The following is a 142934-nucleotide window of genomic DNA, read 5'->3' as shown; positions in this document are numbered from 1 at the left end:
GCAAAGTGTTTGAAATGTTACGTTTTTGAACATGAGGAGGTAAATCCTGCTGTCCCTGATCACATCGGCAACTGGGTCGGTTAGCCAGGTTAGCCAGGTTAGCCTGGACGTACTGTCTTGCGGGAAATCCCGCTCATCCGCCTTGTCAACGGCCCAGAGAAAGCGTTTCCGTCCAGCTCCGAATTAGAGGAGCCAATCGGCTTGCGCCGAAGGCAGGAAGTAGCCGCCACTAGCGGCTCTCGAAAAGCTGCCGGCTGGCTTGATGAAGCAGCTCAGGTGTTGAGTGAAAAAGAATTTTTGGATAAAGCGAATAATGAATGGAATTAAACATGTGTTCCCTTTACTTCCGACACCCTCAGGCCAGAGTTCAACGCCGTATTCTAGTTGAGCACTGATGTGTGGCTAAGGCGAAACTCGCTCAACAAAGCAGCTGCTCCACTTGATGGAACAGACGGAAGGCTTTCTCGGTTTTCGGAGTCGCTCTTCCCACTTTTCCCAAACACTTTCTCTGGGCTCTTCACCAGACGGACGACTGAGACGGACGCCAAAAGACTCGGGAAATGTTCGGGCCCACGTCTGCAGCGCGCGGGTCAAAGCGCGCTGACAAGATTGAAAGCTCTTGTCGTGACAGCGGCCAGGCTAACCAGATGATGGGATACAGAGAGGAAAAATCTCTTCCCGACTCTCATCTATCAGCATTTCTTTCTTCAACATCTTTTACAGAGATCGATTGCAAATAATTTTTTTTTTTTCTTCCCCCTTTCCACCTGCGGTTCTAAATATAATCCCCCCCGCAGCTGCGATAGGTCACCAGTGCAGGCCGGACAGGAGAGATAAACAGTGGAAGCGACTGTTAAAGGGAGGAGAGGGAGGAGGTGAGGGGGGGGGGGGGCACGACGAGGTGCAGAGTCAGTTACCTGTGTTCCTGCAGCTGCTGCTCTAAGCTTCGAGGGGCCTCCTTACAGAACAGCTGGCAACTAGCGGGACTGTTGGCCAACACGTTGGCCTTTCGGGGGGGGGGGCAGAAGAGAGATCGGGGCGGTCGTTTAGGGTCATTGTTGAAGAAAAAAGACAAATCAAACAAACCAAAAAGACACCGCCGAGGGCTAAATGTACGGCGGCCGAGAGCTGCAGACGCTGCAACGCTGGACTCGTTCGTCGTCTCTCTAACCACCGCTGAATACAATCGCAACCCGCGGATCTCCTGGAAGGTTGCTGCAGTGGGTTGGCGCCACGGATACACACCTACAATAGCGACGCAGATCGGCTATTTTCCCAATAACGCTGCCAAAGATTACGGTTTTAAAACGAGGTAAGGGGGAAATGTACCCTTTGACTCAATTTGTTCCAATTCTACCAAAACCGAAACGGAGAAATGCAATCTTCCCATCCCGCGGAGTCGGCCAATCCCTCCCCGGTGTACTTCCATTCTGGTGCATTTTCTTTCGTGATTTTGCAGCGTCTCTCTCTGCCGACGTTTCTGCGTTTGCAGCGCGTTTGCAGCCCTCGGCCATCGTATAAATCTCTAGCTGCGTTTTACGTTAGCGCTAGAATTGCGCAGAACCTAAATATCGCAATAAAAAAAATTGGTAATGGAAATGCCTAAATTAAAAAAAACAAAAAACAGAAAAATCTCTAATGTCGCGAAAAGGTTTTTACGCTTTCACAAGGTGGTTTTTCAGTTTACACTTTTTTTTCGCATTTAGGCGTCACCGGAAGTGACGTACGGTGGTCATGTGACCAGTTAACTTCCAGTGAAAATGGCGCGTTATGTTTGGACCACGGAGGAGAATATTTCCTGAAAGTCATCAAAGAGAAAAATACAACAATCATTCTTAACAGCAAACTAACGTAAAGAAACAAACGTAAACGTAATTCGCAAATGAGATTTTACGAGAATCACGTCCCGCGAGACGAGATTCTCCGAGAGTTACGGCTTGTGCGCTTCACACCATTCAATGCGAACACCAGCAAATCGCAATTGCACTTTGTCAAAATTTTTAGAAACGTCCGTTTTTATTTTGCGAAAAACTGCAACGGAAACGTAGCTACGCAGAACTCGGGAAAACTCTTAGCGGGAGGCGGGAGAGGCCGGACGCTGCCTCCTCCTCCGTGCCGGGAGCTGGTGCAGTAGAGCATGATGTGGTGGTGGTGCTGGTGGTGGACTGTACCTGGAGTCTATGAGTGAGGTACTGTGTCTCCAGGCTCTGCCTGCGGGAGAGGAGAGGCGGATGCGGCCCACCCTGGTATAAAGCTAGGCCCTCCTGCTGCTTGGACGCCTCGCCCTTTTGATTCAAGAAACATCAAGCGTTAGAGATGTCCCACGTCCACTCTGGCGCCCCCCCCACCAGTTGTCACTCTAACTGGATTACCCCCCCCCCGCTGGCACGATGAGCGATATCAGCCCAGATGCCTTTTCTCTGCGAACGGCGTGCGCTGCAGGGATTCACACGCCGCTTCAAATGAAATGAGAGCAAATTAAAAGGATGATGGTGCCAGAGTCTCGTAAGCAACAAAGAGCTGCGTTTATTGCGTTAGAAGAGGAGATGCACAGTGGTGGTAGTGGTGGTTGGGGGGCAATTGATTTTTCTTTTAATGATTCAGTTTTTTTTTTTTTTTTTCCCCTTTCCATTCTTTGTGTTGGCCCGTCCTCTGGGGTTTAAATCTGGATGAATCCAACAATGGCCAGCATTCACTTTGGCCCTGGGCTCCGAGGCCCCAGTGGGACTGCTGACAGTAAACAAGCCACAGTTGGCCGGCTCCTCGCGGCGTTACACAACAAGCCCGGGCCACTGTTGTCTTTCCTCGCCGGTGATCACGGGGGGCGAGGGCAGCTGAGGGGCCCGAGAGCCCGGCGCCGGAGATAAAGGCCCCCGAAACGGCATGAGAGGAAAGTGTACGGGCTGAAGTGTGTGTGTGTGTGTGTGTGTGTGTGTGTGAGTTTGTTGCATCAGCGCTGACCTCCAGCAGGTTGTGCAAGTGGTGCTGTGGTCCCATGGGGCCCATGGCGGCCCCCTCCCCGGACCCCATCTGCTCCACCAGCATCTGGACTTTGTTGAGCTCCAGGATGCCTTTGGTCCTCGCCAGGTTCTGAAGGTGCTGCCGAAACGCCACCAGACCTGAAACACAACGCAGAGTCGCTGATCAGTCCAGGGGGGAGCCATTTCACGGCAGGATGGCGAAGGACTCGCCTGACGAAAAAAAAAAAATAAAGCCCGTTAGTCAATTAGTGAGTGGGATTTGGGATTCCCACCCAGTTTCACTGGCAGAATGTCAAAACTTTTCCACAACCTGGCATGAACTTTCCATGACTTGGACTTGATTTGATTTTAAATCTTTATTTCAAACATGTAAACAGTGAAATCAAAACAAAACCAAACAAACAAAATATCTAAAATGATAAATAAAAGGGTAATATGAAAACAAGAAAAAAAAAATTCAAACATACTGGAAAGACGTAAAAACTTTCATGCTCCTAGCCCCACTCTCTAACCCAGGGGTGGGCAAACTATAGCCCGGGGTCCATATGCGGTCCATTTAGTTTTTTAATTCGGCCCGCCGGACTTCAAAAAATTATATTGATACGACGTAAGTCATAAAATATTTGTATTTCATCCTCTCTCTTTTTTTTTTAAAGGTGTTTTAAGAGTCATTTCAACAAAGCGCTAAATACCTTGGGGCGTCACAGACGCATATTTTGTTGTAGCACAACATTAAAGCTCCTGCACCTGTGGGCCTTTGCCAACTCCCTTTATCGTAGAACAATTGCTTAAAACACTCAAAATAAAATAAAACATTCAAAATAAAATAAAGGTGACTGCAGGTGAAATCTGTAATCTGTAGCTGATCAATTAGACTAAACTACAGTAGATAGGTGGAGGTAGTTGGCTCGGCTTACGGTCAAGTTAGGGCGGAACAACAAACAAATACGGCCAAATTTCATGACTTTTGAACTCCCCCGACATTTCCAGGCCTGGAAAATGACATTAGCCAATTCTGTGACTTTTCCAGGTTTGCTTTAATGACCATGGGAACCCTGTGGATTACGTCCTATTTTTAAACACCATAAAATCTGTGGGACTGCGAGAGCACGAGCCGTGTACGTGTTCCTGAGAGCGCGCGTCGCAGATTTTCTCCGCGCGTCCGTGCGCGGAAAACAGCGCGCGGCTCCAATCACAGCCACCCAGCGGTGATGAGGTGGCCGGCCCTGACTCACCGCGAGGGTGGGAGGCAGTTATTTAAAACAAGAGTCAGCGGCGGCAGCCTGACGCAAAAAGAATCCGCCGCGTCGACACTCTCCAAAGAGGATTATGAAAAAAAAAAAAAAAAAAAAAAAAAATTAAATAAATATATAAATAACCGTAAAGAGCAAATGGGGAAGCGGCGCACATCTCCTAAGCTGGAGACCAGGGAAAATACGAGGGAATTAAAAAAAAAAAAAGAGGCCGCCTGCTATCCAACGCCGGCTGGCTTCGAACAGGAACTCTGGAGAGGGAACGAAGGATGAAGACGACGAGGGGGGGGGGAAGAAAGAGAGGGAGAGATGAGGCATGTGGGCTGAGACCTGCAAATATCTGTCGGTGATTCATGATGTGAATCACCGCCGTCGTCAGAGGGACCGCAGAGGGCGAGGAAAGGGAACAGAGGGGTGGGGGGGTGGGGGGGAAAGAGGGGTGTGAAAAACAGGGGGGGGGGGGGGTGAGTGTGAAGAAGGCGCATTTTATCTGGAGGAGGCCAGCGCGCCTGAGTGAGGCGGGAGCCGGCGTTTGGAGCGGCCACACGTGCACTGGAGACGGAGCGTCGAGATCGGAGCAGCATCGTTCGAGCGCTAATTTACAGGAGTTAAGAGAGAAATTGCAGGCATCATTGCGTAAAGTGTTCCCAGACTGGCCCCGGCTCTCCGTTCCGGGACCGGCTGCGTGCCATTAGTGAGTTCCGTGGTAGATTTAATCAGAATAAAAAAAAAAGAAGATGAATCTAGAATGCTGAAGTGTGAGCAGTAGAATGAAGGCGTCGGCAGTTCAGCCTCTCACAAACAACGATGGACAGGGACACAAATCTGACGAATCAGAGGCGATATTAGAAGATTCATTCCACTCAACGCATCGGCTCACTTGTATTCTGCAGAACATCTCTGGAGAACTGATTCCACTGCATCCTTGTGTTGGATTCTGTTGTCATCTATTCCCCAAGTTCCCCTCCCCCCCCAAACTAATGACATCATGATCGCAATATTGAATTATAATTAAAAAGAAATGACGATGCTTTGAAGAACTTTGATGTTGGAGTGAGAAACGACAGCTTCCGCTGGAACAAATGCAGCACTTCATTCTTCCTGAATCCGTCACACTACATTGACTCATGAGTTATGTCACATGTTTTATTTTATAATTCTTGGACTTGACCTGAATGATGATCATTCAGGTCTTTTTGTAAAGGATGACGCAGTCCACCGTGACTCAGTCGAGGCTCTCTTGGACCTTTTCTACCGCGAGTGCGGTCGTCCTCCGGTGACAGCGGCCCGTCCGATCGATCAAGCTCACAGTTTTCCACGTCATTGATTCAGCGCGGGCGGAAAAAGCGAGGCCACCTGACACGGGCAGCACAACGTTCTATTACGGTGGTTTGAGGTCGTGGCGGCGGGTTTACCGAGGGAAGAGACTCACTGAGCCAGTGCAGCCGCGGGTTCACTGTGGTGTGTGGTAGCAGGTGGCGCTGGGTGCTGAATTTACATAGAATTGTAGCGCTGACCAAATAATCCCATTGAATATTGAAAATTCTAATTATCTTTTGGTGCCAAATTCTGATATGCAAGAAAGAAAATCTGAGCATCGTCGCTTCGGATGCTGCCGACTGGCTTTCACATTACAGGGGCATGAACTAGACGCCTGCAGACTTGAAATGAATGAAATCTTAAGAGTGAAAATCAGCTTCATGCCAAAGTCTGAAGTGTGGCTCCACTTGATTAAGGTGGAACAAAATAAAGCAAAGTGCAACATTTGCAGTAAATGACGAGAATACAGCGAACTTGAATGAGAGGAAATCCTGATTTGAATTGTCATTAAAACACAAAATAAAACTCTTGTGCAGTAATGCCAATGCATTTTTTTTTTTGCTATTGTGGTTATTGATTTTAAAACATCTGGCATGAAAAAAGGTATCACTCTGGAACTGGTATGGAAACCAAGGCATTGAAACTAGCATTGTATCAAATACATTCAGAATGATATTCAGCTCTATGGCTGCGTTCAGACTGCAGGCGAATCTGATTCAAATCAGATTCCTTCTCAAATCAGATTTTTAGGGCTGGCTGTCCACACTGTTTTTTAGCAAGTGTGCAAATGGGATCTGGCTCTGTTCAGACTGGGCCACATTATTGACCCATCCGACAGGTTGATGAGGCAATGAGTTTCCTCACGTCACGGACAGTCAAAACCCATCGGTGTGTTTGGAGCTGTTCACACTGAGACGCATTTGTCCAAATGCGATTTGAAACTATCTCCCGAAGGTGGTTTCAATCCGTTTTGCAAAAATCTGATTTCATGTGATTTGTGACTGTTCAGACTACAAAAGAGCCATCCGGTTTCAATCTGGAATGGATAAAAATCGGATTTTGGCTGGCAGTCTGAACGCGGCTTGGATGCTGGTTTTGTGCGCTACAGAAGAGAAATGCAGAAGACGACCGAGAGCCTTCACAGACACACAGGAGAGAAAGAAAAATGCCCCGACCTTGAGTGAGGGAGGTGTCAGACGCACGGCGGCCCTCCCTGAAGCTGATGGGGGAGCGGTTGTGCGCCTCCCTGTGCTGCGACGTCAGGGCGGCCATGGTCGGGTTGGCCGGCCGCGCGCTCAAGAAGGGCGCGGGCCCGACGGCCGAGCTGTTGGCCGAGACCCCCTCGCAGAGGGAGGGCGGGTCCTCCAGCAGGCTGATGTCGCTGTGCACTGAGCCCATGTCGTAGCCCATGTCCGAGTCCACGCTGCCCATGGAGGGGTTGTGGCCCAGGGTGAACATTTTACCTGCAGGACAACAATGTCTCAGTCTTCTTATTCATCAGGGCATAGATTTTTAAAAAAGGCATTTTAATTGCAAGACTTTTAGTCACTTCCATTCACCTGTAGTCAGGGTGTGATATACTGTACTGGCTGGAACTTGTGTTTGTGACACACAAATTTTACCTTGCACTTTGCTTTTTGGAGCAGATGGCAAAAGATGCTTGATTCAGCTCGGGACTGAAATACTGTTTGCCTTCTTTCTTGTGCTTCTTTGTGTTTATATTGACAAAGAATTGTGTTCTTGACACCCTGCTGACATAACTGCTTTTGTTTTGGATTGATGAGAGGGTCAAGTTTTGCTTCATTCGACTTCAACAAAATACAAACGTAATAAGTGGGTCTGGATGCACTGTTTTGAAAGAAATAATAGAAAAGACGGAAAAGGAAATCCTTTCTTTGTGTTCATTTGGTTCCAAATTAAGAGACTGGTAAGAACTGCTTCACATAAATATGGACATGACAAGGAAAATTAACAGAACTTTAAGCATACAAATCAAATTGCGATTAATCGCAGTTAACCACGGAATTTCAGAGCTTAATCGCAATTTAAAAAACTCAATCGTTTGACCGCCCTCGTTCAGATGCATCTCTGGGTGCCTGGGGGTCTGCGTACCTTGGCTGGAGGGACCCGGCTGGTTGGTCACCTCGGACAGGGTGTGCCGCCGCTGGCCAAACCGAGCCGTCTGATAGGCCGACAGCAAGTGGGGCGGGTCGTCCTCGCAGTCGGGCTCCTCCGTCTCGATGCCCTCGTCGATGGACGTCTCCATCATGTTGCTGGGCGACGAGGTGGAGGACTTGCGGAGGACGATGGGCGGAGGCAGGGGGTCCATCAGACAGCCGTTCACCTTGACGGACGGGGACGGTGCGAGAGGGGGAGGGAGAAAAGAGAAAGAAAAGCGGCGTCAGTCGAATCAGTTCATCGTTGAGCGCACACACAAACACACACAGATCCATGTTTTCCACTTGTGCTGGTCGTGAGAAGGCGGCGGGCGATAGCGAGGGCTTCGCTGGTTTCCTCTATTTTCCCTAAACAGTTCTCGTTCCACTTGGAGTGCGTGTGTGATCCTCACGGCACGTACACACTCCGGCTGAGTGAGCGAGTGTGTGTTGGCCTCGTGGTGGAGGGTGGGGATAGAGGAATGCAGGCCCAGGAAGTGAGCGCTGTCTGAAAAGTGCTGTGTGACTGACACGCACGCACACAGATCATCTGCATGAGTGGTCCAGCGAACCGGAAAGCCTGGTGTTGGCCTGGAGAGAGCGGCTCTGCCCAGTTTCCCATCTGCTTTCTGTAGTGCGCCGGGATCGGAATGTTGTGTTACTTAACACACACACACACACACACACACACACACACACACACACACACACACACACACACACACACACACACACACACACACACACACACACACACACACACACACACACACACACACACGACTGGAGCCGAAAGCGTGATGGAGAAACGGATGGAAAAGGGTTTCCAAAGTGGGAAGGTGGGTTCTGGAGTTGGAAAAGAGGAGAAAGTTTAAGAAGGAACAAAAAAAACAAAAAAACCCAAAGAAACTGTGGTTAAAAAAAGAGGAAAAAAAGGAGAAAAAAAGGAGAGAAAAAGAAGGAGGAGCAGTGTGCAGACGGGTGGGAGGGCCGCTGGAACGGCGCAGCAGCTTCCTGTCCATGTGTGTCCTCTCAGATTTGCATGAGGTCACACCATCATCATCGGCAGGGCTGCTTACATAACACGGCTCCATTCACACAGACGTCACACACTGTTGCTCCCGCTGCCACACACGCACAAAAAGCATACACATCTTTTTTTTTTTTTACATAAGAGCCAGCAGAAGTGTTGGGATGGAAAAGAAATCTTGCAGGGAGATATTGCAAATGTATATTTGTAGTTTGTGTTGCGTGCAGCCCTCTCTGTGTGCGTGTTTTCTTGCATGTGTGTGTGTGTGTGTGTCTGTGTGTGTGTGTGTGTGTGTGTGTGTGCGTGTGCGTGCGTGCTCTCCAACGGTCGGTCAGCTCAATGGCATGCTTGAAGGAAAAGGTCGCTTGCTGGCACAGACAGAGCCAGGAGGGGCAGTGGGGGCTGGGTGAGGTAGGAGGTGCACAGTGTGTGTGTGTGCGGGACAGGCAGCTGTCCTGTCTTTGATGCGTGCACTGGCCTAGGCCTTACATAAGGGGGGGGGAACGACTCGGTTGCACTCTGGCAGGTTGACGCTGGACTCGTGCACGTACGTGCACGGACCCGGCCGAAGCATTTTGGATTTCACGCCGAGCGGGGCCGCGCTTATCAAAGAGAATCAGCGTCCGGCTTATCTGGATTCCTTTTTCCAGGACATAGTTGCCGGTTGCGTGCTGATAAGCGGGCCAGAGCGGCTGCAACTTTACAGAAGAAGAAGAAGAAGAAGAAGAAGAAGAAGAAGAAGAAGCGGGAGTCCCGACAGGATGCGATTTCTAGTCATGATGAGATTTGGAGCAGATTTTTGCCAGACGTTTGAAGATAGCTGAGGGGCTCTCATGTCTCCAGATTCTCTTGTGGAGCGCTGCACTGAGTTTAAATTTCTTAGATGAAAGAAAGCAACAGTTTGGCCAATGGCTGATGCCATGATGGCCCTATTTCACTTTCGGACGTCATCGGGCACAAACTGTAATCTTAAAACGTGTGAAAGAAAGACAGACCAACACATCAAGTATTATGTCAGGTTTCTGAATATCAGCAGCGCACAACAAAGTGCAAATACTGTAATTAAGTATATTTTTCCAAGTACCTGTACTACACTTGAGTATTTCTTTTTCTGCCGTTTTACTTTTAGTCCCTACACTTGGACAAATTTACAATGTACTTCCTATTTGTTACACTGAAAAAACATGCTTGTCACTTTTGCGTTTGAAAGATACAAATTATCTTAACAGTAATGAATTCATCATTTATTATAGTATTACAGTTTATCATAGTATCATTTAATATAGTATTATAGTTGATTATTATAGCATTATGGTACTACAGTATTTATTATAGTTCAATATAAAACTGGATCATATTTTAGAGGGAGATTTTTTCTTTGGCGTCACTGTTATAGAAATAAAGACGTGGGTGACATAACATAGGTTATTGTTATTAAAAGTGGAACCATCCAATAATGGCTCACTGGCCATCACCACTGATTGCAGTTTGGTTGTGCCGCAGTTGAAAAAGAAAAAACAAACTAGAGTAGCAAAGCTGTTCAAAATGACGCAGACGCTCATCAAGTACCTCTGGTTCTGTTCAGTCCAGATTATTCTGTCACAAAAAACTATCAACACATGTATTGTTTCATCAATGGCAAAAAAAATAAAAAGCCTTTCGACTTGCGTACATTTCAGTACCTGCACTTTCATACTTTCACTTGAGTGAATGAGTTGAATCAATAGAGAACGTGAATACTTCGTGGCACCTGGGTTTGTTTACCCATAAACAAACTGGACCTTACTTTGGGCGTGTTGACCTCCTCCACGGTGAAGTTCTGCTCCAGAGCGCAGGCCGTCTGGGGGAATGTGAAGGCATCGGAGGAGGCTTGGGGCACGGCGGCGGGGGAGCGCAGCAGGCGGACGCCCTGCGGGAGCAGCCCTGCCTGCGCCGAGCCGCTGGTTGACTGCAGAGACACAGGAAATGGTGTCAGTGGGGGAAGGAGTGGCGGGAGGGGGCGGGGGGGGTCTGCTAGCATCAAGTTACCTCCTTCGGTCTGCGATAATAAAACGTTTTCGGATTGAAATCGCGGCGCGGCGAAAAGCGTGTGGGTGAAATAGAAATGAGGCGGAGCCGGAGCAGAAAGCGCTAAGGTGTCACAAAAGGAGGAGGAGGAGGAGGAGGAAGACGATGAATAATGAATAATGGAAGTCGGAGATCAAGGAGACAAGAGGAGAAGGGCGGAGGAGGGCAGGTGAAGACGGAAACCGGGCGGAGAAATGAATTGACGCGTGTTGGGTTCTGAAGGTGCAGGTGTGAATAGCGGAGCTTTGATCATGGAGACGAGGACGCAGGAGCCTTTTATTAATTTATTCATCTGCTTATTTATTTGTTTTTTTTTTTTTTTTTAAAAAAGGCCGACCCCCCCACGCTCACCTTGACCACCGTCTGCTCGGCGATGGTGCTGGGCCGCCGCTGGCGAGCGTCCAGACGCTGCTCGACGGGGAAACTGCAGCGGTGGGCTTTGAGGCGCTCCACCAGCAGGTAGTAGATAGCAGCAAAGTGGTTGTAGCTTTTGTTTTGCAAAGACTGGAAGGAGAAGAAACGAAACACAACACAGCAGCGTTAGAGACGTGCTGGACCACCAGAGCTCCTCCGCAGACACGTCGATGGGGTCCCATTGTGTGCGAGCGTTGCTTGAAAATTGAAATAACAAGTGCAGTACGCTGATGACGACAATGCGTTTGTGACAAGCAGGACAAAAAGTCTTTGTCCTGTTAAATGTTCTGGACGGTGGGCGAGTCTGCTCGTTTCAGTGGAAATCAAACCCAACAATCATCATTTACATTTTCAAGCACTGACTATTCATCTGCCTCGTCTACCACGGCACCTCACGCAGCCCTGAACTCCTGGGCTCGTCACATTGCTTTCAAATAACCAAGCATATCGGGTGACGTCGTTCAGGGTGAGGCCAAAAGATCGGTTTGGAATAAATGTTGATTAGAGACAGCTGTCGACTGCTTTAACTTTGGCAGGAAGAACTTTGTGCACTTATGGCCGTTGAGTCGACGCTGGCAGTTGGTAGAGCGGGCCGCGAATCGATGATCGAAAGGGTTGGCGGTTCAAATCCCGGCTCCAACTGTCTGTCCACATGTTGAAGCGTCCTTCGGCAAGACACTGAACCCTCGCATGGCAGCAGCAATCCATTGGTGCACGAGTGTGTGAGTGACTGGGTGAGTGAGAGGCCATTGTAAAGCGCGATACAAGTGCAGTTGGTCTCATGTCTGCATTTCCACATCATTAACAGTTTTGTCTGTGTCGTTTCACCCCCGGGCGCTTCCCTGTGCGATTGAATGGGCATTGTGCGAAGCGGTCTCATGCTTTTTCACACGGCAAAGACGCAGAGCGACCATTAGGTACGCGTCAAAGGCGGCCCTTCGCTCCCCTTTGTCTTCTGTCCTCGCGTCCCTTTTCAGGCGCTCTCACCTCCACCGTCTTGTGCTGGTCGATGCCGAGGCTGTGCATCAGGCGCAGGACCTGCTCGCTGTACTCGCCCACGTCGCCCTCGGCCGACAGCGGCTGCTGGTGCAGGACGGACCTCTGCACGGGGACGTAGGGAGCCATCCACTTGTGCTCCTTGATCTGGGCCACAGACAGCCGCCTCGACGGGTCCAGGACCAACATCCTGCGGATCAGGTGCTCACAGTCTGGCAGTGGGGAGGGGGGGGGGGGGGGGGGGGGGGGGGGGGGGGGGGGGGAGGCAGGGGGGAATGTTTAATACTGGGGTTAAATAACGGCGCTCCAAACAAGTCTGAACGTCTTTCGCAAGCTCTGCTGCACAGGCCCCGGACCGCCGACCTCGCCATCGCAGGCGGGCTTAACGTCAGGCGAATTCTTCACCTCGGCCTCACGCTCACCCTCCTTGTCCGCCTCGTTGCCGCCCTAATGAGAGCACCCCCGCCCCTACCCTCCTACCTCCGGCTAATGACTTGATGAGTTTGACGTCAGGCGCAGCTGGGTTCCTGACAGGATTACCCCCCCCCCCCCTTCTCCCTCCCCCCCGGCCGCGTCACTCTGGCCCGCCTGCCCCTCCTGCAGCTCCCGCTGGTAAGGCAAGCGCCTCGCTCGTCCACCCTGCTGTCCTTCCCCTAAAACCAATAAACACGCCGTGGACGCGGGGGTTTCTTCTGGACCCCTGATAATGAAAACAAGTCCAGATTTTTTATTAACCGCAAAATAGTCATAGCTTTATTTTCTGCAGCCAGGAGCAACCCCCCCCCCCCCCCCTGACGTCGCACTGCTCCTGGCCGGCCGGCACGCTACACCGCCGTGACTTAACCACACAAGCATCCCAGTTAACACTTGCAAGCTCGGGTCCCGGCGGTGTAGAGTTGCTTTCGGGGAACAGAATGTATCGTCGAAGCACAACCCCCCCCCCCCTACTTTTTTTTTTTTATCCCTTGCGGTGATTTCATCATCCGGTGCAAGTCAGCGTAACACCGCCAAGAGATGTATCGCCAGGACTCCAACACACACACACACACACACACACACACTGCTTGTATTGCGCTCATTTGTTTCTCAGAAACTACTTCTGTGAAGTAATGAGGAGCGCCTTCAAATACTTTCCTGTTGATTGAAGACCTTTTTAACAGAACAAACAATATACGTTGAATTGAGACACAGAAAACCGCTGTTACTGGCAATAGAGGACAGATAATATGTGATACAAACACAAATTGCTTGTTGCCACAACTAATCACAGGCAATACATAAGCAAATGTTTTACGTCTACTGTTGAGAGGCTTTTTTTTCCCCTCTGAAGACATTGAAAAAAAAATAAAAATCGTACTTTGTATAAACAAGGCGCCCTGGTGTTAATAATACTGAAATTCCGCTTTATGCCAGAGAGTTGGGAGTTGACGGCAGCATGCACAGAGTCTAAATGTTAAGACTGTGCTGTGCGAGGCGGTGCTGTGCACCATAGTACAGTCAGGGGAGGGAAACACGAGCATGGAGATGGATGAAGCAATCGGCACACTCTGTTCCCCCCTGTTCAGAGACTGGACTGGGGCTTTGAGGGGGAGGAGGTGGAGGAAGAAGAGGAGGAGGAGGAGGAGGAGGCGGCCTCGGAGCTGACATTAAACTCCTGCACTCCGTCTCAACTGTTTAGAAGTCTTGGAAGCGGGAGGCTCGGCCAACAACTGCCCCCCTGCCGAGAAACTGTTACAGGCTTGCAGATGGGATACAGAAAAACAGACTGCGGGTTGGGGGGCTCGCGGATGGACAGACAGGCAGACAGGCCGGCAGACAGGCAGGCAGACTGTCCTCAGAGAGATAGGCAGAGGGAGCTGCTGAAAGGCCCCGCTGGCATTTTTCCCAGGTTACATAAACAACTCCGGCTCTGCACCGGCTAGCTTAGCTAGCGCAGCTGCTAACAGCAGGGCCGCTTGGGGACGGACAGATCGACAGATCGACAGACACGGACAGGCAGCCTACCTGACTCACCCTGCTGCCTGCAGCCACACAAACACCGGTGCGCGCTCACACATACACACACACACACACGCACGCACGCACGCACACGCACACACACAAACACACACACACACGCAGGGTGGATTAGTGACCTGCTATCGCTCACTGCATCTCCTTCAAATCAGCTCGCCTCCGCTCCGTTAATGGAGTGACGCCTTTGTGCCGCCGGCCCACCGCTGGCCCACATTAACGTATGTACAGTAAGGGGTGGGGGAGATGGCCGGGGGGGGGGGCGGTGGGGGGGGCACTCAATGCATTTGTGACATACTGCATGTCTGCAAGTGCAATTTCTTTTAGCACAGTCCACCCGCAAGCCACACGCTGCCTTCTGCACGTGCGCACGCACGCTTCCGCCCAGGTCACAACTGGATGCTTCAGCAAGATAATGATAGTTCGGTTAGTTTTCTTTCTTGTTAATAAAAAAACACTTGTATTGAATCAAACAAAGGCAGCGTGATCGAGAGACTTGACAGTGAAAAATGACTGGACAAGCTGATGAAGACATGCTGCTGCACTTTAACGGTTAATCTTGCAAAAGCGGCAGGGTCGGCCCCTCTGGTTTGCCATTGCCGGCCGGAGCCTTTTCTCACCTTCGGTCATGAAGTAGGGAATTCGAAACCTTCCTTCTAGGACTCGCTGTCGAAGCACAGGCAGGGTCGGGCCGTCGAAGGGCAAGGCGCCACACACCAGGACATAGAGCACCACCCCCATACTCTGAACGTGACAAGATGCGCATGCGCAGCAGTGGGTTAGTGTCATATTCAGTCACAGTTTAACTTCACAAGACATTTTTGTTTTCCTAAAATGTGTCACTGAACTCGACGGAGACGCGCAAAGTTCATCCGGCGATCCTTTTTGCTCGTTGCACTTTTGGGACAGTCTCTGCTCACAGGAGACCGACTCCTACTCCACGAGTGCACCCGGAATCGCGGCAACTGAAATCTTCCCTCACCCAGATATCGAGCTGAGGACCCTCGTACTGCTGACCCTCGAAGACCTCTGGGGCGGCGTACGGCGGGCTCCCGCACCACGTGGTCAGAGGCTCCCCTGGCTGGAAGAAGTTCCCGAATCCAAAATCTACAAAAGAAAAAAGAAAAAAAAAAAAAAAGTGAAGGCATCAGGTTATATGGGAGGCGGGGCGAAGGGTGAAGGCGCCGCACCTGAAAGCCATCACATGGTGTCACATGAAGGCCTGCAAAAAGGGGAAGCAAATGCGTGCAAGACTCGGAGCGGAACACATGGTTGGAAAAAAAAAAAAAAGAAATGAAGAGAGAGGGAAAATGAATGTCTTGTGACCTCCGCGGCGTCCCGTCGGAGGGTTTTTTTTCTTCCTCTGCATAATCCATGATGCGATCCGCATATTTGCACGTTGAGGAAACGGGCCTCCGCATGAGGTAACCTCCCCCAGAGACCAAACATGACATCATCAGCTGGTAGTGTGGACACGAGGTTGAAAATCTGACTTTAATCTTCGGGAGGAACATGACACACGAGAAAAAAAAAAAAAAAAAAAAAAAAAAAAAAAAGTTGAAACCAAAGTTGAGGGCCGTTGCCGTCGGGATCGCGCACCTGCTTCTCGTTAGCAGCCAGTGAAAAGCAGCAGCAACGTGGTCTCTCTCTCTCTCTCTCTCCCTCTCTCCCTGCCTGCGACTCCCCCTCCATTTCTCTCCATTCTAAATCACCTTACCAGCGTTATAAGTAAGTGGGTAAGTAAGTAACAGATTTTGTGGCAATTCCATGAACTGGCAATTTTCTTGAAGCATCAGAAGAACAAAAAAAATATAACCGGAATGGGCCGCATTGTGACTTTAATGATGGACTGATGTCATCAAGCGAATAGAGATAAAAATAATCCATGCTTAGCTGGCTCTTTTCAGCGAGACGCTATTATGGTGTCATGGGACCGGACATTAATGGGAGCAGACAATCACGCTCGCTTAACCCAACCACCCTGCCCCAACTTTTTTTGTTTTTGTTTTTCCCTCTCCAGTATTTGAAACGGTTACATAAACAGAAAAAAAGGCATTGCAAAACAAATAAATAGTTATAAAAAAAACAAAACAACTAAGCTTACATAATGTGGGTTGGGAAGGGTGATATGGGTTCTCACACACACACACACACACACACACACACACACACACACACACACACACACACACACACACACACACACACACACACACACACACACACACACACACACACACACACAGAGAGAGTCGGTGTGTTGAAAGGGAATGTGTCGCCAATTGGTTTTTCACCGCGTCAGGATACTGAAAGCAGCGAGCCAGCAACGCGGCTCGAGGCTGCGGGAACCCGACGGCGACGCCGATGTAGCTGCAGACGTTACGCAAGAGAAGGAGGGGAAGTGATTGCACTCATTACGAAACCCTATGCCGATATTAGCAGGGCCGCGCGGCCTACTGAAAACTTGGCCATCGCGGCGGCGCCGCGTGCGATACGGCATGGCGGCGGTGAAGAAGGAGCTCTGGACGGCAAAATAATTCATATCCAGCAGAGCATCTGCTCCGGCTTTGCAGGACAAATGCCGTACGTTTGGCCAATCAGATGGGGACTTCATGACATCAGCCACAAAGCGGTAGTAAAAGAAAACGATATTTGCTGAAGTTTCAATGGAAGTCACTTGTTTGTTTTTTTTTATTATTGTTTTTTTAAATACTGTACGACATGATTATACGGTTACATCCTCAAAACTGCGATCATTGCCTTAACATTGGCCACTGACACGAGTGAGGGTCACAGCAGCTAGCAGTTAGAGAGCCAAGTAAAAAAAAAACAAAAAAAAACACTGAGTAAAATGCATTTAACACCTGAACAGGTTCGACACATTGCAGAACATTTTCACCTTCATCTCGGCGGCACTGCTGCTTCGCAATGAAAGAGACAAACTCAAAATCTCACTGGCAAAAGGGGAAAAGAATCTTGAACAATGGCTGAAACTAATATTCTAATTAAACGTGATAGCTATATAATACATACACTACAATACAACGCAATACAAAAAAATGATCAATTTACCTTGGGTCAAATTTCAGTTCAGTCAGCTATTTACTGCTGACCTTCAAAATGTAAAGCCAAGTGGCAGCTTCAGAATTCAGGCCTCATGTCAGGAGTGGGAAATAAAAGATGCCAAGGTGGGAGGGTCCAGTGCAGCAACGCAGAGCTCTCCACGCCACATTTGGTCCGCAGCGGGCGGAGGCTTTATTCCAGAGTATATTGAAGACTTTTAGGGGATTTTGAATCCAGCTGAAAGGGAAATCTCGCGCACATCCGCGGGCGACTCCGTTGGCAGCGCGAGCGGCAGCCGAGCGGGCAGGTGGGGTTCAAGCGGGAAGCGAGGGCGCCCCCGCCGGGGCTTATGGCGAGTCTGTTTACCATCTGATGCTTTCTGTGAAGGTGAGATATGAGGTGCAGGGCGCGCCGGCGTGGGAGCACGGCGGCTGGTTTTTTGCCGTTCAGAAACGGTGACCCAGTTCGTGGAGCGGAATACTGAGCAGGCTCGCTGACGTCAAAGTCTCCGCGGCGCTCCGGGCGGCTGGCGGCGCTCGTAAAAAAAAAAGGGTCCCACAGAAATTTTTTTGGGGAAAAAAAAATAAATAGAAAATACGCTATTAGCATATTAGTCCCAAACATGTCAGGCTGTCCTATGCCCCAACAAATGGAAACGTATGTGTGTGTGTGTGTGTGTGTGTGTGTGTGTGTGTGTGTGTGTGTGTGTGTGTGTGTGTGTGTGTGTGTGTGTACGGCATGAAAAAAATAAAGTGTGTGTGACATGATTATGCGGCAGAACGGGGACAACATCTGGCTGCCCAAAACGTTCCTCTGACGGTTGCCTTCCCCCGTCTCCCTTTGTCCCCGTTTGCCGCACATCTCCTGCAAACTCCAACCTCCTGTTTCACTGCGGGGTGGTGGGTGGTGGTGGTGGTGGTGGTGGGGGGGGGCAGGTTACGTAACTTTTCCAAATAGAAGCAGCGAGAACATCAAGTCGCGGTTAAACACGCACGGCGGGGGGGGGGTCTCGCTGGCGTGTGAAGCCTGGTGATGGCAAACGCAATCGAACGTCGGGAACAGAGACGCCAATAATGTAAGATACCATGAGGTTAATACAATACGTTTAAATTTCACATTAATATAAATCAAGGTATTTAAAAAATAAACATGCACTAAAAAAAAAAAAAAAAAAACGCAAATTAAAAAAAAACTTCCTGCAGACTCGGCCACGACTCCTCTCCTGTGTTTCTTTCTATTTCCCCACCTTCTTCCCTTTTCCCCATCCCACCTGATATTTCACCCTGACTGAAGATGGGGGGGGCCGTTTGAAGGGAAGACATGAAGGACGTCATGAGGATGACCTTTCTTTGAATGGCCACTACATGCTTCAGCTTCCCACAGACTGACCAGGGTTGGCCTTTAGAAAGCACAGAGACATTACATGGCTCGAGGGGGGAGGGGGGGGGGGTCGTTGGTGGTGAAGCTTAGGTGTGTCACATAAACACAGGGTTGGACCCGGTTTGCCACCATCACTTAGTTAATGAGACCTCTGCCGAGGATCAAGACGCTGCTCGTGACTGGAAGAGATCGTTACTTCAAAATCAAATTATTCCTTTGTGTTACAATAAATGGGCCGGCCGAGGTTTCTGAAGACCTTTCACGCGTTTCTGGCCACTGATGGTTCAACGGTTGCTGCAGTAACTTGCAAAAAAACAATAAAAAAACAAAAAACCCAAACAAAAAACCCCCCAGAAATATCCAGTTGTTCACTATGGTTCACTAGCTAGCTAGTTGCTAGAAAACATTGGGTTTCTCATATCTGCTGCTATAAGTAGGTGAGAATTATTGTATTAATTTGTCTCAATGAATTAATTCAAATATGAAAAAAAGTCAGAGACCATGCTGAAAGAATGCCCAAATCTAATCAGATCGGCTGAAGCCCCGTAAAGAAAAACTTAAAAATGACTGAGTGAGTCATTTCTAGCAGCACAGCAGATGGGTTCGCACATTAAAGGCTAAATTTGCCCATTCTATAAATTCAAATGGTCTGCACTGCTGGAAAATAAGCAAAGACATTTAAAGTTGGGAAAAATAAAAGGGAAAAAAATACAGAAAAAAACCAACACGTACGCCGGGCTTCACTTGCCGTGACGTTTTCTGAACTTGCCCGAGCTCGCCGTGGCTCTGGGAGCAGTACAGAACATACCTGGCAGCTGATGTTCTTCCCCAAAGAGGTTTTGCTCTAATCGCAGGACAGGTAATGTTCTGCTCATTGTTTTCCTACTTCAAATCTAATCTGCCCGCGGCTGTGAGTCAGAGCTGGTTCTCAAAAAAAAAAAAAAGAAAAAAAAAAAAGGCCTGGCAAAAATAACATCTACCTTTTCTGAGAAACAGAGGGCAGAATGATGACAGGAAGAGTCTAGGTGTCCGTCACTACACTTTACTGGCTGCGTTTTCTACGAAAATCCAACGGGCTTACCCCCCATCCCACCTTATTCGACAATTTTAACAGTTATGCAACCGACAAACGGTGATTTCACTTGAAGAACCAGAGGCCGTTCCCACCTGCGCACTTCTAGGACAGTTAAGTGTCTTTAGCATCCTTTCACACCTGTATTTTTAGCTTGCCCCAGTGTCCTCGGCTCACATTAGGAGGATATTGCTATCAGTTTCTTGGAAGAAATTCAGAGAAAAAAATCTCTGCCTCCTCTGGAACCTCGTCAATGCTGCAGCCCTTGGCAGAGCACGAGGCTCTTCGTCGTTTTTCCCTTCGACCGCAGTGGCAAATCAAAATAACCAATCCATGTTGATGCCTCGCCTTCTTCCTCCAATGACAACAGGCCATTCTCTCCAGTCTTCCTACTTTCCGACACAGCCTTCCCCCTTTTTTCCACGGTAGGACGCACCAGGGTGAGTGGAGGGCTGATATACTCCAATGTCGACACTGCCGAACAATCAAAGTGAGATGCGTGCGCTACAAAGCTGCAGATTAGTCTTAAATCTCTGCCTTTGGATCATGGCACTATCTGCCATTATCCTTTATTCCTACAAAAAAAAATATCTCAGGGTCACTGCAGAGGTGAATCAAATCAACTGTCTAGTTTTTTTTTTGGTTTTTTTTTCCCCATTTTTTTGTGTTTAAAACGGTATGTGGCAAAATCACGCACATCTTCCAGCCAGCGGTTATCTCACGGAACAACCTCTTGACCACTTCTCAACTCTGCGCAAATGGCTTCTGCAGACAGCTGAGACATTTCTGAATCACAGGAAGCGGCGAGGTAACGGCAGCCGCACCGATCGAGCATCGGTTCCAACGCCGACATTCCTGTGGATGACGGAGCAGCGACGTTCCCGCGTTACCTGCGATCTTGATGTTCATGTGTCCGTCCAGCAGCAGGTTCTCCGCCTTGAGATCCCGGTGGACGATGTTGCGGTTGTGGCAGTACTCCACCGCCGACAGGATCTGCCAGAACTTCCTCCGGGCCTCGACCTCGCTCAGCCGCCCGTGCTTCGCCAGGTAGTCTGCGGCCGGACAGTGGAGAAAAAGCAGGAGGTCATTTCATGTGGCGTCGCAAGCAGTGGCGGGCTGTGCATATCACACACTGAGTGACGCTCTACTTAGTCCTGAGTAAATGATTAATAATCGCATATTATTAACAACAATTTTGACCGACATAATCGTAAAGTCATATCAAACTAACAGTGAGACTGTCAAAGCTCAAAAAAGAATTTTCGGACATTGGTCAACAAAGTTTTAATAAGCCCAGAAAAAGCCTGCACGTTGTTGTTGTTTCAGACAAGACAATCATGACACAAACTACTCATCGAAATCAAAAGCAAACAGATTATTGCCATTTGTTTTTGAGAATATGCAACAGCAAAACGAGTGAACAATAACGCACCAGGTCACGAACATTATAAACTGCAGTGTACCTTGTCCCTCCGCCACTAGAGCCTAGTTAAGTCTTTCAGGCTCTCACGAGTGCCTATCCAATCACAGTTGAGCGTAAGGCGTAAGACCAGCTAGCTGGCCTCGGTGGTGCAGACCCGAGATCTGATTGACTATTGCAACCGGCAGCTGTTGATTATGTATGTTGATTCTGCTGGCCTCAGGGAGATTTCATAGAACCAGACAACACAAGCTAGCTGAAGTACGATTGGATAAAAATAAAAAAAAAAGTAATATACAACAATGGTAGCAGCGCAACAAAGTGGATATTATGGCACTAAGAAAACAGACTATAGAGAGTAACTTTACCAACATATTTATGGGGGAAAACAACTTTAGGCCAGCAGGAAAAGGTCTGCCTGGCCCTGGACTGAGCCCTGGACTGAGGAAAACGGACGAAAGGAACAATCATTCCTCTAGCTACAGCAGCACCAACATCACAAAGACACAATGGAAGCAGTTCTGCAGCCCCTTCTTCTTCTTCTCTCTGACGTCTTCTTCGTCAACCCACCACTGTTCGCAAGTATTACTAAACACCACAATATTTTGCTTTGTAGAATTGTAAAAGGAAAGAAATGAATTTAGTGTTCGTGGTTAACAAGGATTTCAGCCTACAAATGTTTAGAGCTGTTTTTTTTAAAGGTGAATTACAAAGATAATAAAATTGAATGTTTTTTTTTTTTGTTTCAAACATTGTCTGCGAGTGTAATTAATGGTTTGCGGGAGTTGGCAGACCAGTGAGAATAACATCTCAGAGCCAAAACTCTTTTGGTGACAAAAGTAGTAAATCTCATCGTCTCGCAAGAATCCAGATCAATGACCTTTCTGTCACTGTCTGCTTTTACACCAGCCTAAATGTTTCTCCAACATGCTCATTAGCAAACATTCACGGCTTTCTACAAAGCTGGCTTTGGATTGGGGAACTTTGTGGGATTGTGATACCAGACTTTTTTTATTTATTTTTTTTCGTTTTTCGTAGCGCTGCGATCTCTGGGCAGCTGTCGGCAGGGGGGCTCCTCTTCACACTTCCCCCATCCAGATAGCTCGCAAACTCTTTCATTCACACCCCGTGGCAAACGAGATAGGACGCTGTCTGTCGGCTCCTCGTCCAGCTGGCACCGGCACAGACCACCAACCAAACCTGACAACAGTGCTCCAAGTACCGCGACAAAACAAGCCAACACAACTTCGCTAAGAGAGCGCTAATGGAGCGTTCAAATCATAAAGAGCGCCATTATCCCAAGACTCACAAGGTCAATCGCAAAAGCACCACTTTTTTTTTTTTGCCGTTATCACGAAGAGTGAGGGAAGTGGGGGGGGGGGGGGTTGCAGCTTGAGTTGCACAATACCACTCAAACAAGGCTTTGTCTATTCTGAGCGCTGAAATGTCTCGTGTCTCTTCTTCGGCGAAATATTGCCGTGATTTCCCTCGTGTCTCCGCCAATCCCTTTAAGAGTAAATTACTGGAAAATAAACAAGAAAAAAAATAAAACGGCGCCCCTTTACGAGATACGCAAGCTCTCCCAATTTCACAGCCTACTGCCACCCAAAACATTACGCTCTCCAAAATAAACCTGGGAGATGAGCGGCGCAGTCGCACGCGTCCTGATGCCATTAGGAGGCGACGTCTCGTTAACCGCCCAGCTTAACAAGACCGGGCCGTTTGCCGCTGAATGCGCGAATACGGAAGTTGATATTACCCCCGTGCAAGCAACGGAGTCAAGAACTTAACAGTAAAAACCACACGAGGATGCCAGTTGCGCCACTAAGCCTCTCGGACGTGCGGCCCTTTTGTCTCCAGGGGGGGGGCGACTGATTAGACCGCAACTGGCAAATTCCATCAAGAGGGCACTGAGTGAGCAGCGCAGCTTTCATATGACGCTGCTAATCAAAAAACACACCAGGGAGGGGAATGTGGCGCCGACATCCAAGTACGCACCTAAGGGGGAAACAAGGTCTTAGGGTCTTTTCTTCTTCTGTCTTTTTTTTTTTTTTTTTTTTTTTAAGTCTAGAACTAAATTGTCCGCCTCATGGTCGAAAAAGCATCACAACGTTTGCCCAGCTGGCTTGTTGGATCCACAGAAATACTTCCACCTTTTTTTCAATATCTAGCAGCAGCAATGCACAGAAATAAGACGGATAATGGCCTGAAAGACTACGTTGTAATGGTTTATTTGAGTAATTAGCTCCTTTTGGAAGTGTGTGAGCTCAATAGTGATTAGCCATCCCCATGCATTTCTGCTTATACAGATGCTTTACATTCTGCCATTAGCCGTGACACAAAAGGAAGCACCAACTAACTACACTACAGCAAAAATTTACTGTCACTTAAATTCTGCAGATTCATTCAGCGGACACCTTTTTCCAAAGTGACGTGCAACACAAGCGAGCTGGTTATCTCCGTAAATAAAAGAAAACAGTGGAGTCTTACAATAATACATTTTCAACACACTAAACACTGAACAATAATTGCCACTGGCACTGAGCCAATTGTGCCTATTTTTCAACAGCACTTTAAAAAGAAAAAGAAAAAGAGAGACAAACAAAACAAGCCATTACTGTCAGGCCCATCAACACACACACAAGCACACAGAGTGCAGTGTACGTTGCCCCAGCGGAAGGATGAGTAATCTACTGATACAACATTGGCAAGGGCCGAGACTTCGGCACTGTGCAGCACACAGAGCTGCATTCTGGGAACGCGAACAGAACAAGTATGAATCATGCGGGTATTAGGGAAGCGCTCGGCGGGCCCCGTGTTCCACTTCTGCCGAGGGGCTAAGTCTCTTAACAGCTGCTGAGATTTGGAGGGAGCAACCATCATGAGTACAGACTGACTCGCTGGCAGGACCTCTGGCTGGACTTCAGAAAACACCAGGGGGCAGGACGTGTGCAAACGTGCCTGTGTGTGTGTGTGTGCATAGCATAGAGGACACTGCGCAAACACATACCCTCGTTTCCACATCAGTAGCGTTACCCAAGCCACTCAAATCCGCTAGCCGCATTAAAGTGACGTCTGTGTGGGTGTTGATAGGTGCCGGTGTGCTCGGACTGAAAAACTGGCACCCTCGGGGATTGGACTGGGCTGGAGCCAGCAGCAGCAGCAGCAGCAGCAGCTAAAGACTAGCCTTTGATCCAAGTTAAGAAGCCATGCGAGATCGGTTGCAAATACTGCTTGTGATATTCATTTTCCATTCACAACAAAGAAGTACTCGTTGATGAAGTGCTCGCATAAACCCACCCACCCTCTTCTTTTTGGCGGGAAGCAAAACAAGTGATCTTGTTATTGTTTAGCTGTCAAGATGAGGCTAAATAAAGTAAGGGACTTTTTATTTTATTTTTTTTTTATTAGCATTGACCTATTGCCACACCACTTGAGCGTCAAATAATTTCATTGTACTTAAAAAACAACAACATGGTGCTAAAATATTAGTCAATTTTAAGGCCATATAACTTATTCTTGCACAACTTATCTCTATTTTCCATTAAAGCCTTTGAGAAAAATTATTAATTTTTTCCTGTCACTCTTTCCTTAACCCAGCAAACAAGCAAAGTGTGATGAAACCGGTTAATAAAAACACATGTTGCAAGGATAAGCTGGTTGTTGTTTAAACTTTCTTCCTTTTCTGCTGTATGAAATAAATGCAGGCGGTAAAAAGAACAAACCAAAAACAAAAATGTTTTTTTTATTATGACTTAAATTTGCAGAAACTATATCTTCAAAGCCAGCTGCTCATACCGCAGCACTCTATGGGGATTCAACAAACACCTGGAAAATGTCATGTTATTTATACCTCCTCTGAATTAACACAATCCTTAAAAGTAAAAAAAAACAACAACAAAAAAACAAAACCCCTCATCACAATGATGGGGAAAGCATGACAGCATCTTTCCTTCTGGCAGTTGATCCCTCAGTAGCGGATCACTGAAGGCTGTCACAGAAGATGCTGCGTGTCACTGCCGACGCTTTTGAAAACACTCATTGTTAGATGTCAAAAAGGAAGGAAATCCGACTGCCGCTACCAAAAAAATAAAAATTAAACAAATCAAATACAGACTCCTTCCTAAAAGCCACATGTTATTATTATCCACTGGAATTCTTTTGGCTTTGAATGCCTTCATGGTGCGGAAGTATACCTGCTCCGACAACAAAAGGCGGCCGGTGGGCTGCTGCAAACGATGAATGCAGTTTGTGCAAATGATTGACGGTCATGGTCATCTTGACAAGTGTTTTAAATTGGATCACTGATTTGCCTTGCGCAGTAGCAGAATGTACGTCGGCTCGACGCCTCATTAAAAGATGGGTTGTTTTTTGTTTGTTTTTTGATTGATTTGTTTATTTAAGCGTCAAACACCCTGATTGGTGCCCAGCCATCATGGGCTTGTTAGACACTGATCAATACATTTGTCAATAACGTTCCCACAATTACGTCCACAATAGCCAAGTGGCCACAGAAAAAAAGCCAAACACAACACAACCTAAAATCAATGACACATCAATGATAAAATAATTTGTCAAATGGGATAGAAAATACATTTTCTATAAATTTAGCCAAAGCAAAAATTATTTTGTTTTGAAGTCCTGGTCAGACACCAAAAACATACTGTAGTTTAACCGATATTAAAAAAAAGAGCCAAACAACTTGAATTTAAACAGTGGTGACCATTCTGGCCACCCGTCCTTCTAATTATTACATTTGAGTTGATTTTGTCTGGTGGCAAAGCTGCCACGCAGACTACTGACAGATCTACACCAAACCTTCCCAGTCAATAAAACAAACAGCAGAAGCTGGGAGCTTGTGTACACAAAGACATGCAAAAAAGAAAGGGAGGGAAAAAAAAAAAAACAACCCAAAAAACTATCTGGAGCGGTTTCTTTGAAGGCGACAGCCTCCTCGCAGTCTCACTCCCCTCCCTATCAGTCAGAGACGACAGATCTGCAGGAGTGATTCGACTCACTTGGCAAGCCATTATACTCCCCGTCTTCTGCAGCGGCAAAGCTTTCTTAAATATGCATGCCCTACATTTCCCCACCACCTTCCCAATTCAAATGGACGTTCCCCTGCTCTCGCCTCCGTTCTCCTGCAGACTCCTCTGCCATCCCGCCCGCCGCCGCCGCTCTCCACGACTGCGCTTTTTATTTGTGGCTGACCCAATTTCCAGGTTTGATCCATCCTTGCCGTCTTACAGGCACACTGTAAAGGCGGCAGGCAGACGGACAGACAGACACAAAAGGCAACGGCAAACAAGCTGGCAAGGATGCCTCAGCTGCGCCCATTAGAGTGCCCACACTCCCGCCCCCCCCCCTTTTTTTTTCTTTTTTTTTTACAATAACCCATCGCTCTCCGCCTCCTCGTGCCAAACCCCGGCGCTGCTTCATTGTCTTTAAGGCTCCAGACACATGCATCCATTCTCATAGACACCCGCGCGCCCAGAACTCCTCCCTCTCTCCCTCGCAACACTTTACAGCGTTGTGCGGCGAGGGACTCGGGAGGCTCGTCCATTGTCTCTTACACGCACACTCGCTGCAACAGGGTGTGGAGTCCGAACCTTTCACGGAAACTTCAAGACCTTGGAAATATCACCGGTCCGAAAAAAGCAAAGGATTGACAGAGAGAGAGAGAGAGAGAGAGAGAGAGAGAGAGAGAGAGAGAGAGAGAGAGAGAGAGAGAAAGAGAGATAGAGAAAGAGAGATAGAGAAAGAGAGATAGAGACAAAGAGAGAGAGAAAGAGACAGAGAGAGAGAGAGATAGAGAGAAAGAGAGAGAGAGGGACAAAGAGAGAGAGAAAGAGAGAAAGAGAGAGTCCAGACTTAATCCAGAGTGCGTGGTTGGGGAAATCAGGAATGATCGTTCAAATTTTCACAGAGATTGAAGAGTGCAATATTTCCATTCCTGCCGCCACCGGCCGCCGTCTGCCCGGGTTACGTCGGCGCCGTGAGAGCTGCGGCATGACGATGACATATGAACGCCCTTACATAACAATATCACATTGTGCAATCGGGGCATAGGGGTCTGAGTAATCAGGACACAATGGTTTTATAATACCCTGTGATGAGCCATGAGAAAATCTCGGGGCCGGCCGGCGGAGAGGAGACAAATCACGCGGGAAATGTCTGCGGTGACGGGCCGGCGGGTTCCCTCGCCACATTCTTTGCTAAGAATGAGCCGCGAGGAGAATAAATGAGTTTTGCTAGCGCAGCCGTGAAGTAGTTGGCTAAGTAAGGCTGGCAAAGACGATCACCTCTGCGTGGCTGTTTGAAACAGTGGATTTGTGAAATCATGAAAATTCAAAGAAATTAAGAATAATCCTTCACAAACAGGCTAATTTTGTGAGCACGTTAGAACTTTTGCCAGGCCTGATTCGATTCATTCATCAATCGCTTCTTCTGGATTAAAGTTGCGGAATACTTTTCAATATCCCTCACTACTGCTTAATGTAGTGTAACTGCTCTCAACATCCCATGTGTTGAGAGCAGGAACAAAAATGAGGAATAATATTTGATCATCTGTCCCAAAAATGACAAATCAAATGTTTTAGGTTTACTTCAATTCATTAATTAAGTGAAAGCGAAAACACGGAATAGTCAATTGAAAGCACCTATTATACTTGAGTATACTAGAGTTTGACATCTTCTCAAGAAATATTGTGCTTTCCTAGTTTTAGCAAAAGAGTACATTTGGAAATTTAATGGATATCAATATTAATCATATTCAGTACAAAATTATAATTTCAGTTAAAGAGCTTCTACATATTAAGTATGACAGAAATATAAAAAATAATGCAAAATAATTCCTGTTAACTCAGGGCAGGAGTGGTTCAGCCCTCACAATGGGTGGTGACCTAATGAATTTGGTGAGAACTTCAGACCGGTTTTCTTTTTCCACCTTAAACAAAACAAAAAAATTGTGTGATGTCATTGCAATTCCACAGCCCTGACTGTGTGAAATTACAGGAAGAAAATGCACTCCGATTGACCGAGCAAGGGATGTGGAGCGACCTGCAAACCTCCAGAAGCGGAAGAAGATGGAGGCGAGGAAGACCGACACTAGATGAAGAAGAGGAAGACGACTGGAGCCTGCGCAACTCCACAGACCGGTGGGAACTTCTTTACTGCTCCCGTGCTGCAGTTTGCTTACTGGGAGGGAGGTAGCGGAACGTGAGCGCGCTAAGTGGGGCGAGAGCTTAATGGTAAGGCGCTGATCATCAATGCCACGGTGTACGTGGCGATTTGCAATCCGATCCCAAAGCAAATAGGGAAACGCACTTTAGCATCAGGTGTGCAAGAAGTGGCTGTTTCACACGTTGGCAAAGTTGCCGTTTTTTTTTTTTTTAATGGAGCCGCTGTAAAACTCAGAGGGCGTTTTTTTTTTTTTTTTTTGAAACGTCAACAGAAAGAGTACTTCTGTCTCATCTGTGTACACTTCTCTGGCTGCACGCTTTTCTCATTCACTTTTTTTTTCCCCTCATGTCTGCTTTCAGTGGTCTCTAGGTCACAAGAGCAGGAGCTGCTGCTGCTGCTGAGTCAACATTGGAAGTGGAGTGTTGGCCTTGAAAGTGCACGTGCGCACACAAGGTGACTTACCGTGCTTCACGACCAGGGTTCTCGCCTTATTTTGTCTGAAAATGTTAAACATTCTTGCTATTGTTATTCTATATACATGACGATCCACTTAGGATCTGATCTGATCCTCAGTCTTGGGATCAGTGTCAAATCCAAATTAAAATCAATATTAAACTAATACTTCATTCAAAACTAATCTTTCCGGGGAAGTTTTTTAATTTAGAAAACAAATTATTCAAATTAGATTAGGATTTAATTTTAGGGGCGATTTAATTTCATTTGTGATTATCGCTCCACAGCTGGCAACGAATCGGAAATAAATACAACCATTTGCTTTTCTTTAAAAGTCAACTCATCATTCTTCTCTATGGGAAAAATCGGAACCCTTTTGCTGCACGAGTTGAAAGGGAAAAAAAGAGCACCTGGAAATTATCGACCAAGAGGGAAAAATTCTTTACATCGTTGGGAAAGATTCTGGAGCTTTTTACGTATTATTCATCATTACTTTGCAGACGGCATTGACGCCGAACCAACCCGTCTAAAGGTTTTGAAAAGACAGGTCTTACTGAGACTGTCTGCTCACTATTTATACTCTGAATTATGCTTCTTTTTTTAACATTCAGAATGAAGTCAGTCCATCAGTTCTCCTCGTTCTTCTTTTCATTTCATTTCCTGACCTCTCCTCTCCTGTGACACGGCTTTGGCGAGTCACATGCCTCTCTTGTGCTACGATGACGTTGGCACCGTCAAGTGAGTAAAGCGAGTCAGGCAGCCAAACTCATGCACTTGAGGCTCCTGCCAGTTGCAAGCTACTAAAGATCCAAATACGGCAGCTTCACTTCCAAGCCATTTTGAGACTTTGTGCTTTTTGTTCCAAAAGCAAATAGTTGACGACGTTGTGGCGGTTAGCAAAGTGACGTCACCTTTTGCACGGGGGGAAAACAACGTCAGCACATTTAGCACGGCGGTCACCAGCCGCACACGACAACGGCCATTTAAGGTCATTGTTCTCGAATAACCATTAGTCATGTGACCTTTGAGATTGAGGCCTTGTGTGTGTGCGCGCGCGTGTGTGTATGTGTGTGTGTGTGTGTGTGTGTGTCTGTCGGAGAGCAGTGTAAACCCAACAAGACTTTGATACTTCCTTGTTTGTCAAAAACGCCGCTGACGCAACGCAGCCGATTCCTTTTTCACGTGCTCGCCGGGTGCGACCGTGTTGTCGGAGGGGCCGCGACCCCGATTCGCTCGGGGGGGCGGGGGAGGGGCAGGGGGGCGGGGGCGCTACTCACCAAAGATCTCCCCGTTCTTGGCGTACTCGGTGACCAGGTAGAGCATGTTCTTGGTCTCCATCACCTGAGGAAGGAGGAGGAGGAGGAGAGAGACTGAGTTCAAACGGCAGGCCGGTGCTCGCAGGCAACGCGGATTAGATCATCTACGTCTAGTGTTCTGCACAAGAAGACAATTAACATAAGGAGAAAGGAGGCACACACACACACACACACACACACACACACACACACACACACACACACACACACACACACACACACACACACACACACACACACACACACACACACAAGTCTTCGCACAGCTCTCTCCAACCACGCAGTCTGGCAACGGGCAAGTTGAGAGCAAAACAATAAAAAAAAAAGAAAGAAAAGAAGGCGAAGGCATGAATGGCGCCGACTCTAAAAACAGCATCCGTGTAAGAGTATGTAGGTGGACGGCCGGCGCTGCCGGTTATATCTGAATGGCTCTCGAAAAACCCTCTCGATCGCCGCGCGGTTGTGTAGGAGCCGGTCAGATTTAGAAGCAGCGGCAACACTCGGGAGTTGAATAGAAGTGAAACGCGGAGGGGAGGATGAGATGGCGAGCCGAGGATGAATCAGACGCGCGCAGCCAGACGCTCACATGAGGAAACCCACGCTCATTGTTTGTGATCAATTTTCCATCTGCTACACTGACCAATTGCTGGATTTAGCAATTAGAAGAGTTTTGTTTTCACCCCCCCCACAACCCCCTTGCCATGCTTGGGTTGTGTAAACAATGTTTCCTATGAATCGTGGTGGCTGGTGAATCGGCCCATTGATAAACGCCTGATTTTGTTCCATTAAATGAAGCACTGCTCCAATCAAGCGTCCAACCTGTGATGTAAACCCTTTCTCGTGGTTAATGTTGTTGCCCTTTCAGAGCATGAAAAATGTATTGACCGCAGTGACGATCGCTCCGATTTATTTAGTTGTGCCGAAGAGAGGCAGGATACATGACACCAATGCACAGCTGACTAATAGGAAGACATTATCAAATGCTATCAGTTGAGAAAGGAGGGGCCGTGATAGTTGGCCCTCCGTGGCTCAGGTGGTGAAACACGTGTACTTGGAATCCAGCTTCGTAGGAATTTTTTTTCCTTTATTTTTATCCATTTATTCTAATCATTTTATGTCTTTAATCCACAGTTGGTTGCGTAGGGTTCTGATATGAGCACATAAAAAAAAAACCCAAAGAATATTGCGATCGACCCAGTTTTACAATATTATTACTAGTTTAAGATTATCATTTGTTCAACCAAAAACACACCACTGATAATTGTTTTTTACGAATAAAAAAAGTAATACTTTGAAACTACAAAAAGCATAAAAGATCATTCCAGGAAAAGAAATTAGAGTCGGAAACTCGAATTAGAAAATTTCAAGCGAATCAGCAAATCGGAAGAAAAGCGTTTTTTAACGACTCAATGATGGATTTTTTGAACAGATAGCAAATCTGCTAAGAGGGTCAATGTACGCAGACTAATTAAAACCTGGAAATCTTTCATCAACTTATTATCTTCTCTGATCTCGACTCGCTCATAAAATAATCAGCAATGCTGGACGCTTCTTGTAAAAGTGATCTGCTGAGCTGCTCCGAGCTGAGAACAACTGCAGGACTCTGAGGTCTGTTTGAGGCGGCGGCGGCGGCGGCAAGGTTTCACGGCGATGTGCTGCTTTTGTTCAAACCGCTTTTTCATTCAAGCACTTCAAAGAACGGAATTAGCTCCCAAACAATTTCAAGTCCAGAGCAAATTACTGTCCCCCCCGCCCCCACACCCACCTTGAACATTAAAGAAAGAATGCTACCAGCACTGACTGAGTTAGATGGCATTGTCGATTTCAGAGTATGTGCTAACTGGCGCAAGTAATAGTTTTAGCACGTGTCCTTACATTGACTTTTTACATCCCCAGTCCCCGACGTGCACATGTACTGACCTCTGACTGAGAGGTAGGCACTCACAACTGCACCTGATGTCAAGCTCGGGCAATGTTTATACTCATTTTAAGAAGATGGATGGATGAAATATGATCTGAAGGAGTAAAAAAAAAAACAAAACCTGAAAACCCTGAAAGGGTTAGTTATCAATATGTCAATATACAAAGGGTGTCCCAAAAAATTCGACATCATTTTGCAGGCGAATACTTTTGGCAATTCTTGTTGAAATAACCTCAAATTTTCACAGAATGCTTAGAAACAGATCAAGAGTTTATATTTTTAATATTCTATTTCCGTTCTCTCTTCTGGTTGAGCCATGCTGTTCACTCCCGAAGAGAAGTCATTTTGCATCTTGGAAGATGCTCGCACACAGTCACCCTAAGACTGTGCAGTCTGCCTTCAATGCAAACTTCACCAACTGGCAAACAAATTTGGACTCGGTAGTCCCATAATAAACTTAAGATGTTCAACTCCCAAACTGTTCAATTTCATTGAGCCAGGCTTAGAAGTTTTCTAGGTAATTGCTTTTAAAATAATGTCAATTTTTTTGGGACACCATGTATATCAATAATGTACTAAAAAGAAATTCTGCGACTGTTCAACACCATTTCTTTGGGAGATACGAGTCATGTTATAGATACAAATGTCCCACAACTTTCTTGGTATATTGGTTTTGCACTCCATATGCCTGCGGGCAAAGTATATATTTGGGTTATACTTCTACTTCTAGTTAGTAGCTTTATCCTAATCTCAAAGCAAATGTATTATTTCCTTTAAGCTTTATGCTTTACCTTTATCAAGATTTGTTTGCTCACGAAGAAGAAAATTCTTCTTCGTGAGCAAACAAATCTTGAGCTGTGAGAAAAGCTCAGATAAAAGTGAACCTCCTCTCTTTTTGAAAACTTGCTCTGGGGGTAAAAAAAAAAAAATCAAATATAAAATTGAACAAAAAAATAAAGAACTGAATCTAAATCACATTATGTAATACACTTTGTGGCAACAGAATCTGTGGTTTAAATGTAATTCCAGATCATGCGAGCGTCTCTTTGTGCTCGCTGCTTCGTGCAGTCAGGCAACAGGCTTTTTTAGAGAGCACTTCATCATGTCACCGCTAATCCTGGCAGAGCGGCCACTGCTCACTCGGGCCTGACACGCAAAACGTCGCTTGTTGTGAGTTTGAAACATTTTTGTGAGAACCTCGTGGGTAGGGTTTCAAGACCACTGCAATAAGCAACTGATTCTGATTATCTGAGCCTGAGAGAGAGAGCAGCTGTCGTCCTCCATGCGCTAGATAGATTGATTGAACAAATGAGTCAATTCAAATGATTTTAAATGTGAGTTGTTTTTTTGTTTTTTTTAAAAACATGATTACCTCTGATGAACAGTATTATATTAAATAGTAATAAATATAACTGCAGTGGCCTTATATTTTAATAGAGAAATGCAATAACTGCAGCAATAGTACAGTGCCTGCAGTGATTGATATGACTTTGTGACAGGGCACGACAAGGCTCTCACAAAAAGTCAGAGTACGTACCCTACACACAGTGACACACAGACTGCAAACTATCACATTGATTCAATAAAGACATTTATGTTAGGTGAAGTAACACAATTATTTGACATTTTTCTGAAACTGATTATCAGTTATTCTTAAGAAATAATTGGCTGGACTCAATACCATCAAATATTCATGAGCAAGACTTTTGGGATTGGGGATTTGCAGTGTTGCACTCCATTCTACTGGTTACTGGGATTGAGTTCAGTCTAAGCTCCACTCTTGGAAAGGAGAAATATGATGGAGAGGCGCAGAAGGGACACAATGATGGTAGACTACACACATTACATCACACTGAGGGGCCAAATTGGGTTGTGTGTGTGTGTGTGTGTGTGTAACATCATTAGCCTGGCCTCCCCTCGTTTATGAGTCTGGAAAGGAAATCACTAATTGACAGGACGTGATTGGATGGATGGCCAGCGAGAAACAATGATACACACCAAAATAACACAGCGGAACAAGCTGGCACAGCGCTACGCGGTTGTATAATAATGAACACTCATTTACTTTGCCCCAAACTAACAGTACCCAAAGGATTACGCAATACAACTGAGTCACTCAAACTGTTGATTCACGCAAACGGTCGGGACTATTTCTTTTTTCACTGGGACGTCGCGTTGCCCGTGTTTGCCTTTGGGCAGCCTCAAACTTCCATTGAACCCTTAATCCAAACAAAATTCATTTGATAAGATCTCACACAGCCAAAGACGGTTGCATCTGTGTGTGCGCCTTCCATTTGCCGCCCAATATAAACGGCTTGCCCATGAAAACCTTTAAGCGTGCTTTTGCAGGTTTCCTAACAAAGTGTGTCTGTAACTCACGACCATGGGAGACTACCGGTAGTCCTGCTTTCCGTCATTGTGTTATTACAGGAATACAGAAGCCCCCCCCCCCCCCCCCCACACACACACACCCCTGGAAGGCCCAACCCCAATTCATTGCATTGTGGCAGTAAATGCAACAGTAACAATAAAAACCCCAAACGTAATCAAAGTCAGATGGGCTGATCCACTTTTAGCGCAAAAATATTGTGAATTGCTTGCTATCATTATCTGCTCTGACTCAGCATCTGTTGACAAAGCACACAGCACTAATAATATGATGGCGCAAACATGCCCATCAGGTTTAGCAGATGTGGGCACCGCTCGTTCAGTCAGATTGCAATTGTCCTGGTGGCCAAATAAAAAAAATAAAAAAAAGGCCTCCTACCACAGAGGCAGCAGGTAGAGGAAAAGGCAGAAACAAACAAACAAACCAAACAAAAAGACCTAGTCAGAAATTCCCAGGTGAGCTGCATAGAGATGTACAAAGTCTGCAACGCACTACAAGGAGCACATCTAACTTCCTTTTCCGTTGGCCTTTTAAGCCGTAATAGTGCTTTTGGACTTGCACCCATCTGCTCCTTCAGTTGGCCTCAGTTCCTCGTGAGCAGAGAATGTGACGTCAACAGAGGCGCCACTGATTGGACAGGGACTGACGACATAGGACGATGTCATTAAGAAAAACTAAGCCAGCGACAACATGCTTTTTTTGTGTGCACTGCAAAGACGATACTGCATATTTGTCCAGTTTTGCTACCGAGGTGCAAAGGTTTCTGCGCTTGGTGGCGCACAAAAGAAATTCTGGGGGAAAGAGATGAGAAAGTCCGTCGGGCACTCAACGAGCTGATGACATTAGAAAAAAAAAAGAAGCGGAGAAAAAATAAAAATGGGGACTGCTGCAACACCAATATGGTACTGTCACACTAATGACGTCAAGGGGCTTTTGGGCCTCATTGCTATGACGACCCCGCCCACGCTGAGGCGGTACTCAATTGTTATGGAAAACGAATGAAACCGGTTCGAGTCGGGATAAAAGTGTGTAATGGAAAAGCGCTGTAAGGGCTCCTGGTGTTTTCAAATATGGGCCCTCGGGTTGTAAGAGATGACGGTTTGATTTGAGGAGGAGGGGGAAAGAAATTAACTCTGCCACGATGATAATTATTGCGATAAATTTGCTGTTGCTGCAGGAGACTTCGTTGGCCTGCAAACATGGATAATAAGGCTGGAGATACACGCTCATGGGAACGCACCTGGCATTGACGCCGCCGCCTCTCGACAATTACTGCTATCATGAACACCAGGAACTCTTGGAGCAGCGGCTAAGAACATTTGTGAATTCAATGCTTCTGGTTCAGAGCAGTAACTTGCATAAATGTGGGCAGTTCTAGACGCATGTCACCTTCTGAAGGGCTTTGTGAGTACGCTGAGCGTGCAATATCTTGTTTTGGGGCAATATAGAACCGCCTCATCTTCTAACTAATTGGGCCCAGAGATTGAATTATTGAAATAAAAATAATTAATATTAAATGTGAATAAAATGATTAATTTTTTTTTCAAAAACTGCCTAAACACAGGCTGAGACTGAGGCTTAGGTCACACATTTGAATGTCTATTGCTCAGATTGACACCGGCTTAATAAGGATACACATTTGAAAAGGCCCAATGCCGTAGTGCCGCGGCAGGCAGACACAGCAACAGGTGTCAGTCACTCATTAACTATGTTCCCCTATGTGTGAAAGCCAGGTCCTGCAAAGCAGCGGTTGTTTGCTAATGCATTAGAACACCGTGCAAATGGTCCCACGCTTCAACGATCCCGACTGCTAGAGAACCTGGAGAGAAGACCAACCAGGGGCCAGCAGCGGAGTCTGCTGCAGAAAAGCGATTTCACCTCACAGGGTTCGTCATAAAAGTGACGGTGTGGCTCAACAGGCTCCCCGTGTCTCACACAACGATTCGAGTCAGTCAGGACTCACTGAAGTTTTACAACTAAACAATCAACTTTATGTGAATTGGTAAGGTTCTATTTCACTGGAGCAGGATTAATGTTTGTAGTTAAAACCAAAGGGGAGTGTAATAATCTATTGTGGAAATCTACGGTGATGACTGAGTAGTTAATCCCACTCTTCCCTGCAGTATTTTTCCAGTAAGTTACTGCGTTCCTCTGTCTCCTGTTGCTTACTCCACAACACTGTTAGAAACCACCAGTTCACAACCCTGTTATTTAGTTTTACCCTCAATTTTTTCAGAAATTGACTTTTATCATATCAAGGTTTGTCTCTTTTACAGACTCAACATTGACTGATGTCCCCTAATTGGGAATGATGTCTATCATATAGCAGGACTAACATTAATTTATACCATCAAATTTCACGTTAGAAAACAGATAATGGGGAAATTAGGCAGTCAGACGTGCAATACATTAAGCTGATACCCGATGTAATGTATGCGCATGCATCTTCAGTGTCAAGTTCAGAGGATATTAAGTTCTATTTATGGCCATTCTTCAACAGATCTGCTCCCAATTACAGCGACCGACGGCCTGGAGGTGTCATGGGATAAACAAAGCAGGCTGGAGAACACAAGAGCCAAGCAAATCTCTTGGAAAACCTTTTCAGTGACACAACTTTTCTGGGACCAGAACAACCAAATACAAAAAGCATTACGGTCACTGAGAGCTCAGACCTCAATAAATTCATAGTGTGCTATTGTGTAAATCTGTGTTTTTGTTTGTTTCTTTGTTTTTTTTTTTGTTTGTTTTTCTAAGCGGATCCAAGGCCCCTGAGGTGTCCTTTGGTGGGATTCCAGAGGGCTCCTACGAAACAAAGTATTGACTGTTTCCAGTGTCATTATATTTGCGAGTTACATAATGACATGGGTGACAATTTATCATGGGTTAAGCAGATCTTACGTAATACCGGGAATGAAACAAACAAGGTTGATATATTTGTCCATTAGGAGACAAACATGTGAGACCCCGACAGCGGTTAAAAAAAAAGAAGAAAAAAAAGAGGCAAGGACGACTATGTGCACATCCAACAACGAACAGCGGACACTGAAGCGCGCAGAACCCACCTGGTAGAGTTTGATGATGTGGGGGTGATCAAGCATCTTCATGATCTGAACTTCCCGGTAGATCTTCTCCAGGTTCACGGCATCCAGCTGGGTCTTGTCAATGATCTTGATGGCCACCTGCAGGAGAGAAAGAGCACCAGGGAAAGGAGGGACCTTGTCAGTCGCTGTTCCGCTAACAAACAAACACAAGCGTCAAACTTCAAGGCGGCAGAAAAACGGTCAGTCTATAATCCTCGTGGAGGCAAAGGAAACTCGGCCGAGAGAAGCGTTTGCCGGAGTGGCGCTTCGGCCTCAACCAAAAGACCTGGGGAGAATTAGAGCCAAGCGGTGTAAATTATCGTGTGAGGGTAGAGCGGAGACAAATGAGGGCCCTGTTGTGTTTATGTGCACGTTCACAATGACACATAGGTGTTTAAATCGCACACTAGCAACGGCAACACTCCCGCCTTTGATTAATGGTGTCCGGTGGGTGAAAAGGCAATATTAACATCTCTCCTTCAGACCGTCCTGTAAACAGCATTTCGTCAGCACATTGGAACCAGTGAGCCCGGTTAAAGGAGGAAAATAACACCAGGGCCTCCATTCCCTTCCCTGCAGTCACGCCGCTGACGGACGGAGCAGGAAAAACGCTGACGAATTTTCCCGCAGCACAGCATTTGTACACATGTAAGGGAGCTGGTTTAATCGAGCCCCGTTTGTCTTTTTGTGCTTTTTCTGAATTGAAATTGTGTGTTGCTCGATAAATTAATCAAAGGTGCACGAACAAATCAGTTTACGGCTGTTTCTTTGGTCAATATTTGGATTGTTCACTGCTGCTGGTTTATCACAATTATGGTGACTTTTACCAATTGCAGTTTAATTTTTTTTTAGCCGTGTTGTGTGGATCATCTGCATTGATCTATTTAGGGGACGGGCAGGTGGCACGGCATCAGGTCAAAAGTCCCATTTCAGTGTGGAATGATATTATGGAGGGAGTGATGTTCAACAGGCACAAAATACACTGTATTCTCTTGAGATTTGCTAGAACAGCAATACATTCAAGTTCAATTCAAATGATTAATTTATCGATGGATATTGCCCAAGACTGGGACTAATCAGGGCTGGGCAGCTTTTAGTGTTGATGGTGCTCAGTGCTCACCTTTTGGAGCAAATTGCCTGAGGCTTTCCGAGCAAGTGCGTTCTTTGAAAACAGGTTTAGTAATCACATAGTTACATCTGCAGACTTAACATCATTTTTTATCTCGATGATAAACAAGTTGCCATCAGATACACCGGTTCAGCTGAAGACATATTTGACTTGAGGTGTTATGTCTCTGACCAACAATCACACCTGACATCACATTCCAGTTCTCAAATATTTGAAGATAACACAACAATGTTTTATCATGTCAAACGGCAAACAATGAACAACCGTGAAGAAACACAGTGGGCAACTTGCCTCTAGAACCGGTTTCGGGTCAGCATCCATATCTTAGAAGAGATGTATAAATAATTTGGAATAACTCATGAGACTGCACTCAACTTATCCGTACCAGATAGGTTGAACAATGACATACTTGCTGCAAAACTTTTGCACGCAGTCATTTGGGGCCGATGAGGTTCAGGTGAATTCAGCTTAGACCCCGACTAATGGGACGGGACAAAGCTGGGATCAGAGGGGGATAAATATATGACCTACTGAGTGAAAGACATGAACACATGGCAATGGGTAATCACTGCAAGTACTCATAAGCTGCATTGAGCGCAAGTGTGCCACAGATGAATTTCTCAGAGGAGCTCATGCAAGTGGGACCATGGGTGTGAAAAGCAGCTTACACACACATGGCTGGACTGTGCACACACAGGTGCATGAGACACGCTCGTTTCACATGATGACATGTGAAACTATGCTTTTGCCTCACGCTCCCAAGACAAAGATCTCATATATTTTTTTCCCCCGTCAACCTGGCAAACGTTCAAGTCGGGCAGCATTACATGAAATGGATAACCCGTCCCTCTGGCTGACCTTGGCTTCTTATGCAAAACCATGCTTTGGCTGTACCCTGCTGCTGCTGCTGCTGCTGCTGCTGCTGCTGCTGCGTGAACCAACCTGAGCCAAGTGACGCCTTCCCGGCCGCCCGCCCGAAAACGAGCATCCCGATTTCAACTGGTGCCGCACGATGACAGCTAAAACATTGCGGCGGACCAGCTGGGCTGAGTGTGACCTTTCAATTCAAATCCCCATTAAGAATTTACGACGAGCCCTTTCTGGATATTTTACTCCTCTTGCTTGTGTGCAATCTCAAAGGAGACACTTTGGAGCCAGAGGGAGGTCAAACGGCGCCGTGAGCGAGAGCGGCTCCATTTAGTGCGCCTCCCTCGGCCTTGCACATCGCAGCGTGTCAGATCTCCTCCAACACCGCTCCACTGTGTCAGCACAGTGCAACAGAAAGCCACGACACTGGGTGGCACCGGCATGAGAAAGGCTCCTCTGTGGAGAGTTGACAATCTATGCGTAAGAAACACTGTTAGTGAACTTGAACAAGCCCGAGCTCTGTTTCCTCACGCCGCATCTCGTCGCAGTGGGGCCGAGATACGAGGCTGCCTGCAAACTAAGCAAGGACCCCCTGTTAACCTTCCCCTTGAGCACGGCACTGCTATCTGCGTGCATGCAATTAGAGAGCAACCGACTGGCACATCCTATTCGTCACAAAGCCCCACCACGCACTGCAGGCACGGGAAACCCAATAAACCTCCATCATTATTTGGATTGCGTAATGGGACCACCGACCCATGCCGTTTGCCCCAGATACTCATATTTACAGTCTGCCAGGGTTCCTGATCCGGTACACTGACACTGCTTGGTCCGTGGCCAGCATGACTTTCAGGAGTGTCCAATGCCGGCGCGGACCGAGAACATGCCTGTTTACAGTTTGCGTCTCTCAGTAGCAGCGCCGACGGTCAGACCTTCTCACCGGCAGAGCGACGGTGGCCGGAGGGGGCGAACGTGCAAAGTGGCCAGGCACGACTCCCCGCACCTGAAGGGCCAGCCTCGCCTCGTACCGGGGGGTTGACCACGGCAGTAACCCGTGCGTGTTTCTAGTAACAGAACTGCGGCATCACCTTGAAAAACATCTGGGGCTTTTCAACAAAGTGAACGAAAGTTATGTAACTCGGCTTGAACAGTAGCCTAAGTTAGCATCGGGGGCTAACTAGTTCGCTGGGGAGGAGGGAGGTGGTGGTGGTGGTGGTGTTGGTACGCGGGGGACGGGACACTCACCTCCGTCTTTGTTATGCGGTGTCTTGCCAGCTTGACGACGGCGAAATTGCCCTTCCCCAAAGTGCGCTCGATGTCGTAGAAGCCCACTCGGACGGGACCCCGGAGCAGCGGTTTCTGGACACTGTCAGCCATGACCATGCTGTTCTGACTGGCACCGTGTTGTGGACGAGTAGACCGGAGCCAGCCACGAGCAAGCAGCGTTGGAGTGGTGGAGGTTGGGTGGGGGGCACGCGCTCACACAGCACGAGAGGAGGGGTGCTGCTCGGCGCGGCCACTTACAGACGAAGACGAGAGGAAAACAAACCGCCCGCCGCCGCCGCTGCCTCTTGTTCTCCAGCCGCCGCCGCCGTCGCCACTACCGCCGCCGCCGAGGACGCCGCCGCCGCTCGAAGCGCGTCCATGAAAAGGGAGACAAAGTTGAATTCCGCGTCGCCCCGCCACCTTCAGCGCCACTGTGGCTACGCTCTCCGACGGCGCCGAGACGCCGAGCCGGCCATTAGCTGCTCCGCGTGTGTCTGTGTGTCTGTGTGTGTGTGTGTGTGTGTGTGTGTGTGTGTCACAACCACGTTTTCGGCCACTACAATAGGATCGTAATACCTCCGCCTGAGGTGCCCCCTTCTATCAGCTACACAGCAGCACACGAGTTGACTCGCAAAGAGGCATCATGTTCTCCGGCTGACGTGTATTGACGTCAAAGCCATGGGGGTATTTATACAGGGGGCGGGGCCAAGGACCCGCTCCACACTTCAGTGCCGATTGGTTGCCACGACAACCAGACCCACCTCTTACGTCAACCGGTAAAATTGCTATTCTGAAATGTGGTGTTTGCCTGCCTTGTCCACCTTGATAGCGCCCCGCACACACAACACACACACAGAGACACGCGCGCGCACGCACACAAACACACAGGTAGCTTTCATGTCTCGGCCCCGCTGGCGGCTGAATGAGAAATAATTAAATAAACTCATTTAAAAAAATAAAATAAAAACAAAAAAACGCTTAGGCTGCCGAACAGTAAGGGTGTATTTTCACAAATTCGTTTCTTACTCGTTTGTTCAAATGTGCAAGAATACAGGAAATAAACGTTACGTGCGATTTGCAAAGTTTAAATATAAAACACAGGGACGATCGATTTGTCTCAATTCGCCTCCTGTTTAAATCACGAAACATAGATAAGCAAAAATATATATATATTAAAAAAAAAAAGTGCATTAGAAATGGCATTATTTATCCGAATTTGTCATGCAGTGCCCGATGTGAAACTAAAAATTTCACCAACCCCAGAGACACTTTTGTCGGCAACATTACACCGCCATCTGTCGGTTATTGTGGTAAATGCAAGGAAGGCTCCCAGTTCCCGTTTCCAAACGCTGCTCTCAGCACTGTGGCATTTGGTTTTTTACTAACAGGCATCTTGTTCTCACACCCTCACAATCCCACATACGCAGCCACATTGACAGACACGTCTCGCGGAGTCAGACCGCAACGTTTTTGCAACACAACTTTTATTTAACACACCCAATAAAATCTGGCACGGCGCACATTCACACCAACGCTCCTCTCTCCAGTTGCTGCAGTGAAATCCCGCCACAAAGCTGTCCAGAACTAGGTGGGCAGGCGGCGTGCTGATGGCCTCGGCTGTCACGCATTGACTTCCTGAATGTGTAAGAGTTCCAGATGTGCCTTTGGCATTTCCTGTCGAACATTCTCCAAGAACACACTGAACCTCTCTCTTTGCTGGGCTTCATCTTTCCAACACACTGTCCCCACAGCACACTGAGTACTCACTCTAAACCCCACTGTACGCCCATGATCAGCTCAGAAACTACCAAAGCAACTGCTGCTTTGGTAGCAGTTGACGTCCCAAAGTGTTGTCTATAGCTGTCGGCTCAGTCAGACGGTTTGGAGTGCGAGTCAGGCGAGCGGACAGGAGCTGCAGTTCTGAGGTTTAGCAGGGTCAGCAGAGTTCTGTCATCGGTGTTTCCGCCTGCACTGTCCTGTTCCCTGACATCAGAGCATAAACAGGAAGCCTCGCACAGGGCTGACACCAGTCTGCAGCCTCACATGCGGGGTCACAGTCTCCGAATAGAACGGCAGAGAGTCACACAGGATCTCTTTGTCCTTATGTGTCATAACACCATGACACCGATGGGAGATTCGGCGCTGTAGTTTACAGGTTGTTTACAGCGTTGCCAACATTATTTAAACTCAACCAGCACTCAGAGCGCTGAATGTGATCTCCATGAAACCACATTTACTGTTCCAGCACTCATATGACTCATTCACACTTATTTATATTCATTCATGCCTCTGAACCTTGCTGCAAAGTTATATAATGGTCTGGGAATTCGTCTGAGCAGCATAAAGTGCCAACATATGGTTGAGAATTTTGTGGTTGAAGAGAAACGGGGAGGAGAGGGCTTATTCTGAGTTTTTTTTTATGCAACAGTTCCAGAATGCATTTATGTCATCCATTCCACACTAATTTAATAACATGCATTAAATCCTTGTGATAGAAATTACATTCCAAAAGACTGAAACATATATTTAGAATGTATCTATAACCCGAACTGCAAAATAATAATTTAAAATTCATCAAATTATATATATGAATCTATTACTTTCAGGAACAAATCCGAACCAACTCACAGCTGCTTGTGATATGATCTTGACTTGCCGCACTGTTTACGCAGCCTTTTTTTTTTTGTTTGTTTATCTGAACAACATGTGGCAAAATGATCCAATTAAATATGAAAATGTTGATTAAGTTCACACATGGAATGGGGGAATAGTGGGAGAGCGATTTTGGGACATCTGGCAATTATTGAAATTAGGGGCCAAATTTGGTGTTGAATTAGATGGTGCCTAATGAATCCAAGAACATACTCCATAAAACGAATACGCAGATTTCATAAAAAGTCATGTGCAGATTTTTACGATGATGTCAGAAATACGTACGCAACTAGCCTACTCATACATACCCTGTGACGATGGAAATAAACCCCATAAGTGTTAGAGAGTTTGCACAGGCCATTCTGTCTGTGCTGGCGTGCCGTTTATGCTTAGAGGGAAGAAAATAACCGCCACTGTGATTGCAGACTCTTTTAATTTAGTTCCTTTGTACAACTCAGAACAGCTCAACTTCACTCTGTGAAAACTTCTTTATTAGTCTGACCTGTAGCTGCTGCATTTGAAGGAGGCGGCGCTTGAGATACACGTCCAGATAGATCCACGGTTAAAAGACTCGCCTCAAAGGCGTCGCAGGCCGATTGTCATGCACCGCGCAACCCGGGAGAGTCACTTCTGAAACCGCGGCAGCCCCTTGACACTATCCATAGATCTCATTTTCCACCCAGCCAGTCTGACTGTGGCAGCGTTGGCTCTGAGCTTTGGAAGTCTCATAAATGTCATTAGTTACAAAGCAACTCTCCCTGTCAGTGCACGACACATTCTCGTAGTCGTCACACTGGGGATCCTTGGGAGAGGCCTGGGGGTACTTTGTCATGATATGCGCTGGGGGCGAGCTGTCCAGTTTGGTCACGTCACTAAAGGCATAAGGTCCTTGCACGGAATAAGGTGACGCCGCGGCCGCCATCCATGGTTTCTGTCTGCTGCTGCAGCTCTGTGTCTCCGTTTTCCTCCTGAAACATGACGACACGAAAACAGAGGGAACAGTGGAATCATGGGAACGTGTTTAGATGTAAAGGCCACAGGATGATGTTGCTTACGCGAAAGGCAAGCGCCAACTTTCAATCATCAAGACTAAATAGTGCCGTGCTCTTCTTACCTCTTGGCGTGATGTTTGTAGCAGAGAAACCCGGCAGCTACAAATATGAGCAGCAGCAGAGCAGGAATAGCTGCGTAGAGGATGTAAGAGATGTAGAGGGAATCGGAGTCTGAGAGGGATACTGTGAAGAAGAAAGCCATTGGTTGTTAGAACTCTGACATATTTGCTTTGTATTTGACTTGGTGTATGAATTCTGTACACAAAGATGTAGGAGGTCAAATTGAATAATAAAAAAAAAAATAATCAAACAATCAAAGAAAATAATTTCAATGTTCAAATTTCCTTACTCTTATAACTAAGCAAAGTAAACAAGCATTATTTCTTACATGTCTCAGTTTGTCCGACATTTGGCCTCTTGGCACTTTCTGTTGTTGAGAATATGTCCGGCCTCAGAGATGTCACTGGAGCTGACAGTGAATGGATGCATGTAATCAGATTAGAGTCTTACATCATGCCACATACATATCAGACAAATTTATTCTTTAAGATATGTGCTGGTATTTTTAAAGCCTAACAACCGTAGCTTCTCTCTAATCAGTTTCAGGTCTTGGTCGTGTTCTGTGTGAATTCCTTCAAGTTACGAGGAGGGAGGTCACATGCATGAGAAAAGGTTTCTGTGAGGCTGACTTGTACGTGAAGGAAAACAAATTCATTAAAATACATTTTAGACCACGAGGGCTGCTTGTATGGGTATACACTCTTTTGAAATTGGTTGCCATTTTAATTCTATTACTAATCATTTTCATCCATGCAAATATTTTCTGCTTGTCACGTTAGTGAAAGCACATATACGTGAGTTGGTCAAGGTCTTGCTGTACCTGCATCGGCTTTGTTTCCTTCCTCAAATACTGGTACCTTTACTGTAGAGACACCAGGGTGGAAAAGACGGAAGTTAGTCAGCATAAACCATTCCTGTACTGTACTCACACTGAGAGAGAGAAGAAATGCTATGGATATGGTATAATGTATCAATGCCATTGGGTAATACAAAAACAACATAAAGGCACAGTATAATACAGTAAATATGATACATTTCACGTTAAAAGTAATTTTAGATGATTAATAGTCATATTACACAGTGTGTATATTAGTGTATGATTACATTTGTGTATCATCTCTACTCCTACAGCTAATTGTTTTCAACACTTGCTTTGTGTTATTTTCGGTTGTGTTATTGTCCCTTATACATGAACTCAAAGTTGGGATTGTTTGTCAACAATCGCAACACTGGACACACCGACTCTCCCATTCAGAGCCTCACCCTCTGGGTATTTGCAGACAAAGTTGTTCTTGGAGCTGCAATTGTCGTCATTCCACCGAAACAGGAAATGACCCTCTTCGTCAGGTGGTGCGGACGGTTGGTAGTACAGAACGGCGCACATCTCGCCACCACATGACGGCTCGTCCCAGTGCCAGTTCCTGAAGCAAATAAATTCACAGCGCTCAGTCATTTCAAAACACAGATATTTGAATCAAAAACGTAGAAAATAACTGATATTGACAGAGCTACACCATGCCAGTGCCATGTTAAGACTTGGCAATCATAACACATAACATTGCACAAAAAATACTGACGATGACAAATACCTGAACTTGGCTTTGCTTCCATCCAGCCAATAGTACTGTGAGGGGCAACCTGGGGTTGTGGTCCCCGGCTTGTGCCACTGTGGGGTGCGACGGAGGCCGATCCAAAAGTCTCCGTCCCCGGCCCGGAGCTGAGCTATGAAGCGCTCGATCAAGCGCTGCTCGCCCTCCGTTTCGATGCTGAGCAGCTCGCCTCCGTCCGACCTGCAGGCCTGCCTGGCATCCTCAAAGGTCAGCCTCCGCCTGCTGTCCTGGATGTAGGACACCTTGTAGCATGGACGCTCTGTTCCGCGGCGGCAGATCCTTTGACCTGGATCAAGAGAGATTAAGTATGATGAAACAATGTGGGCAGAACATTGCAGACAATTGACACTCGCTCTATTCAGCAAAAGCAAAGGAATCATGCAAAAGTGATGTTTTTTTTTTTTAAATTTAGTTTCCATTGAACCATATTTCTTTAATTGAGCTGAATACATTCTAGATTGAGGGTCACCAGTCGGCTGGGTGGTGTAAGCGAGCAAGGTTTATGACTTTATTATGACATTATATAATCGCGGGGATCAATTCCACTAATCTGTGATGAAGCCGTGTTCTTCTTCAGAGCAGATCAGGCAAACAGGAAGAATGCGCACACTCAAAGATAAAATAAAAAAAAAAGTTGAGGTGCTCAGCCAAAAATGAAAATCAAAAAGAGCCAAAAGAGCCGGCCACACTCAGTGTCCTTTTGACTCTTTGGGGTAGAATAACAAAAAGAAAAAAGATATTGACATTAACCCCCCCCTCCCCCCCCCTCCTGTCTGGCCATAATGACATTAACGTTCCAAATGGAATTTTGTCACAGTAAAACTATTCTACATTTTGAACACAATGACACAATACATAACACGTACAAAATCTGCATTGGGTCAAAGCAGATGTCTCAAAATTGTGAAGATTCTTGCAGGCATAAAGCAACAAAAACAAACAAGTGTGCTGTCTCTTCTCCATGCCGACATCACCTGCGCTTGCACATTACAGTTCACATGATATCTTTAAAGTGAACCAGATTTAGACAATGTTTATTAACATAAAAATATTATGATGCATAAAATTGGGTTGGTAGAAATAAAAGGTCCTGTTTTCATTAGTTGTGATTTACACTGAACTGAACAATAAATATAAGTCAATAAACACTGAACCCATCTCAACATGCCATAATAAACATCATTCTCTGTCTGCAAATAGCTTGTCCTTGATTATAAAAAAAGAGCCGTGAGCCCCCTATCTTCTGTCTGAACAGCTGAACAGCGCGCACAACTGTTCATTGTGGACCTCCTGACATCACAAACACCGCTGATAACACGATTTCCTCCGCATCACGCGCCTGTTGCTGCTGAGCTGCAGCCACTTTAGCATCGTCACTCACAAACTTTTGCTCTTGGGGGACTTTCTGAAGTTGTTTTTTTCCCCCCTTTCAACCACGACGGTCGTAAACGCAGTTCACCACGGGTCTCGAGTGCGCGGAACTGAGATGAGTTTTCGGCTCGCACACAGCCGCCAGCGAATGGCGCGACAAAAGTTTTTTTTTTGGTGGGGGCGGGGGGGGGAGGGAGTCTCGGACCCAAAAGTTTCACTCTGAACTAAAACAGGACGGCGGAGTTTTTCTATCGCGTGGGACAGACGTTAACGTGCGACTTTTCGCCTCTCTCGGTTCCTCTTACCGTTTATTTTGGACGCGGATCCGGGGTGGAACAGCACGGCGATCACGGTGCCAAACAGCTTCATGAAATCCATCTCTACATGTTCACGACGATGTCCCGGGCGATGAACTCCCGAAAGCACATGCAAACTGACTTGTAAACAGATGTTTTGCCCCTCTCTTTCTTTCTTTCTCTCTCTCTCTCCTGAAAAGAAGTGCCAATACATAAACAGAGCAGTGACAGAAGCAGCGGGTCGGTCCAGCCCAGACTGGGAGAGCTGCTAACTGAAGGCATGCATATGGCGCCTGTCTGAGGGAAAACAAAGTCTAGGCAGAGATGTGGTGGTGCTCTAAGATTTTTTTTTTTTTTTTCCTCCCTCTCTAACGAGACACAAATGATCCCCCCCCCCCCCTCCCTCGAAGACTTTCCACTAGTGGGACTCTGTGCATTTGTGTCTCTGTCCCGTTTCTACATGACAAAATGTACAATTTAAAGGAGGCTAAATTTAGTACACGCATGTTTGTTTGTTTTTTTAATTAAAAACAAAACAAAACAAAACAAAAATCTCCTATTTATCTCCACTTTTCTCCTCTGGAAAGCCAACTTTAAAGTTACGTAAATGATGTCATATCAAACATTAGCCTTTACAATCCACTATTCTACTATTTCCCCTTGATTTTTCCTCTCCCCCCCCCCCAAGGAATACACAAACACAGCAGAGCAAGCTGCAGGCACTTTGCACTCGAGTAAAAGTACACTACAAAAACACACACGCAAATCTCCATAAATGTAAACCTAACACTTAATAATAAATAGGAAACTGATGCTTTGTGAAAATGAGGTACCAGTATTCAGTAGCCTGTGAGTCAGAGAGAGGGCGCGAAAGAGAGAGCGAGGGAGAGGGAGAGAGAGATAGAGGGCCCTCCAACTGAACAGGAAAAGCATGCAGAGAAGGAAGAGGAAAGCTTTCTTTTTTCACACCTTCCTGTTCAGCTATAGGTTTGTTTTTTTTTTTACCCACAAGCTCTGGGGCCTTAAATCCAGACAGGAGGAGAAAGTTGCACAGATTAGAGATGAAAGCAGAAGAGCACTCCTTCAAAAGTGAGTCAACCTCTGGAGGCGTGCATTTGGCATCGGGCTGAGAAAATAATAATAATTATAATAAAAAAAAGAGTGACTTCTCACACAAGTATTCTTGAGTTTTTAGATGGAGGATAAATATCCTATGTACTAGAGCTGTCATCTGGCATTCGCAGTGTCATTCAGAGCCAGAATATTTGCGGCAGCGCTCGGTCGCAGAACTCCAGTCTCAATGAACCGCCCACACTTGGAAGCAGAAACCCACCTGTAAGTCACTCATTTGTCACATTCCCTTTATCCGCATGACAGGACTCATCTTCTCCGACTATTCGATGTGTGCTTTTGTGCGAGTTTTATTTTTGGCCTCTGCCCTTATGGAGTGGAGGAGGTGACATCAGCAAGGGGATGATGGCCGAGACGTCTTTGTGACATTTTTGAGGATTTTTGCCCAATCTGTACAATCAAACAGTGTTTTTTTTGGCTGCATTTCCCTTCAGGTTTACAGGTAGTTTGGCCATTTGGAAACTGTTTGCAAGCTTGTTGTTGTTGTTCTTCCTCTTTTACTCCTGCACCTTTGGCAGCCTCTATAAAATATGTCAGTGCAGACTGCATGACGCATGATGCAATTACACTTTGCATCATGCAGTTGGAACATTATACTGCAACATCTGAGGCAATATGAACAATCTATAGTTCATTGTCTGCTGCTGTGTGCTAAGATGATACCCCCCCCCGTTCTGGCCTTTTCAAGCCTCACTTAATGCGATTGCTCTTGCTCGCAGATGTTTGTCATGTGATAGAGAGCTGTGGCAGTGTGTACACAATGTCCTGCTTGAGATGTCTCACATCATTAGTGTGTTTATTCCGACAAAACCAAGCTCACCCAAGAATGCACTAAATCAAATTTTAGAGCAGAGCTTTTTTTTTTCTTTCTTTCTTTCTAACATTCGGCAGTTGACAGCTGAAAAGATCCTCAGATCCACAGTCCTCATGAGGAGGAGGAGGAGGAGGTTGCGTCAATAAGATTTTCGAGCGCTCTCGACTCCATCCGGCAGATGTCGCCAAACCCACGCCGAAAGCTAATCAGCCAACTCATGACTTTGGTGCGACCGTCTTCTGTATTGCGTAACTTACTGGACACGTGGAAAGGTGGACATTATGCCTGTTCTAAAATGATCTTTTCGCGTTTACTTTTTTGTTGTTGTTGTTGTAATAATGCGCATATGACGTGAAAAACAAACAATGAAAACCTCACAACACATTACGAGTAGGATGGCCATATTTTGATTACCAGAAACCAGGACACGTGGCGCCGAAATGCGATACTCAAATGATACTCTAAGTTTACCCAAGGATGTTGTATAATTTCAATATGTTTAAAGTAAGCCTCTCTCTCTAAAAACAATGAAAGCCAGGGCATTTTCATCATTTTATAAAAACAAAATGCTCACCCTAACTGTTCTCACTCAGAACAGACTGAGTTCACACTCAGCTGTGAAAAACTGCTGAAATATATATATATATTTTTAAAGTGAGACTTTGGAAACTGTTTGCTCCTCACTAAGGAGGCACTCACATGTTGTCACAGAATAACCTCGAATAAACAGAAAACTAAACTTGCATCATTGGAGTTTACTCTTATTTTGTCAAAAACAACAATGGCATTCATCACTATGAGATATTACAACACATAATGACAGTCTTTTATAATTCTCAAAATCTTTTTATAGAGGAAACTGTAATGATAAACAACAATAAAACCACCACCAACATCAACAACAACAACAACTTGCCCACTGCAGTTATTTCTTTATGTAATTTGCCTCACTCAGCGAGCTTAACAATGTCTTTTCTTTATTGTCCAGGCTTACAGAGTACAGTAGCTCAGGCCTCATCACATGCTTCCCATTGTATCCTCTTTCCTCCCAAACTCCCCTCCCCCGGGACTAGTTTTTGATTGTTTCCTAATGTGCCTACATGTCAGTCACCATTGTCAGTCTCGGTAAAAGAAACCAGACATGATGTATGCTAGTCATTATCGCAACAGACTGTCATGGGAATCCTCACAGACGAGCAGACTTCTAAATTTAGCTTGAAAAAAGACTGATTTCTCTTTGGATTTACATTGACTTCACACTGAGTTTATGAAAGCCGCAGTTGTAACAATATGTCTTTTCTATTATGTTTTGCTGTACATTATGTGTGTGTGTTTGTCTTGATTCCAAACCCAGGACAGTAAAACGTAACATCTGAGTTTAACGTCTATCTCTGCTTTCTGGCGATACCGATAAAGAAACAGAGTGTCGCGGGAGTGCAGACAGACATCCTTGCAGTTTTATCCAAGCAAATGTCCTCAGAGGCAGCGATAAACTGAAGAGGTTGTAGAGTGACGCATCGTGTAGAATAACAAATGTCATCCCTGACCATGGGCGCTTTGGCGAGATAGCAGCAGTGTTCTGAAACAATGGGACTCCTCGGTTGAGCTGTTGTGGCCTGTAGCTACTGTATTGAGACTGGCTGCAGCTTTGCAGGTCTGCAGAGAGCAAAGAAAACAACTGAAGGTCAGGCATGGTTGGCTGTTCAAATCCTAGCTTTTGGCAAGCGCGATCAGCTTTCAGGGATTTAAGGTGTTTTTCTCAACACGTGGATTATTTATCAACTAGTAAACTCTAAACTTTGATGACGTTGAAAATGCACATTTTGTGCATTCACAAGTAATGGATGATCTAATTTTAAACAAGAATTGGTTGCCAGGAGTGGCGTATGTTTGCCAGCATGTGCAAGTTCAAAGCTAAGGACAAAACAGCTGTACAGAAAAGCTCAGCACGGTCAGCATTAGAAGTGAGGGGAATCTGAAAGTGCTGTAATAATTCTAAAGTGTCTCTGCTAAATCCAACTGACAAGTTAATCTTCTAGGTTGACGTCTGACAGTGAGCCCTCCTGTAGCTGCTGTCCACTGAGAAGTCTCAGTGAAAATCTAGAGAGAGAGAGCACGCGTTGGTGTGCATGACATCTATGTGCGTGTGTGAGGGTGGGTGTGGATGGATGGGTGGGGATGTTGATGGCTGAGACTCACACCTCTGGTGGTCTCTACTCACTATAAAAGCCACGTTGCGCGAAACAGCAGCATGACTCCTGCTCAGCTTCCTGCCACGGTAAGATGCTCCGCAGACTTTTTCATCAGTCTCCTGCTGAAACACTCAACACACAACTGTTCCACACATGCAAAAACAAAACGCCACATTTCACACTGGCAATACTAAATGTGTTTACGACATATTCTTGTTGACTTGTGACTGGAATTTTATTTGGAATTTTGTATATTTTACTTTGAAAAAAAACCCCCCGTTATTACTGCCTTCATTTGTTTGTTTGTTTTTGAACACAGGATTGAAAAATTCTACAAACCTAGAAGTGACATCATGGATCTGTACCCGTGTCTCCCTCTGCTGGTGGTGCTCCTGCAGCCAGCTCTCTGTACCTACAACTGCTCCTCTGATGATGAGAGGACGCCTGGTAGCTTCATTTCTTTCTCAATTTAAACACAGCAAACATTTTCTTGTCTCTGCTGTCGTGTTTTTTTTCTTTTAATCTCACAATAACTAAAGGAAAAACTACTGTCTTTGCTTTGAAGGCAATTCAGACATAACGGTCGACTGTGGCGCTGCCACGATCACCCTGGAGATCAACCTGTGCACGGCCCAGTGGTCGGGCTTCAACACCACGGACCTGGCCCTGAACGGGAAGCACAACATCACCGACTGCCTGGGCTCCATCGACAGCAGCGTGGACCCTCCGGTCATCCGCTATCAGCTTCCCGTCAACCACAGTCAGGACAACCCCTGTCGACAGTCTCTGCAGGTCAGACGCGGCCTTGTGCAAAATAGTCCATTGCTGGGTTGTTGTTTTTTTTTAAATGATTTTTTTCATGATTTTTTTCCCATCTTGTCCAGATTGTAGATGAGGCTCCAGATCCTGCTGGACCCTTCAGCAGCTTCTCGAGTATCCAGTCAGTTATCATCACGGGCTACATAGACACACCCCGATCCGACCAGGGGCTGATCAGCTACTCCACAGACCTCTATTATCACTTCTCCTGCCGCTACCCGCTGGAGTACCTGATCAACAACACACAGATAGTGGCGTGAGTACCTGCTAATCTTTAAGAGTAACAAAACCAAAACTAATAAATAAATAAACATAAAAAAGCTGTTTTGTGACCCCAACAACTTCCTAGCTCCTCAGTCTCTGTAGCGACCAGCGACAACAATGGAACCTTCATCGACACGCTGGAAATGGGCGTTTTCAATGTAAGTGAAAGTTCAGAACGTAAGCACGGCATTCTAAACCATGAGAAGCAACATCCCCGATCGTCTTCTTTATCACCAGGACACCGACTATGGCAGGCCGTTGTCGGTGCCCTCAACAGGACTGGAGCTGCGAACTAGGATCTACGTAGAGGTCAAGGCTGTGAACCTGACAGGAAAGTAAGCGAAATGTATTAGGATGAGTAGTTATTTGAGCTGATGAGTTTTTTTCCAACACCGAATGAAAGTGCTTGCACAGTTAGTAACAGTCACTGTCACTGTTTTCAGCTTCTACGTGCTGCTGGATCACTGCTTTGCCACCCCGACCGCCTACAACATGACACAGATGGAGCAGCAAAACTTCTTTGCTGGGTACGGAGGCGCACACGAGTAGAACAAAAAAACCCCACCAACGATTAATTTTGCGTCGTCGACTCACCCAATGACTGTTTTTCCCGACAGCTGCTCGGTGGAGCAAAGGACGTCGGTGACCAGCAACGGCCTTTCCAAGGTCGCCCGCTTCGACTTTGAGACCTTCCGCTTCGTGCAGCACCGCGACCAGCCAAAGTCCAGCATCTATGTGCACTGCATCGTGAGGCTGTGCGAGCCAAGCAAGTGCCAGGAGCTGCTGTCTGTAAGTCAATGCATTAAAATAAAGAAATTAATTAAAAACAGCTGAATCATCAGGAAAAAGTCAGACGTAATGTGACAGATTGCTGTTTATTCGACGCTTCGGCTGTTTGAAAAGAGCAGCTCTGGTGCTTGTTAAATCTTGAGTAGACTTGACAAACTTAAAACTGGCTAAGAATCAGCATAGACAGAGTATTTGATCGTCTTGCTAGTGTAATGTGGAGATTAAAAAAAAAAAAATCAAACAACACAAACCTTCCCGGGTTCAAGCATGAGACACCTGACTGTCAGGAAATCGCCGCTGACTCCTATGAAAAATTATTTTACAAATGAACCACGTGGAATCCATGCACCGCTTAATATTTCTAGGCGTGCAGCAAGAGAAGGAGGAGATCTCTGACTCCTTTTGGACAAGAGAGCACTGATTCTGCCACGGTGACACTGGGACCTCTTTACACCGCTAGAGAAGGTACGACCCAGTTCCGATTACCCAACGCCATCAGTTAAAAAGGGCAACGTTTTCACTTTACTCGTCTTATCCTTCTCTCCTAAAGACAGGCCGTTTGCCGCCTCCCACAGTGAGTAGACTCACATCCATCACTTCAAACTTAAAGTCCCCAAAAAGACTCTCTATTAATGTCCCCCTTTCTTTCTGGGTCAGGTGACGACGCACCGTCAGAGCGGGAGGATGGCGACGTGACGGGCCTGGTGGTGGGCGTGGTTTTCGGCTCGGCTGCTGCGGCCCTGCTGGTTCTGGGCACCTGGTTCGCTCTAAAGAAGTTCTACTGGGTTGGAGGACTGCCTCACGCTTTGGCCTGACAGAACAGCCGGCCAGTCAACCTCGAGTCTTATCACGCCGCAGCGCTCATGGATCAAATTGTGAATTCATGATGGTTCGGCCAATTTCGCAAGAGAGTCACATACTATATTTCTCATACATCCAACTGCATTGCTGTATCTTCATTCATTATGGGGTCATGTGAGAGCTTAGCTTCTATTATCAATATGCTAATAGCAACTTCTCAGGAAAAACAACAATATTAAACGTATAAATATATGTCTTTGTAAATGGCAGCTGGTCTTTCAGGGTGTCTTGTAAATTTTCTTGTTGCACAGAATAAAAATATAGTTTTGATTTACGAAAGCCGATGTCGTTCCCTCTGGGTAATTGCACAAAATCTTTGCTCAGAAATCCAAAGTTTATCATCTTTACTATTCAAAAGCAGCATGTTTTTACATTACACATATATACAATACAAATCAATTTCGCCACATGCTCAAACAAACACATCATTCAATGCCATACATTTATAAATATTGAGACACTAACAATCTTCTTTGGTACAATAGCAAAAAAATAAACATAAACAAATCGAGGCAAAAATTATGTGAAGGCAACCTTGGAGGTAGCTGCTAAGTGGCTTGTTCCGACTGTCACGACACTGAGTGCATAATGTCCTGGATCAGGGCAGAGAGCCGAACTGTAAAGTCCCCTGGCAGAGAGCCATCGGATTGTGAGGAAGAAGAGGATGAAGAAAAAGAAGACAAGCTGGAGGTTCCCCGGACCTGCAGCTCCTCCTTCAGCCCCTGGATCAGCCTCTCCATGCGAGCGCCAAACACTTGGCTCTGCAGCGCTGCGTTCTGGCAGAACCTCTCCAGGCTGGCTGCCACCTCAGTCCCCTGAGGTCGCGCCGTGTCCAGCAGGGCGGCGATCTCTGCTTTGAGAGCCGCCACCTGAGTCTGGGCGTCTGCTCGGAGGGAGCTCACCTCCCTCTCCAACCTTGAGCTGATTTCCTGCCAGAGCTCTGGCTCGGCTGCCTCCTCCTCGCTCGTGCTGATCTCTCTCAGGTGCTCCACCACCCCGGCGGCTCTCGTGTTGAAGTCGGTGATGCTGTCAGCCAGTCTGGAGCTGCCTTGCTCCAGGGTTTGACTCATCCAGTGCAGGGCCTCCCCGTAAACGGCCGCGCTGGCCTCCGGCTGGACCTCGGCCTGCTCCAGGCCCTGCAGGTAGAGCCTCAGCTGGCCGCAGAGGTCCTTGGCGTTGCTGCTGAGGGCGCTCTGGAGCTGCTGGGTGATGGGCGCCAGGCGCTCCCTCATGCCGGCCAGAGTGGCGCTGAGGTGGGACGAGGACGGCGACAGCCTCTCCTGCAGCTCGGCCAGCTCCTGGCGCAGGCGGGTGCGCAGCCGCTCCGACTCCATGTTGAGTTTGTGCTGCATCTCCTCTGCGACGGGGCTCGCGCCGCCATCGTCTCGGCTGTAAAGGTCACTGGTGTCGATGTGGCTCTTGTAGATTGCACTAAGGGGGATGAGATAAAATTGTCACTGAGGCTTTGCTCTCACGGCAGATCTGGTTCTTTTTCTCTCTGCATAACAGGGTGATCTGATTGGTTAACGACTGTGTGACCTGCATAAATTACATATAATCCCCTTTTGTCAAGTCACTATTTAACCATCAGTGGGCTGCGATGCATAAATGAGGAGCAAAAAGCAATTTAGAACGAGATAAGAAAAAACTAAATATTACTCATGTACTAGCTATATAACGTGCTTTAATTTAAGTTCAAACAAGAGAAATATCAACAAAGAGGCACTCAGTTAGGTTTATTATTTTGGTCAGGGTTTGCAACGCCCCCTTCTCTATTTAATTTTCATTTTCATTTTATGGAGTTATCAATTATTCATAGTGATCTTAATTAGATACCCAAACATATGTTGCTCTTATCCACTTGGCAGGTGGATTTTCCTTCATAAGCCACTTAGCCACTTCAGCAATTAAATCATTTGCTTTTCAGACTGTAATGGATTTCTTTCAACTGAGAACTCCTGTCTTTAAGGGTCTTGTGACGGCCTCTCGGGGACCTGTACAAACGTTTAGAACCAGTTTTGAACCAGTTTTATTCGTTTATTTTTCAGATATAAACGGCAACTGAAGTGAAAAAGGGCAAGAGCCCCTCCTCCGCAATGCTGTTGGCGGCTGCTGTGGAGGAGCGAAAATCAAACAAAAACCACATTGTGGCTAAAAGAAAGTATTTTGAATGCCATTTATGGAGCCATTTACACAACTTATTCTATTCCAGCCATTTATTCAACCACCCTTGACTTTGGTCCCCCAATCACTGAAGTAGCAGCTGTTGCACAGACACCTGCTCCCAGTGCAAAATAAAACAGAATTTTTAGTATAAATCCGCATATTTTCACACTTGTCACCTCGATACCACTGTATAGTAAGATCCGCCTACAGTTGAAATAAATCTGAGCTGTATCTTGTTTTCCATTCCTTGAAATAAGTGCATGCAGTTCAGTTCACATACTCTGAGTCCTTTGTTAATTCTGCCTTGTCGTGAACTTGGTTTGCCTCGGAATCGATCCAGGTCGCCTCCCTGATGTCACGGTGGAGTGGATACGCTGCGCAGGCACAGACGCAAACACTTGAATTAAAGAAACACACACACAAGCAAAGGGCAGTTGAAAGCAGCGGTGGAGCATTCCTTACCTGAGGTTGTCAAAAATGACAGGGCAAGGATCACTGCTTTGAAATGCATCTTCGTCTTCCTGGTAAAGGTCAGATACAAAAGGATTAGAATGAACAAATGACCACACTGTCAACACACTACTATGTTATATAGATATTCTTTTCATGCAATCCCTTCCCAAGATAGTCTGCATTTTTAAAATAAAATAAATGACAGTCCTTTACCTGAGGATCATGGGTCTGTGGAGGAGCCATGGCTCTCCTCTGACTTATAAAGGCCCTTGTTATCAGAGCGACAGCCTCGATCCTGCCTGTGTCAACAGTTAACACGTGGAGGGTCACACTGAAAATGACAGAATACGTCACCGTTATTATCATTTACAGTCTGGGCCACACACACACACACACACACACACACACACACACACACACACCACACACACACACACACACACACACACACAAGGTGTAGTCATGTTTATAGCACGTACTGAACCTTTATAACACCTTTTCCAGTGCTTGTTGTATTTGTAGGCAAATTGCACCTCGCGGGAAAGATTGCACACATTTAATCCCCGACTGAACGGGACAGAAGAGCACGCAATCAAGACACTTTCGCATAATTTTTAAAGGCTGTTATTAAACTGAAATATCAATGTAGCAGCAAACTCAATCACACCTCCACACTCTTCGTTCAATATATTGGAACAACCCGGAAAGGTTCAGCAAGTTCATGTTTGTATTTCCAGATAAGGAGGCCCGCTTTGCTGGGAACCAGAATTTTGTGAAGTTTCACAGCGGTAATGCTTTTGCATGAATGTTTGTTTCAAAGTTGCATGCTCAGTTTGAAGCCCGCCTCATATTGTTAAGTTGTGTTATTATGCCCTCTCACTGCTGGCCACTTGACAGTTAACACATTGCTATTTGTGTTACAATGTAGAGCACAGCTGCCCCTGCTGTGTTCTTTTTTTCTTCTCATCAAATCCAAAGAGTCATTTGGCTTAATGTATGAAACCCATGAGCATTAATAATTCAATGATCACACATTTCCAGTGATCTAATTAGCTTTTGGTGCATCCAACAATGCCGCGGCGATGGCTTCTGTGGTATTGTGGGTGAAAGTTGAATCCTGGTTGGTTAGATAAGTTATGAGACATCGCTGCAGGATCATAGTCCATCGCTACTCTGATGAAATATGTAGGTTATTTCAATTATCCAAAGTCCAACACTTCCTCTCAATACAATAACAGTGAAGCGAGGAGCGAGAGAGTGAGTAGTGCACATGGAAAACTGTTGAACTGTTAGGTAACCTGGCACACCAGACTTGTCCATCTGGCACAGAATAAAAGAGTTGAGCCTTGCTAGCTGCTGCTAGCCAATGTGTTTAGCAGTGGCCACTGGTTACAACTCATAGCAGGGTTTCTTGTTTCTTGACTTCTTCCTCTTTCAGAAAAACAGTCGCCTTGTGTTCTTTTCCCCATACCAGCGCCTTAAAAGGAAGCTTACTGGATGTGGACCACTGAAAAATAACTCCACAGCATAAAAGGTTGAATTCAGAGCAGGAAACAAATGCATTCAACTGAATCAACCACAAGTGTAACTGTTAAGACAACGATATCCCACATGTGGTGTAGCCACATGAACACACAAGCAAAAACATTTGGAAATGTGACGTTTTTTGACTTGTTGTCAACGTCAGATTTCTGTGAACCCGCTGCCGTATAGCTTTGATACTCTGAACTCCGGTTTACATTAACGAGTGTACAAGATAAACAAAACTGTGAGTTCAATGGGAATACAAGACCATAAACAGTGAATATGCCGTCAAATCCAACCTTGGCGGGAACCTTTGTAGTGTAGTGTCACATGAGCCATAGAAAAAACACATTGCGAAAAAACAATTCAAGTTCGAATTGCAAAAAGTGCAACTTAAAAGAGTGTTTTAGGGCTTTTTTTTTTTGAGAATTGAGTGAATGTACGTTTGGAATGAGCCTTCCAGGCCAAAAGCCGAACATAACACAAAGGGAAAGGGAAACAACACAGAGTTTCCAGACCAGCTCACCAAAACACTCTTCTCTTCTTTCAGTGGTGAAACGTCTGTGCCAGTTCTGTTGCTATCACAGCATTCACACGTGTCTGTTCTGTGGCCACCAGTTTACAAACCCTCAGTCACTTTTGGCCTTGGTCACAACCACAGCCGCCTCTCACAAAAGGCAGTCTCAAGTCCGAGCCAATAGTGAAGGTTCCCGTTCAAGACTCATTCCAGAAGTGCTTTGGGGATTACTGGAGAGGAAATCCTGAATCATCAGTGAGTGTGAGTCTGACCACCAAGTCTGTCGAGCCACTGAGGGACTTAGGAAGGAACAGAAAGGAAGGCCAAATATCTGCAGGGAGCCATGTGCCATTTTTTTCAGTTTCTTCCCCTTCCCTTCCACATTGCCTTTTTAGACGTTGAAAACGTTGGCCTCATTGCTATTATATGGAGGTGTTACTTGTGGCACAGCCTTTGACTGTTAAAGCTGAATTGGCTGATTTCTGAGTTCAGGAAGATACAGCTGCAAGTTTGCCGATGTCTTGTCACCCAAAGCTCATCTGCATTGGAGGACTGGAGGCTATGGTGGAGAAAATGACAGTGAATCAGGTCAGTGAGGTATTGAGGTAGGCAGGGAGCTGGTATTTGGAAGGCTTGAGGTGAGGAAGAAAAACGTGCGGTCCCATCTCTGTGAAAAAAGTTCAAAGGTTCCAAAATATGTTTTCCACAGTTAGGCCTTGACGAAATGTTTTTGAATTGTAGAGCAATTGGACAGCATTGAAAGCAAAAACTTTGCATATTTGTCTGTTTTACTCTGAAAGGTTTGGAGGGAGAGAAGTTCCACTCATTGATTTATCTCTGTATTTATCTGTGTTGGTGGCCTGATGCAACCATCTAAGGCTGCTTTTCACAAATACCAACATATTTAGCCTGTCCAAAGAAAGAGTGATCGCTTCTTGTCTTTAACTTGATGTTATTTTTTTTTATTTTAACAGACCTATTCGATTAAGAAGTAGCTCCAAACCCTCCGTGCATTACATGCCAAATCATTAATCAGTGTCACGGGAGGATGAAGGAGAACAAAAGCAGTAATGTGATCTGGTGGCACTGCGCTGACATTCTCTCTGGTTCCCCTGCTGCCTTTCACCTTCCACTGTCGCTATCGCTTTACCTCACAGCACTCATAAATCATTCAGCACGAGACTGAAAGTTATGCAGAACGAACCAGTGCACTGTTTATTTTGAAACTCGCCCACTGGGCAGATCAGTATGTGGACGTCACACATCAGAGGTTTAGCTAGGCGGGAATTTTCGTGGTTCGAACCGAAAAGAGGCTCCTTGCAAAATCCTTAATGATATCAAGAAATCATAACCAAAAAATGTGACAGAGGCTCTTCCACTTCAAGACCAGTCGTTTGTTCCAGCTTTTGGACAGATCCGGCACGACATGCAGATGCTTTATCTGTACTTGGAGGGTGCACTGCTTCTTGCACTGGTGAATGGAAACGACAACACTCAACGGGCCAAGCCGAGTCCATCCTGTCCACCAGGTAGGCAGTACCAAAACAAAGTAGTGAGCTTTTGCACCAATATTATTGCATGTTTTGCCATTTATTTACTGAATTACAATTGATGCAATTTCCCAAATAGTTTTTTTGCCTATCCATCAGGCTGTCCTGTGGAACCGTTAACATGTCCTTGTGGCTAAAGAAAATATGCAAACTTTTTTTTTGGTTTGAAACAAGGGATTTTGAGTTGTGAAGACATTTTTTTTTTTAAATGAAAAAGTGCAGACAGCAAAACTTTATTCCAAAACATACTCTTGTAGCATGTACCTTTTGTGCAAGTTGACATCCTGTGAAGTGAGCCCCTCTTTATCTGAATAGGTTTCTACTGTCCGCTGGGGGGCTTCACTCCAGTCCCCTGTCCTAAGGGGACCTACGGACCAACGGTTGCCGCTGAGTCCGCTGACGGCTGCCTGCAGTGTCCTCCTCACCACTATTGTCCTGGACCAGGTTTGCCTGCCCCGAGAGCTTGTGGCCCCACGGCTAACCAGCCTCTGTCAGGTCAGGAGTCTTGCACCTGTCTAAGGGAAGGACAGAACTTTCAGGTATGTTTCAGATGAGTTTCAGTCATCCACTAATAGCGGATGCATCACGCCAGTGATTACTGCATCCAGTGCATTGCAGGAACATGTAAACCCAACATGATCCGGGATGTCATGTTAGAAGAGCTCTCTGCAGAAACATGGCACTTGGCAATCTGAAGCTCTAAACTGAAAGTGCACCAGATTGAGTTTCCTTGTGCTGCAGGCTCTCATTTCACAGTCTCCCTGAAACCTCCTCTGGTGCTGAGTCCTGTGCTCATTAGAACAAGATGCTTGGATTTAGACACATTTTCGCAATGCTTGTGAATAAGAGACAAACAAATCGGAAAGATAGATGGAAGTGAAATGACACAAAATTGATTAATATTACCTTGACTATATTGATGGCTGGTGTAAATACTCTCACTAGGGGTCGCTTCACTTTTTAATTTCTAGGGAGTATATCGACATTGGCATCATCATTGGCATTTGTATCAAATCTGGTAAGGTGAATCTTGCACAATATGGGACCTTCAAAGGATTAATTTATAGCTTAATCGGTATTGCTTTAAATCTATAACCATGTTTAGGTGCCGGTCAGACTGGATGACTTGTTTGAGCCTGACTGCCGCCTTCTCTTGCAGACTAGTGATGGCCAGTGCCACTGTACCATCGGTTACCAACCTTTCAACAATGGAGACGAGTGTGCGCCCAAAGTGTACGGCGTCTGCAAAAACGGGAAAACACGTACACAGCACGGAGAGTGTTGGGACAGATATCAGTGGTTACTTCACTGCCGGGGGCAGGTTAGGCCTTGCGCAATCCTACAACACACACACGAACAGATGGATGGGTGCCAACACTTAAAGTAGAGCAAAGGTAACTGGGAGGTGTCTCTCAAATGAACAGGAAACCCATCTTGAGAATCTGATCATGGAAATGCCTTGGGGCGTTTAATAAAGCCAAAAACAAAGAGATAAACATATGCAGCTCTATCATTCAGCTACCAAAATGAGACAACAGAAGATGGCCCTCTATTTGACACATTTAACCGATATTGGACATATGTCACATACATTCAGAAGGTCACACTTCCTGAACAACTGAGCAACCTTCCCTTTGCCCCCTATCACTGTTTATTTTTACCGCTGTCCTCATAAGTGGCCTTTGGCACAGCTGACCTTACACCTAATTTCACCCTTCCACAGAGCACGAGTGGAAATATTGCTGGAATCAGGATAGATTCTTCACATACAAAAAAACCCTCCCAAAACATATCATTGTTTCCTTTAACGAATAGTGGTGAAACTGATGGTGGTTTTATCTGATCCAACTCACTACCTTGCTTTCATGCAGGTGTGTCAATCTGCAGAAGACTACCAAGCTTATGATGGTGAGCTGGGCCTCTGCGTGTGCAGAGAGCCTCCTGTACGAGCCTCCTCCTGCACAGCAATGCAATGCAGGAGGGGTCAAGCGGCTGAGCTCGCGCTCAAGTGCCTGTCCAGTGGAGAAGTGCAGCTGGTCTGGAGAGAGCGGGTGAGTGGCGGTAGAATCGAGGAAATTTGTATGGAAATGAAAAAACGATTCTACCTTCTAACCTTACGCAACAAGACGATCTCTGAGATGTTCTGAGAAGTTGTTCATTCTTCCTGCCAAGCTCCAATAGAGAGCATTTTTCATTGGTCTTAAAATTGCATTGGATTGCAAAACCAATCAGCTTTGCTGAAGAGGGTAATGTAGATGCTGCAGCCGCAGTACTTCTATGACTACCTGGATGGCATTTAGGCAGGAAAAAAAGAACAAAGAATGACATTTGGCTAAAGACCTTGACACATTGCAGCGTGCAAATGGGTGGTGATGTGCTGCTGCCATTTGCCGCCACTGGAAGTCCTACACCATAGCTGGCTTCAACTAGCAATCCATCCTAGCCACTCCTGGTCGTTCCAACCTGCTTACACACACACTTTCAACTCTTTATCACACTTTCCATTGATAACAAACTGATATTAAAAGTCCTACTGCATGTGTTGGACAGATTTGTTTGTCCAATCATCTTCAACGTTTGTCCTTGTTCTTTACAAATGCGGTTTCTGGGAATGTTAGCTTACTTGATGATACGCTGGAAACAAAAGTGTTTTTAGATTACCAGCAGTGACCAATTCAGACAATCATCTTTTATTAATGCAGCGACCATTAATGACAAATTATGTTTGTTTCCATGTGCAGGTGCTGAGTCTCTCAGGCATTGTGCTGGAGACAGTTTTCAAACATCTGGAGCACCAGGAAATCCTCCTGTGCAGCAACCATCTCAGCTCCTCTCGTGCTGTCCACCTTATTCAGACCACAGGTGAGACATCACGAAGCGTCACACTGTCTTTTTCTCATTCTTTATACCTCCTGTGTGATCGAGCACATGTCGTCCTGTGAGCGCAGATGCAGGTTTCATTGGCCTCCTCGGCGGCCTCCTGAAGGAGCTCCAGCAATACTTCGCTCAGAGCACCGCTGGTTTGGCACTCTAGATCTACTGTGATCATTGAAAAAAAATGCAGAAGTGAATGACTAACAGCAACATTTTGCTGTTCATCTTTAGGAGGCTTTTCTGCTAATCTGTGGGAGGTCACCACAGTCAGTCAAGAGCTCAGAGACATGAACTCCAGCAGCAGCAGCAGGACAAGAAGTGCAGAAGATGTTGAGGAACCTCTAAACGGAGTTCCAAACCCCACAGCATGCCTCCATGTGGGAGACATTATCCTGTTCACCCTCAGTACACACCATTACCCCGAATATGATCTGTGAGTCTATCTTGGTATCCATTTGTACCCTTGTTAATGTGTGCGTGTGTTTTTTTCTTCTCATGTGTGTTTATTGAGCATTTCTTGCGTTTCTTACAGCGACAACTTGTACAACACGAACAGTGACTTTGACTGGGGTGCATTCAGACAGCTACAGGAGGAGATGACTCTGTCCTGGACTCCTCCCAGTTTCTTTTCACTGGTTTTCAGCCAGCCTGGAGTCTATGTTTTCAAACTGAGCAGCAATCAGAACAAGCACATGGTAACTAAATGGTAACTAAAGGATGATAGATAGCTTGCTTATGTGTGACATATATGACATTTGGACCATTGACAGAGCTCTAAAAACACGCCTAACTACTTTGTAATGCAAGCAATACATTTGATGCTAAGTGTGTCTTGGAATTTGCAATCCAGGTCTTAGCTTGTGGAACTTAAGTAATTTAATTAATGTATTGTTTAGTATCTAAGATATTTTGACTGCTGTGTAAAGATGCAATCCAAGCGGAGTAAAATATGACCCATGTCTGTTTTGCCTCTAGTATGTGCGGGTAATGCCTGCAGGAGTCCAGTGTTTTGAGTCTGGACCTTTCTTTCCCTCAACGCCTCGTCACGTGACCAGGCTCGGAATCAGGAGGAGACGCAACCTGTTACTGCGGCCGGACTGGTTGGTGACCGGCGGACTCCTGGCTGGAGCTGTGATCATCCTCTGCACATGTGTGACGCTACTGGTTAGTCAGGGTGCACACGCATCCATTAAATATTTCTAGGATAAAACATAAATCTAAGAACTACCAAATCTTCCCCCTGTAGCTGCTTTTCCGTGAATACGGATGGCCTGAGAAGCAGCAGATCAGAGTGCGCTACCGCTCGCTGCAGTCAGCCTTCCACATGGAGGACTACTCATCCAAAGGTTCCATGGTGACCTCGCGGAGGAAGATCCACAGGAATCAGCAGGCCCGAATGTCCGCAGACTCCACTCAGCCAGGTTGGGACGTTATGGAAACAGCAGCCACACCCACGCGTGCGCTCACACGGCCATACCGTGCAGTGGCTTGAGAGCCTGAAGGCCACCAGATTATGTAACGTCCATTCAAACAGCCCGCTACAAGTCATCCAATATACCTGCCATGGACACACAAACACGCAGATTGTCTGTGTGAGTGTTGGTCTCTGAAAACCGTGGTAACATGTTACGTAACGCTGACTGTGACCCCTGGGTGATACTTACACCCAACCAATTACTGCTGAATGGCCTCCTGTCACACACCTGATATCACGTGCACCGGCCCACAGTGAAAGTGACAACAAGTCCAAATGTCACACGACTTAATAACCACGAGTGACATTATCCTCAAGTGGCACATTTTGTCCCCCATCACCGATATTATTAAATTGTCAGTTCCAGCCAGTTCCAGCGTGTGGCACCGGTGCCGTTCTTTGACTCGGGGAATGAATGCAAAGAGCCATTATTTAAGCAGATCACAAGGAGATCAGATCCCTGCACTGGCTCCGAGGCCAGTTTCCCCCTTCTAGCCATCCATCAAGATGCACACGATATCACGCTTCAATAAAAAAACTCACTCAAACATTAACAAATGCACTCATACCAAACGATCTTGACACATCAGACTCATTGATTTCCTCAGGCGGCACATTAAGTTTGTTCGTTGTCAGTCGGCCCTCGGCAGACAGTTTGAATTCTTAATGTCTGCTCTTCTGCCGGCAGACGTTCTGGATGAGTTCTGGGATTATGAACACCAAGTGGACCTGGAGGCGTTCAGCAGCACCACTTTTTACAACATACTGCTCAAGCAGAGCCTGTCTGTGACCACTCGGCTGGGGCAGCTCACGGCTGAGGTCTGCAATGTCAAGAAGGTGGTGGTGGTGGTGGATGTTTTTCATGGAGGGGGAGGTCCCATTGCTGGACTCACCACTGTAAGGCGGCTCTGGCAACCCATTGTAGTGTACAAACAGTGGCAAACAAAAATAACATAGTTTTTTCCTGGAGAGATTTTGATGATGCAGTGACGGTCCAGTGCAAAATGGTCCCGGAGAAGTTTCCTTGGCGACTGAAAATTGAGGTTCATCCATGACCAGTTATCACATGCTCTTCTATCCCCACTGTATTCTTTTATCTTCTTTCTCTACATGGAGATTGAGTTCAGGCCACTTACAGTCTGTGACATTGAGTCTTGAGTTCTTTATTTTTGTAGAGATTCTTTGGTTGTAACTTCCTGCCCAGTCATTCATTTCTAAATGACACTTTCTTTTTTTGTTTAGCCCCATGTCCCATCTGCAAACAAGTGGGTGGAACATGTAATACTGCGCCCAGCCACGAGGTGTCAGTTGAGCTGTTTTAGATTCACGTTCATTCACTTTTTTTACATTTATACAGTAAAATGATATTGCTCTTTGCAGTACTTTATGCAAACCTTTATCCATTGGTCAAACGCTTTTTAGTCATATTTTTTTTTTACTTTTTAAGTTTTGTTGAGCATTATCTTTAGAGAAGCTGCACATTTAGGTCACTCCCCATTGTGTTCACATTTCATCCACACCTTGAGCACGGCACAAGCATTAATTTATTAATAGCGATGCATCAGATGATGTTTTTTCCCAACCCTTTTTTTTTTTTTTTTTTTCGTCATTGCTGGTATGAGTTTCCCTGAATGTGATCTCTCTCCTCCTGTGTGTGGCGTGACAGTGCTGGCGGCGGTGTAAGAGAGAAAGATTATTGCCGCACGCCTTCAGGACTGCTGGGGTTGTTCAAGGCGCAAGAGGAGATGGCACATCCTGCTCTCTCGTGCCGCAGAGCTGGGACGTGCGAGCCAATTACTGCCATCCGATAACTATTTGTGTGGCACAAATTCTGTTATCCAGGTGAAAGAGCTACACCAGGGTGTGCTTGGGAAACTGCAGCCACTCCACCCTTGCCTCATCGCCGAGGAGCGGATGGGGCACGGTCACGACAGGGTACGGATGGAGGTGCAGGGGGAGGTGGAGCGACGTCAGAATTTAGCGACGCAGCTGAGAAACCTGCTTGGAAGCCAACTGGAGGTTGGCACTGACACTCACCAGCCACTTTCTGAGGTTGCCTTGCTGGTAGCTACCGAAGAGATTAGTTTATAGTTGTGCTTTAGGGATGGCATCGTGCACACATTGGTTGGAAACCAGTGGTTGTTTGCGTTTCTGTCACCTTTTATGGTCTCACACCATTTTGTCCACTCTGACCCTTGACCCAAACAAGGCATTTGACCTTTCTGTGTAAACTATAGACATAATTGTGCATGAAATTTACAGCAGAACAGACCAGTCTGTCCATCACTAACAGCTAGGCCACGTTTAAAGTCACTGAAATCTCCCTTCTATTCCATTCCTGCGCTTAGTTTGATCTTCAGCATGTTGTCTTCGTCATGTCTACATGCACGAATGCATTGACTGCAGCCATGTCATGTGCCGTACCATGTATGGTTGTAGCCACCCGTAGCCTCCCAAGCTGGTTGAGGCTTTGACTTTGACCTTTGACCTTTGGCTTTGAAGCGGTTCGCACTGCGACGGGTAATTCGGGCCGCAAAGACGCAACGCAGGTCAAACACACTTGTGTGGATACTTGTAAAAGTTTATCACATCATGCTTGACATGGAGAAGTGAGACAGGGAGGAATTTCGCTAGCTTGTTGACATTTTGACCTATATTTCCCCAATGACACAAAATAACCCCACTGCAAAATAATACAAAAAAACAAACAAAAAGAAGGGCTTGTTCTATGTTATGATGGTGCTCTTGTATTTTTTGGAGTCCATTCCCAAGAAAAAGATACAATTAACATAATTTCATCACATTTATGACAAAGACTGTCAACAAATAATAATAAAAAAAGAAGCTTTGCCTGTTATATACTTTTTGTCCAGTAGATGGCTTCGTCGAGCAAAGCCTCACGAAAATGTTTCCCATGTAGATTGAAAGCTTGAGCGCTTCATCTCACTATCGCTTCGTAACAACACATGAGAACTAACTAACTAACTAACCGACTAACTAACTGACTAACTACAGTAAAGCCTGACGCACGTCCACCAATCAAAACAGTGCAGGGAAATAACTGAACAGCCCTCTCTTAGGTACAGGGCATTTTTTCTTTTCTTTTCTTTTCTTTTCTCGGAATACCAGGTAATTGCGTGACCATTTTAACATTTAACATGATCAGCCTTATAACCAACCTTAATTTTGGGAAGAAACTTCAATAATTTCTTTGTCCATATTAATTGTTATTAATTATTTCATTGATGAACACACTTTATTTTGCTATATTGTATCACCTACGTCTATTCTCAAATTATTTAACAACAAAGAATGTTATAATTCTTACACCCAGTATAATTGCTCTTCCGGGATTTCCCAGGTCCTCAGGCGAGAGCAGCAAGCCCAGCAGAGTGTCTTCACTGTGTTCACAGGCCAGCTCAGAGAGTGCACCAGGCTGTTGTCTCGGATTCACGGCAACCAGCCCTCCTGTGAAGTGCACGGGCAAAAGTAGAGTAACATTCTCCTCTTTGCAACACGCAGAAAGCAGGAATCTCACTTCAGCCACAACATTTTTCACTCGCTCCACACTTGTTGTCCCTCCCCAGTTTAGTCCGGAGACTAACATCCCTGGTGGATGAGATGTCCGAGCAGGTGTCGGCCGAGTGTCGGCGTCAGGGGGCCTGGGGGCTGTTGGGTGAGGGCACAGGGGCCAAGCTGTTCTGCGCCGACACTCGGACGGTGCTGGGCAAGGAGCACATCTTTGGTGAGTTGCATTGTACGCACAAAGCTCTGTTGAAAACTGATGATTCTGCCGTCTACCAGTGAAAACACGACAAAATAACTCCTGTCAAAAATTCAGATCACCGTCACAATTAAATATGTATTTAAAAAAAACCCAAAAAGAACATTAGCTATCATACTGAACAGACTTCTCCAATCATCAGCATGAGCCAGAGGCATAAAAACAGATTGTCTCAAAGATGGCATGCCATTAATGTGAAAGAGATAATGGGGAAAGAATCCTGGCGTCAGCCTCTGATGCCTGCTATTAAAAGCCGCTCAGCTTTTCACCGCAGTCATTTTACGGTGCGTCACGTTCACCTGTCGCCCTCTTGTCTTTCAGGTCCTGATGGGTCCATGCGTGATGGTCTTGCACTTTACTGCGATTCACTCACGGGACTCATTAGGCCCAGTGCCCACAGCCACATGCTGCTGAGCAACGGCCACATCGTGGCGGTGCCGGATGACTACTTCCTCCACCCACACACGGGCAGGCTGCTGCCCATAGCCGGCAACGTCGCTTACGACCCTGTCAGCTCTTCTCTGGTGTTCACAACCGACCTGTGTGCAGGTACCAAGAGGGGCAGAGGGAAGGTGGGGGAGATAATGGTGTGCACTTTTGCTTTAAAGGTCCAATGTGTAAAATTTTGCCTGATTTATGATTTTTATATTGTTAAAAGCTTAAAATACTGGCCACAAATATCTAAATATTAAATATATACATATAAATGTATGTATATATATGTGCATATATAAATATATATAGGTGTATATATGTATATATATATATATATATATATACATGTATATATATATATATGTATATATGTATACATACATACATACATATGTATGTGTGTGTATAATAATTTACAAAGAACAAGGGTCTTGCTCCAAGTTAGTTACCATCTTGTGCCGCCATATTTCTAAGGGAGCCGCTGTGGAGTATTTTGTATTGAGGCTGACTGCCTTTGTCCTCAAATAAACCAACAAGGAAGAAGGTGCACAAGGTCACCGTGGTTCATGGGAAAGGTCGGGAGAGTTAACGTGAGCAAATAAGTGCTGCAATCTAAAGTGTAATCACTTGATGTCGCTGTTTCTTCGCAGAATCTCCAAATATTACACATTTAACCTTTAAAGGCAAAAAAATCTTAAGTTAAAACGAAATTCTATTTTTTTTAAAAGAAGTCTCATGGCTGCTGCTAACATACATACATGTTCAAATAATATGCAATTCATATCTTATTTCCTCAAGGCAATTTTCCCTTCTATTGACAAGATCTGCCCTTGCCATTCTCTGTGGTCTAGGCGAAAACAGGAAATGGGAAACCGCCCTCATTCCTTTCATTAAGTACCCGACTCCCCGCCACTCTGACCAGCCTCTGGACGGCCCTGCGTGGCTGAGGGGCCTCAGACCCGGCCAGAAGCTGGAGCTGGGTTGTCCCATGGCTGACCCTGACACAGGGGTCCCCGTGCCCATTCTGGCTGTGACCATCCATCCCCAGACGGGACTAGTGTACCCGCTGGGAGGGCTGCACGTCTGTCCCCTGACCCGTATGCCTCAGCCCATTCAGATCGGCAGTCCCGTGCTGGAGCCAAGGTTGGGGAAGCTTGTCCTCACGGTTGGGGTCGGCCTCGACCCAGCGACAGGTCAGTGGCGCACCTAAGACGGGCGAACCGTGCGAGCTTGGCAGGGAGAAAATGATAACGTGTTGTTAATGAGGCGCCGTGCCCACTGCCAAGGAGCCGTGCTGCCAGTCGGTGGAGTTCTGCTGGGGGAGTCCATCATTGAACCTCTCAGCGGCAAGATGGTGAGAGTGGGAGGAGCCAGCGTGCGTCCGGGGCAGCTGTTTCCCAATGCAGGCGGGCACCAAGCTCTCTTGGACAGCAAGGTACTGAAGGGCATTGATAACTTTGATCAGGTTTCACTGAAATAAGGAAATATTGCAAAATTACCATGACGCCATTTAAAGGTCCTACATTAGACACATTTGAAGATATTTTTTTTCGTCATCCTTCCACCATCATGAAAGCTCCCAACTCTACAGACGTTGTTGCCATAAGATAAGAGAAACACATTTAGCCCTCTGGTTACGGTGTCCTGTAAAAACATTTGGTGTTATATTCCAAATCAAACTGATGCTTAGAAGCTGAAACTGAAAAAAATCCATGGCAACCGTTTTATATACTGTATGAAATGAAAAAAAAACTTTATTTTCTGATAAGATAGATAAAAAGACCGGACCGGCTTATAGCCTTTCATCAGGGTATATTATAGAATGGCTACCATGATTGCTATCTGCCCTTGCTCTGAAATATTTTTTAAACCTTGAATTTGTTTTGGTATTATTGCTGTGTAAAATTCTTGCAGTTTTTCAGTGGTGCCTCAGCTCCACTTACAAGCATGAATGAGATAAAATCAACTAATCAATAAATCAGGTTAAGAGCCCAACCTTTCAAAAACACCTGTTATACACATGCAGAGACTTCATTGATAATCAAAGATCATCTAGCACCCAAACCATGTGGGCTGCACTACAAAATATTCAACCCATCAAATTTAATCAAATCAAATACATTTTTGATTTCACACACACACATATATATGTATGTTTATATATATATATAACAGAGTCACCTTGGATTTTTTCAATTTCAGCTGCATACACCCCAACCAAAGAGCACCTGTTTTATTTAATTTAGTTGGACCTTCCATATGTTTGGAAGATTCAAAAACAGAGCAGAGGGAGGATTTGCCCTTTGTGACATCTCAAAGTGATGACAATGTGAAGCCTGCATTTTTCTCATCTCTTCACTGATGCTCAATAAACACCCATGATTGTCAGAAAACATTAGTCAAGTGAGTTTTTTGACCATTAAGAACTTTGAGTTGGAGAGTTTTTTTTTTTTTTTTGCATCTGTAGGTCCTGGCGGTGATGTTGGAGGTGCTGGAGCTGCTGAAGCCGCTCGCAGATCAGTGGGGGTCAGACAAAACGCTGCAGCACCATCTGTGCAGCGAGCGAGAGAGTGCCCAACACGATTACCTCGTGACGGCAGCCAAGGAGCTCCAGCAGGCCTGGGCAAGGAGTCTGCACTGCCAGTTGCAGTTGCACACCAGGCTGAAGGTCCTGCTGGACTGGGCTGTCAGTGTGGAGCAGGACGGGGGGATTCTGGGTGAGGAAAAGCCAGTGTGAAGATGAAAAGAGTCGCATGGTTTTGTTTTGTTTTTGTAAGTTTGTGTGATAGCGCTGATAGTGTTGATAGACAATTAAACAAATATGTGTGTTATTTTGCATTTTTTAAATATTTTTCTTCTTTATATGTTGCGACATTTGCATTCTTTTAAAGGGAAATTTAATTTGACCTAAAAAGACAATTTGCATTGTGGTGGCTGCCCATAATGCCTTCAGTTATTGTGAGCTAGCTTGCTATCGTTCATCACATTATCATGCAGTTTTTGTGCAGTTGTTGCTGTAGTGCTTCAATACCTCAGTCTCTCCAGAAGATGGCATCTTTATCCAAAGCCTTCCAGCAGCTTTAAAAACCCCTGTGAAAGTCTCCTTTTTTCACTCTATACACAGCAAGATTACCAAATAAACGAAATGATGACTTTTGGGAAAATATAACAAATATACACCACATGGATCCAACTAAATTCAGTGAAAGCTGTCAGCTCTTTCCCAACTTGTTGAACGTCAGCCTACTGAATCTCCCTGACGTGCAGCACAGACTGTATACCGGTGTGCGTGGGAAAGTAAGGAATGAAGTGTCTTCAGCGCCTGCCATGTTTTACTCCGTCCATTAAAACAGGAGAGATGCCTCTTCCACACTCAGACATGTGTGTTCCAGCCTTGCTCGGAATGGAGTATCCAGACCCAGTGGGATCTGGCCTCAGTGTTCCAGTGCTGGGCTGTCAGTCCGATATCTCTGGTAATAAGATCCCATTAGCCGGAACTATGGAGGACCCAGGTGGTAAAGGTAATGTGGTGAATTCTTCTGGTGGCTTCGCGTGATGTAGATGTTGAAGGAGTCTTCACTGACACAGACTTAGTTGTATAAAAACTGGTTTATTTGCAAAGAAGTCAGAAGTCAGTCAGGCACCTAGAAAGCCTGGGAATGTCTCTGGGTCAGATGTGAGCAACTCCAATGATCCTTTGGTCACATCATCTCTTATACCTCCAGCAACCAGGGAGGCAGATGCTAGGAGTGGGGGAGAATGTATACATTCCATAGTTGCGCCCCATATGGCCACAACTTGATGGCAGTGGCCATAGCAAGACCATATATGGAAACTGAGACCCCCTTAGGGAAGGAATGCAGCGGGTTCACTGCTGAGCTCACATCAGGCCATATCCAGTTCAAATGATGTCATATACATAAGTTCAGACAGTACAGTAACAAAGATAAAAATAATATTCAATCATTTCCCAATATAAAAAGGATTATTTGAAAATCCGGTCTAAAAATAAGGTGTTCTCTGTACTTGACAGGCTTAGTGGCCATTCGCTATGGATCTCAGACTGTTGACCCCGTGACGGAGGTGCTGGCTCCTGTGGTTGGAGCCAGGCTCGACGTGTCCCGCAAAAAAATTGTGCCCGTTACATCCTTCTACTGGTTATTGATGGCAGATCAGACTGATAATATACAGGTGGGGACAGCGGTGGCAGTGTCCTGTCCGTGGGGGGTTCATTTCAGAGCATCATAACACGTCGTGGCTGAGAGTCCTATCTGTCATTGTGTGCCAGGTTGAGGCGCTGCAGAGGGAGGTGTGCGCACGCAATGATCACTGGCAGCAGCAGAGGCGGCGGGAGGCCGATCTTCTGTCTGACCTGGACTCCGCTCTGGTGCAGTGTGTCGCGGAGGCAAACTCCTCTCAGGTCCGCAGCGACGGGCTCTCTCGAAAACACTCTGGCTATTTTTTTAGTGGTCTGTACGCAGGATGCACAGGGAGCACAGAGTCGAAGTCGAACTGGACGGTTTGTGATGAGTGATGGGCAGTCACAGCTGCTCCAGCTGGTTTCCACTTCCTCTGTGAGGACTCTGCTGTCAGGATTTACCCCAACGTCCTTCTTGCATATGCGCGATGGGATTACTCCAAAAAAGTAATGCAACGACTGATTACTCCTTAATAAAGTAATCTAATTACTTCTTTAACTACTTTGTTTTATAAATAATCAATTACTCGTTACTTTAGTTCATAAAAAGATAAAGCGGCAGTTGCTCAGTGCTTTGGAATGAACTTATTAAAGTGCATATTTTTCAATTCCAAATATTGCCTCTGTCCCATTAACATGAATGTGTGTTTGCTGTCTGAACACAAACTGCACATTTCACAGAACAAACTCATGTGCAGCACTGGCGCCTTTTGCACAGCCCATATTGTTAAAGTTATTAGAAGATTTCGGAAAAGTAACGAAATTGTTGCTTGGCAAAGAAATGATGATATCATTTCCAGTTTTGCCACAGTAATCTAGTTACATCACTCCGTTACTCAAAAAGTAGTTTAATTACAGTGGTGGACTACTTAGTGATGGATTACTCGCCAACGCTGCTCGCGCTGCTATCCAAAGACTGTGCACACTTACCTAGCAGCATGTCGACAGACAGGATCCCCCAAAATACAGTCAAACTGTCAAACGTGACAAGTGTAATGTAAATGCTGCGTCCCTGAAGTGGAGCATATTTCTGTTGTGTCATCAATTGAACTTGTTCTCCGTTGTGCAATTCACGCTTTTTGCTTTGCTTTGCTGCATTTTCAGTGGTGCGGCGGCCAGCTGAGGGAAGTGGCCACGGAGCTGCAGAGGTCAGCGCAGGCCGAGGCCCAGAGGAGAGTGACCCAGGGCTGCCGGCTGGCTCTGGTCCTGCCCGCTTATGTCCTGGACGCCCTCACGCTGGGTAAATTGGGCCGGTGTCGATCGGGTCAGGGTTGTTGTTCCGCCTCTCCGTAATCGCGTCTGCGGTTCTGCGCAGGCGACGGCGAGGAGTGGGATCGGCTGTGCGCCTGGCACTCGGAGCTGTCGTCCGCCCTGGAAAGGCTGGAGGTGTCCGCGGAGCAGCTGAAGCAAGACCAGGAGAAACGGGCGACGCAAGGAGGCGACTGGGAGGCTAACTGCCGAGCTCAGGTCGGGCTTTCAAAGTGCAAAGTGCAGTTTCAATGTGGAGAGCTTCTCTTCTCTCCCAAAGTGGCGAGGCCGACGTCGCCCCTCGGCAATAGGTGGCGCCGAGCCGCGGGTGCTTGGCTAACTTGCGGCAACAAGTGTGACTCCCTCCGCTCCACTGCGATAAACACAACTTTCGTACTGTCGGCCTCGAAAGTTTGCTTTTTCATGCCAAACCCTTGTAAATCAGATGAGTGGGCGAGGACTTTCGCAGACCACACGCTTTTCCTGGCGTCCAATTTAGTGGACCTGATGACGGCCCTGCGCTGCGAGGGAGAGGCTGAAATGAAGCCTTCCGCCCGTTTTTTTGTCCGAGAGTGCGCTTGTTTACAAGTGTTTACTGACGTTCCAGGCCCGAGGGTTGCGGCAGACGGGCTGTTGGGAAGCGTGGTTTTCCTGGAGAGCAGATGTGGAGGCCGCCCTGAACGCGCTGGACTGCGCCAGACAAGTCTGTCAAGTCGGCGCTGAAGCCGCTCAGGTCGGAACGCAATTGCAGGCCGACAGCTGTACAAGAACGAAATCAAAGGGATGTTAATTGCGTTTTTTGTTGCTGTTGAAATCTTCCTGTTTAGCTCCATATTTTCGTCATACCTCGGGTACAAAGTGCGCTGGCAATCATACTGACGGCAGCAAATTATGACAGCAATTTGTATTCTTATTTTATTTATTTTTTACTTCCACTGCCTCGTAGTTTTGCAATTGTTCTCTCTTCTTCGCTCTGAGCCGCCGCCCTCCACCTCTTCCTACAGGCCATACTGTCTGGCAACTTTTGGCACAAGGAGTACGGCCTGCTTCAGCGCTGCACGCACAGGCCAGCTGTGAAGGTCACCGCTCTGCTCCAGCAGCTCGCCTTACCCCTGCTGGAGAAACTGAACACACTGCTTGAGGACAAACAGCCGGCCGGCCTCTCAACCAGCACCTGCCGCCAGTCGGTCTCTGCCACTCAGTCGGCACCGGACAGGGGTACGACAATTGTGACGCGAGGCGACTCCATGGTGGGATGACGGACGGTTTTCTAATCAACAACCAGCAGTTAGCAAGAGTTCAAGGATTCTCACAGAAAGGCAGGAAAAATACACTTTAGTAGCCACTGAGGGATGTCAAACTGATTTATACCTCGAAGAGATTTGCATCACCTCCTGAACAGATTCTTCCAGTAGCCCTATTAAACTGCTGCGTTATTATAAATCCTTTGATTGAAAATCAGGTTAAGAAATCCACATTACAACATTGGTCAAAGATAAAACTTTTCTGGTAAATGAAAAAGAATGAATAAAAAAAAAAGAAATAAACACGTCATTGAATCGACTGTTTTCCAAAACTCTGATTGAATGAACTTCTGTCTGCAACGACTTTTCCGATCCTGGGCATTTTAAGGTTTTTTAAGGTTCACTTTTAGGGAAAATGAAGAACTGATTTTGAAACACGAAGCCTGAGGTTATCGCAGTGTGGTTCAAGGGGGAAAAAAAAACCCTGATGAATGTTGCAGGTTTGTTCAGTTGAGTTGCGGTTCATGGGCAATTCCTGCTTCAGGAGAAATGAGTGAGTCACTCTCACAGCAATGCAATTTTGCCGGAAATTTGAAAAGAAGGAGGTTGTGTACATCCCTCACATCCCCTTTTTTTGTGGTGAACGGGTTGTGAAACTGCTCTTTTTCTTCCTCTATCAGTGGTTGGGATTTTTATGAGAATCGTTTGAGTGGACTGTTTTGAAAGAGATTTGAAGGTAATGTGTTCACATGTCAGTACTAAAATAGACACAAACAGAAAAAGTGGGTCTCAACCTCTGCGACCTGTGTTTTGTCCAGCCAGGGGCAACACTTCCATGGACGTCCTCGATGCTCAGTGGGAGTGTGAGGGAGAGTTGATCCCTTTGGCCCTATCAGACCTCAACCCCAGAGAGACCCTGGTCTATCAGCATGGACTCTTTCTGATAGAGGCCATGAACAGACTCACGCTGGTGAGTGCCAAAGTTTACCCTTTACGTTGAACCCTCGACTTCAATTTCAGTTTGACGCTGTTGTTTTCAGTTTTCACCAGCCTCAACCAAAGCTGCCTTTGAGGAGATGCTAATGGGTCTTGATATGAAAAGCTGACTTTTTTTGGGGGCTTTTGAACATGTCTTTTTAACTAACACACCAAGTATGAAAAATGACAACTTGTGCATTTCTATGTTAGCTGAGTCAGAGTGACGACTCTGCAGACTCCTATTTATTTACCTATTTTGCTATTTATTATTAAATAGGAAAACATTATTTTTTTTTATGATTTATTACTATTTTATTACTACTCTTTTTTTTTATTACCAACTGGCCAGTCAGAATGGGCCGTTCCAAAGCAGAGCCAATGACAGAGCAGGTAGGGGAGGGGGAAGAAATCCCAAACAGCCTCTTCTGGCTGAGTGAGAGACACGCTCGTTTTGTGAGGCCTGTCCAGCTCAAACCAGTGTTTTGACCGAAGCACCCTTGCTTATTGTTGAAAATGTATTCATGAAATAAATGTAAAATTAATCTATTCAATTTGGAGATGGCCATGACAGGGCCTGTTTAATATATCTCAAGAACATCTGTGAAGCCCAAAGTCCTAAAGAACGGAGATTTAACAGCGCTGTTAAAATACAAAAGTAATTGTGGTATAAGAGCTCTGGAACAGACTCTGATCGTTCCTTGACATGCCAGCCTCAACATGCTTATAGTGACCCAGTCCTGTACTTAGAGGCCGTTACTGGATGCTAATCAAGTCTTTACCATTACCCTTACTTGCTAGCATTTTATTCACCCACTTTTTTATGTTAAACACAAACTAGAGACATTAAAAAGTCACTCAAGTCACCCAGTCAGTAGTCATCTGAAAAAAAAAAAGTCTGAAACACCTTCCATCCACTTTCTGATTCTAAATAATCTGAAGCCTGATTTGTCTTGTGCTGACATTTCGTGAAAGAGATGATTCAACATGTTGGCAAATTCACTGTTTGATGACCTTTAGAGCACGTGCACTAAACTTACCCTTTTGAAATCACCCGTCCGGAACGTCGTTCCAGCTATGCATTTCCCTCTGGAGCAATTTCGAATCACAATGCTTTTATACAAGTTTGGTCGCGTGTTAATTGTGCCGGCCACAACTTGTCCACAGGAGTGTTTTTGAAGTTGTTGGATTGTGTGTTTGATGACTTTTGAGGGAGAGAGTCCAGAACTGTTCAACTTCATTTGATTCACTGAGCAGCTCGCTTCTCTGCTCAGAACAACAGGCTCTGACAATTAGAGGCAATGCACCTCACATGACTGTAGGGTCTATGGCAGGGTGTCAAACTCAAATACACAGAGGGCCAAATTTTAAAACCTGGACTAAGCCGAGAGCCGACATTGATATTTATTGAAAAAAACTTCCTCAGTGAGCCTTTTTTTATACGGACCCAAACTAGCTTTGCTTCAACCTGAATATGGAACAAGCAAAGCTGAATACCAGACAATAAATAAGTTAATGTTGCACACATGCAAAACCCAATTTAAAAATAAATAAATAAATAAATAAATAAATAAATAAATAAATTTAAATTTCAACAGTAACCTTTTCCCATTGGCTAACAATAAATTTAAAAATACAAATCAACAATAAACCAATTAAGTCATAATGTCCTTCAACGAACATGTCCTGATTGAGGTGGCAAAATACAAGCAAAGCATTCTGGGATTTGTAGTATTAGTGATACATGTGCTGTGTAATACTGGTGGGTCAGCTCTAGTCGTTATTTTGTATTCCCTCGCGGGCCAAATGTAATCACACTGCGGGCCAGAGTTTGACATCTATGGTCTATGGCACTAAATGTTGAGCTATTCCTTTCACATAAACCCAGTGCTACACGTGACTCCAACTGTTACCGTGAAGCGCCCCCCCCCCCGCCTCCCCCCAAATGCAGCATAACCACTCAAATGCAGTTTGGGATGAATTTTATTGCTGTGCTCGCCTGGTTAAAATGGGGCACAGGGGGAGATTAACAGGCCCCTGGCTAGCACGGGGTTGGTCAAGGTTGAGACGAGAATGCAGTTTTTATGGTTCGCAAAGGCGCAGTGTGACTTAGGAACAGCCACCGGCAGTGAGCTACTAGAACTGAGGGGGGACTGGCGAGACTCGTGGTTAGCATAGAAGCAGCGTCAAGAGCCAGAAAGAGGTGGTCAAAGACACAAGGCTGTAGCGCCGGGGACAGGAGATGGGAGGCACACTGAATCCGTACAGGGAAGTCAAGCCGGGAGCAATGGAATGGAGACGCTTGCAAAGTGGCTGGATAATGAGACTCAGCTGGGAGAACCAGGTGTGGCTGATTCGGCGGCTGAGGTTTTTTAGGCCAGGAAGGCAACGAGTGGAAATTTCCACCACCACACGTTGTTTATGTCTTCCAGCCTCGTAATGCACTTGACTGGGCCTGCGATGAGGGGCCCTGACGCCGCGTGTTTAGATGAAACAATAAGATGAGGAGAACCGCCTCCTCATCTGATCTGGGACGCCTCTCACAACATGGAGGGCTGCAGTTTTTTTTTTTAAACCAAACAGCATTAAGGAGAACTCCTCTCCCGCTTCGTGCTAATGCTAATCTTTCCTAAATATTAGGAAAAGCCACAGTATCACAGAGTTTTAGTAGGAAGCTACAACTTAGTGTTTAACAGCTGGGTCTTACAAGGCTAAGCACGCTGTTTTCCAGCGTTCATTTTGGGGATAATTAAACACGCTCCACTGCACTCTAGGGTAGAATTGATAAATAAATGAATAAATAAAGATGCTACAATGTAAGACATAACTACAAGCTTGCAGAGGTGGGAAGTAACAAAGTACAAATACTTTATTACTGTACTTTAAGTACGTGAGTATTGCCTTGTTGACAACTTTTTACTTTTACTCCCTACATTTGTACACACATATCTGGAATTTCTACTCCTTACATTGGAAAAACGTTTGTATTTAAAAGATACAAATTCTGTTAAAAGTGATTCACTTATTGTTATGGTTGTTGTGGCTCAAAGCAGAGCTATATTTGAACTCAGCTGCTGTGTCGTCGAGGTAGAAGGAGATTATTTCAGAGGACCTTGGCCGCAACAATTACTGATTACAGTGTGGTCGTGCTGCAGTTGTAAAAGGAGTGAAATCAGTACTTTTACTTACACAAGTATCCATACTTTCACTCAAGTGCAGACTGTAAATTCCTTTGCCACCCCTGCAAGCTTAAAGCATTTGCCCCTCCCTCCGCAGGCCCCCGCCGTGTCACTGCAGATTGCGGCCGCTCTGCCCCACAACAACTACTCTGACAACGCTTTTAGAAATTCCTTCTTCTACCAGGTAGGCTTGAAACTCTGTATTTGTCGTGTCGAACTCGGCTGGGCTGCTCGCTCCGGCGCTCGGCAGGGCCTTAAACTTCACTCTCAGCGGTTGTTTACGTTACCGCCCAACTCGGCTGTGTCAAGGCCGGGAGAGGGTGAGGTTTCCCTTTCACTGCTCAACCAATTCCATGTGCAGATAGATTTTTTTTTTCAAAGGTTATCCTGTTGATAGAAGAATGGCAAGTGAAATTTCTGTGTTCGCAGAATCAAGCGTGCAGCCTACACGTTGTGAGGCTTTAGTGCCTATCTCCAGCTTTTCTTTTTGTTGTTGCCTGTGCTCGGGTGCGGGCGGTTATGCAACTTCTGGCCTGATTGGCTGGAGGGGCTTCGCAGATTTTGCAACTCAGAACTAAAGATGATAAACAGCTTTTGATAGTGGAAAGTCCTCTCCTTCCTGAGAGAGATGGAGAGAGGTTCAATTTGAGGGGAAAGCGACGTTCACACAACAGCCCTGCCAGATGGAGTGCATCCAAAACCTGTCAGCTTTGTTTCACGTGTCTGCGGGAAATCACTCTGCACTCGGGCCTCCGCGCGTGAAATCTTTGTTTGGTTTGCAGTGAGAGAAATGTCCTATCAAACATGTGTTGTGTTCTCGGCAAACAGAAATAATTGAGCCCTCGAAAGTTTTTTTCTTGGCAGTGCTGGACGTGTGTGTGAGATCTCGGGGCTGTAACTGTGGCGTGCGAGGCCGAGGTCGACTCCTGGCGGCGGGTCAACGACCCCCTTGTGCTCTGTGTCTCCAACAGGGGTCACGGAGGACGCTTTTTATTCGTCGCCAGAGACTCCAGTCGGCCGGCGGCTTCTCCCTGCTGCTGCTCCACTGCCTGTCGCACGTCGCGCTGCAGGACATGAGCTGCGACTCCAGCCCCGCCTTCCGCAGGCTTTTCTTTCGGGTAACGGCTCAGAGTGAGAGCTCGTTTGGCGAGAACAAAAAATATATATATATATATATGACAGCCAGCCAGGGGATGGAGTGCGTTGTTTCAAGCGGGCTCTGCGCTCTCAAGTGACAACATCTTTCTTTTTTTGTTTTTGCCGTAATCTCTGCGATTAAATGGCAGATGCTGCAGGAATGCCTCAGCCTCGAGCTGCTCCGCTCTCGGCAGGACATTGCCCCATCAGAGGAGGAAGCCGGCTCGTGCGTGCCGTCCCGAGCGGGCCCCTCAGAGGGCAGCCCGCCAAGTTCCTCCGCTGCCTCCCCGCCCCACCGAGCGCTTGGGCCAACGAGGGGATCGGCGCTTTTAGAAGTAAGCAAGAGCGACGTACACAAAAAGACACAGAGCTCAACTGTTTACCATTTGTCTTGCGTCTCATTGCAAGTTGATGACATTTGTGAGTCCGGGGCGAAGGCAGAGACGGCTTGCATGTTTTTTTCCTTCTTTCTTTTTTGTTTGTCTGTCTGTCTGTGATTACGACAGCAGGATGTGGAAGAAGTCCAGCGGAAGCGCAGCGAAGCGTCCTTGTTTTCCAGCCTTCAAGGATATCTGAGAGGGATGGACTGCGGAGCTGCGGAGAAAGCTGGGGAAGAAAAGGGGTGAAAAAGAGACACTCGAAATAAATTCCTCGAGATAATCCGACGCTTTTCGTGTGTTTGCTTTCGGCAGGGGCGGGCAGGAGAGCGGAGAGCACTTTCCAGCAATTGCTTGCACTTTATAAACAGAGTTCCTCAAGAATGGTGCCCCCCAACCACCCCACCCCACAATTTGATAAATAGAGGGAGTGGCCAGAGGTGGCGCATTTGGGAGAGGAAACCTGCAGGGGCTGGTTTCTCTCACATTTTCACCATCAAAACTGTAGTATTCCACTAGAACCACTTTCACTCATTTAGTTGTTCAGGAGATGCAAAAAGGGGCCTTTAATACCAGGGACAAATGACAGAATGTGACGATAATGAAGTGCAGGGTTTTGCTCTGAGGGAAGGCTTTTTGGTGTTTTTTTTTTTTTTTTTTTGATGAAAACTATTTCAGCAAGTGCGCGTAATTGCGTTGTTCCACACTGCAACAGTTTTATGGCAATAGACAAAAACAGGCCCTAACTTAAAAACAAACAAACAAAAGAAAATCATAACCGCGCCACTAGCTTAAGACGCAGGAGTCAAATTTTCCTCGAACCGCTGGCACATTTCCAGCCCAAATATTTAATGCAAGCTCCAAAGTGGAAGCTTGTGCATATTTCACACTTGATATCAGTGCAAAAGCGCGGTTGTTTACACAAGCAGCGCCTGGTCTCTCCGCGAGAGGAAAATGGCGAAGGATTTCAGGAAACTCACGCACCTCCCTGCTTGCACGCAAACGGCAACCGGGAGGTCAGACTGGGTGAAAAGATGCTGTTAACTTTGCCGCTTTGAGTCGATTCGGACTCCCGGAAGCGGCACAGAGACTCGTTGTGCAGTTGTTATGTTGCTTGTTGAGGTTTTTTTTTTTTTTTTTTTTTCCCAAGTTGGAGCATGTGGCAACTGCATTTGTCTGTTGGTTCAGTTCTTTCCGCTCATGAAAATGTCTTCCAGATCCTGAATCCACAAACAGTGGTGCAATACTTGAGTGAATTTTTTTTTTTTTTAATGCAGCGTTACTTGAACCCTTTTACCATGTTAATGAAGAAAAAAAGACAAACCCACCAAAAACCTCAGAAAATGCTTAAAAAAATGATGTTAGCAGTGGATTAGAAAGGTTTATATTTGTCTAAATGAAAAAAAAAAACACACATCCACACACTGCATTGTATTTATAGTTTAATAGATCGTCATAGTTTCAAAGTATCATAGTTCAGTATTGTGTGTTTGGTCAGTTGGAATCCTGCTGCCACTTCTGCACCCTTTTGAGGAAAAAGTTTGACAGTGAAGCCATTGAGTTCCTCCTTTCTTCCACATCAGAGAATCAGTGCCACGCAGACGTTCATTTGGCAGTGTTTATTAGTATTTAAACAATAAAATATGTAAAAAACAATTTTGACAGAGCAGAAACTTTTGGGTTTGATGAAAAAAAATAAAAAATAGGAAAAGCGCCTGGACCCTGAAAGCAAAGCATTATAGTTGCATTCTTGCGGTAAGGCATGTTTGCGGGTGTCTGATTGAAACAGACGTGTGCACAGTTCGAGTGCGTGCATGCAAACAGGGTTCTGTTTCCAATTAGGGATCCCGGGCTGGGAAGGCGGGTAGGGGGAGGGGAAGCAAACGTTAACGAGAGGTCTGCTGAAATTCCAAACAGCCCTGCAGCGAAAAGTCACCAGCGTCGTCAGTATCCTGTCGAGACTCTGACCGACACCACGATGATGATCAAAATGATCCCGCACACTAGTCCAATGATATTGAACATCTTGGCTTTCTTGGAGGCCTCCATGGCTCCGGATGAGTCTCCGACGCCATTGGCGCTTTGGACCTTTGAAAGAGCACAGTGTGAACATTACTATACATTTGCGGCTGAGCCTCTCCCTTTCTAAATGTGCCGTGGAAATAAAAGGAAAAGTCTGCCCTTGCTTAGCTTTTCTTCTTCTCTTTTTTTTCCCCATCTGAGCTGCAATCAGAATTCTTGAAGAGAGACGGATGCTCGGAGAGCGTTACACACCTTAGTGGAGCAGACAATAGCGGCAATCCCAAGCGGCAGGCAGCAGCACAAAGTGGTGAAGATGGACCACCCTAAGTAGGATGGAGCGGCAGACTGCATGGCCCCTCTTTCCATTGCTCCTTCTTTTCTTTCTTCCTTCTCAACACGTAAAAAAAAAAGCGACCAGGGGTAGATCCTTCGCTGGCAAGTGCCTCGGTTCAATAGCTGGTTGGGACAATAACAGGCTCTGCTTTATACGTCAGGGGTGTGGTCTGAGCTCTTACATAAGCAACAGAGGGGGGAAAAGGGAGAGAAAAAAAAGAGAGGGGTGACGGGAATTTGCGACACACCCTTTTCCGCATCCGCCGAGCCGAGGAGAGGGCAGGCCAGGGCAGGCCCTCCCCAGCAAAGTCCAAATTCTGGAAAAATTCAAGTAAAAAGAGGTTTGAGCTCAAGCATGCATTCCTCAAAACAGGGAAGGGGTCGGTGTGGTTGCCCTTGAAGATACATATAAAAACAAAAAACAAGCGCTCCCTCACATCAGGTCTGCTTCTTCATGTCTACTTCTTCCATGTCCGTGCTTCCACCATGAAGGTCCACTTTGCTGATAAATGACACTGTGTTTGATCACTGTCGGTTGCCTCGTCTCATCAGGTGCCAAGTGAACGGGAGCCTTCAGGCAAGGCTGTGATGAAAGCAGCCTGGCTTTTTTTTTTTTTTTTCCTTTTTCAAGCTCACACAGAAAAAAAAAAAAGAGAAAGGAGAAGTCACGTTTTGGAAGATGCGGCAAAGGCGCAGGAGTGCAGTTTCTCCTCGGACACGCCCTCCACTCAACAGTTGCCAGCGCCAGGCGGCAGCAAACCTCCGGGGAACGGATTGTGGGCTCACGTTTCCATCTCACACGTTCTACAGAATTGCGGGCAAGAAACTGCAGGTTTTTGTTTGCCTTGTGGGTAAGAAACGTAAGCCTCTGTGTGCGCGGTTGGTGTTCTGAAGGTAAACGTTGTAATCCCTCCAGGGGGATTTGGTGAGTTATTTTCGCCGAACAATGCCGTGCACGGCATTCACAGCGCGCATCATTAGACAGGGCGGCACTGCTGCGACCCGCCAATTTGCGTCAGAAAACTGCAGCCCGTCTTGCGCGGGGAAAAAAAGGCGGGCGTTGCGACAGCCATCTCCGTCTCTTTCACATTCTTGCGCTTCTCTTCTCGTAATGGTGTGAGAGCAACGGAATGGTAACAGGAAGAGGAATGAGAGACAACCTTTTTTTGCCCCCGAGAGAAAAAAACAGGGGGTCCGTTTTGCGCGGCCCTGTTCTTTCGGTAGAACTTCGATAAACAAAAGAGACGGACGACGCACGCAACGTCAGCCGGTCAAACTCTCGCGTGTGGAAGACCTTCGGGACATTTTTGGCCTCGGGGGGGGCGGGGATGGAGAATTCTGAAGTGGTGGGCATCTTTTCAGATGACCCGTGAGGCAGTGTCGGGCATGTATGAGCCCATTGTGCGTGACCCGATGCAGTGGGAAAAAAAAAAAAAATGCAATCAAATACACCCTTGTGCTGCATAGCTCTGCTTCTCCTAATGAATGAATGAACCTACGCCTGCACCCACTCCTTTGTAAGTCCAGTCCTGGCTTCACACCAGACCGGAGCACGGTTGCGTGTTCCATCCTGTGCCATTCCAACCCAAGAGGCCAAAGGCACCAAGTGATAGGAATGATTCATACTGTATTTTTTATATACACATTTTACTTCTAAAATATAAATAAATATGCATTATTTACTTCTGTACACATTTTTTGGATGGTTGAGGAATTTTGCATGAGGCAACTCATGATGGAATTGCTGCACTTGCAGCCTATTAGCGGAACGTTTTTGAAAGTTTGAGAGTTTCCTTTTGTCCACCGATGAATGGTGGATATAACACATCAATGAGTGCACTGAAAGGGTTAACATTTGTCAGCTCTGTTCACCTCCGTGCGAGTAAGTGCCTTGATTTGTTTCAGGTGCTGGGTTTGATTATCGTTGACTCAAAAAATGCATCTGTTTCGTTGAAATATACAAAGGAGAAAGGTTTGTCTCAGCGTCTCGTGGATTAGTCAGACGCTGCTTGACATTTCAAGACTGTACTCTGCATGAGTCACTGCTCAACTGGGGATGCGCCTGCCTCCAGAAAAAATTCCTCTCCTTAAATTGCACAACATCCACGGCGGCTCCGGCTGCAATGAAACTTGCTTTGGCCCATAAATAAAATAAATGCAGTTTGGTGGTGAGCCGTGGAACTTCAAAAAAAAAAAGAAGAAAAAAAGATGGTGGTAAGTTTGAGCTACATGGAAAAATAAGCTCTCTCCGAAGGGGGAGGCAGGGGTTTTTTTGTGCTACGTCAATAGCGCGTAACGGTCAAGTCCTGTCATAACTAAAACAATGAGACGGCTGCGGAACAACGACCTCCATGTCCGATGCTTGATTTTCTTTTTCCTGTAACTTTATTTTCAATTATCTGTAGAATCCTCTGCCTGCCGGTAATCTGTTCCCCTTTGACATCCCGGCAGCCAGCTATTGTTGAAGGCTCCTTAAAGCCTGTTGCTGTGGAATGTGTTGGGGAAAAGCGCTGGCGTTGGATGACATGCCTGGTAACGGAGCGAGGGACGATAAAGAGAGCAGGATGTTTTGTGTTACGCGTGGAATGCCGCTGCCCGTCGTACTAATGACAATCAAAACTCTTACTCCCTAAAAATCCCCCCCCCCACACACACACACACAAAGTGATGATTGAACTTGCTCTTGACTGATGGATCTGGCATTTTCCGACCTGTGTCCTTGTCATCTTCACAAGTTTTAGGTTAAGAAGGGCTTCTGAAGGCCATTCTTGCAGTGTTGGATCATGGGAGAAAGCTGCTGGGGTACTTGGAGGGAGGAACACAGACCTCAAATAGACCCAAACTCCAGAGCGCAGTCATGAACGCAGAGTGTATCCAACGATAACGCTCTTTAGTTTTCTTTCACTCCCAAAACTGATACCGACTGTGTATCAAGGAAATGTTGTTGCCATGGTTGCAGCCTAATTGCATGGAGCTGACTTCCCGTCAAAACCTCACAAAACAAAACAAACAGGTTTCGTGCCTTGTGATTTACACTTTCAAGTACAAATAAAAGAAATCCTTTAAGTACAAAAGATGATTGATTTGCATTTAGAATGTGTGTGACTGATTCTGATTAATTTGCTGGTATTAGTTCATTGTTATTGTCTGAAATTAGTCCTATATCTCGCCCGTTCCATTTGTGACAAACATTTCAGACGAGATACAATTAACACGCATTTAACACATTATGTTGTTTACTTTACTGCGTCTCCGGTTTGGCAATAGTTCAAATTCACTCTTCAGAATGTGATTAGGGTTTGAGATAGTGCTGTTTTGCAAGCCTATGCAGGTCTTTATTGTAGGTCAACTGATAAAATGCCTGCATTGGTCGACGGACAATCACAGAGCAATTCCTTTTCTTTTTTTTTTTTAGTTAAAATAAGGGACAAACACATGTACCAGAAGTAAAAAAAACAACAAAAAAACAGCTTTATTTTCAAGGGGTTCTTTCCAGGATGCCATGTTAGTCCCAAACTCCCAGCAGAATTTAGTTTTTTCCACAAGCAAAGGTGGTAATCTCTGCTAATATTAATTAAAAACCTGGCTGACCTGTTGCAAGTTGTCAAGCACGGAAACAAAGGCGTAATTCAATTTTCTTTCTCAGCCGTTCATGATGGCTTCCGCCGTGCAAGTGCAATAGCCCACATCTATCTTCTTGATTTTGTAGTTTCAGAAAAAAAGGGAAAGAGTTCCCCTTTACCATTTCTGGGTATCAGATTTCAGATTAGATTTATTTGTCTCCATTAAACAAAATTATACTTTGACATTGAACATTAGCTGGACAGTGATAAATAGGGATTACGAGACACTTGCTTTATAATCCCATTAAAGTCTGCTGTACCTCACTGCTGCCGAGTCCCAGGCTCCAACGATGGCAGTTATTCAGGGTAAAAGGGGAATGAAGCAACTGAAACATTATACAGACAACCCCACAGAAAAAAAAAATCAATAAAAATAAAAATCGAAGTCTTTTTAAAATCCAAAAAAGACTGATTTTAATAAGTCAAGACAAACACACATGCACATATTGATAGAAGCAAGAGTGGTTTATTATTTCATCTCAAAGGACAGATGGAAAATCTCTACTATCAACTGGAATTATCTCACGAATCCATCTATCTGGCGATGAGGTCACAGCAATTACTTGTCAAGGGGGAGGCTTTGTCCGAAAGGTCAGTGAGGATGCAGACACCCAACACCAGACAGCAAGATGTGACGAACAACAATGTTCACATCTGAGGGTAGCGAATGCAGATAGATTTGGAAAACACATTTGGAGATACTGTAAGACCGTGAGTCCGAGCAGCCGGGACGGTGAAAACGTGTTAAGATATTAAGTTACAGTAATTGAATTGAAGAGCTGTGACTAGTGCAGACGCTACATGAGGCTGTCAGGGTTTCCTCAGTGTTTATGTGCTGCTTCCTCTTGTAAGCACCAAATTAATACGTGATCTAAATGATTTAAATGTGGAGCTGTAGTGTCTGAAGCATCTTGTACAATCGGTCATAAGCCATTGTGTACGAAAACCGGACGAACATGCAGCTAAAAATGCAGTCAAACTATGTTAAACTATGACTGTTAACTGTTAAACATAAAAGGTAACGGGCGCGGAAGAACCGCTGCCTTTAATTTTACATTCCTCAGACCGGGGAGACCACCCCATTCTTTCCCAGACAGTCACTCGTGCTTCCCTTAAAAGGATATATGTTAATGCGTTAATATCCGTGCGCATGAAACTGTGGAGCTAGCTGGAGGAGTATATTTGGAGTTGTCAACATTGGCCACGAGAGTTGTGGCGTCAACGAGGATTCCTTCTCCGTCATCGACATATCGCGACCGACTGACAATCCACTGCACAGCAACCAAAATAAGCAATTGCACAGGAATTCTTCAACGTGATGGAGCTCTGGAGAAGAGGGAGCAGCACATGGCACGAGGAAGGAAGTTGAGAATGAGGTCAGTGCATTAGAATTTTGAAAGATTGCAGGGCAGAGCGTCAAACTCACGTGCAGTTGCAAGATGGGCTGATATTTTGTTTTATATGCAGATGTTGTGTGGGAGTCCAAGCCAGCTCATTAGTAACAGTTTTGTTAGGGGGAAAAAGGGGACGCCAGGACAACTCCGTCTCTTGCTCTCTTTTCACCCGACTGACTCTGAACTCCTCATCAAGGCAATTGGAGGAGAGCTGAACCTTATTATCTTTACCAAAGAGTACTGCACTGCACTGCATGCTGCACTATATACTAGATATTTGTGGGCGTATGTGTTTGGCATTGTTTCCTCACAGCAAGAACATGTTGGATTCACATGTCTGAGTTCTTTCTGCGTGGGTTTTGCATGTTCTTCCCTATGTCTATGTTCTCTACAGGTACTGCAGCTTCCTCTCACAGTTCAGAAACATGTAAATGTGTGCATTAACAAGATGTTCCTGTTGAGTAACCTTGACAGTTGGCAGGTTCTTCATTATGAGACGGAGTTTACATCTCACAACAAACGGTATGTGTCAAATAGAAGTCGATGTGCCACATGAGTATAGTTTTAAGGTTTCATTTTGAATTAAACTGTGATATTGTAAAGAGTAAAAGTAAAGTCCCGTGTTATGAAACAGGTTGGGTCTACAGCCAAAAAAAGTGAATTGAGGAAGACGTTTATTCTGCAGCAGAGTGCTGATAAGTTGCCAAAATAAACAGGTCAGGTTTGTTTATTTAGATGGGACAGTGTACATTCATGGACATGTCCAGAATACAGAGTACTCTAAACATGTGAATATACCGGAGTTAGCTTGCCGCTAAATTCCATCTGTAGTCCTCAATAAATAAGGATAGAACTAAACATTCAGCTATGTTTAGACATCACAAAAAACAAGGACATGCAATGTCATCGCAGAGGTACCATATAACCGTTGACACAATTACAGAGACAGGATGCACATGTGAGATGTCATCTTGGAGATAACAACTCTAACTACTCTATCCTAGATTGCTAGAAATACAAGGTCAAGTGCGTAGTGCTAAAAAAATCAGAAGTTATAAGTGTGTGGCAAGGCAACGAGGGGCCGGGCGGGCTTCCAACGCTAGACTCCCGGGTAATAGTCATGCGCCCTTAACCATTCGGCCAAAAGGATATCCCTGTTATTTTTCCTGATTGTGCCTTTATTTTGTGTTTCTTGCCCTACTTCCTGCTTCGAGTCGTTCCCTTTTCTCCCCAGGGCTGGCACGGTGCAGCTGAGGCATGTTCTGCTGATTAGGACCAGCTGCAGACAATCCCAATCATCATCAGCAGCATATAGGTCCGGCAGTCCGCCTCCTCCGTGCCAGAAAGTCTCGCTGCCACTCCCGAGAGTTACTGCCCTGCGCGCCGTGTAGTTATGTGCCCTTTCCAAGTGCCTATGCTACCTTTGTTTCCATTTTAGTCTCAGCCTAGCCAGCCTAGTGATTTTTTTTTTCTTTTTTTTTTGTTCCCTGCCTGTTTGCAGCGTCCTACCTTTGGTAGTGATTTCGTTCTCGTTTTTCTGTGACTGTGTTCCTGGAGGATCCAGCGGTTTTTGTTCTTGTTTAGTTTTTTCAGTCCAGCTGTGAGTCCTGCGAGGTAGTTGGCAATAAAAGGCACCTTTTTTCTACCTCCAGAGTCCAGACCTTGTTCCAAGCCTAACAATCCCCTTGGTTAAGTAGCCAGGGTGCATGATCATTTGGAGGCATCTTAACAGGACCATCAACTGTCACATAAGCAATTGTACTTTTGAGCTGGTTCTTAAATGCAGCAAGTGTGAAGTTTTCTCTAATGGCTAAATGGCAGTTTGCTCCAACTAGCACAGCTCTTGATGGACCAGGTATTTTGTGCTAGAACTGATTTTCTAAATTGGACTTAACAGCCCGCCCCCGTGTGGTTGCCCTTGTGCACATTTGGCTATTCCTCCTTTCAATAAATTCCCCTGGTGGTGGAGGTGGAGCCAGCCCATGTAAACATTTATAGATCAAACAAGTGGTTCAAAAGTTATCAAAGCTGAGAAAATGATATTTCTCTTGAATTTTACAATCATGATATGACTGAGGTCTCTCGTCAAACACCTTGATAGCTTTCTTGCAGAGCTATATACAAGCGGTTTGAGAACAGTGCTACCAGTGAATGGCCGAACAGTGGAGAAGTACTCTAAAGTGAGAGAGAACCATACAGTGTAGATAGGATTTAGCAGGCTCAGTAGTGACGAAGGGTCTAATTCGATTGACGTTCTGTATGATTATATTATATTGAGCACGAGACACGAGTCTCGCAACCAGACTTTTACCCTGGACAGTGCATTAGTGAGCTTGGAAGCTACAGATATGGCATCCTTACCATGTGTAATGATAGCTGCATCATCTGTGTACATCAGCACACCGAAATCAGGGCAAACATCAGGAAGGTCATTTATGTACAAAGAGAACAGTAAAAGGTCCCAAAATAGAACTCTGTGGGACGCCGACGGGGTTGGAGAGATAAGAAGATTTCACACCATTTACAGTTACACATTGTATTCTACTGGAGAGATGATTTAAACCACAATAAAGCATCAGCAGAGAAGTTGAAGTAAGATTAGTTAGTGAGACAAAAGAATATCATGACATTGACAGTGTCAAAAGCCTGCTTAAGGTTTTTGACACCTTAAGAAGGCTTTTTCATACAAGTAAAGATAAATTAAACTTTGCTGTGACTAGGAAGATTTCACAATTCCCATTTTTCTGAGTAATGCTAATATCTGGGTCAACATATATCTTTTTCTCTTCAAAGTCAGTCCTATGTAATGGTGATAATAGAGATAACTGATGCAAAATAGGAGGGGACTGCTTCTCGGGAGATTGTGAGGAAACCCATGCTAAGGCGAGCTAACTGATGCTAATGCCAACAAACTAAGTACACGAAACCAACAGTAGCATGGAAAAGACAGGAAGCAAACACTCAGCTCAGCAAGTAGCACATACTGTTGACTTGTCAAGATTCCTCATGGACAATCGTCTTGCATAGTTATTAATAGAAAAGCGTTGGTAAACAGGATGCTGAACTATAAACTAAGGCTGGTGGAGGATTCAAATATTGACTGTAGAACCCCTTTCACTCTGCCCCAAAATGTCAACATTCTGAGATTAAAGCCACACAGCGCATGTAGTAAATAAATCAGGGTTTGAACTTTTTTTTTATTTACATGAAGCCCCTTTTCCTTTTGTGGAAAGGGAAGACCAGGCAACCGTCAGAATGGCTTTTAATGACAGTTACTATGTAAGCTTCTTGAACAACGAGTATTACTGACACATGAAGCACACTTGACAGTTCGAACAGAACAGATTATTTTCACTCACATTTGGCAAAAAGAAAAAAATCATAGCAAAGGAACACAATCACCTGTGCTGTTTATTGTTTACTGTGCGGCTGCTTGTCTTTATATATAAGTATATGATGCTGCTTTTGGTTTGCTACGGCTGCTATTTTGTACGACAGCTAACCTCCTTTTCGAACTAATCAGTCACTCTTCCCCAACTTAATCATTGGTCATATTTGTAAATTAATGACATTTTTTTCTGATCAGTCAGTCAGTTAGTCTGTCCGTCTTCACACAGGGCTTAACAGCTCCAGACCCTTCTGTGGTGGTGCGTGTCCGGGATTTGTTCGGCGCTACTGTGGCCAACCTTGTTGAGGCCATGCAAAAATTTGGAGCAATCAGGTAGAGTGAGACCTTTGCTTCCCTGTGGAATACACATGTCTATGTAAGCTTTTCACCATACCGAGTGCATACAAACCACATGCAAATTCAATCTGTCACACAATTATACATTTTTAATCACATTACAATGCACAAGACTGATGCCCGTAGAAGCAATAGATGTGATTTGTGTAATTTTGTGTGAGGCAAGCCCTTCGGCCTCGCTTCAAACATTAGCTTCAACATGTTTGATAGTGCAGTAGTTATTGTGTAATCGCTGTGTGATCCTGCAGCATAGAGATCTTTTCTGCATTTGGTTTGTATGCAAGTTTAGCGACATCCTGTTGACTCTCTCCTCTTTTACTGATTTTGCCTTAAGTTATGTCGTGCATATGCCCAAAACGCACCAAGCACTCGTGGAGTATGAAGGCATGGTTGGTTCTTCTGCAGCTGTAAACGCTGCAATCAGTCAATTTTATGTCGCAGACCATCGAACCTACATTGACTACTCCACAAAGCAGAAGCTCTCGAGGGGAGGAGACTCTGAAAACCACAGAAATATTACCAAAGTCCTTTTGCTCACCTTCACAAATTCCATCACCACGGTAAATGTTTCCACAGACCTCTCAACTTTCACATTTTCATCTAAGTTTGCGGTTTGCGAGATTGCAGTTGGAAACTCCTCTATTTGACTCATTGAGGTTGCCTAAAAACTGTAAAACTTGAGTTTCAACTATCTACTATTTTGTAAGTAATCAATCTATAGATTATTTGCTATTTGATTTAATTTTTATTTTTTTTTAGATTGAATAGGCAAAAAAAATAGCAAAAAATGTGAGAAAGACAACAACTTGTCCTAGCTGAAACCACAACACAAAAAAGAGTAAAATAGAAAATATAGATGAAGATATATAAGAAAACCAGCAGCACAGGACAATTGTAGTTCAATGATTGTTTTAATTGATTCTAGTCGATTTATAGATCGATCCCTTCAGCTGTACTTGGTACTTATTAGTGACTGGAGATAAATGATGATGACATTTGCGTTGATGTTACATGTTCACACCTTGTTTCACTGTGTCTATTTTTAACAGGATATTCTTTACATTTGCAACAAGTGTGGGCCTGTCCAGAGAATTGTCATCTTTGGAAAGAATCGTGTCCAGGCAATGGTTGAATATCCTTTTGAATCCTTAAATGCCTGGGTCAGACTTGACATTTTTATTCTGTCACTCCATCATCAATGCCAACCACAGTGGCTTTGATCATGGTCAGGAGACTGGAAACTTTGCTGGTATATGACGGGCTGGTTATGTCTCAAGAGGCCGTTAGTAAGTTGTGTCGGATGTGGGATGACACAAGCAATTTGCAATGTCTATATGAGTCATAGGCGCCTGTCATCTTATTGGCCAAAGCTATGGAACGTGTAGCTGTCACAAATGACATACAGCAATACAAAAAAAAGACTTGACACAATAAAATCTGAAATCTCGACAGTGCTGCACAATACAGAGCACAGAACACACAACTAGAGGTTGCACTGTTGTAAGGTGGAAATTCCTCTGTGACACAAAAGTGGTTTTGATGCAACACTTTTTACACTTTGTCGTCATATTGACAGGTTTGAACATTCTGAGGGAATTTTTTTTCTGTTGTGAAAATGTTATTCTATTGCAATGGATAGGTCTTACTCACCTATTAGAAGAATCAGAGCATTTCAGCATGTCTAGACACAGGAAAACATTCAGTGCACGTCAACTTTATGTTTTAGCCTGAATTGCCATTGCTCTCATGCTGTTAACTCTCCAGTCTTCTCCTTAATCTTGCCTTCACATTTGACTCTGTGCAAAGTGCCCTGCATGCCAAGGACTCGCTGAATGGTGCAAACAATGACACCGGTTGCGGCATACTGAAAGTTGAATATGCCAAGGTAAGGCTGTGTTACATTCAAATCGAGCAACTTATGAATGTCACATTTTGTTGGACCAAAGGTATGTAAACTGATGCTGAATATAGAGATTTGGGTCATTTTTACTTATTAAAAAAACAAACAACAACCTTTAACTGGCAATGAGCCACTGGCTGGACCCAAAGTCTCCAGCACCACTGGCTTCTTATGACAGCTGTCTGAGCTGTTAACAACCATCTGCCCTGCATCTCCACCCACGCCCCTGCTCAGGCACCTCGGTGGACTCCACCAGCCGCCTGTATTGCATTAAATTAGTGCAGCATCCACAAGGCCAAACAAATCACACAAACACACAAACCATCCTTACCACTAATCTGCAGTAGCTGGATCTGGCTATATCTGACAATTAGCCCCTTTTGCCTGTCAGGGCCCGAAACACACCATCACTTTTAAGAGCATGAAAACAATGGGTCTGGCAGCGCCGTCTTCCTTAATAACCACTAATTTGACTATGACTGGTCCAGAGCCTTGACTGACTCCACTCAGAACCAGGACTGTCTACAATCCCATCCTGCGCTCTGCAACTTGCGGGCCAGCCAGTATAGAACAGCTTTTAGCTTTTTGTGTATTTGTGTTTTTTTTCTTTGTTTTTAATTTGAAGTTTCCTTCGTTTGTCACTCATTTTGGATTTATTGAGTGCATCAAGTGCATTGAGTGCAGTCCATCAGTCTGTTCACCCTACTCTGTAATGATGCTACGGGATGCTCAAATATCCAGGATAAATTCTGATTTGTGTGTGATACTTTTACAGGGAACCCATGAGTATTGTCACAGGAAACCATGTGTGTGGGTCTTACGGGAAACACAATTAACTACCGCAGCCATTTGGACATCCCATGGCACATTATCAGAAGGCATGGCGTCATTTAATTGGGTGATCGATGTGATCTTCCTTGTTCAACATGAAAGAGGAGGAACCCTTGCAGCATGCACTCAAAATCAAAATCCAAGCAAAGGAAAACAGCTAATCAAAATCAGAGAACGTGCACACACATGCGCGCACATACACGAAACTAAACAACAGCTTTCCAATTTGGCCATGTACCCGTGAGGGAGGCCATCCAAGGAATCATGGGAGGAGAAACAGGGAGAATGTTAAATACACCGAACAAGGAGCGCCGAAGAGAATCTCTTGACTCTTAAGAGCACTGTAAGAGAGAGCTTAGCAACAAAACCACTGTAATGGACATAATCAAATCCTAGGTCAGTGTAATGCACAGATAATCCGATCAGAGGACATGGAAGAAAGAGGTTGTGGATTAAGGAGCCAATTGAAATGCAAGAGCCAACCCCAAAACACCAGCAACTGAGATGAGGGTGCCTTCATGCCCACACACTCCTTGTGCTAGCTATCTTATCAAGAGACCATTGGTGTATAACATCTCCACACTTTGAGACCAACCAATACCTGGTTAAAAAAATGAAGAAACAGTAAATTACCTACCCAAACTGGCATCCCTAGTTGTAGTGCGAACACAGAAACACTCAGCGATACAACACAAGATAATGCAAGATTCCTGACCTCAATCAATGCTTTACCCTAATCCTTGTATCAAATATATTATTAGTATTTGGACACACAGATAGCGGTGACATTGTGTTTCCCTCACTGAAATCACAGTTGATCATTTATGCAGGCAACATTTATAATTTCTGGTTTCGTTTTCTGGGAGAGTAAAGGTGTAGTTCAACCTTTATATTTTCACCAAAAGTAAACACGAGACAGATACAACGGGAAACAGCGTTTATTTAAAAACAAACAGACAATAAACACGACTCCTTATTTGAAATAGCTGCCCTAGCGAGCCAAGGACCACTTTATGCCGCGGTGTTCGAGGCTTCCTCGCGGCGAAGAGCCACGTCCTCTCGACCAATCCGTATTTCCTCTCGTCTCGAGACTCCTGAGATTCCCTAACTTAACGCGCCTCACGCAGGAGCAACTCGGTTTGTTCCGAGCGCTTCGCCGTTTGCCGCTCGTCGTTTTTGCGAATATGGTTGAACACACTCGCGAACACGGAAGTTCCGTGTCGAAAGAGTTGGCGTCGGTGTCCGTTCCGAAAGGGAAAATCGACGAAAACACTGAGCCAATCCAGTGCCCTGCTCGTCGCTACGTCACCACTCAACTCGCCTCGTCTCGCTTGGACCCTGAGCGCTTGAGGTACCAAAACGGCACCTCCTACAGCTGTGTAGCGGCCAGTGGGGACGCTCTACAACCGTACCGTGGCGAGGCGAGGTGAGGCGAGGCGAGGCGAGGCGAGGCATCAACTGACCCCGCTGCGTCAGTTTACGCGGCCTACCACTTCGTGGCTGAGTTGCTGTCATGCCCAAACACTTCCACGTTCTTATAATACAGCTGACAGTTAACTGTGGAATATTTAGGAGCGAGGAAATTTCACGACTGGATTTGTTGCACTGGAATTCACTGATCTCCTGAGAGCAACCCATTCTTTCACAAATGTTTGCAGTCTGCATGCCTAGGTGCTTGATTTTATACACTTGTGGCCATGGAAGTGATTGGAACACCTGATTCTGATTATTTGGATGGGTGAGCGAATATTTTTGGAAATATACAGTAGTGTATGTGTTGGAACTTTCCAATGGAACACTTGGCATCTTTGGAGGATTAAATTCTTTTGCATCTAATCATGGAAATATCCTCGTTGGGAAATTGTACTAATCACTCTTGATCATAACATCTTTATTAACATATTGTGTGAAACTGGACTGCAAAGGAAGCTGATATTGAGAAGAGCTATTATACGCTATGATACAAAATGACACACTTAATTGAGCTCATGGGTACATAGATGTGAGACAATTCAGACAGTTTTGCTGTGCCTGCCTGAGACTGCACATAAGTATTCTGCAAGATTTAGGGCTACTTTTGTTGTTCATAAAACCTATTATTGTAAGGTAACATTGCTTGAATATTGAAGTAATACTTTTGTTGAAATATAAAAAAACGTTTATTTTCTCAGCGCACTCGCCTCACTGTGTTCAGAAACGACCAAGACACCTGGGATTACACAAATCCTGATCTGGGAAGCATAGGTAAGACTCTGAATCACATTCCTGAGCAATTACTGAGCATTGCTGAACGAGTGTTTCCCCTCTTCCAAGGCTCATAGACAGAACAGTGATAACCTCATAATTTCAACAATCTTAATTCACAAACCAAGGAAGATATTGGTTAAAGCTCTCAATGCGTACTGATGGTACTTTCCCAGATGTAACATTTCAGTTTGTTTTTCTCAGATTTTGTTACCTGCCTTCTGTGTGTTTGCTGCCTTTCTCCTTCTTGTTCTGTAGATGATGTCAACACCAACCCCAGCAGTAATCACAGACAGCCTTCTCTGCTAGGGGATTACCCTTCAGACTACCGTAAGTTGCAGCTGGACACTAGTTAGTATTCAGTTCAAAATGTTATTTACCTCGCTTCATATTTACTTTTCTACGTTGTCAGAAAAGTATTTGCATTTGGACATTTGTCAGTGCAGGGCATTTAGAGCAGCAGCTACATCTGTATCAAGATTCTTTATTCCAAATCTATTGTATTCTGTATTCAAAGGCAGTGATAGGCTGCTGGGTTTTGATCAGAATCTTCTACATGTTCTCTACTGAGGCTCAGACGACAAGGATGTTTTGCTCTTGCTGTGACCTGGCTTATTAATGGGGTCTCTGCTCTTCTAATTTGCCTGCTTCTTCAGGAGATTGTTACCATGGCTATGAGGACTCGTCTTTAGCCTATGAGGGTCGCTGTATAGGTCCGCCAATAAGAGGATGTAGTGGGAGGAGACACTGGCCGAGTTATGAGTGTCTTCCCCCCCCTCCTGGCAAATCCCCAGTAGTCATGTTGCATGGACTGGACCCAGTGAAGATGAATGCAGACCGGGTCTTCAATCTCTTCTGTCTCTATGGCAATGTTGAACGGGTCGGTAGTGAACGCCTTTGGCTGCTTTGACTTTTGTTTGTTAAAATAAATTTAATAAACCATATAAACACAAATTTAATGTAAAAAAAACGATTTGTGTCGTATCAACTAAAGATACTTCCTCAAACTCATGATTGTAGTCAGTAAATCAACTCTGACAAGAAACACAAACAGGTCAGATTGCATCTAGCTTCATGCTGTACGCGGTGACATCACCTTACATGTTAATTCATAGTTCTGTCCCGTTTCCCAGGTCAAGTTTATGAAGAACAAGCCCGGTGCAGCCCTGGTGGAGATGGGAGACTATTATGCCGCAGACCGCGCGATCACCCACCTCAACAACACCTTTCTTTTTTCCCAGAGAATTAATTTGTGGTGAGCATTGTGCTTACATGACTGATTGATGATATTGATTACATGATGTGACGCAGTTTAGACCCGCAACCCATCCTTTCCTACAGTGTATCCAAGCAGCTTGCCATTCGCCCTGGTTACTGCTATGAGCTGGAGGACGGCACAGGCAGTTTCAAGGACTTCCACAGCTCCAGGAACAATCGCTTCACGTTCCGAAAAGAGGCGGATAAAATTCGCATTCAGCATCCCAGCAACATCCTTTACTTCTTCAACGCCCCACCAGACGTCACCCCGGAGGTTTTCTCGAAGGTGCGTGGACGAGGGAGTCTTGCTGTGTGTCATCTGAGACGAGCCTGAGGTTTACCAAAACAAGCCCCTGCAGGATCAATGCATTTTCGCTGCAACTCGTGAAAGAGGGGAAGAAAAAAAATGATACTTATAAGTGACTTGCAATTGTGTCTCGCTCTTGACAGATTTGTGAGGAGATGGGCGTGAAGTCTCCTGTTAATGTCAACATCTTTACAGGAAAGAGTAAGCTGATTTTGTCATGCTTTTCATTTTTATTTTACTGCAACTCAATCTTAGGAAGAAAAATGCTTAAATGTCAAGGCATGTTGATTTGAAATGTGTTGATTTTTTTTTTCCGACCGCCAGTTATTAGTGCACCTTCAGACCGCAAAGTTGCAGGTCTGCTTGAATGGGACTCAGTCAGTAATACCATGGATGCCCTGGCCATGATGAATCATTATCAGTTGAAAAATGAGAGTGAGTGTCCGATCAACAGGATTTTGAGACTATTCATGCACATTTAGAGATTTAGACAACATAGATATAGGACTCCAACATTGCCAATTTTTTCTCAATATGTAAAACATGATTTGGCCTCCTAGCAGACAACTGGTTAATTCAATGCTTCTCTCTCGATGTTTCTCAGCTTGGCCTCATCCTTACACTCTCAAACTGTGCTTCTCCGTTCAACATGCCAGCTGAGGGCACTCTCGTTTCTAAGAGGGTGAAGACTATTCAATAAATCTATTTGCAACTTGAAAATCGTTTTTATTGTGCTGTACTTCTTTCTTGCAAAAGTCTCCTCTTGAGGCAATCTAACACGGTCATAATCTCTTAGAGAGGAAGGTAAGAAAAAAACAAAATGAGCTGAACAAAAGGTTATATTGTATAAAGAACTACACAGAAAAGAAAAAAAAACGAATTTTTGTTCATAATATACTGGAGTAACAAGTTAAACAGTCCAACCAAACCAGACCTCTTGGTCCTGAAGTTATCTACTTAATTGCATTTACAGACCTTAAAAATCAAGTCTCTTCAGGCCTCATTACGGGAAGCTTTTATCTTATTTGCTAGCACTCTGATGGTTTTCTTTAGTAGCTCTTTGTGATTTGAAGGTCCAGCGTGTACTATTTGGCTTTACTAATGATTTTTATACCGGTAAAAGCTGAAAACACTGCCCATAAATACATTAATAAAAGTGTAAACTCGCAGTACAATAAAAAGTTATTTGGTTTTCCTACTCTTAAAATGGTTCTCGAAATCAACGAAATACTATTTACAAAGTGCATAAGACCCACTATTTTCATTAATATTGATGAGACTTGTCACATGTCAGGAGCCTTCACCAAGTCATAGCTCAAATGTTCACTGTGACACGGAGCAGCTGACGTGTGATTGCAATCAGTCCAACCTCAAACCTCAACTAGCCACTCAAACAGTAGATAATAATAATAAAAAAAGATCTTTGTACAGAAATTAGGCACGAAACACCCTTAAATCATCAGAATTTTAAAACTCGAATGCATCTTTTCCACGGCAACTGTCCGCTCATTATCCAACAACATGCACAACCAGTCATTTTTTTCGTTTCTCAAAAGTCAGACCGGCAGCACCAGAACGTGCCTGTACACTGGTGGAGACAAATAATTTGTGGTCACGGAAGCAGCAGAAACTTCAGCTTTTCACTTTCATTTCACTTGAACATTTCCCTTTACAGTTTCTAACTTTCTTTTTTACTGTTGAACTTTTTTACATCGTACTATCATCTAAAAGATGTGGGCCCTTGCTTCACTAACTTTGCATGGTTAATTCGTCCTCTTTATTGATACTAACTTGGCTATACAATTATTATACTTCAGCTTTAATTTTCTTTTCTTTCCCTTTTTCTCTTTACTTCAACTTTATTCCTCACTTCTTTCTCTTTTTCTCTTTAGGTGTCTTTCAGTCTTGTATTCCCCCTTATTGCGCTGTGAGCAATGCAAGGAATCCAAATTTTGACAGAGCGTTGCTCCAAACATAACCACGGCAGTGCACACCCGCGCAAACGATTCTTTCCGGTGTGACCAGCCAACAAACCACAACAGCTTCAAAGAAAGCTCACCTTTTTGCCGAGGGGCAATGAAGCCGTCCGCGGCGCAGCAGGCCACAACACGTCCACGGCTTTGTGACTGTTTGTCATGCAATGACACCTAGTTAATGAAGAAATGTCCGTTAACACCGACTTGATTGCGTGGGAATAAATTTATTTCAAAGAAGTTGAGCGTCAGCCAGGCACCAGTTCACCTGCGGGAGGCCTCAAGTCAATATGAACAACTCTGAAGTCACAGCTACAATATCTCACATGTGTAGGCCAGTTGTTTATACTTGTGCACTCTTCTGATTAGTTTTCCTGTAATTCTGAGCAAAGTCAACTCTAGGAGTCAACCCCTCAGAGCGAACTCCGACTCAAAGTGTCCCGATTAACACAGATCACATGTTTAACTCATGGTAGACATCCCTTCACATAGCAAGACCATATGGCAAAGAAATCAAACATATGACCCATCAGACACTGCATCACTCACTACCAATAACATTGTAGTACTCAGCTATGTTAATATGCTGATCATTTCTTTTTCTGATGGCAACTCCAAAAATGGCACACATGGTTTCATCTTACAAGGAATATGAGGAGCGTCCTCATTATTTATCATACCTCAACATGTTTGAACTGAATGCTTCCGTCTTCCCTAGAAGTGAAAGTGTCCAAACACTTTCTGAGGAAATGAAAGCATTATTTTGAAACATGTTAAGGCATGATAAATAATGTCTCAGTTACACACTGTAATGAATGAAGCATACAAGTCATCTTAATAGAAATAAAGATACATACAACTATGTTTCAATTTATTTGTAATATTTTAGCACCTCCCTCTCCTTCCCCTGCCTGTGTGCACACAAAATATATAATTTTACAGTAAGCCCTAGAACACACAACTCAGAACATGTTTTGTGTGATACATTCGTTTAAAAGGCATTGCAGACCCACTGCGGTGGTCTTGTTTATCTCTTTCAGAGTGAACAACCGAGGCCTTGTGCTGTGGCTATTTGTCTCATCCAGTGATTGTTTCCCCCCTGAGACATAGTTAAAGGTCAATTGTCAATCATGGACGTGAATTATAATCGAACACAACCCACCCTTCCTTGACAAATAAGATAAGATATTGCTTTATTTATCTCTCAGTGGAGAAATTTAAAAACGTTGGCAGCAGCAGTACACACAAACAACAAACATTCACACATCCCAGGAATAAAATATATATCTACAGAAAAGGGATAATTTAGAAATGTTGGCAGGAGTAGTACACATAAACAACAAACATTTGCACATACCAGGCATAAAACATATATATATACAGAATAGGGATAAGAAGCAGTGCAAAAGACAAATGTGGGTGAAATGGCAGCATGTCTTGTGCAAGGGTGCTGTTTTTATATTTGTGTGCATATACAAACACAAACACATGTTTATATTTAAAATGCTAAATGCTAGCTACACGCACAGCAGGCTCACAGGACCCAGTTAGGATTATTCGTGTTTGTCTTGCCTCGACTTCCTGTTTTATTTTGAAACCTCTCTTCTTACTTCGTACGCTAAATGGGAAAATATTCTGGAGGCTGCATCTGCTCGACTAAGCCATCTGCTGGACAAAAAGTATACAGCAAAACAATCTCTTCTCCTTTGGCAATAACAGACCCGCTAACCGAGGTGTTCCATCAAAATCCGCTCCCCTATTCTTTTCTTTTCTGGGTTGTCTTTTATTTGCATTGCTGCCTTTGTTATTTGCACCACTGTTTTTTATTTGCTATGGAACAGTAAAGATGAAAACCTCAAATTCTTTGATTTGACAGGGATGATAATGGGGTGCAAAGGCAACAACATCACGTTCAACGACAACAATGTTAAGAAGCAAAGGCAAACTTGCCTTAGAGTTTTTTTTTTTTATTTTTTATTTTACACTAATAGAGATAAAAGTCGGCTTTCATCAATCGACTGAAGATCGCATCTTCTGCACTCGCCCTGCAGCTACAAAGCGTAGGCTCCCCCTGCTGTAAATATTTAAGTCAACTCCTGACCAACATCATACACTCACCATACAACCGAGTACTGAATCCAGAATGTCAATGCAAATGATGTATTTTTGATGAGGTGACTTACACCTAGCAAGAAGGTCATGGGTTTGATCTTGGTCCTTGAGAACTTTTCTGTGTGGGGTTTGCCTGTGTCTGCGTGGGTTCTCTCCAGGTTCTCCGGCTTCCTCCCACAGTCCAAAAACATGCATGTGAGGTGAACTGTGAACTCTATAAAATTGTCCGTAGGTGTGTGTGTGTTTGAGTGTGGTTGTCTGTCTTTGTTTGTTTTTCTATGTGGCCCTGCGATGAAACGGCCACTTGTCCATTGTTTCACCCTGCCTTTGTCCTATGACAGCTGTGATAGGCTCCAGCAAACCCCTGTGACCCTGAAAGCAGGAAGATGTGGGTGTTGAAAATGGATGGGTGGATAGGGGGACTTACACTGGTGAATCTTACATAATTCAAATAGTCGTTGATAAAGCAATACAAGACATTTTTTAAAAACAAAACAAAAATAAGATATGGACATTTTCTTTTGAGCAAAAACAGAAATACAACTATAACCCTACACAGATGAACACTTTATAAATCTTTTTCATCCTTGGTTTGGTTTTAGTTCTGTTTTTCTCTTTATGCTTGATTCTTCAAGTTCAACTCCAGGTTCAAGTCACAGCAATTTTGGGTAACTACCGATGTTCCTCAGGGTTTTGTCATTGGCTCTTGATTTTCATCCCAAATAGAATTCCTCTTCGTTAACTATTTCATAAATTCAACATTCAATTGTGATTGAAGACTTTCCTGCTTCCTGTCTCACTGCTAAAGAAGTCCCCAATCGCCCCATATGACATGATGTTTGAGTTATGACTTTATGTTCTTCTGCCCCAACAATTTGGACATTTATATTATTCATTTTTTAATTCTGAATACAGATTTCTTTTGTAAAACACACACACACACACACACACACACACACACACACACACACACACACACACACGCACGCACGCACGCACGCACGCCACTAGTTTGTTGCATTTCTGCTTCAAATCCCACTCCCTAAATGATGTCTTTGCAGTTGTAGTATCTGAACTTAGGTATATGTACTCATTTGAACTAAGAAGTGACTCTGATGCACTTCTTCACATAAGGCGTCTTTGTTTCCATATGGCGCCTCTGGCATAGCGGCCTGGTCAGTGGACTATCTGTGTCCAATGCCATCAAATCATAACCAGACGGACACTGGGGGTGCAACTAAGGAATGTATACATTCTCCCCCACTCCTAGTATCTTCATCTCGGGTTACTGGGGGTATAAGAGAGAGTGATGTGAACAAAGGATCATTGGAGTTGCTCACATCTGGCCAAGAGATAAACCAGTTTTTATACAACCAAGTCGGTGTCAGCGAAGACTCCTTCAACATCTACATCCCTCGAAGCCACCTGAAGAATTCACCACACAGTCTCCTGGGGAAAAAAAGCCCTAACAGTCTAATGGATTGGCACAAACATAAATACACAGGAAAAGCACTACTGAAACCTTGTGTTTCCAACAATCAAGACAACCAAAGCATCAGATAAGAAAAAGGATCTTGGAAATGGATCTGAAAGAGTAGTTTTTAAAGGTACAAAAAAAACCCCAAAAAAACAAAACTCAAATCACAGTCACATACACGTACAAGGAATCAACTTGCACTGCAGAAGTACAAACACAAAGAGACAAGTCTACGGGCAGTGTGATGCCTGACTTTTAGTCCCCTTCCTCTGATTGCAGCGTGATAATTTACAGGTATGCAATACCTCCTCTTGCCCTCTTCTAAAGTCATGTTTTCTGTTGTGCTGTTACGATTTCAGGCCTGCGTCAATTACTACAGAGCCTCGTGGTCTGTCTGACATCTTTTAAGGGTTACACGGTTTGTCGCGGCAACCGGCAGTGTTGCGGCAGTCAGCTGAGGGGCGTGGCAGCTGTCAGCTGGGGGGTGTGGCAAAAGCTGCGCTTCTCCGCCCAAGTGACGGCAGGTGCGCAGGAGCGCGTGTTTCTTTGCGCATGCGTTACCGGCGCCCCAAGGTGCGCCTGACCATGTGATCGCAATCAAAGCGATTGGAAACACGCACGCCAAAAGAGGCAAACCTCGCCAGTCTTTTAGAGAGCGAGGCAAAGCCGAAGACAGCAGGAGCAGTCACAAACGAAACTGAGACGCATGGGACACTGGACTCAAATGAGAAGGGCGACCGGTAAGGTCCAGCTGGGAAATCGTGCTTGGGCTGATGATCTAATCCATGTGAGAATTGTGATCGTCTGGGTCTTGTTTCTTTCTTTCTTTCTTTCTTTAAAAAAAAAAACAAAAAAACAAAGGTTTCTTTAATTTGTTAAAACGAAAGTTAAGTTGATTTGTTAAGAATGTTGCCAAAATAATTTAAATGGAACATTTGCTTTGTTAAAATTATGAAGTAAAAGAAATGAGGATTTTATTTTTTCTCTAAAAGTTGTGTTGAATGTGTTTGAGTGCAACACTTGATTTTTATATAAGTCAAAAGAAAAATGAGTTTTATTTACATTGGTTGTTGTGTGTGTTTGAAGGTTTTTCACCAGCACCATCCTCATTGACTGTTGAATAAAAAAGGATGGAGTGAATTTCTGTGCTTTTGTGGAGTCCTTTCCCTTTCAAGCGTGGGAAAACCATGCAACTTTAGAAGACACTTGACACGGTTATTCTGGAAAGCAGTCAAACTACAGAGGAAGCAGCAACAACAAGAAGTACATCCAAATCACCCCCCCCCCCCACATTGGCAATCCTCCAAGGTGCTCTGCATCTCTAAGTCCATGGCTGTGTGTGTTAGCCGAATTGTTTGGTTTCTGCTCTCTTACAGAAATCCTCTGCACTATGTCCCCTCCCTGCATAATCAAGTATGTGGGTTTCAATGCCATTAAAGCACTTGAACAATGTTAACTATGGCGTTGCCTCCTGCTCATTAATAGGTTAAAAATAACAACATATAAACAGACCGGGCTCAATATTTGGTCGGAATGTATACTCCATCGGAGGCTTCTTTCTCTTAGGCACAAGGCCATGACTTGAATTGGAATCAGCGGGCCCAGTGACATGGTTGATAAATGTTTGGATACTTAAACCCACAAGGACCTTAAACTTGTCTTGGCTTGGTCTCTCCATGTGCCTCCAGCTACACTTGACATTTCTGCAAAACACACAAAACCGGTTTCAATTCAAAGTACTTTTTTTTTTTTTTTTTTTTATATACCTCAGAAGCTCATAATTAATAAGAGGTGAACTTTGTGTCATTCTTAATCACTTGTGACTTTAACCACTTAAGCCTGTTATTGGGTCCAAGCTAAAAAAAAAAAAAAAAACCTAATAAAAACAAAACCCAATCATCCCTTGCCTCTGCTCTTGTGGAGAATCTGTCTCAAAGACTTATTGATTTTTTTTTTTTCTGTCCTTTGTGCAATTTTTTTTGTAAGCGCTCACTGTTCAGCAGTTCTCGCGTTCCTTCACGTTTCTTTTCACCACAGGGAGGCAACATTGAGCTGTTGCTGCAAAAAAAGCCCATTCAAGATAAGGACCCCTCTAAACCCTGCTGCAGTCAACTTGATGAGATCTCAAACTATATAGGGGAAGTAGACCCTGAAGCATTGAGATGTTTATCAATGAAATGGAGAAGTAATGGCAAGAAACACAATGGTAATAATCATGATAATAACTTGAAAATGTCTTTTCTGCTGTTGAGTCAGCATTGAATAGGAGTCAGCCCATATTTTCACAGTTGTAAATTCATTCAACCTTCAGAACTGAGGCAGCGGATGAGTGATTGTTTCGCTACTTCAAGCTATTGCGTCGCCAACTTCTAAATACAATCACCATTTATATTGCTGAAAACCTAAGTGAATAAAGTTTAATTCTCTTTCTGTAATAAGGTGTATATTCCCATTTTTAGGTGGATTGCACTGCATATGTTGCTGATTCATAGTTGGAAATCTTGATAGTAAAACGTCTTCTGCTCTGTCTTCCATGTACAGCATCATACACTTATTGCTTCATCACTGCATCTAACTCATCAAATGTATCTGCATCCATTCCTCTGGAGAGAATCAAAGATAAAGGTGAAACCCACCGGTAGCATTTGTACCAACTCTCATTTTCTTGCAGATTCACTGATTCATGATTTGGTAAAAAAAAACAACCCAAACCATTCTATTTAAAATATTTGAAAATAAGAATTTAAATGTAAAAGTCCAAGGGAAACATATTTACTCCCCAATAGCACACAAATATATGCATTAAGCACCAGACTGAGCAGGCGTGGGCCACATAGGCAATCGTCAAGCGCCCTCCAGTGGCCAGATTTAATAGGTCAGTTTTGTTTTCATAAGTCACCAGCCACAACACTACCCTGCCTGGCAGAGCTGCAAAAATGTCCTGAACGAACAAACAAGCAGAAAAAAAAAGAAGCTCAACAGTACTGGAAGGACAACGATATGTTAAAACAAAGAAACAAACACCTATTATACACCGTGTGTCACTGAAATAAATTATGCAAAATACCGCTTTTTCCGAGATCAAAGTCATTGGTGCACGTTTGTAAACGTTGTAGTTATTTCGCAATAATAGCTGTCTGTGCAACATTTCAGGCCTTTCGCGTTTTCTGACTCAGAAGTCAACTGGCACGCGTTAATATACTCGTATTTCCACATCCGGAAGTCGACGCGCAGACCGTCGCTGTCCCAATCCTGGGCAAATTTATAACATTACGTTTTCTACATTTACCAGCGACGCTTGTTTTACGACTTGTTTCGTTTACAAACGACAATCTTCACGAAGAGTCGCAGAGAAGTCGCTGAGCACGTTTTGCGTGTTTGACAAATTTACCGCAGTAATCAGAATAAGCGCGCAGCTGGAATGTACGTCTCCATGGTAACTGAATGCTAAACTCCTGCTAGTCGCCTTAGCGGCAGTTTAGGCATAAACATTGGGGCTAATAATAAGTGTGCATTTGGATCTCACCGTTTTCAAAGCTTTCTAAAGTCCACGTCCTGTTTTAACGGACTTAAATCAAGATCGAAGTAAGTGGATTTAAAAAAATAAAATAAAAAATGTTCTTCCTTTTATCGTTGCAATTCAGACAAAACGAAGATAAGCATAAAACTATCAGAATAAACAAATTGGAAAGACAAGTCTGTGCTGACTTAAGTTGTCGTAACATGTGAGTCCATCCTGGCTCACACTGCACTTCTCATCTATATACGTTGGGATTTTGTCACTGATATGTTGTATACTTGTAAAATATAATTACACATATAAATATTTCATTGTTTGTTCATGTTTGGACTTTTCAGGTTCTAAAAGGTGTGGAACTGCATAATGGAGAACATTGAAAAACTCGATACATTTCTGGAGAATGTTGACAAAATAAGTGAGTACTTGTGTGTGTGTGTGTTATACAAAATCTTTCATTTTCCTAATAATGTTTAATAATGTTATGTGAAACTAGCCTGAAAAATTAAAATGAAGTAAGTCCATCCTTCACTCGTACTTTGTTTGCTTGCACCAGATTTCAGAAAGTGTCTGCTTAAACACTCTAATAACATGTGTGATGGGGGCCTTTAACTTTGATTGTTTGCTATTTGGAAGAAGTGACTGCTGTGAAAAGTGGTGCAATTCCAGTATAAGTAGAAACATAATTAAAAGACAGAGAAACATTGACACCTACCAAACTCAAATTTTAATTTACCTCATCAAAAAAATATGCTTAGTTATTTTAAAACATTATTTGTAAAATACATTAAATGTGCTAACATCTCTGAGTGTAATAGAGCAAATGGTTTGTTTTGATGTTGAATTTGAGGTTAATCGTAAATGATGCATCGTTTCAGCTGAGCTCGTGATGGATCTCAAGTCTTCAGATGATGAAGTCAGTAAAAAGGCGATGGAAAAAGCTGACTGCTTCATAGCCGCTCTGGAGGAGCCTTGCAGAACTAAAGTAAACAGAACTTCAATCAACACAACCCCATCTCGTCAGGATTCTTTGGTAAAAGCATACACACTGTATCTCCCAAGAATAGATGCACAGTCTCATTTGTGACCAACCTCCTTGTGAATATGGACTAGAAACTTGAAGAAACATCTTTGATTATTTCCCTGTCTGTTTTACAGAATCTGCAGGACAGTAGTGCAGGTGAGTATGAGAGGACATTGTACTCTTCCTCACACAGAAGTAAACATTGCTGAACTAAATACATTTGCCTTAACAACTCAATGTTCTTTAAGCCAAAGAACAGAAAAGCAAGGAGAAAAACAACACCCTTAACTCTAAGTCTCATTGTTCTTTAGATGCTGCAGAGGAGATTAAGATTCTTTATCATCATTAACATATTTATGGCTCATTTTCACAATAGCATCATATCGCCCAGTCCTGCCACATTTAATTATTTTTCCTATTATGGTTAATATTTGTAACTTGGCTTTTTAATGTGTGGACTGTGTTTTGTGCTGACACCATTTTCTGATTCACTTTTGCTCTTTTAAACAACTGCATTTGTTGAAACAGTCCTCATTAGCAAAGAGTTCCAACCCCCCCCCCCCCCCCCCCCCCGCACCCCCCACCCCTGAACTTCTAACCGTGCACTGTCAAACTACGACAATCGAGTTTTTCTAACTTCATTGTAGTTACTGGCTCACACCTCAGTCAAGTGACCCTTATGTGTCTATAACTGCCAGAGCTACTTCCTGTGGACCAAACCGATGAAGGTGTTTGAATGAACACCGAAACGTCTTGTGTTTTTCAATTTTTTCTTCACGTCCGGAGTTTTAAAATCAAATCCTTTTTTAGAAGAACTTTCTACCTGGTCAAATGAATCTCCGCAGACCCATTCCCCTTGTGCGTCCTTCACCAAAGGCCGTGACCGTAACTCACACCTTTCTCCACTCGCCTCCCGACGCGACACCCCAAAATTTTGTGCTATTTTCTGACAGTTTACCAGCCAAGGACAGTGTGTGGTGGTGAGGGTTGAGCATTTTGAATGAGGACAGACGGCTGCTGTGATGGCCGCTGCTGTGTTTATAGGGGTGAAAACCAATGAGCCACTGTAGGAACACCAGGACTATTTCAACTGGCAACTGTCACTCAACAGGCTTACGTACAGTCAACATTCCCGTTATCGATTGAGCTAGTGAAATGTTCAGTGACACTGTGAGTCAATTAAACAGCTAATCTCTGTAAGCACTGCAGAGTGACAACCCTTACTCTGGGAATGCAACCAACTTTCTGACGCATTTCCCTGATCACTGCTGGAACGTGCTCTTGTACATGTGCACGTAGGGAGACAAAAAAAAAACAAAACAAAACATGGGGAAAAGTGAGCAAAGTTTGCAATTTGAAAAGACGAGGGAACGGATTTCTCATGCGAAAGTATGAAAGAGATGTTTGCTCTGAGACAATTTGACGGAAAGAAACATTCACACTGTGAGTCATCAAAAGCCGAGGCTGATTTATTGATTGGCGCTGACTGTGTGAGGACAATCAAAGAGGCAGGGAGAGCAGAGGAGAGTGAGCACGGGATGAGAAACACTTGCGTCTCTGGTTGAGTGTGCATGTGTGTTTTAGCTCAGCAAACAGGAACATGAGTGGGTATCGCCATCCAGAGACATAAACACGCCTGCCGCTGGTTGGACAGCAACGAGCCACTGCAAAACACGCAAACACAGTCATGAAGTGTTTGGAAAAAGTGAGGAACTGAGAACTGCTGACTGCGTTGTGCCGAACAATTACATTCTGAGACGAAAGTCCCCTCATGTAAAAAACGAACAAACTTTTCAGCAATTCTTTGCTTCCTATTTCCCCCAAGTGTGAAACTCAGCAGTACTAACACGGCCGCTGAACTTTGCGCCATAAATATTGAATTGAGAATGAGGAAACAGCAAAACAGTGGCAATCTCACTTTTTGAACACAAGACTTAAGAGGAGCTAAGAACTGCACATAGTTCAAAAACACTCCATTGAACCCAGAGTGTGCAGGGGGTCAGATAACAAAGTGCTTGACTGGAGGCTTTTATTTATTTTTCTACTGACTGAGCCTGAGCTCATTTTCCCACAGACTGGAAAGTGCGTTGCCAAATTTTTTTGTTGCTGATGAAAACCACAGGCTAAACGAACCGCGGCCTAAAGAGAGAAAATATCTTTGGCGCAGCACCGCTGTCATCGTGGCTCATCCCTGTCATCGCAGTTTTCCAAATTAAAGCTATTTTGTTTCCCTCCTTCCTGCCAGAGGCCTTCATGAAGATCATGGAGAAAGACGCCGAGGCCCGCAGATTAAAGAGGATGAAAAGGGAAAAAGTGGCAAACGGTGCGCTTGTTCTTCTCTCTAAGTCTGCTTTTCTTGCTGCTGGCTCGGTGGCGGTGCTATTTTTGAGTGTGGCAACGTTTCTCCTCTCCGCAGCATTGAAAGACAAAGGTAATGAAGCGTACGCTCGGGGAGAATACAGAACCGCTGTGCAGTTTTACACCGACGGCTTGGCTGAACTTCGAGACATGAAGCCTTTGTACACCAACCGAGCACAAGTGAGAAAAAAAAAAAATCTGAGCTGTGTTAATGATGATTTCTGTCTGTGCTTTGTTGTGCGCCAATGAAGAAACCTCATTTCCCCCCCAATTAGCGAATATGGTTTATTGAAAAGTAGACTGACAATTCTCTCTTCTATATGCATTTTCTTTTTTTCTTCTTTTTTTAATATCGCTGTGACTACCCAGGCTTTCATCAAGCTGGGACAGTACCAGGAAGCCATTACTGACTGTGAATGGGCCCTGAAGGTGAGTCTGACACCAAAGTCACCTTTGACTCTCAGAGTTCACTGGAACCTTACATTTGTATGCTTTTAGATGATTGGTATTTAGCTTAATTTCACATGTATGTGTATGTATATGTATATATATATATATATGTGTGTATATGTATATATATGTATATATATATACATATATATATATATATACATATATATACATATATATATATATATGTGCATGCATGTGTATATTTTATTATATAAGCTGTTTTAGTTTTGTGGATGGATTGTTTTTTATTTTGGTTGTTGTTACCTTAGTGTGTTGAATGAATGAATGAATGAATGAATGAATGAATAACGCACTGCTGCTGTAACAATTTCATTTCCTGCGAAGGACTAGCTAACTAACTAACTAGCTAACTAGCTAGCTAGCTAGGACAATGTTAGAGAGGAGTTAAAACATGGATAACCTCTCAAAAGTTTGTTTATTTTGAAATTGTATTACTTTGTGTTTAGAATGGAAAAAATGCCATGTAGAAAAGAAAAAAAAAACTTGTTCAAAACCTTGTTGTAATCAAATCTGGGAAGGCGGCGAGTGTCTGTGAGCATGTTGCTGCGACAGAAATCGCCACGTGCCATTACGTAGGTCTGCTTGCTGTCATGCCGGCGTCATTTTCTCCCCATTAGTGTGATGAGAGGTGTGAAAAGGCCTATCTACACATGGGGAAAGCGTACCTGGCTTTGAAGGAATATAACAAGGTGAGCGTAATTAGTCGCCCTCACATCTATTCACACATTTTACCCGACAAATTGCTCTTGCGTTATTTTTGCGATATTTACTGCTGTATTAATATATTACAAGTGTTAACGACCTGGGCTAATTGCCCATGCCAGAAAATACGTCGGGGCGGTGTATACAAGTGTATGCTCACCGCAGGCCTACGTCACTAGGTTTTCAGTTGTTTGCGTGGCATCGCAGTGTTGCGTTCTTTATAACGGAACTACTTTTTTTTTTTTTTTACTGCTTAAAGAGATCTGGAGTATCTGCACCTGCATGAAAGGGGAAAATACCTTTACGTAACCACGAAAGAGGCGTACCTGCCTCCAGCACGGCGCTAAAATACCACTTTATGCAGCAGTCCTATTCCCTGTATACCTTGAAGAAAATATGTAATTCATTAATGAGAGTTTGTTTGGTATTTTATTAGAAGATACAGTCCCCCCCCCGCCGAACCTTTAAACATTAGTGACAGTCGGATTATTCTCTTGAAATTTGAAGTGCGTTTTATTTTTGAAAGAGAATCACGTAGCCAAAGACGAACGTACCATTTTCCCCTTGCCTCTCCCTCTCTCCAGTCTAGAACCTGCTTCGGAAAGATTGTTGACATTGAACCCGGCAGAGGGAAGATGATAAAAGGTAGTGACATCATTTATTTATTTATTTTTTTTCCGGAGAGGTCAAGTAAGTAAAGCTTCGCCCTGCGTCATTTTCACGTCACATGCTTCTCGCGTGTTCATTGCCGCTGTGCGTACGTACTGCACACCAGCAGCCGCTTTGAATTTAAATTCAGGGCTGCTCAACGGACCTGCTCTCCTGTGCCGGTGCCGGCGCGGTGACAGCGGCACAGTGCGAGGCTGACGGAACGCATATTTCGCCTTTTATTCACACATTCCTGGAAAAATGAAACATCACAGTGAAAAGGGCACACAGTCCATCTTCAGCCAGTGATTCCAGCTCCCAGAAGAACGCCTTCATGGCACATTGCACGCTTATGTATAACACGCTACTGTGTCCTCCTTGGCTTCCTGTGCAATGTGTAGAATATGACGACCATTACACAAGCAGTTTGCAGCCTGGCTTGCCAGACAGAACGCTGCCTATGTCCTTGGTGTATCAATCTTGTAAAGAACGTAAAGGATTGAAAAGAAGAGCAGAACTTCACACTGGTGACACGGCGTCACCTTGAAGCAGACCAATCAGATTTGTGACTGTTCAGGCTTTTACTTCCCACACTAGAGGTATTCTTTGTGCAAGTAATTGCTTATCTTTGAATGCAGATTGGTTGAGTATTATATGTCTCTGATGCGTCCACCTCCCGCAACAACAGCAGCAGCAGCAGCAACAACAACATCTTTATCTCCAACAAACTCATTAACCGTGTCTTTCAGCACCAGGTGTTGTTCGACAATGACACACGTCATAAAAAACAACAATGACAGGAAGGACAAACATAGGAAAGTGTTTGGTTATGCTGATTTGCCCGTTGCTGCTTTGTCTTTTGAAATATCCAACGTGTCCATGACGAGGTGAAAAACTCTATCCTAACTCAACAGGATGTTTTATACTTTTGGAACTTTAGAAAATAAAAAAAAACAAATGTAATTTTCTGTTGCAATCTTGTATCGCAGCCGATCCGAGCATTTTGCACTTTTATCTTTATTTTATCTGTATTAGTCATTCAGTGTGTGAAGGCCTTTTCTCCAGCGAGACAACGGCGGATTATGGGTGTTAGGGACAACATGATCTGCACTCCAGCCACCAGGACCTAGTGGCTTCTGTGTTAAACTCTTGCCAAAGCCAGTTAAGGTCAAGTGGGAGAAAAGCCTTCAGCGATAATGCAATGCTGCGGTAATGCAATCCAGTTCACCAGTACGCCAGCATCCATGCTAATTGCTTTAGCAGCAGCCGTCTCTTCAGTACGAGTTTCTCCCCACCGAGATTCTCCTCAAGCCCCCGCCTCTTAAAAAAACGACTAGTCGCGTCGGTTAGATGGATGAGTGACATTTTCGAGTTGTCATGCGAGGGCTGCAGCTGCTGCACAGGGGGTGGGGGGATGGGAGGGGTGGGGGGGAGGGTCAGCCATTTTAATCTATTGCACCTGAGCGGCGCTTTGTCTCGCCGCTGGCCTGACTTTACCATCCTTCACCTTATTGCCGTTTTTAGCGGCCCATTTACTACATCGCAAGAGGCAAATTGCAATATTTTTGAACGCGGTGGGGGGGGGGGTTGCTGTTGCCGCGAGTGCAAGTCAGGACTCCGGCGGTCGTGAAAGGACGGTTAGAGGCAAAGGAGGAGGCCGGATTCATTGTTGTCCCCAAGCCTGTTTCACATTTCGCTGTTTGCTGTTGGATCACAGTCAACTCAATTTTGCTCTTCCTCCCGTCCTTTTTTCACGCAGGGTACCTGGAACAAGTCGATTTAGAGGAGGAGAAAGACGGTCAGGAGGCAAGCGCCATGGAAGAATTCGACAGCGGAGACGCCAACGCCCAAACGGTCCCTCATCTGCTGGAGAAACTGTCGGCACCCGGCCGCCTGCCCTCCTACTACCGCGGAGGACTGGAGATCCTGACACAGGCGCTCGCAGGCTGTGAGTGCCCTCGCGGAAGGAGTGGCCGTCATTTTTTTTTCTCTCCCCCGTAATGTCTTTGCGCTCGTCTCGCCACTTCGCCGGTTCACCTATTTCACAGCTCTGTGGCTAAATGGCCCTTCAGGCGCAAATGTTAAATAGCTCTGAAAGGAGGGACGAGATGGGAGATAAAGTGCTCACAGCAAACATCTTGGGCCAGGGCGCCCCGCGCGATGCAGGGGCTGCCGAAACACTGAGAGGTTTCCGTTCTGCTATTTAAAAAAAAAACAACAAAAAACAACAAAAAAAACAAAAAACAGGCGGTGATGTGATGAGTCTGGTGCAGTTGCCGCCTGTTGCTGTTTTCACGCCTTGTTTGTCACAGTGGGGAATTTCCATGATAGACTAGAAAGCAATGCTAAAATATGGCAACCTTTGTTTTGAATGATGCGCAATCTTACCAGAGAGGAAGTGGCACTTAAAGGTCCTGTGTGTAAAATTTGGCACAATTTCCCATTTTTATATTGTTAAATGCCCAAAAGTACATTAATAAAAGTGCATACTCACAGTACAAAACAAGCAATTTGGCCTTCCTGCCCATAGAACGGTTCTTCTTTGTATATAAGAATATACATATAGATGTATATTGAACCCACAAGGGTCTTGCTCCCAGTTAGCTGCCATCTTGCACTGCCATATTTTGGGAGGGTGAGAGGATGAGCGCTGCAATCTAGAATCTACAGTGCTCTGCAACCACTTGATGCCCCTGTTTCTTTTCAAAATTTCCAAATATTACACACATAACACATTTTTTTGTTGTTGCATAATTTATACATTATAGCAGGAAAAAAACAAAACAAAGTAAGTTATTTCCTGTTTGGGATGCCTGGAGATAATGAAAACCTAATGACCGTTTCATCTAGCAAAATTAAATGATGCATTTATCATTGGGCTGTAAAGCAAGTGTTTTTTCCATTGGCTTCTTTGCAGCGTTAACATGTGCTCATGCCCTCAGATCAATCACATTCCAATCATAACAACCTCATCGGAGGTTTCAAGTTGACTGTTTCGATAGAAGCAAACTCAAGCAAACTCTTAAGGATGCATGGAAACGTTAATCGACATAAGAACACAAGCCTTACCCTCTGCTTATCCCGTAAACAAGCGTCGCTGCCGTCGCACACATGCTCTTATTTTCTACGGATTTAATTTTCTGTCTCCATTGCGTTGCACACATACACACAGACCAACGCATTATCCCGAGCAAAACTTTTTTTCCTGCTAATCTTGGGGATTAAGCCAAAGCCTTAGAAGTTCATACAACTGCTGCATCCCAAAGGATTTAAACATAGCCAAACGGATGGAACGTTTCCTAAGCGCTTTCCCAAACTGCTCCATGTATCCATCTGGTAAAGTGCCAATCGGAAGCTCTTGGAAAGTGAGGCAGAACTAGGAAGATGAGAGGGTAAACTTAGCGGCTGACCAATCAGATCTGTTTATTCATGACACATGGCACGCACCACCATTATGTTCTACATATAACAAAGAGAGGAAAAGTCCTCTGTTTCATTTCTATGTCAGTATTGTATATGCTTTTATATTGTGAAGCACCTTGTTTTGCATTTGAAAGGTGCAATACAAAGAAAGTGTGATTTTTGATTGTAGTGGGAATGTACCACCTTGTTCCCCCCTAACCGGTTATCTTAGCAACAATCATCGTTGTGGTGACACTTTAGGAAATGAAAAAAAAAAAAGTTTTCTTCTTCTTCCAACTCCTTTTTCAAACCATGTGCGGCATTTTTTGGTTTTTTTTGCTTTTTCATTATTGTTGTTATTTGCATCATTTATCACTTGTTGTTTCTTTTGCATCTGCAGATAGTTACATATTTCATTTTATTTTATTTTATTAAGGTCGAAACAAATTCATTCATTCATTCATTCATTCATTCGTTCATTCATACACTGCTGGGGAATAGTGAAGATTGAAAAGATCTTTATTGTATGCCAAGCACAGAGGTTTGTTCTTTTTTTTTCCCAGGCACCACCGCTGAGAAAGGATGTGGTTTGAGAGAAAGTGCAGCGAGGGTTTGCTTTAGGTTGACAGCAAACACTGTGAAGCCTTGAGGAGATGCCCTGGGCAAAATCTAATAAAGCGGCTGTTAACATCAGGTGGCAGTTTCTATAACATCACGATATTACCTGCATGCAGGCCTGTCGGTTTTAGGCGAGAGGAGCAGGTGCCTGTCCGCGGCTTTATAAATGAATGGCATTCAAGATTGAGATCCACCAGATGGACGGGACTCTTGGAACTTGCCTGGGGTTATTGATGCTTCTTATACATATTTCACGCCAACCATGAGCTGCAGTCAGCAAAATGTAGAATTTTTGTTGAAAGAAGAAAAAAAGCTTGGCGCCACTGAGCCGAAAAACGGTGCTGGGCCAACAGAAAACTTTTCACAGGGACGCCTATTAAAACAAGTCATTACAAACAACGGCATCATTAGTCAAATCACACCCAAGGACAACGTTAAAGTGACCACGTAGCTCTCTTGACGTTAGCTTTGTTTGACCTAGTAGATTGACCACTATTTTGGACAGCCAAGGCTCCCTGTCAGGTTGCTCACCCCCTTTTGCCTCTGAGCTGTTGATATTTCAGCAAATGACTCCCGACGTGACTTTGAAAACTCCACCACCGAACTGTCGTCGCCGCCTGTAAAAGAGTCGGCCGGCGCATTTCATTAAGGTCAGACCTCTCAGGGGTGTTTATTTTGCGACGGAGGAGGTGAGGCTCAGCCACGTCGTCCCCGAAGCCTTGTAAAAACTTCAGGCACTTTGGTCTCGTGACTTGAACTGATGGAGGCGATGGGATGACACTTAAATTTAGATCCTCTGCTCAAACTTTGCTCGCCTGACGCGGCCCATGGACAAAAGTACAAAGAACTTTTTTCACACGGCGGAAATCAGGACGACATTAATTTCCTTTTGACTAGTTTCGCAAGTTTGACTTTTCTGCTGTCGCGTCCAAACCCTGACTTGTGTCTTGGCCACTTTCTAACTGATTGGTCCAGTTTTATTCTGGCCAGCTATTTAACAATTCAGCTTTTTGAGGTGAATTTACGAGTCTTGCAACACAATCGACTGCTTTTTCTCTCCGCTGGCCTTCACCAGGCAGGCAACCTAACGGAAGTTGCCACATCGCACTCTGGGACAAGGTCGAGGTAGCGGAAGAAAAGAAAAGCTGCAATGACTGCACAACAACGAGGAAAACAACTCCCGGCACCACCACCAACAACAACAACATGAAAAAAACAAAACAAAATAATTTCTTCTTGTTTATACAAGAGAATTTCTTTTTGCTTTTCATTTTGTGAGATTTCAGACTTGGAATCTCGGCAATCCATTCTCTTTGCAAGGTTAAAACTATAAAGCCGGGGGTGGGGGAAAAAAAAAACCCCATCACTGTGTCACGCTGACCTTTTGCCGCACAATTTGTTGCACACCATATTCCTTTGCACCGGCTGCCCTCCGAATAATGGAAAATATTTCCTTTCCGATATCTTTTTGTTCTTTTTTCCATTTAGAAGAATACAAATGTTCTGTTATACAATGAGGTGCGCTGCCATTCGAGGGAAAAGGGCAAAACTTACATAACTCACAACTGAAAAGATCTCAGCGCGGCCGACGTCACACGCTCTCCCCACTGAAAGTACGTGCTCAGTCCTCAGCGTTACCTTCCTTACGCTCGTGCTCATGATTAATGGAGGAAAAGACCCCTCGTCACCGTGCAGTACTCTTAACATATTTTATTCATCCCATCCCTTTTGTGCCCTTGACTGGAAACCTGGGAGCAAAAGTTAAAATTGGAAGACAGATGGGGGTGTATTTCCGCAGACCTTCAGGCTAACTGTGGTGATATATATATATATATATATAGGTTTTTTTTTTTTGTCTCCACCCACGATCTACTCTTCTCTTCCACCAGGTTCCGGCCAGACCCTTTTCAGACTGAACAATGGTTTCAGCATCATCATTGGCAATGACACGCTGAGGAGGTAAGGAGACCGGAGGGAGTGGTAGCTGTCAGCCGTCTTGACAGATGAACCCGGGGAGAGGTGCGTGCAGACAGTGACGGCCTAAACCGGAGAGAGCTCCTTCTCCCACCTTCTCGCCCCCCCCCGCCCGTCACTCCGTTTGTGGGCGAGCGGAAGGAAAACGTGACCGCACTCCAGTATGGCTACAAAAAATGGCCCAATTATGTGGCTGGAGTATATCTAAATTCAAAGGCAGACCTGGAACACTTACAAATTGCAAACTTAATCGTTTATGTTTGACCGCTGACATTGGCCAGTCAGACAGGAGTGTGTGAGTGTGTGAGACATTTGTCACATCGCACTTCGGTGCAATATTTTTGTTTGTATTCTTTGTTCCCTGCACATCATGCTGATGGATGCCCTGAAAATCCCAAAAGATCATCAGTTTTCCCCGTTCAAAGTCACTTTAATCACTTCACTTCAATCCTCTCTCTTCCTTCTTCCGAAGCTCACTTTAAACTTCGTCTCCACTGTTTCACTGAGTTGGTGCCATGTGATTGGCCGGTTAGATGTTTGTGTAATCGAGGAGTTCAACATTTTACATCATATAGTGACCAGCGGGTGCAGATTGCACGTTTCTCTCACACATTGCATTGTGTTACGTTTTACAGTTATTGTGTATCTCCGCTTGAAGCATTGCGTTGTTTTTCTTCCCAGTTGTCTCCTGCAGGGATCAAAGGCTTCAGAGAGTCGGGAACTGCGTACATCCGTCCTAAAACTATGGAGAGTCGTATGTCAGGGGAATGGTATGTGACTTCATTTAGTCCCCGGGAGATGGAAATATTAGAACTCTGCTCATTTGGCTGCACAGCAGGTGATCTTGCTCTCCTGCTAGCTCTCGCCCTTTGATTCAATCCACTCTCTGTATAGTGCCGTCAAAATTAAGTGTGCGGAGAGAACTTTTCCTCAGATGTGGAGTTTGATGTGTCTTGCAGACATCTCCGTGGCCCCAAATTTTCATAAAAGTGTGAGCTAACACCAAACATTAAATTATAAACTAAATGTGAGGTACAATATGTTTTCATGCTACTTCCCGCTACGTCTTCGTAAAATTACCAGGCACAGGAAGAGGATGCAGCAAATTCCAGGAGTTTTGCAATATTCAGCAGACGCTGAAGTTATTTGTGCAAAGTTTCACAAGTGCAGCAGCTGTTCACGAACCTGCTTGACAATTTTTTGAGACAAGTTAAGTAAACAAAGGGTGAAAAGGATGACTCAAAGACTGAAATATGCAAACAAAATCTTCACGTAGACTGTTTCCATGGCGAGATAAACACGTGGGGAGGTGACGGTTGCATCGTTACACGTGAGGATGAGGATCGTCAAGCTGAGATACAAATGGCTGTTTACAGAAAATTTCAATTGTGTGACAATGTAAAAGTGAGGGTGAATTTCTTTCTTTTGGCTGAGGAGGAAAAATAGATGTTCCTGGTTGGAGGAAGCTCATTAAAACCAGTGGTGATGTTTAAGAACACGGGTGGATTTTAATGGGGGTGGCTTCACTTAATTCAAGTGTTTGATTAGAATTCTGTAGGCTTTCACAGTCAGGGGTGAAGGGAGAAGCCCGGCGTACTGTGAAATCTCCCCAGCGAGAAAAGTCTGAGATTGCACAGAGAGAGAAAGAAAACACTTCGCAAGTTTGACATCTCACAAGCAAGTGCCTAAAGGAAACTGACGGGTTATGATTGAACAAAGAGGAGAGCGAAGCAGTGGAGCTCAGAGGGAAAACAAACTGAAGCTGCCTCGGACTTTGAGGGCAAACCATTGAGGTCGAAAACTTCACTCTGGGCCTTGAGCATTTGATAAAAACGAGTGCAGATAACTGATGGCTACGGAGAAGTGTGAGAATCTTCTTCTGGTGCTTTTTGTTTACAAAACGACACCCTGAAACTTTGATGCTTTTCATAGCGAGCGCTCTTCTTTTGCTAGTAACGCTCCACATGACATATCACGGGATTCTGTCTGCAGTGACACAATATTATTCCACTGTTTTTCCTTTCCATTTCAGACGAAAACCAGAAGACGCTAATGTCATGCCCGGTTAGCAGGGAGTCGGCAGTTCGCTTGGTCGCAGCCGAGCAGGCCGCCGTCCGGAGGGAATGCCTGGCGCTGCTGTCTTTGTTCTCTGAGACGCCACGCGGCAGGAGGCTGGCCATTGACTCCCTGGATGTGCAAACGTAGGCCTTTGCTTTTCAATGAAAAGTTGCCGAATGAACTTTGAGAAAGCACGGAAAATTACACTACAGACTACAAAGACTTCAAATGATTGGAATTTTTTCCCCCCTTCTTTCTGCTCTGTCTGCGGAGGGTATGCTTGGAAATAATCTAGCATTTCCCAGTGCCCCTCTAAATAAATCAGCGGCGGGACCTTGTCCCTGGGCCATGTAGCTGACATTATTGTCAATCGAATTGCCACAACCGTTTAATGAGATTTCAGGAGACGTTATATATCATTGCTCTGAGACATAATTTTTTAAAATGACACTAAGTGGCCCAGGTGATTTCTTAATATCTGTATGTCGGCGTAACGTATTTCGCAAAATGGATATTTCGGGTAGGAAAAGTGAGTGAACTGTAATGTTGTGGCATTTAAATTAAACCAGCGTTTGGAGGGAAAATATTAACCACTTTCTCATCGTTTGAACGCTGAGGTTTTTTTTTTTTTTTAATCCTTGTGTGTTCTACCATCCTCCTTCCACAGTTTATTAACCTTTCCCCACTTTTAATTGCCTTCTGCTTTTAATTTCCATCTAATAGGCTAACAAAGAACCTCATGACGTGCATCGTCGAGCAGCGCCAGCAGAAGTCGGCAGTCAACATCCTGGAGAAGTTTTCCCACGAAAAAAAGTATTACCACCCTCACGAAGCACCAGTTTAACGCCAACTTACGTAAACTATGAATAAAAGATCCACATTTTAAAGTCCACATTTAGAATATGGCCCATATGAGACTGTCATTGTTCCCCTTTACATGTTTTACATAAAGTACAGTAAAATATGTCATCACCTCATGCCAGGAGGTGTCTCCGGGGAAAAGGAAAGTGTGTTATGCTTAATAATTCAACACGATATCCGAGTGTTAATGTCACTTGGAGGCGAAAAAAAGGCTGCTCTCGGCCCGTTTCACCAAAATAGACATGAAAGGAGAAAGCGGGCTCTCAAACGCAGCAGGATGCTAGCCATGGTATAAAGCAGTGACATCGGGGGATCAATTCTCCTTGTCTAAAATTCAACACTCGCTCCATGGAGACGGTCGCATCCTGCAAAGGTTTTCTCTTTCATGTCGAGCCCAAAAGGTTGAAATCAAACCTTGGAATGGATGCGGTTGCACGTGGGGGATCGAAAGGTTCAAACACGTGCAAAATGCCTAAAAACAGAGACAGAAAATGAATCCACGGACGTGAGTTTGAAGAATATGTATAGGTTTGTATTGTTTTTTTTTTTTTTTTTTAATACAGACGAATGAGAATGTGGGTTGTAGTTTTCTCCAAGCCTGCAGGCTTGTCGAGGCTTCAGAAATTCAGATCAAGCTGTCAAACCAGTCAGTGGTGTTTAAAAATTGAGCAGTATGCTGCTTCTGGAGCGTTATTACTCATCTAATGAACAGAGTTGGGAGTAATGGGTAACTTAAGTAGTGCCATTACACTAAGGCACTACTTCATGCTCTATTGCAGCAGTACAGTGTTTTATTAATGATGATTTCAGCAACATTTTACACATGACATGGTCACTAATGACACAAGTTCTTCTTTTAGAATGTACGAAAAATGTGAAAGTAAAAGTCTCCTTTCCACACTGCTGGAATTCAGTGGTCAATTCTTACATTTTGTATGAAGGACATGCACTCATTTCACTTTGTCCGAAAGGATGAAGGCAAGGACAAGAACTCTAAAGCAACTGCTTAACATTTCCATCCTTTTTGAGATTCTGACTGTTTTTTTTTTTTTTTTTTTTATGTTTTTTTTTTTTATATGCAATGTACATCGCCCTCAATGGGCTGTACCCTGAGCTGCACCCAACCACATTTGAATATTGTAGAATACAGTTGTATTATGTCATGCGACGTTCCAATTTAACATGACAGAGACAAACAATATATTGTGCGTTAAATTATGAAGGCAATCGGAATGTGAGTGAAGACATTCACCTGTTTTAGGGGTTTATTCAGAATGAAGAAGCCTGCCGCTGACTTTCCAGCTGAATGTATCTCATCCTTTTGTTTGTGGCACAGCCAAATCAAATACCCGGCAGAACGACCTTGGCTCTTCCCCTTTGAAAATCGAACAGAGGGCTGAGATTTCGTCAGGTTTACGAGCCTCATCGCTGCTGGGATTCTTCCCCCCTCTTCTGTTACTGTTCTGTTAGGCCAGGGTTGTTGTTCCGAGTTACACTCAGGGACGAAACTTCATTCTGCTCACTCCTGTGTTTTGTCTCCTGCAGATTTTGCAAACAGCTAAGGGCGGCGTTCAAGGACTCCGTCAGTACGCTGTTTGGAACTGTACTGGTAAGTCGCGCAGATATACCGTTCGTACAGCTCTTGATGCACAGCTTGAACCAAATCTGAGTCATGTTTGCTCAATCTTTACAGAGAAACGTCGGCGAGTCCGGTCAGCACGTCCTTCCTCTGCTGATCGCTGCAGTCGACGGCCTGGCCAGAGATGATATCATCCGTCGCAGCTTAGCTCGCGATCCAGACTGCTGGCAGGCCTTTCTGCACGCTATTGTCAGTAGCCTTCCCTTACTGCTCCCGTCACCTGCCAACACACTCAGCACCTGGTCTGCTGTCCGCCGGTTGCATTTGATGGTGAATGTCTGTTTACTGTCCTTGCAGGAGCGCTGCATTGCATGCAAATACACCGACGTGCTCTGCCCTTTGCTTGGTTTGATCGTCAACACCTCAACCATCAGTTCTCCAGTCATTGGGGTAAGAGTTGTCATTTGTCATATTAATGATAACTGTAATTATCCAAAGGGAACCTTGCAGAAAATTAATAACCAGACTGTATATTCATCACGTATACCATTATGCCCATGCGCTCGTTGCTGTCTAAGGAGAAATTGCAGTCAATCAACTTATCGTGATTTACGTTTAGGGAACGTCACCTGGGTCAGTGTGTTTGTCCCACCTGATTTCACACCTTTCACAAGCTGTAAGGGTAAAAAAAAAAAAAAATCACAAAAGCCTGGGTTGGTCTTTGTTCATTTTTTTCTCAACATGCCATGTTCCTTATTCGTGCACCTGTGGAATAAATGCTTATTATATGCTGTCTGCAATGCTAAAAATGGTGTGCAATTCACACTGAGGAGGAAATCGCTTCCATTCGAGTCAATCTGCACAAAGATGCATAGGTTTCCACGACTGTGCTTCACTTGAGATATATATGTGCTAGTGATGTAGACGAGACAGTATGAGCCGAGACCAAGACACAAACAAGACAATGGATACCGACACCAAGGCAAGACTAAGACCAAGACCAAGATAGATCAAGGCTGCGTTCAAACTGCAGGCAGATTCCTACTCAAATCCAATTTTTAGGGCTCACTGTCCACACTGTTTTTAGCAAGTGTCCAAATGGGATCTGGTTCTGTTCAGACTGGGCCACATTATTGACCCATGTGACAGGTTGCTGTAGCAACGACGTCGGAGCGGAGGCGTCGTCCAGCATAGCGTGTAGTGTGTGATGTCATATAATTGCAGCAGCGGCACTTGTTGCAATACATACCCTGGAGCTTGGCTTGAATGGAGCTACCTCACCCACACACTGATGAGCCAATGAGTTTCCTCCTCTGTCCAGGGACTGCTGCTTTCTACTTCTTCTGTCAGCTCCATTAAGTTACAGTTCTGCACCTCCAATGGCGCCCTCTGGTCTGACGCATTGGGTCGCGTAGAGTGACATCACTGACAGTCAAAACCCATCAGTGTGTTTGGAGCTGTTCAGACTGAGACGCATCTGTCCAACTGCGACTTGAAACTACCTCCCGAAAGTGGTTTCAATCCGTTTTGCAAAAATTGGATTTCATGTGATTTGTGACTGTTCAGACTAGGATGGATGGGCTAAAAATTGGATTTTGACTGGCAGTCTGAACGCGGCTCAAGTCAAGAACAAGGCCGATTCCAGACCAAACGCCCCAAAATGTTAGAATCAACAGGACATTACCACTTCCTTGAATTGTAGCACTAAAACATCATATAGCGACTCAGCTGTTGAGCATGAAATCAATACAGGTCTTAGTATTGTGTTGTTGAATTGGCTGACGTGTATTATTTACTGGGCGACACGGAGGCGCAGTGGTTAGCGCTGCCGCCTCACAGCAAGAAGGTCGGGGGTTCGATTCCGGGGCCCGGACCAGAGACCTTTCTGTATGGAGTTCTCTCCGGGTTCTCCGGCTTCCTCCCACAGTCCAAAAACATGCATGTGAGGTCAATTGAACACTCTAAATTGTCCGTAGGTGTGCATGTGAGTGTGAATGGTTGTTTGTTTCTATGTGGCCCTGCGATGAACTGGCGACTTGTCCAGGGTGTCCCCTGCCTTCGCCCTATGACAGCTGGGATAGGCTCCAGCAGACCCCTGTGACCCTGAATAAGTGGGTATAGAAGATGAATGAATGAATGATATTATTTACTGATGGAACAAATGTATTCTGCAGATAGATCAGGCTTGTCAGAGTGATCATTGACTTAGATCACTCACTTAGAAACCCTCCCCTAATAATAATCTAAAGCATGAGCTTTTTTTTTGTTGTCATTTTGTATAACTCAAACCTAGTCATAGTATTAATTATTAGCAGTAGTAATTTCAACCCATGATCCCTGTAATTGCTGCACATTCGGTCTTTGAGTTATATGGGCCACTAAATTCAAAACCAAAGTCCACAAGGGAAATAAAAACTTTGTGAGAGTTTCGGCAAATGTGTGGCAATAAGTCTGGCAATTGCGTAACACATACACCCTCGAAAAGGTTAAGTAAGCAACCAATTTCCTTTCTCCAGGAGTATGCTGTTCCAATCTGCGACTGCTGTGTCGGCCTACTGAGGGATGGTAATGAAGATGTCGTGGCAGTGAGTCAACTTTCCCATTGCGACACTCGAATGACTGTGCATCACTCCCTTCAAAACTTCATATGCGGTTGTGTTGTGTTGTGTTGTCGTGCTCTGTACAATAAGCTTTTGTTTTCCAAAACTTGCACATGCCCCATAAAGTGTAGTAACATCCCCGCAGGCAACTGATGGAAAGTGGAACACATTCATCACGAGTAATGGCCCGTTTCCGTGGCTTGTGAGCCGACTGGCACGATGGCCCAAAACACGGTGGCAGCAATTCACCCTGTCGATGGGACCCTTTCTATGAGTCATTACAGTTGATTACAACTCCAGCTCCAGGTGCTGTTGTCTGTACTAATGCTTGTTTTAGCAGTTTATAAGCAGCCAATTCGATTCCCTCAGAGGCCCAAAACAAAGAGCCATCTGTCTCCGTCCTTGTTTAAGAGCTCCGCCGCTCCGTCGCCAACGCTTTATTTTCCACGCCACGCGTGCTCCCTCTGGCTTATTCTTACTTTAATTTATTATACTGACAGTGCCATAGCCCTAAATCCCTACTCTTTTTTTGTATTATCAATTTGGTGCAAAACACTTTTTTTTTAATGAAATATAATTGTATATACATTTTGCATAGTCTAAGCACCTTTTTGTTTGGTGGGTTATTTCCTCGTTTTAATGCTTCTTGACATTGGATGCTATACTGGTGGGAAGCCTGTTTAATACCATTGAATTACTGTATCAGAATTTGGTGGATTGAAGGTTTGACCCAAGACATATTGGCAAACGGGCGAGACGGTAGCGCAGTGGGTTAGCACTGTTGCCTCACAGCAAGAAGGGCATGGGTTCGATGCCGAACATGAGGCCTTTCTATGGCATGTTCTGCATGTTTGTGGACTCTAGATTGTCTGTACGTGCGTGAGTGTGAAATACTTGTTTGTCTTCCTGTGTGTTAGCCCAATGACAACTGGGAAAGGCTCCAAGAGAGGAGTGCAGGAGTCAGTGTTTATAGAAGATGGATGGATGGTTTTTGGCAAACAGGACCCTGAGTAGCTGAGTAGCTCAGTAGGACCACTCATGGCAGCTTGGCTCCTCCTACTCATGCTGGTCTCGCCACACGATGATGATGATGATGGAAATCCGTTCTCCAATTAGCTTGTGTCAAAAACCAACCGACGTGGTTTTGTTGCCGAGGATGAAGCCGCCGGTGTTGCATGAGGTTGTGGTCAGGAAAGCTAGCAGGCATTTCCCGCCTCTCCTCCTCTGATGCACCCGCTCTGTGGAGCAGAGTGTTGTCATTTTGGAGGGCAGAGTTCACTCTCAAGACCGCAGGGGGATCTCTCTTGAGATCGATCAGCAGCGAAGGAGATGCTGCCCCACACCTTTGCGTGGCCTCCACCAATATGTTGCTCTTGCGGTGCTGCAATCAGCGAGGCATTCTCCACTGCTACTCCACACTTTGACCCTATGACTCAACTGCCGGAGGCAGAATCTGGACTCATTGCTGAACATAGCGCTGCTGACACGGCAGTCAGCACCTGTAGTACCTCGGTACCAGAGGCTCCAACCAAGAGTCATTATACGTAAAATCAGTGGTTCTGGCATTGGCGGAGAAGATCTGGCAATTTTTTTCCTTGACCCGCAACCCATGTACTCAGCCGTGCTTCTTATCCCACAACTGCGTGCACCTTCAAAGAAAAATAAACAGGGTTCACAATTAATTATTCATTGCTATTCCACAGAATCAGAAAGAATATCCAAACAGATGTTTATTGGTTTGTATATGTTCACATTTCTCTCTACTATCTATTATCGTAAGAAAAGAAATCCATACATGGATCGTACTTTGATGGTGAATCATCTCTGTTATGCTTCGGCTCTCCCAGAAATGAAAAGAAAATTCACTTTGAGAAAACACAGGCCAACATTTCAGGGTTCTATGAAAAAAACAATTTTAAAGGTAAAGCTTGCAAGTTCTGAGGTGCACTTCCTGTTCATGCGGACCACTGAACATATGTGTTAGTGCTTCTCCCGCTGGCCTGAGCGAGAGTTCCTGCTTAGTTTTTTTGAGCTGGGTTTACAATATGTTTCGTGTGACTTTTGTGGACTTGAAAATGCACCTCTCTTATAACGCTGTCAGCAATTCTGGCGAGGTCCAAATTATATTTCGGATAAGGTTGCATTTACACTTATGAAACCTTTCACGGAAGGAACTCAACATAATCTCATTAAAGCTGTAAAGGTCAGCGGTTTCCTAAATATGCAGTAGCCCCAGAGTTTGTGATCATTCCTCATGTTCTACACCACTTGCACTGATTTTGTTATCTTTTTGGAGTGATTCATTCCCCTATATTGCTTTTGTCTCATCATCCAAGTCACTTCAATTGACTGAGCCATCCCACTGGTTCTACGGCAGAGAGGACGCAACCATGCGAGACTGTTTTCTAGTTCCCACTCTCATCATTTCCGATGCCCAGTGTCCTCGTTCCTTTCGATGATATCTTCCTTGAGAGTTGGGCGATAATTTTAGGTTCACTATCATGTTCAAAGCATTGCAAAGCACCTCGGCTGTTTGCTGAAAACATTGCTGTAAACACACAACACAATGTGCAACACGTTGCTGAAACATCAGTTTTCTGTTGTGTCCCCAAATGTCAAAGAACACATGACATTTTACACAGCCAAATGCCATGAGCTGTTCTTCCTTTCATGGAAAAAGTCATCCAGGTCAGATAGAAGAGCAGAATAAGCAGACCTCTTTAGCAACAGCTAAGCACAGTCTCTTCTATTTTTTTTTCCCACACCTTTCCGGGAGCTTTGAAGGACAACCAGCAGCAGTTGCCAAAGTCGCTACTCAACACAAGGAAGCTAGTTTGACTGCCGAGTGGAGATCTGGGTGGTTCACACGCAACATTCCAGAAATTTTATTTGCCATAATTCACATTCTTTGGCATAAACGAGAGGTCAAAAAGAGCTCACCATATGGACCTCGTGTCCATACTGTCAGGATTTGAAGACTTGTTGCAAAGATATTCATTAATCCTCACACAGAAGCGGAAAAATTTTTTCGTACAGCCTTAAAATTTGACTTCATCTCAAATATCATCACGTAATATTTGTAAAAAAACAAATTAAAAAAACTTTTTTGTGTTATAAAAAGTGTGACTGCATCAGTCTGACACACACAAATGCAAGTTGTGTACATGTCTTACAATTATTATTATTTGGTTATTGTTAACAAGACTATAGAAGAAAACTTGGTACCTGGATGTGTGACAAGGCTCATTATCTTTACATTTTTGTCCTGGATGGAACACTTCGTGTGGATTGTGACTGACATTGCAATTTGAGACGTAAGAAGAAAATGTTAAACTAATGTATCACAAATGCATCGAGTCAACTGTTGATGAGCCTGTACGTGTATAAAATCGCAACATAAAAATTCTTAAGTGCAATGAGCATTTTCCCTGAGACGCATTTACACAACACCGACTTATTAACTCTTGTCTGGTTTTGCCTAGCGTCTTTTCCTGATAGGCTGACATTGTTTATCTGGCAGAGAGCCACGCGCGTGCTGAGCACCATCCTCCCGCTGTCATCGGAGGCCATTCAGCGTGCTATTCAAGAAAACGTGGTGCGAACAATGCATCGACTGCTCAAGGTGTGTAACTGCATTCATAGCAAACATGGATCCGCTGTAAACACAAAGCGGAATCCAATAGTGTGAACAGGGCCGCTTTGTTTAATTTGTGTGCGAGGATTTGCCGCCGCAGTGCGGCGTTAGGTGTTGAATTTCACGTTGGTGCTTTGCAAGGTCTGTTTACGCTCATTAATCCGTTACAGGTACCATAACAATGTAAAAACTAGGGCTGTCACACCATTAATTTTTTCAAATCTTGATTAAGCTTTGAATTTCTGTAGTTAACTGTGATTAATCGCTTTTTCGATTTGAATGTTTAAAATTCTGTTACTTTGTGTCCATATAAATGTAAAGCTAATCTTACCGGACTGCCTTAATTGGGAACTAAATGAACACAAAGAAAATAATTCGGTTTTTTGATCTTTTGTATTTTATTTTTTTTAGTGCATCTACACCCATTTGTCACATTGACATTTTACAGGAGTTCCTTTCTAGTTCCTTTTCTGGTGTCACAGAGCTCCTGTACGTGTGAACAGTTGTTCCCCTCCACAGTAGGTGTAAATGGTATCACCAGTCTGAGGGACATTGGCTGCACCTGGATGTTTAGCGTGCAACACAAAAATAAACACAGCTAAACGTTAGCGGGATGCTGTGTCGAAACGTAGCGGCACGGCTTGAGGACCTGACTGTTGTGCCTTGCATTTAATCTCATCGAGTATTAACGCGTTAAAGCTGACAACCCCAGTAAAAACCCTACACAAGACGTCTTCATCCTCAAAGACGTACCACTGCAATTAAGGAGAAAGGAAAAAATGGAGCTGTTTCTCTAGTGTTGGCTAGCTTGTGTTTTCGCTGCATGTTTGAGTGTCAGCGAGTGTTTTTTTTTGTTTTTTTTGCATATGAGCACTATTTTGTCCACCCACCCAGAAATCCAGAGAGCAGGCGGCCACAAAGTACGCCATGAAGACTCTCGCCGTGTGCACTGCCACCAGTCACTTGGCGCGGGAGGAGCTGCTGACGGCCGATAAAAGTAAGCCATGATTGACATCTGAGCATCACCGGCAGCCCGAGATCATGAATTAAATATCACTATATCTGGCTTAATCTGCCAGGGAGGCGTGCATCTACATATCTACGTAGATATGTATTCTGTGCCTATTTCAGCGCCACTGCACCCACTTCTCCTCAGACAATAATAGTATGTGTTAGCATACATTTAGGAGGGAGTATTTATTGTTTTTTTTTTTTTTTTTAAATCTCTTCCTCTATTTGTGTGCACAGAGCTGTCAGTGCTGCGGCGTCTGCTGGCTCCCAGCTGTGATGAGATGGTGTCTGGTAATGCGGCGCTGTGCCTGGCGCACTGCCTGGAGTTGCAGGGGACTGCCAGCCGCCTGCTGGGCACCGATATTGTGCCGCTTCTGCTGCGCCACGCGGCAGCAGACCCCAAGAGCGCAGGCGTGCAGAGGAACGCGGCCGTCGCTCTGGGGAAGCTGTGTCGCTCCGAGCCCAGGTGACTGTTTCTCCTCCCCTGCGCTGCTGATTACCCCCAGACTCTCAGCCCAGAGAGTTGTGGATCGAGTCGCGGGGAAGAGTCATTCAGATGTCGTTTCGCACCTTTCATCGTAGAAGATCAGACATGAGCATTTTCTTTTTTTTTAAATGAAAGATGTTCCAAGAACAAAGCAAAGGGTGGCGAAGCAGCTTCCTTGCTTATTTGTTCTCTGTACTGTTGAACTTGTTTTATTTAAATCTGCGGTTCATTGCGTCGTGCATCATCTTTGACAGAGACAAACATCTCAATTTGCATTTGAAAGCAACGGGAGAGGCATCAAAAGCAACGCGCAGATTCAGCTCCTCTTGATGTGTCATAAAACTCAAAACACAGCGACAAGCACTAAATGAAAACAAAATTTTGTGCTTGCTCAAGACTTGATCGTGTTTTTGTTTCTCCCCCCCCCCCGATTCCAGACATGTGAGCAAACTACGAGAGCTGCACGGCTTTGAGATTCTGCACTCCTGCATGAAGCTCATCACGTGAACTGACTGGGCCTTGATATGGGCGAGATACTTCTGTCTTCTCTGTCCTGTTTAATAAAGAAAATACCCCCACCCATGGAGATAAAGACTAAAGACAAGTTTACATGTTTTATTCAGAATTTAGCAGTTGTATTTTTTGGGGAAAACATTCTACAATTTGTAACGAGCACAGGAAATATCGTAATCAATCATGAGCTGATGGAGGTTTATTTGTAAACCCAAGAGTGCAAGAGGTGTGACCATTATAGTTTTAAAGTGTCTATGTCACACCGGGGTGTAGGCGTTGGAGTCAGGACTCAAAAGCAGGCATAGTCTGGGTTGCAGCAGTACAGAAAACTATTTGTGGCAACAGAGCGAAACAAAAAGTGTCCTCGAGGGTAGAAACTCAACAAACCGGCAACGGAGGACTTAAACTGACAACTGCAACAAAACTGACCAAGACACACAGTGTCCAACGTGGAGTAACAGACAGGACGAAGGCATGGATGCCACAACGTGAATGACACACAAGACAACCAAGCAGAAACAATCCATGACGAGGCAGAAGCCAATTGAACAGATAAACAACCCAATTTACAAGCCAACAAAAGAGGAAAATAGGTAAAGGAAGTAAATAAACAGTTGATACAAGGACAGATGAGACTTTCAAAATAAAACAGGAAACACTAAAACCAGACATTTTATATAGCATAAAATACCATCCCGAGAACTTAAAATACAGAAATAGGGAGTTTTATCAATAATAAAAAAAAATGGTCTGGGGAATTTAAAACTCAGATTTAGATCAGGTGCCATAATATTCTAAAAGTATTTGAACAGACACATGGATTATAGTGATGCCTCCCTGTGGCCCAACAGCTCTATATAGAGATGCAAAACGTGACACTCACTTATCTGTTTGGAAGGTCTTGGCACTGTATCAAATCATTTCTCAGGTATAAGCCCGGAAAGGATCTCGCATGAAAGCGAGTGCGCGTCAGACTTTCCAGTGTCCCCGTATAAACTCCTGAGTGATGGCAGTGATTCACAAAGCCTCTCACTATCTGATGACTCCTACCCCTTCTCTGACTGATGACTCCCCGTTTTGTTTAGGCAGCAGGTACAGGCAGCGATAAACAGATCCAGCTTAAACTGACATGAAGATATGCCGCCTCTGGTTATTTGTTTCATGAAATTCATACTTTATTTTGGTACCAGTCCCATAACCCAAAAAGAGACTCTCTCTGATCTTGAAGCTGCAGCGGGAGGTGATTTATAGCTGATGTGTAACAGACTTCACTTGAGCCCAGTAACAGATGGGATGGGATGGGCTCCAGCTCACCCTTGACACTGAAACAAGGACTACGGGGATGAATGGACTGATTGATTGATTGATTGATTGATTGATTGATGGAGCCCAAAACTTGATGCTGGAAAATGTTACTTTGAATGTGCCAAATATGAAATACTTGTATAAAAATTAAGAAAAAAACAAGAATTACAAGGAAGAATATTTATTGCCGTGTGACTAAATCTGTGACCGCAAAGTTTGCACACTGCGGTCATTCTGACAGGGAAAAATAAATTCCATTCTGGGTCAAAATCCAATTCTAAGACAAATTTGTGGCTATGCGTATATAGACTCTCATGCTTGAATAGGCCTAAAGGAATTGAGAAAAGTTGCATCTTGGTTAATCATTTCACAGCATTATAAAACGCTGGTATACTCCCAACTTCTGCAGACAAGTAGAGCCCGCCCCCCCCCCCCCCCCCCCATTTCATTGGAAGCCTGCTGATTAATGAACAATGGCTTTTTTTTTTTTTACCCTGGTGAAACCGACCATGCATGCAATACCATTAAGCTTTGCATTTAATGTTCATTATATAAAGTGTTTCAACATCAACGGAATGAGCGCCGTATTGTTGAAGTGACATTAACTGCGCCCAGGAGATACGAGTTGAAACGACTTTGTCGACCGAATGCCACCCGCTTGTTTGTATTAATTAAAATGTGTTTTTTAAAGCCTTTTTCTTTTGCTAATGTCACTGAGGAAACCTAGAGTTGAAAGAGGACAAGAGGGGTACTGAAGCATGGATATACGTTCGTAAATATATATTGCTGCATGATGCACAATACATAACTAAAAAGTAATGGACGGGAGATCTAAGCGTTGGATCAAGATAGATTAGCAGGATCACATACGAGGTAATACATATATATATATATGTATATATATATATATATATATATATATATATATGTATACATATATATATATATATATATATATATATATATATATATATATATATATATATGTATATGTATATATATGTATGTATATGTATGTATATATATAGATAGAGAGAGTATCATTATTCTGTCTAAAGAGAATCATGTTTTATTCAGTGTAATTCAGCGGTGACATCACAACCACTTCAAACACATGACTGATCCTCTTCTTATTTTCACTGTGCTCTTTGCTTAATTGCAATATATGACCTCCGCTCACACCGTGCTAAATTGAGACAGATTGATGGCGACAACATACTTAGCGACAGATTAGTTGAAACGTGTAATTGCGCTTCTCAATTTGCGGCCATGGTGATTATTTGCTTGTCTTAACAGAAGCCCGTCAGAATCCCGCGCTTCCCTATAAATCAATTCATTTAGGTGAAGGTTGCTATTATGTGATCACGTGGGCGCACAAGCAAACTGGAATTTAAAGGAATAGCTCACTCAAAAAACAAAACCGAAAAAAAAAAAAATCGCCCTACTGCTCACTTTGGATATCAGTGGATGTTCTGGTTACATTTTCTGATGTTACATGGGGAGGAAAATTCTGCACAGAGAATTTATAATATTTCTTAGGCATCATCTCATTATAACATGCACAATTCCAACACACACTAGTTCCAATTAGGAAGAAACTGGCTTGTTATACGTGTATTTAACATAAATTTGCACTGTAACGTCCCATACACAAAAATGTTTATATTAGCTCCTGAGTTTGGAAAGTTCAACAACATGCTTACCCTGCACACGTACAGTACATACACAGTGACACACACAACGGATATTTATGCGGACGCACACACGACACACACACATTTAGTGCGTCATTGCCCGTCCCCCTATCCAGTCCAACAGCTCCCAAAAATGTATTATTCATGATAAATAGATAAGATTTATGCAACAGGTGGATCATAAACCAATATTTCTGTCTCACACTGTCTGCTTCAAGCTTTACCTTTGCAAAATAAATCTGCCAGGCATTACAAGGACATCCAGACCTTCAACTGTGTGTCTAAGTTGACAGACAGGACTGGCTGAAAAAAAAAAAAATAAATAAAAAGTGGATGTCATCATGCAGCACCTTGTGGCCGTTTGGATAATACCACGCAAGTGGCACGGAGACACGATCAGTTTTTCATCTTTTGCGAACATTTGACGAAAGGCCACCATGAGCTTCCAGTGTACCGCCATTGGGTGGAAATTTTTCCATCTGTGAAACTCCACTTACGTAGATTAGAAAATGTCACTGGAGCCTCTGTCGCCACAGGGGCGCTTAAGCGGAAGTGTGAAATTTCAATTTGGTGTGAACTATCCCTTTAAACCATATCATTACTGCTTCTATGGCTCATGCAGTCCTCTGGAAAACTGCTGAAATATGATCCCTGTTTTTGCGTCATTAAGTTGTATCGGACGCACCAAAAATAACTAATCTCCAGAGAAAGTTTCCTTTTTTTCAGTTTGTATGTGTAATGAATGTATGTTGTGCAAGTACTGGCATTACATTTCTAATTCCAATCATAAATGGAGTATCACAGGCTGTATTAGAGTTATTTCACAACTGTAAGTTACTCCACGGCTACAAACTAAATGTCTATTACCAATCGTGACACTTCAATCGTGTAACACTGCTGCAGTGCCACTGGTAGTCTGGTATTTTCTTAGCGATTCTACAGAAAGGACAGCCTTCACGGAGGTTGAATTGAGTGACGGATCCCACCCATTTCTAGAAGAAAAGAAGAAAAAAAAAAGCAGTCCCAAGGTTATCACACAGAAGAAACAAAAGGCGCCGTCACAAAAGACCTGCTTTTGAACGAGGAAAACACCGTTTCATCCGGCACAGCGGCACTTTTTACGCACTTCAGAACACTGCAGTGGCAGACTCAACCAAGTCTCCATCAGCAACTTGTGAAAGGACACACCCCTTAAAAGCACTGAAGCTGCACTTGCCTCGCAAATCAGAGGTCCTTTTGTTGCCAGAAATTAGTCCGAATACACACGCAGTCAGTCTATCATCTAAAAATGACACACACAATCAGCAATCCAATTGCTCCGAGTTTATTCCCAAATGCAAGCGCTGCATACCAATAAGCCGCTGTGACACTACAGGATGACGTCCATTCAACTATGGCGGACACAACAATTTTTTTTTTTTTTTTTTCGTTTTGAAATCTGAGATACATGGCTGCTTCAGAAACCGTCCTATCGCGCCAACCTCATGTAACTGATCGCCTGACTGCGGCCCGTTAATTACAACAATGATCACAGAGCTCCGGGGAGGGTCGAGCAGCCAAAATCGGAGGCGTGTGCTGGGAATGACGCCGTCCATCTTCCTTGAGTGATACGGCAGAGGAGCCGCTGAGAAGAAGCTCCGTGACAAACTGTCTGAAGATTGATGGCCGGCGTTCGGTGAGCAAAACCGAGGCTCCAATGCCTTCAGTGTCAGCCAGCTGCTCACGCTGCCTTTGCTCCCACCTCCTTCACCTTCATCCTTAATGCCCAGGTTGAATGTACGGTCGAACGTAGAGCATGAAAAATAATAATAGCTAAGAAGACATAAATCCCGCAACAGAGCTTCACCGGGTGTCTTAAGGTGTAATACTGTAAAACAAACATACATAATCTCTACCAGTGGGCACAGTGTCGACTTTGTCTGAGCGGCCAAGTTTGTGTGTGCCTGTAGCCACATGCAACGCCTTACAGAGAGTGTACTGCGTAGGCAAACCCGCTAAAACAGGTTGACAGGTTAAAACAAGTTTTGCGAGAGTCGGAAACCTGAATCAAAAGTGAAAGTTCTGGTGCTTCTTCCAGTCGCGTTCACACTGCCCTGTTCCGCAATCTTTAGTTTCCAGCTTCGGGGAAGCGAATTCCGATGGGATCAAAGAAGTCATTCTGGCCCTTTTGAACACGTAGGTCTCGGTCCACCATGGTGATGCAATAGCAGGAAACAAGCTACAGTGTGTAGGGCATTGAGGTTAATCACACACACACACACACACACACACACACACACACACACACACACACACACACACACACACACAAAATCAAATGTGCATGTAGCAGGCTACATACTACTGTTCCTGCTTTGAGGAACAGAAGAACGAGGTTTCTTATTCATTGTTCGGATTGTCCTCTTCGTCTGTCATTTTTGTTGCAGCGCCACCACAGGTGAGAAAAGGGAATATTCGAAAGGTTCAGTTTGATTGCAAATTGTTGCTGAATGTTGCGATCGTTTTTACAGACCGTATGTGGGTGAGGAACTGTGTGAAAACCTCTTTAACTCTGATTCAGCCTTAAAACTAAAACTGATCTCCTGATATCCCCTAATCACTCTCGACAAAGTTGTAGTGTTAAGCAACTGTTTCACTGAGTGCCCTGTAAAGGATTGATAGGAGCTGAACCGAACGAACAAGCATGCCCGCCTTTGCAATGTTTTCATAATAGCTATGAGGTATCGATAAACCAATCTGGCATAAAGAATAACAGGGATTTAATGTTGTGGTCCTTAATAATGTGCAATCTACAAATGGCAGATAAAAACAAGCAGAAAAAAAAATAAAGGGGTTGAGAACAACAGGAAAGGAAGACAGGGATTATTGAGAAATGGGGGCAAGGAGGGCAAAGACAAAGAAACGAGAAAAAAAAAAAACTTTAAATACTGCTTATAAAGTTGCAGGCATATGAGAAGCGCTGGCGAGATGAAAAGTTATTGGGGAGCACAGCAAAGCTATTATTTAGTTTAGATATGACAAAGCCGGAAAAGTGAGAAAACTAAAACCGTCAGGATGATAGCGGGAACTCAGAGCGGCAGTGAGAAACTTTCAGCTAAAGTCAGGAGGAGCAGGTTAAAGTATTCACAAAAACAATGTTCCTACTCTCAGGGAAGCTGGAGGTGAAGGAGTTGCTGCTGAAAAGGAGAGAACATTACACAGAAGCGTGATAGAGAGTTACCCTTGGACCAATTACTAAGTCTGCAGAGACAAAATGCCACTTCCCCAAGTGAGTCGCGCGCAGATTAAAATTCATCTGGTGGCGCACACTGTGACTCAACAAGAAACAACTGTACAATTTAAGTGAAACTGCAGCTGACAGGGCCTCTCTCCCTGGCTGTCGGGCTAAAAACGGTCCCGGTGGTGTCATTCCGGACGTTGAAAGCCATATTTTGTCAATCAAAGTCACAGCTGAAACATTTTGCGCTAGCCGCTGTATCGGAGTAAACAGGCGCAATCGCTTCCGCATTAGTTATTTATAGCGACTGGGATAGCGGGCCCTAAATTTAGCACTTGAAGGGAGGGAAACCCACAGACTTGACAGAGAAGAGACAACGCGAGCGCGTCATTTTTAGCGTCCGAAACAACGTGACGCCCCGCGACTTGTCCACCTGCCCGCCAACCAGCGCGGAGCCTGCTCATGCCAGACGCCTCCCTCCTCTGACATGTCTCCGGGCCAGCAGCTCACAGTGACACTGTCACGGCAGACGGCCTGTTCAGACGCATTCGCATGCAACCCGTGAGGGATAACGTGAGATCTGCCTGGGCACTAATGGAATCAACCAGCCAGAAAGGAAGCCGGTCGGTTTCTTCTTGGCAGCGTGTCGGCGCTGGTGTTTGGAGGTGACAGCCTGCCTGACAAAAAAAAAAAAAAAAAAAAAGGAGTCCTGAGGGAGAGGCCTGGTGCTGAGTATGCAAATAATCCGAGGTCCCTTTGAGTTGGTGTTGGGGTGCGATGAGGTGAAGTCGTACGCAGACGACATCATGCGAAACGTGGTGATGAGTGATGCAGCAAGAGAGAACCTTGAGATTTGTGGTTACTCTGAGTTAGAAGGCTGATCTATCTATCTATCTATCTATCTATCTATCTATCTGAATAATAAGTCCAAGCATAACATAAATCAGGCAATGGGCAAATTATGGCCCGGGGGGGCCATATAGGCCCGTTAAGCTTTTTAATCCGGCCAACCAAACTTGAAGAAATTATATTAATAGTCAGTAAATCATAAAATAGCTGTATTTCATCCATTCCATCCATTGTTTCAAGAGGGATTTCAATAAAGAGCTAAATGCCGTGACGCTGCAAAGACAGGTTTCGTTGTAACTTTGCTACGGTTCATTTTCAATAGACATTAAAGCACAGCTTTCTCCATATTATCCATATTATGATATATTTTCTTCCTCCTATGAGGTGGCTCACCAAAACACTCCATCCATCTGCCGCTGCCTCTCCGGCCCCCTCTGTCACATTTTTAGAACCCATTGTGGCCCCACCAATGAAAAAGTTTGCCCATCCCCGACTTAAATCACACTATGACGATCAAATGTACCACAAAAGTCGCTATTGCGTACACACACACACACACACACACACACACACACACACACACACACACACACACACAGAACATGAATATTAACGCATGATAATAAATAGTTAATTCCATCCTAACCTCTTTTTTTATTCATTCGTCCATTTTATTTTCATGAGTCCATCTGGGTTGCCCTGTGCACACCCAGGCCCACCCATAGCTTCGCCCCTGCTTGTACCTGGTACCCCCCCCCCCCTTTTTTTTTATTCATTTCAGTTTTCCTTGCACAACCACCCTAAATGATAACCTTTCACGCTCCCCCAACCCCAAACTCAGTTGATCCCCCCCCCCCCACACACACACTAAATCATTCAACAACAACCTCTGAGCAAAATATATGCAGTATAAATTGATAAGTAAAAAAATAAGCATGTTTTCTCAACTCTTATGAGTTGACAGTTGCACTCTGGTGCTCACAAGAAGTTGGACTGCTGGAGTGCCGCCGCTGAAAAGTCATCTCCGGCTCTGCGTGCCACGCGTGCCGTGTGGTCCAATATTATACCTTTGTTACAGAAAAAAAAAAAAAAATAGCCTCTCGCGAGTCCCACTGCCAGCAAGACGGCCCCCCGCTGTAAAAACCAAGAGCAAACACAGGCGCAGAATAAAGAGGGGAACCGAAGATGAAAAGCTGTGCCCTGCTGTTGAACAAAGCAGGAGTGCCCTGTTTGGATTGATTGCAGCGCCGCAGCACTTTGGTGTCCCTGCGCGACGCCACCACTGCCACGGGGTTGAAATATATGATTTGCCGACATTGAAGCAACGCGGGGGAGCAGAGAGCCGAGCCAGACAGGCTCGACGTGAGAAAATTCCGTCGCTGAACGGAGCGAGCGAACGCCGAAGGAGTGCCCGTCTCAAGTCGGGTGACACTCTGTTCACCTGGCACATCTGTTGGCAATGTTAATGACCACTGCTGAGGGACACACAAGTAAATGAAGCTATCTGAACGTTGCAGATTGACTGTAGATCACATTCTGGAAACATTAGACCATTTTTTTGGGACGTAACCAGCGCCAAAGATCCCGAAACGTGTGCCTCAGGTTGCGCTTGCAAACTTATTTCTGAATGTGCAGGACGCAGCTGAAACAAAGGCCTGGACAGCAGTGTGCTTTTGTAAAAGGTGAGCGCGAGGGCATCCTCGAAATGGAGGCCAGTCACCTTCAGCAGGCGATTGCAAGGAGGTTAGTTGATCTGAACCTAATGAAAACACTGCGCACTCACTGTCAAGGCTCCTGGCAACTCCTGCCACGGCGGCGCACCTCCAAAATACACAAACGCAGCTCTGCAACTGCTCTGGTATTTTAAGCATCTACATGTCATTCATTTCAGCAGAGGTGGCAAAAGTGATGAAATGAGTAAGGTATTCTTAAGAGAAAGTACGAATGCTTGTGTAAAAAAAAAAAAAAATACTCTAGTAAAAGTAATAGTACTTATTCAACTCCTTTACTTAAGTAAAAGAGTGATAATGTAATTACGGTAAGTAAAAATAATATTTTTTTGCTGAATTTTCTGTGCCGAAAATGCAATGAACAGCGAGCCCAAAGCCAAGGTACTCTCAAATAATCACCTTCTAAAATATGAACCAGTTTTATATTTAACAAGAGCACAGTTCAAATAGCTCCACTTCAAGTGACCCAAGTAAATGACTTTGAACAGAGTTAGATTTTGCTCTTTCAACAGCAGAGAACCATCTGATTTAAGTCGAAAATGTGTGGGATTCCACAACCCCTGAAGCCACTGTGAAGAGCTGCCCTTGGAAACAATCCTTTCAACCGCGGCACGATCGGCTGCGTCACTTCACAAGTTCACAGAGCCGAACTAACATGAGGACAGACTGTAGAGGAAATATTTTGTCATCAAATAAAATCTATATATGTGAGGGTACAGATGGAGATACGTATTCAAAACATGAACTGGTGTCCTTGCCAGCTGGTTTCTGTGCTGTGTTTGATCAGAAGAGTTAAAGCATAAAATGAAAAATGGCCAGAAACACTCAAGTCTAAATCTCAAAACAATTTTAAAATAATAATCTCACTGGCAGGCACCTCTTCGGTCTTGTTTGGGAGTGCATGTTTTTTTTCTACTTACTTGAATCAAGAGAAAAATGAATCGGTTGCCCATCCCATCTGGTACTGCACAGTTCACAAAAACAGCTCTAAAAATGGGCCATGGTTTTAGATAAATGGTAAAATCTTGTCCTTTTACATGAATAAAGAATCACACCGAAATCCAACTCATGAATTAATCATTTCCTAAAAGCTGATTCCCGGGAAGTCTCCCAAAAGTGTTGACCAGAAAAATAGTTGTTGCTGTAATTTATATCACTACGTGGATTGAGAGGTCAGTATTTCATGGCTGCATCTTTTCTGCTCCGTGGGTTGACGCAAGCTGTGAAATAACAGTCTGGCCGAGGCGGCATTGCTGGGATGTAGAGTGATGACTTCTCCGGAGGGTGTTTACTTCTGAAGCCGTTTGTTAGGCAGTCTGCGCCCCCCTGCTAAAGTGGAAGACTGGCAACAGCACAGAGGGCTTTGAGTAAACCCGTCAGACGTCACTGCATATTTGCATGTAAACTCCAGTCGATGAGACTGAACGCTATGAATATTATCCCTGCTTAATGCCTTCCTGCCGTGTGTAGTGCTGTTACGGATCCCCTGGGAGCGCTCCAGAGATTCCACTTGTGTGGACCGTCTCAGTTTCAAGTTCTTTCAGGCAAAATGATTGCCTGAAAGAACTTCAGCAAGATTTTAATGTGCTTTTATAATTGTTGAAGTTGTGGGCCATCTTATTTAGCGGAGCTGCCTTTATCATACCA

At 44.7% G+C, this 142934-nt stretch overlaps 6 protein-coding genes and 1 long non-coding RNA gene across 8 annotated transcripts in view; 3 read left to right on the top strand and 4 right to left on the bottom strand.

The window, feature by feature from the left end:
• sik2b (salt-inducible kinase 2b) overlaps positions 1-41446 on the bottom strand; it is a 42336-nt gene extending 890 nt beyond the window's left edge. The window contains exons 1-14 of one of the 2 annotated variants that reach the window (XM_076036069.1): positions 40748-41446; positions 37489-37605; positions 30078-30141; positions 20636-20797; positions 15213-15337; positions 14851-14974; positions 12209-12429; positions 11159-11311; positions 10527-10688; positions 7667-7898; positions 6730-7017; positions 2962-3119; positions 2172-2285; positions 918-1006 (exon numbers count right to left, since the gene is read on the bottom strand). In XM_076036069.1, the coding sequence (XP_075892184.1) occupies positions 918-1006; positions 2172-2285; positions 2962-3119; positions 6730-7017; positions 7667-7898; positions 10527-10688; positions 11159-11311; positions 12209-12429; positions 14851-14974; positions 15213-15337; positions 20636-20797; positions 30078-30141; positions 37489-37605; positions 40748-40885 (2147 nt within the window). In that variant the 5' untranslated portion in view covers positions 40886-41446. Of the gene's footprint in view, positions 1-917; positions 1007-2171; positions 2286-2961; positions 3120-6729; positions 7018-7666; positions 7899-10526; positions 10689-11158; positions 11312-12208; positions 12430-14850; positions 14975-15212; positions 15338-19481; positions 19601-20635; positions 20798-30077; positions 30142-37488; positions 37606-40747 lie in introns of those variants that run through there. The other variant, XM_076036070.1, reaches the window with a different exon arrangement.
• A 2388-nt stretch (positions 41447-43834) lies between these two features.
• On the bottom strand, positions 43835-48293 carry laynb (layilin b). Its single transcript, XM_076036064.1, has 7 exons — positions 47819-48293; positions 46122-46428; positions 45796-45953; positions 45353-45394; positions 44861-44941; positions 44535-44655; positions 43835-44388 (listed from the first exon to the last, which is right to left on the bottom strand). The coding sequence occupies exons 1-7, from the start codon at positions 48021-48023 to the stop codon at positions 44076-44078; spliced, it is 1227 nt and encodes a 408-aa protein (XP_075892179.1). The 5' UTR covers positions 48024-48293; the 3' UTR covers positions 43835-44075.
• A 3977-nt stretch (positions 48294-52270) lies between these two features.
• Positions 52271-54972, top strand: LOC142895205 (zona pellucida-like domain-containing protein 1). Its single transcript, XM_076036062.1, has 10 exons — positions 52271-52393; positions 52512-52738; positions 52831-53021; positions 53115-53187; positions 53267-53364; positions 53473-53556; positions 53647-53818; positions 54184-54283; positions 54369-54392; positions 54476-54972. Exons 1-10 carry the CDS (start codon positions 52300-52302, stop codon positions 54631-54633), a joined length of 1221 nt encoding a protein of 406 aa, XP_075892177.1. The 5' UTR covers positions 52271-52299; the 3' UTR covers positions 54634-54972.
• Positions 54973-55008: 36 nt separating this feature from the next.
• Positions 55009-57537, bottom strand: LOC142895206 (uncharacterized). Its single transcript, XM_076036063.1, has 4 exons — positions 57512-57537; positions 57308-57366; positions 57126-57219; positions 55009-56110 (listed from the first exon to the last, which is right to left on the bottom strand). The coding sequence occupies exons 1-4, from the start codon at positions 57520-57522 to the stop codon at positions 55249-55251; spliced, it is 1026 nt and encodes a 341-aa protein (XP_075892178.1). The 5' UTR covers positions 57523-57537; the 3' UTR covers positions 55009-55248.
• A 6498-nt stretch (positions 57538-64035) lies between these two features.
• LOC142895202 (uncharacterized) lies at positions 64036-100190 on the top strand. Its single transcript, XM_076036059.1, has 35 exons — positions 64036-64196; positions 64296-64458; positions 64739-64927; positions 65010-65184; positions 65926-66056; positions 67080-67256; positions 68599-68726; positions 68825-68982; positions 69343-69570; positions 70308-70649; positions 70743-70891; positions 71924-72173; positions 72810-72977; positions 73490-73647; positions 73745-73876; positions 74759-74894; positions 74970-75121; positions 75510-75635; positions 75907-76120; positions 76965-77116; positions 80398-80484; positions 81272-81418; positions 81587-81772; positions 92804-92907; positions 93266-93491; positions 93981-94065; positions 94722-94816; positions 97834-97906; positions 98165-98236; positions 98563-98786; positions 99040-99161; positions 99248-99449; positions 99614-99671; positions 99795-99905; positions 100075-100190. Exons 1-35 carry the CDS (start codon positions 64051-64053, stop codon positions 100128-100130), a joined length of 5322 nt encoding a protein of 1773 aa, XP_075892174.1. The 5' UTR covers positions 64036-64050; the 3' UTR covers positions 100131-100190.
• Positions 100191-101539: 1349 nt separating this feature from the next.
• Positions 101540-108405, bottom strand: LOC142895204 (uncharacterized). Its single transcript, XR_012928191.1, has 3 exons — positions 108100-108405; positions 103627-103927; positions 101540-101617 (listed from the first exon to the last, which is right to left on the bottom strand). It is a non-coding gene; the product is annotated as an uncharacterized LOC142895204 (long non-coding RNA).
• A 469-nt stretch (positions 108406-108874) lies between these two features.
• On the top strand, positions 108875-132544 carry ttc12 (tetratricopeptide repeat domain 12). The gene is made up of 21 exons (XM_076036060.1): positions 108875-108967; positions 109428-109582; positions 109708-109729; positions 111819-111896; positions 111990-112111; positions 112301-112360; positions 113023-113094; positions 113692-113752; positions 115515-115703; positions 119665-119734; positions 120431-120519; positions 121782-121950; positions 122531-122620; positions 124214-124277; positions 124362-124496; positions 124605-124697; positions 126764-126832; positions 130368-130469; positions 131376-131478; positions 131730-131958; positions 132417-132544. The coding sequence occupies exons 1-21, from the start codon at positions 108916-108918 to the stop codon at positions 132484-132486; spliced, it is 2094 nt and encodes a 697-aa protein (XP_075892175.1). The 5' UTR covers positions 108875-108915; the 3' UTR covers positions 132487-132544.
• The last annotated feature ends 10390 nt before the right edge of the window (positions 132545-142934 follow it).

The sequence above is a fragment of the Nelusetta ayraudi genome, unplaced genomic scaffold (genome assembly GCF_046127955.1).
Source record: "Nelusetta ayraudi isolate G7.1 ecotype Tasmania unplaced genomic scaffold, CSIRO-AGI_Nayr_v1 ptg000048l, whole genome shotgun sequence".
Taxonomy (NCBI): domain Eukaryota; kingdom Metazoa; phylum Chordata; class Actinopteri; order Tetraodontiformes; family Monacanthidae; genus Nelusetta; species Nelusetta ayraudi.
This window is presented reverse-complemented; position numbering and strand designations above follow the sequence as displayed.

Bases quoted from the DNA above. Each gene is read 5' to 3' on its own strand.
- laynb (XM_076036064.1), bottom strand. From the start codon at position 48,023: ATGTATTGGCACTTCTTTTCAGGAGAGAGAGAGAGAAAGAAAGAAAGA. The intron at 44,656-44,860 runs GTAAGAAATAAT...TCTTCTTCACAG, and splicing joins TGTCGGACAAACTGAGACAT to TATCCCTCTCAGACTCCGAT. The intron at 44,389-44,534 runs GTAAGAAGAGCA...GTCATGTTTCAG, and splicing joins TACAAACATCACGCCAAGAG to GAGGAAAACGGAGACACAGA.
- LOC142895205 (XM_076036062.1), top strand. From the start codon at position 52,300: ATGGATCTGTACCCGTGTCTCCCTCTGCTGGTGGTGCTCCTGCAGCCA. The intron at 53,188-53,266 runs GTAAGTGAAAGT...CTTTATCACCAG, and splicing joins TGGAAATGGGCGTTTTCAAT to GACACCGACTATGGCAGGCC. The intron at 53,365-53,472 runs GTAAGCGAAATG...CACTGTTTTCAG, and splicing joins GCTGTGAACCTGACAGGAAA to CTTCTACGTGCTGCTGGATC.
- LOC142895206 (XM_076036063.1), bottom strand. The intron at 57,220-57,307 runs GTAAGGAATGCT...GTGCCTGCGCAG, and splicing joins GTCATTTTTGACAACCTCAG to CGTATCCACTCCACCGTGAC. The intron at 56,111-57,125 runs GTATGTGAACTG...CATCCCCCTTAG, and splicing joins GAATTAACAAAGGACTCAGA to TGCAATCTACAAGAGCCACA.
- LOC142895202 (XM_076036059.1), top strand. From the start codon at position 64,051: ATGAACTCCAGCAGCAGCAGCAGGACAAGAAGTGCAGAAGATGTTGAG. The intron at 70,650-70,742 runs GTCAGTGGCGCA...CCCACTGCCAAG, and splicing joins CGGCCTCGACCCAGCGACAG to GAGCCGTGCTGCCAGTCGGT. The intron at 98,787-99,039 runs GTCGGTAGTGAA...CCCGTTTCCCAG, and splicing joins TCTATGGCAATGTTGAACGG to GTCAAGTTTATGAAGAACAA.
- ttc12 (XM_076036060.1), top strand. From the start codon at position 108,916: ATGGAGAACATTGAAAAACTCGATACATTTCTGGAGAATGTTGACAAA. The intron at 111,897-111,989 runs GTGCGCTTGTTC...TCCTCTCCGCAG, and splicing joins AAGGGAAAAAGTGGCAAACG to CATTGAAAGACAAAGGTAAT. The intron at 130,470-131,375 runs GTGTGTAACTGC...CCACCCACCCAG, and splicing joins CAATGCATCGACTGCTCAAG to AAATCCAGAGAGCAGGCGGC.